Raw genomic sequence first — 144,179 nt, 5'->3', positions numbered from 1 at the left:
TCTATTCCTCTATGAGTCACCATGTAGCCTAGGAATTTACCAGAGCCTACACCAAAAGAACATTTAGAGGCATTAAGGCGTAATTTGTACTTTCTGAGCGTTTGAAATGTGTCATCCAAATCTTTCACATGCATAGGCACCATTTTGCTTTTCACCACCATGTCATCCATATACACCTCAATAGGCTTTCCCAGCCGTGACTCGAACATCCTGGTCATCATCCTTTGATAGGTAACCCCTGCGTTTTTCAAACCAAATGACATCACCTTGTAATGATAATTCCCTGTAGGAGTAATGAAGGTTGTTTTCTCCTGATCATCTAGTGCCAAAGGTATTTGGTGATAGCCTTGGAAAGTATCCAAAAAACTCATCCGTGGATGTCCAACCGTAGCATCCACCAACTGATCTATACGAGGCATTGGAAATGAATCCTTAGGACAAGCCTTGTTCAGGTCCATGAAGTCCACGCACACTCTCCACTTCTCATTCTTCTTCTTTACTACCACTGTATGCGCTAACCATTCCGGATAAAAAACTTCTTTGATTGCCCCAGCCCTTTTGAGCTTGAGCACCTCTTCCTTGACAGCCTCGGCATGCTCCTTAGAGGAACGCCAAGGTGGTTGCCTCCTCGGAACAACAGTAGGATTGATGTTCAAATGATGGCAAATGAAACTTGGATCAACCCCAAGGGCTTCATAGGGATCCCAGGCAAACACGTCTATATTCTTTTTCAAAAACATAACCAATTCCATCTTCTCCTGATGTGGTAGTCGAACACCGACCTGAAAGAAATTTTCAGGGTCATCACCAATAAGAAACTCTTCTAATTCTTTACATGTTGCCTCCTCTACTGTCATCGCATTGGGCGCATCCAGAGACATTAATTGCTATAAGTCCTCTGTAACCGAGACCGAGGACTCTGGTTCAGCCTGATGTAAAATTGTAACCGATATACACTGCCTCGCCACTAATTGGCTCCAAAGAATTTCTTCAATCAATCCCCCCGACGGGAACTTCACTTTGACATGTAGAGTTGAGGAAACAACACCCAGAGCATGCAGCCAAGGCCTTGCCACGATGGTCGTATATGGGGAATAAGCGTTAATCACAATGAAATCCACGTCGACAGTTTCTGGACCTAACTGCACGGGTAAATGAATTTGTCCCTTTGGTATGACGGCCTTTCCTTCAAAACTTATTAATGGAGAATCATAAGCTGTAAGATCCTCGAGCTTCAGATTAAGCCCCTTAAACAAGTCAGGGTACATAATGTCAGCACCATTACCTTGATCAACCATCACTCTCTTCACATCATAGCCCCCTATCCTCAGTGTAACCACCAGAGCATCGTCATGCGGTTGAATGGTCCCAACTTTATCTTCATCCGAGAAGTCCAAAATAGGTGGAGTAACCCCTTTAATCCTCTTCGGCCTTGAGCCAAACTCCTCGGCAAGAGTATGTGACACATACATCACCTTGGTAGGACAGGAGCCAGTCTTGCCAAGAGCAGCGAAAATGACATTAATCGTTCCCAAGGGAGGCAAGGATGAGTTGTTCCTCTGATTAATCGAACCTGAATGGCTTCCTTGTCCATTGAACTGATACAAAAATTGCTTCAACTTTCCTTCACTAACCAATTGCTCCAAATGGTTCCATAGTATCCGACAATTCTCAATGGTATGACCTACGTCTTGATGATAGTGGCAAATGAAGTATGGTTCCTTCCGGATTTTTTCCAGCAACTGATGTACCGGTTCTCGGAATACGGTGTTGACTACTTGAGGGGTGGCTGAATCAGATTGCCCAGGGAAATCTTTCCTCAGCCTATTGTTATTGTATCTATCCGACCTGAAATCCCTCATCTTCTAAGGGATAACCTTTGCCTTCCCCTTACCTTGCTGCTGATCTTCCTCGACCCATTTGTACTTGTCAATACGGTCCATAAGCCGATGTATACTCTGTATAGGTTTTTTGGTCAGAGATTTTCTTAAGTCGTGATCAGTTGGAAGGCCCACCTTAAAAGTGTTAATCGCCACCTCATCAAAATCGCCATCGATTTCATTAAACATCTCCTAGTATCTATCAGAATACGTTTTCAAGGTCTCTCCCTCCCTTATGGCCATAGACAACAATGAGTCCAAAGGTCGAGGAACCTTACTGCAGGTAATGAATCGAGAGCCAAATGCCCTAATAAGCTCCATGAAAGAATTAATAGAACTCGCCTTCAGGTCATTAAACCATCTCATCGCCACAGGTCCCAAGCTAGAAGGGAAGACTTTGCACATTAAAGTTTTATTCTTAAAGTGTACCGCAATTCTCTGATTGAAATGACTCACGTGCTCCATTGGGTCTGTTCTGCCATTATATATGGTGAACGTGGGTTGAGTGAACCATCGTGGAAGCTTTCCCTTTTCGATCCTACGCATGAAAGGTGACTTGGAGATTTGGTGCAACGTCCTGCTCATGGCATCGTTCCCCAAGCCCCTAGAGGAAGACCTCTTGTCCTTTCGACCATGAAGATCGTCTCTCTCACACGAGAAAGTATCACTAGGAGGAGTTCCGAACCTTGGCCTGTAACTACTGCCTTGGGAGCCCTTAAAAGAAAGATTAGAAAGAGATGGTGTTCGTCTCCGTCTCGCACGATGTAACTTCTTCTTAAGGTGGTCAATCTCCCTTTGCATGGCCTTCGCATCGTCCTCATGGGGGATTCTGCTTCCATCCCGTGAATGACTCACACCGGTGTGCACCGTATGTACACTGCCCTCTCGATCCCTTTCACGTTCAAGATGTTGGAAATGGTCCTCGTGCTGGGACCCCAGAGACTCTGCATGATGCGGATCTAAGCCTGCCATAGTGTTCCAATTCCTTTAACACAAGGTTCCCCACAGACGGTGCCAATTATAAGTGCACAATTTGTACCCTGACCCAACTGAGTGATGGGTTCAGGCCCAAAAAGCCTTATACAATCAAATTTGTAGAGCGTGGGCTTGAAACCTAGGTTTTATGGATATTGGGCAACAGATGGTAGGCTAGATTGCCACTATCTACACAATCGATGGATAAAAATAACGGAAAATCCTCCTCGGACGTAAGCCGATGGTGTCTTATATTGCTTTTCCTTCTTCAAACAATAGATTAAAATTAAAGATGATGCGTACAGTGCTTTTTCCCTTTTCTTTTTCTTACTTCCTCCCCTCCTCTAATGCCTTTTTCGTTCTTTTATATCATTCTTCTTCTTCTCTGCATCTTCCACGTGTAGCACAAATCACCAATTTGGATACTTGTCCCATCCGCCACCCTCTTGAAGTCTTCAAACAATTGCTGTAAGGCTGGTCATTACTGTTCAGAGGTCATTTTCCCATTAATATAGCCAAAGAGGTAGGTGCATAGTTTTTAATGCGGTGATAGCAGCTTTCCTCAAGATATTTCCTATCAATTCTCCCTCTCTGCTCTCTTGTAGAACAAATCATCATACGCCAAACCTCCTAGAATCTCCTTCTAAACACCATAGCATATCATTCGATCTGTACCTGGCCTAGTCAAAGAGACGCCCCTCTAACTTTTTTGCAAATAACCCGCTTGTGGGTTTTAAGGCTTTGCTCGGACAGACTAGTACCTCGAACCCGGCCCAAGGCCCATGAACATATTTTAAACAATCTGACCCCACAACATCTTTTCAAGCTTTCTCATGTAAATGTACTGTTAAATAACTTATTTCATTCCCATAAATAAGCTCAAATCTAACTTACACGTACAATACCTTATTGAGTTCTCATTCTATTTTCTCTTTTACAACTCCATATAAATATTTATATTGTTTCTTTATTCTTAAAAAGAATAAAAATTCAATCCCCGCCACAAACATTGATTTGGGCCATTTGTCTAAACTCACCAATACACGTCCCCAAGAATACCAAAGAGAGTGAAAAATATAACAAGAGGTGGGAAACCTAGCAATGACAAAAGTCAGAATTTTAGTTTAAGGAGTAAGATTAAAAGGAAAGATTAGAAGTAAAATTAATCTAAAAAATATCAATAGATAATAATAAAAATAAATAAGGAATCATATTATTAAAAAAAAAATTGGTCTAAACTTTCATGTTTAGGGATATAATATATCTCTCTAAGCTATTTCAGGTGAAAGTGAAAGTATGATCTAAGAACGTTGTTAGTATATATGATAGGAGTATAATATTTTAATTCGTCTAAAAAAAAAAAGAAAGAAACATTTTACTTAACCAATGAGAGAGAGAGAGAGAGAGAGAGAGAGAGAGAGAGAGTACAGGACCAACCAAACCATTTGGGTGGGAAAAATCTGTGTGATACAGCCCAGTGTACGCTTTTTCACTGTGAGTCGGGTCGTACTCTTTATGTTAGGGCCTATGGCAGACTGTCTGGTCCCGTATCAGTATGTTCTTCTTTTTCGGACCGGCCCTGTGTTTTCGTTATAAGCAAGGGTTTGCTACGGGCCGAAGCCTATACCAACTAAATACAATCCTTGATATCCCCTTTACTATTTTGCAGGGCTGAGTGGGCTCCTGACTTGTCCGAACCTTGAACAAGTTACGTGTTTGATATATAATTGTACTAACTTGCACATTTGTGTACTGCTAAAGGAAACTAATAAAGCCCTCTAGCATATTGCATATACACCTTTGCCCTTGATGATCTTGGTTCGATTTTGAAGGGTTTAAATGCTCATAGTTTCACCCATTCTTGATCAGTACAAGTTACTTCGAAGAAGTTGGTTCATTAGGCCTGTAAAGTGATGCTTTGGGACCTTTTAGTCAGTCTGTTCAGGGTGGGGAATTTCCACTGACATTTTCAAAGAAAACTTAAAATTAAAAGATAGCCAAACTTTTATTTTCCTCCCACAATGAAAAGGGTGAGATTATGACTTGGAAACATGCATGTTAAGAGTCTTTTATATGTGAACATATATATATAATCACATGCCCATGTCAAAGCAATTAAGTCATTGAACGCATGCATTAGCCAATTGTGAATTGTCCTAGCTAGCCATTCCTCCCACACCCACATTTCAAAGTGCATGTGGATCATGCTTTGATTACACAGAATTGGAATAAAGGTCGATTATCAGGTGGTCGGTGGTCTATTGAATTAGCAAGTACATTGTGTTTTACTTTCGGTTACCTAGCTTACCCTACATTAATAGTACCTTGTCAACAGAGATAGAGGAAAAGATAATGAACAAATTGATGTTCTAATGGAAAAAGGAGATCTTCAAATTTACTTTTCATTGGCTTATCTTTGAAATAATAACACTTTAAAAAGTTCTAGTAGATATAAGTTGATCATATATATATATATATATATATATATATATATATATATATATATATATATATATAATAAATTTAGATTTTAAGCTAAAACAATCATGACAAAGTGATATTTCTTTTCTTGCTTCAAGTTCTCTTACCTTAATAATGCAATACCTTTTCCTTTCTCTTTTTCCCTCCTTTTTGGGATTTCTTTTTTCCTTAGGTGGATTCAAGCTATGCTATACACCAATTTGCTTGCCCCACGGACCACCATCATTTCACATAATAGTGCTGGATCATTCGTCTAAGCATTATTTATCAATACAATGAAAGAAGATAGTAGGGGTACTTAGCTAGCTAGAGGGGCATTTTCTAATGTTATGTATGCTATCATGCATTATGTATGAATATTACTCCAATTAATTAATTAATTATTCTGTTATTTAAAACTTTCTCATACACCATGATCGACATACTTGTGGGAAGTCACATGGGCCTTTGTCAATAAACTATAAAGCCTTCAGGCTTTATTTAGACCCTCAATATATGTGGTAAATAAAAGACCAAAACAGAGAAAAGAAGGATTTGCTACTATTCATTACATTTGACATTCGTCGAATCTGGTTCTTCTATTTCAACCACAAGGAAATAAGACCTAGCTAGTACTTGCTGTAGAAGAAAGCTAACTTGAAGGGGATTGGTTGATTTGTGTTGGCCATATATCTGTATGTGACAGGGACCAAACTACGTATTAATAATTTTGGTAAAATAAACACTCGATGCTCCATACCATTTTCGAAACAATTGGTTCATCCAGAGTAGGCAAAAAGCTACTCTAGCACGAAAATAAAAAAGAAAGGAATAATAATAATAATAATAATAAACCCACACTTTCTCCAATGTTTGATAAAGAAAAAGGACTATTTATCTCTTACGACAAACATAATAAATGCATCATTCCCTTCAAAAGCCAATATTATTGGGTATTAACTCTAATAGAAATTTTTTTTTATTTTTAAAAACAAGTTTTTAAAATAAACTAAGTTTAATTTTATTAGAATACAGTAGGATATTAAATATCAATATATTTTATCATAAATACATAAACCAAATAGGTTTTATTTTTATTTTTTTTGAGGGACAAACATATGATTTTTCATTAATAAAAACTAACAATGTTAGTTTGGATAACAGAAAAGAAAGGTGGTGAAACATCTTTCATCTACACAACAAAATTCAAAATTTCTAAAACATATTGAATTAAAGAATAAGCAATTTTATTATCTTCTCTCTTTACATTAGAGAAACGTAATTGATTAAACAAAACTTTCCTCAAAGTGAATATCATCAATAAGCAAACCAACATTGGACAAGAAATAACTATAATCTTTCAGAGTTGTCATAAGAATTTGACAATCACCCTCAAGAACCACCTGGTTGAAACCCAATTCTACTGCAAATTGGAGAGCTTTAGAGGCTGCCTTGGCTTTAATTACTAATGGATTGCAAACCTATGGGATGCGCTGGGAGAGAGAAGCTAGGACCGAGCCATTGTCATCACGCAAAACCACTCCAATACCTGAAAATTGATCCATTGCTGAGGTTGCACCATCAAAATTGATCTTTACCATTCCTTGTGGTGGTGACTGCCACTAAACTCGAGGTCTGGGACGAGGAGTACGAGGGTGCTAGTTGGATTGACGAGAACTCAACAAGTCGACCCCTTGCCGTGGAAACAAGCAAATGAGGACTGCAGCTAGGTTGGTCCATGTGAACTTGGTTTTGTTGGTTACAGACAGACCAAGCAGTGATTGCAAATAGCTCCAATTGTTGGTGGTTTTTTATGAGCCATGACAGCATCTCCTTAAAACTCGGGAAATTGATTGATCTTTGGAAACCCTAAAGGATTACATCCTCCCAAACAACCTCTAGTTCCTTGCACGACCACAGTGCGTGCAAAGCCGTTGCGGGTTCTAGCTTGCATCGATCACATATAGAGCAATTTGTGATGGTTCGATGCAACATATTCTTTTTTGAGGGAAGTGATTCACGGGTTGCCCTCCATAGCAGGTTTTTGACTTTATTTGGAACATGTAGAGACCAAATACCTCGCCATAAATCTGTTTCAGGTTCTGGGGCAAAGCCAGGAGCAAAACCAAGATGATCACTGTTGGCTTCCTGCTTGAAAAACTGATACCCAGACTTGAAGGTATAATTCCCATTATTAGTGTGAGGCCATAAAAGGCTATGTGCCTGCCCAATCCGTGAGAGAGGCAAAGATTTGATGAGATCAGCTTCTTCCCGAGTGAAAATGCCATCAATTAAGTTGTGGTTCCACTGCCTGTGAGAACCCTCAATAAGAATTTCCACCTTAGCTTTGGATAAAGAGTCAAGTGCAGGGGAGAGAACTTAAGGAATGCTTCGTCTCGGTAACCAAAAATCCTGCCATATACTCATTGACTTGCCATCACCAATTCGCCAAATACATCCCCTCTTAAGCACATCCCAACCGCGTAAAATACTAGTCCAAGTATATGAGCCTGATCTAGAATTTTTTGCTTTCATGACTGAACAATTTGGGAAAAATCTTGCTTTAATTAAAAACACGGTAAAAAAGAGAGTTTCTATTTTGCAGAAGCTGCCACGCCTAACCAAACAGGCATTTTAAAAATTGAAAACACCATTTTGATTTCTATATTTTAGGGTTACAGTCAATTTGGTCTCTACATTTTACTTGCAGTCAATTTGATCATTGTTATTTATATTTTGTAGTCAAATTAATCCTTACCATTAACTCACTAACGGAAAATACTTACATGACAAATGATATGCATTGTTGGAACATTTAAAGGTTACATGGCTTATATAATAATATTTGAAAAATGATAACTCATCATTCTAATAAAGAAAAATGCCACAACTTAAACAAACACAAAAGATGAAAGAAAATGAAAATCTGCCAAAGTCCGAAACATAAAATTTTAATTCCATTTTCTATTCGTTCATTTTCTTGCAATCCAAACAGTTTATTTTTGTTTTTTTCTTGAATTTTCTTACCAAACACAAACACTTTACAAAATCCAAGATGGAGATAGATCAAACTCAGACTCAAAAATCCCCCGTTAAGAGATTTCAATTGAGCTTAAAATTTTTTGTTTTGATAAAATTGAGCTTTAAATTTGAAATTCCACATCCACTCTCTAAGAAGTAGGAACATCGTAGATTCGCAATGGAGTTGAAAAATACATAGATCCACTCTCTTTCTCTTTCAATGGATTTAAGGTGGGTTCGAAGGGCTTTTTAGATTGGGTTCAGTGGAGTTGGATTGGAATGAAACAAATGAACGTTTTTTTTTCGCTTAAGGAAGTCCATTCGACCTTGAGAGTTTTCCTCAAATCCAAATTTCTCTTCACCATTTGTGAAATCGCTGAGAAACCTACCCAGTTGTGATCGGTTTGTTGTTGACACAAAGGGTTGGGTTTATATTCGTTGTGCTGGGTTTTTATTATGTGCTCTCTGGGTTTATATCATCTTCAAGTTGATCCGAAAGAAAAGTTCCTTTTTGCGCACTAAATAGTGAAACTTTCATTTCAAGTTGTACGAGCACTTTCTTTTTTCGTAAAATCTAAACATTTTGAAACACTTTCTGGCCTTCTTCGTAAGATTTTGTATGTTTTTCGAATTTGTTGTTACTACAACTTACACGAAAAGCTTTGTATCTAAGATTGAAGATGGAAGGTTGAAAAAGAGCATTGTGGTCCACCATTGCGGCTGTTTATTCAAACTATAAAATCAATTTCCTTTCAAGTTTTCTTTGGTCTAAGTTGTTACTTCCATTTGTTCGTCTTTCAATATCTTTCCATTTGATGCATGGGTATAGAGAGAGAATGATACCCAAGTGCAGAGAGATGGGTTTTGTAAGTGTTTGTGTTCATGTTAGTTGCCGAGAAAATTCAAGAACAAAGTAAAGAGATTTTTGATGTTTTAATTTGTATTTTTTTTGTTCTATTTTCTTTTCTTATTTAATTTTTTTTTCCAATTAAATAATTGACATGGCAACTTAAAAAATAATAATAAGTCTTGACATGGTATATATTATTATTATTATTTTATTTGACACCTCATCTTTAAATGTGCCAATTGTACACGCCATCAAATTAAAAATAACAAGGACTAAATTGGTTGTTATAAAAATGTAAATGCCAAATTGATTATAACTCCAAAAGAGAGTGGATCTATGTATTTTTCAACTCCAGTGGATCTTAAATTTATCTGGCATTAAAATTTTACTTAATAATGAGCCCCAATTATTTATTTCATTTTCCAAATCGAATAATGCAATTGCTTTCAGAGCTAGCTGACAATTATGAGAAAGATTTATCAGACTACAGCTGTACTTTAGTTTTTCTTGAATCTAATCCAAACATATAGTTTGTAAGTTGTAGCCTAATGGAAAAAACTTAGGTGCTCCGAGAGTAATGCTCCCTCCTCTGACATGAGAGGTGGGCCCTACATGTGGGTCTCACCATGGAGCTCACCTCTCATGTGAAAGGAGAGAACATTGCTCCGAGCATATAAGAATTACCTGTAACCTGATATGGATAGTTCATACCCAACTTAAGCTGTCAGTAATATAAGCCGGGTATGAGTAGTGAGTAATCCATTGTTACGTTTCTCTTGTGTACGGAGTGAAAGTGAGAGAAAGAGACTACGACTTTAAGGCTAGGATTGACTATTATGAGAGACTTGAGGCCCTTATCTAATTTCTCTGCCGTCTCTGCCTGTGGTTGGTTTTGTTGTTTACTCCAGGCATAGCCACATTTAATTTTCAAAGACTCTTGAAGTTGCTTAGTTGTTCCATTGATTAATTTCTAACACTCAAACATTAGAGGTAGGGTTTGTCTCCTTGTTTGGTTGAAAATCGTCGGTTATATACAGTTCATCTTATTCTATCTCATGTCAAGAGAAATTTATTTTAACCAATATTAATTACATGCTGCTGCTGAGTCTGTTTGTGTATTAACTATAAAGTACACTATAATAGTATTCGTATATAGTTGAGTTGAGTTTATAAATAAATTGGATGTAATCAGACACTCACAACAGATTCAAAAATACAAATTCATCGAACACCACATTACCTAGATAAGCTGCTGTGACAATCTTTTCCTGCCACTAGTTTTGAACGTCATTTTCTTGAAAAGTTTGTATTCATTAAAAACACTACAAAATAGTAATTAAACTACAAGAATCTTGATTACGATTTTAGAATATTTGCAAGATAAGCTTGGCACCCATAAAAAAAAAAGTTTGATATAAAAGACTTTCCAGAAAAAACTGTAAATATGGAAAGCATGCAAGTCTAAAGAAAGAAAGTCTAGGGAAGGCCGTATTGGGAATACAGGTTGGCATATGATATAGTAAAAACAAATGTGTATAAATATGTATTTTGCAGTGAAAAGCTAGAAAAGCAAGAAAATTAAAGTTTCATATGGTACCATTAAACATGAATGAGGGAGGTAGCTATAGGGGTAGGGTGTGATATAATGAAGAGGAAAGCGACTTAACAGCCAGAGAGGCACAACGGTTTCTCAGTGCACAGTAGTGTGGGGGCAGACATTAGACTATTAGTGTGGGGTTCACTTTTGTAGAAGGATATGGGAGAGAGAGATGAAAGGAATGGTGGCTCTGAATAATAGTAATTGTAGCCCCCACTGTAACCCTTGCTAGCTATAGACATTTCATAAAGGAATTATTTTGGTAATGACGCCCCCATTGAACCTAGTTCCCTTTCAGCTATTTGGTTGATTCTCTTGCTTCCTCCTTGCCTTACATATGGACCCAGTATTCCAATATACTCTCTCATTTTTGCAATTTATTAGTTCATATCATCTTAACTGGCAACATAGCTAGCCACCAAGTCCTAGATTGTTACCTATATATCATCATCATGAAAGGGATATATAAATATATATGCTGGCTAGCTTTATAGTTGTTGCGATTCATCTCTATTCTTTATAAAAGGAAAAAAAAAAAAAAAAATCAGCTATGATGCTTCTTTTTCAGAAAAAAATCAGCTATGATGCTTCTTTAATAATGTTGAAAAAGGGAATAAAAAAACAAAAAAGAATTTAAAAAAAAAATCTAAAGAAAGACTACCATCTTTTAGCTAGGGCTATATTTATTTTAATGGCATGGCATGCAATTACACCATCGACCAAACCTGGAAATTGGTGTGGCAACCCCAAATGAGGAACATGTGTCCTTTACAAGTTACAGCCAAACTTAACCACTTGATAGCTGATATAAGAAGTTAAGAACAAGCTTATTAAGCTTTAAGTCTTATTTCCTTTTATTTTGTCTTACTAGAGAGCACAATTCTGAAGTGAAGCTTGATGTATATAGCATAAAGTACACAAAATAATTAGATATATCTCTGCTAAAAAAATAGAATTATTACAACACAGTGACATGCATGGTAAACAAGGGAAATCATGTGGCATTGATTTCTGTACGGTGGAGAGAGAGAGAAGGTGACAAAAAGCCAGCACAAGAAATCAAGAATTATGAAGCAGTGGGATATTTAGCCAACTGGGATCGAGTGTCTGGTTGTGCTAGCTAGAGTCTGGGGGTTGGGGCGGTGGTCCTAGATTATTAACACTGTGGCTTTATCTATATATATATATATATATATATATGGTATGTACTGTACACAACGGTAGCCTGTATATAATCCCAAAAGAAAGAAAAATTATTGTATATAAATATACTCTTAAGATAAATGACCCTAGTATTAAAGGGAGTGCATGCCCTATCATCTGAATAAATGATGAAAGAGAGGGATATAGGTCCCCAATAGGCCTCTGATACCTATAGCCTTTAGCTTTAAGGAGAGGGACGGTGGCACCACTGACCACCCCACCTCTTCTTCTACGTGAAATAATGATATTTTCTTCGAATATTCTCGGTAAATGGTACTAAGTTTGTTTTTTTGCTAATCACTATATGTTACTACCAATTACTTATATAACTTTTTGCACTTAAACATGTATTAACGTGAAGCTAATCAGTGATGTTTAAAGCCTCGTACACGTGCTAGCTTTTTTTGATTTTGGCTTTCAATATTCTTTCTTAGCCACCCTGTGATGGCCTTGTACTTTGCATTTGTGGAGAGTTTAAGATAATTAATATATGTGATGAGAGCCATTAGTTTCTGTAATTATTTTTGCCACTGTGCTAATCTGTTAAGTGTTTACTGTTTATTTATATGCCTAGGATGGAATTCGTTTTTTCAAGCTCTCCCATCATATGCTTCTTGAATTTCTGATTAATTTGTACAAATGCTGACTATCGCATGCCTTTTATCATTTAGCCAACAAAAAAAGAAAAAAAAGAGAAAAAGAAAGAAGAAAAAGAAAGAAGAAAGAAGAAAGAAATATCTATCATATCCATTAATTAATTTAACAAGTTTTTTTTTTTTTTTTTTTTTCACGTGATGACATGTTTGTGCCTTAAAAAATAGAATCTTTCCCTTTTATATTGTAGCTTATATCATTCATATTATCCGATTCTTTCCTAGAAGAGAATTTGAGTTTGACTTCTCCTCTTCATTTTGTTATCATCATTTATGCTTTGCAGACAAGAAAAAAAAGAAGAAGCTATTGTTAATTGATCTCAATAGTTTCCCATTTACTACACAAGAAAGTAAAAAGGCAAAGAGTAAATTATAAGGCTAACTTGTTTGTTTGTATTCTACAAAGATCCATCAAGGATTTTATAACAAATTATAATTGCATTCATATCAGTAGAACTGTGTTGTCTGTCCTAGCTAGCTAGAAAGGACAAAGTAAATGCAAAGAAAATCAAGGGATAAAAGGATTTGTTTATAAAATATAAACAAGTCTTTAACCCAATTCCAAACTTTTCAGGTAATTATAAAATATTTCAAAGTATAATATCATTTTTTTTCCTAACATTAATAGTGTGTCTCATTAATTAAATTTATGGTAGAGTTTACCATTTATATGAGAGGAAATAGTACAACATTAGTTATTATACTCTTAGAATATTATATAATTTTCTGAACTTTTTGTCCTATGCCCAAATTTTTGAGTCTTCACATATGAAAAATGCTAGAGTTATGAATTATTTTACAATTTTATATTTTATAAATTGTTGATGTGGTAAGAAGTTATTGATAAGTAATAAAGTAAACAAAGCGATACCAGTGGTGAGCCCGGATGAAAACTAATAAAAATTTGACATAGCAAATATTTGTAAAAATGTTTTTTTAAAATTTTGTTTTTTATACAAAATAGAAATTCTACTATAATTTATTCAAAGTGTATATATGTATGAAACTTCCTCTTGGAAACTTAAACTCTGACCCTTGTCTCTCACACTTCACACCCCACAAGTACTTATATTTATAGAATGACCATCGCGCTAAGGATACGCGGTAGTGTAAAATAGTTTGTGGTTTTGTAGCATTACTCTTTAGATATATAAAGTATTTTCCAATAAAAATGTATATAAAGTATTTAAAAAGAATAATTCAAATTTAAATTCTTAGTTTAAATGACTTGAATAAAGTATTAAATGATACATATATATATATTTATTATTAATGAAATTTGTGGATAGGTTTTGCGTATTTTTAATATGTCTTTCAAATTATTAGATGTATGACAAATATAATATCACAAATATTTTTGTTTGGTTAAAATCTCTAAAGCTCAAATTATCACGTGTTGCTAAATTTATATAAAATCATTTACACTAAAATTTTCTTCAAATAAATTGATCTTAAATCCTTAAATCTAAAATCTAAATACAACCCATTGTTATTAATTATAGGGGCACTAGTTTTGATCCCCTAATTTTCTAGACATTATAATTTCATTGTACTTGAATCGTTACTAAGCTGAACTTGATTCTCAAAAATAAATAAATAAAACAAAAAACTTACAAGCGAGATAAGTAAGAATTTTCCTAAGATTTCAGGATTGGAAACAGATAGTACATTTTTTAGTTGAAATTGGTCTTATTAATGTTCACACAATTAAGTGAGGGTGATGGTTTAGCTCGTTTATTAATTAGGGTTAACGTTGCAAGTGGTCAATTAAAGGAAGTTGGCATAACTATTCTTACATTGAAGCCATGCGTATTGTACAATTTTGGTCATATACAGCAAAGTACTACGGAAATATAACAAGCAACATTAAATAGATTATGGTTTTCATCGATGATAATGTCAGGATGAGCACTGAGCACATAATAAAGATGTAAGTATGAGATTTTTTATTTTATTTTAAGAGAAGTATAAGATTTAACCCATCGATGATGTACAATTATATAACTGATAAATTATCAATTGTCCACAAAAAAAGAAGCTACTTTTTATTAAATAAGACTTAACACGTATGAAATTTATAAATGTAAAGTAAGGTGGAAATAGGATTTGAACTTATGAATTCTATAATTATTGTAATCCCATATAGTTTGATTGTACAATTTGTATAACCTTAGTCTCTGTGCTTTTACGAGTTGGGTATTGCCATATTTATAAGCACATGGAGACTGTTTTCCCCATATACACTATCATTGTTTTAATGCAATTACGAAGATATATTATCTCTCTTACACGCCGTACACAACTTGTATTATTAATCTTCTCTACTTCAACAACTTCCCCTTGACTATCATCACTATTTTTGATTGTCAATTGCGTCAGATACAACAAAGACGATATATATAGTGGCAGGAGGTTCTGTCCAACCCATAAAGCATAGGATCAAATTGGACCACATACATTAATGGACTTTTTTTGCAATTTTAGTGAGCACAACAGTAAACTCACAGTAAGTTGGCCTCTAATCTAATCCTCTTTTTTTTCCAGACACATATATATAGGGAAAGTGGGTCACAAAATTGGTCTGCACTCTGCAGGTATATATATATATATATATATATATATATATATATATATATATGAAACTACAAAAAGAAAAACTTGTTTTGTTTTTCTTGTAGAGACTCTTTTCTTTACTCAATGATGAACTGACTTAATTTCAATTGTAAATTAAATAAGATTTTTTTCTTTAAATGACCTTTAGTAAGGGTAACTCACCTGCATGTAGGGCAAGTGGAAGACGTATTTCAATGCGTGTTTCTAATAGTAGTACAAGGCAGATGAAAGTCCCATTATTATTATTATTATTATTTGCTTGCAGTAAGTTAAATACATTGCCAACCATTTCTTCAAACTGGAATAAGAAAAGGATATATAAATATATATATATATATATATATATATATATATATATATATATATATATATATATATTTAGAGTAAAAGGACACAAGCGGGCATTTGGGCCTTTGGGCTTGCAAGGAGGCCGATCTGCTTGAGCTAAGAATTTGTTAAGACTATGAATCGGCCCATACGCCGAGGGTCCGAGGACACATCCGATGGTGAGTTTCTCCTCGGACAGACCCAAGAGAACTCGGAGATTCACTACGAAGGTCAAGGCAGAATTCCGGAAAGACTGTTGGTTAAGAGGGGGAAATCCTGAACCTTCTAGATACACCGGTGTTAGAAAAATATCATGAGCAAAGGCTGCCACCTCCACATTAAAGACTCTGCACCTACCTCCCTGACCGCATTAATGGGGAAGTGACCCCTGAACAGTAGAACTGAAACTTCTGGTTACTATTCAAAGGCATTAAGAGAAGAAATATCTAGAGGGGAGGGGATTTGAGCAACACGTGGATAAAGCATCAGGGGAAGAAGTATTTAGGGGGGGCAGTCTGTAACCAAAAGAGAGAAAAGAGAAAAGAGAAAGGAATTATAATCTTAAAAAAAAAAAATAATAATACAGAAGTAGTCCTCGGCTCACGTCCGAGGAGGTCCATCTGCAATTATCATTCATTATTTACAAGTGTTTGCACACCATAGTTTGTTATCAAGTTCTCAGTACCTCTAATCTAGATTTCAAGCCCACACTCTACAAATTTAATTGTTTAAGGCTCATTGGGTTTGAGCCCATAATTGTCTTTGGGTCCAGGTGCAATTGTGCACTTACAATATATATATATATATATATATATATATATATATATTGTATTATTGTGCCTCATTGCTAAGAATTTAATTATTGAGGTTTTTTTTTTTTTTTTTTGAAGAATTGAGTTAAATTTACAAGAATTAGAATTTTTGATAGTAGATATTATTATTTTGTAGATGTGCCTCATTGCTAAGAGTTTAATTATTGAGGTTTTTTTGTTTTGTTTTTGTTTGAAGAATTGGGTTAAATTTACAAGAATTAGAATTTTTGATAGTAGATATTATTATTTTGTAGATCTGCCGATAGTTTGAATTATCATGTGTGTATTTTAAAAGCATAATATTTAAAGATATCATATAACATTGTTTATTAATTAGTTATATACATTTTCACCATTATATACAATTTTTTTAAATGCTAAAAGTTCCCTTAAATTGATAATTACATTTTCCAAGTGAAATAAGGAACTCATTTTCAAAATTAACTTTATGTAGTTACTGTTAAATTTTAAATTAAAGTTACGTTACGTGGGAATCATTAATTTTTTATAAAAAAAACACATGAAAAAATTGGCATGTATATTCTAATGTTTTATAATAACTTTAATAAAAAATTTATAATAACTGAGATGTTTGCAAGAATCATAATAAAAAAAAAAATTATCATTAATTAATGACCGTGTTGGTACTTATCTCCTCCTCAGTTGCCCTGGGTACATAGGGATCACCCATCATTTTTTCTTCCATTAACTTCCTACTTATTCTATTAATGAATGCAGAAATACAGATAATTCTCATAAAAGATTTCAAACTTTTTATATAGAGCCCAGCATTTATTTTCAACCACTAGTAATTGAAGACACTAAACCATACGTTCTTGTGCCACATGAGCAACAAATGGATGGGTTTCATTGCGCCATGTAGAGGTTTTTCACACCCTTAGGCTTAGACATCGCCATTCCTCTTCATAACAACAGTTTAAAGTAAAACAAGAAAACTGAAAAAAGAAGAAGAAGATCAATTTGTTAAATATTCACATGCCACACGTGCGAAGTTATAGGCTTAGTGAAGTGCCTCCGAAACATACATGCAGGCTCATATATATATATATATGTCAAATGCTTTATAGAACATAATAAACAACTTGATTTTCATCATGTGATGTTCAACCAAACCATTAAAGTTAATCTTGACTCGGTGATGGCTTATTTACACAATCAACTTGCTGAATCACGTTTCAGAAATTGAAAAAGAAAAGAGAAAAGCAATATCACATTTGTTTTAACACATAGCCATCATTTACTATCACCACGCATTCTTGGTGCGGTAGTTACTCCACAAGTATAAATGCTTATAGGGTAGTGACTATCACCACGCAGGCTGGAGTTCAAGTCTCTAGGAGGGAACTTTACACACATATACACTTAGATTAGGTTAGAGTAGAAATTCTATATTGTATAAAAAAAAAGTCATCATTTACTAACATATACATGCTGTTAATCAATACGAGATTTCACGGATTTAAAGCAATAATCACATGTTCAGGATGCAACTTGTTAAGGTGCACGTTACTTTTCATACATTACAAATATGAATGATTATGTTTTTTATTCCTAACGAGGATGTCCAGATACAAATCCATTAATTTGGTCTACCTTATGCAGAAATAAGGTAGACCAAATTATGGGTCAATTAGTAAATCAATTACATATTTCACATATATATGGGGCCACTTAGTAAATCAAAATTTTCTATATATCAAGCATCTTTTGGTTGAATGTTATTTTGAACTTTTTCTAACTATGAGAAAATATAGGTTCAAACCGCATGGACAAATTAAGTCCACTCAACTTATTGTATGTGAAAAGAGAGAGTCAAATCTGCCTTAAAGGTGGGAAACATATATTACTAAGTCGATGTAAGAAACTTGTTTATCCATGAATTTGTTAATAACCCAAACCCGATGCTACATAAGAATTAGTAACCGTCTTGATCTTCCCTACTAAATGTTCAATTTTATTAGTATACTTTTATTTGTTTTTGAAATAGAAATCAATTATCACCGTATATTTTTCGTGAGATGGTCTTCATAAGTACAAGTTCTTGTGGGGTGAGAGGTAAGGGTTGAAGTTCAAAATTTTAGGAAAAAATTTCATACATATATATACTTAGATAAGACTAAAATAAAATTCTATCATATAGAGAAAAAAAAAAAGATCAATTAATATTTTACATTTCATTCAAAGTAATAAGTGTTCCAAAAATATGCTTAAAAGCTAATGGAATGGAATTGGCATTCCTTCCTTCTAAATTTCCAAATTGACATACATGGCTTGGCTAATCCAGAAGAAGGTTCTTCGGGGAATCGGACAGGTGTTAAAGCTTCTAGAGGGGGTCCTACCTTTACTCAATTTTGGCTTTGTTGTCGACTAATTCCTATTTCCAAAGGCCACAAAGAAGTGCTGTCAATCAATCACTAGGGTTTTACACAGTTTTTGAAAGGCATCAGGACAAAATATAAATTTTGAAAAATTGAATGTGCTTTTATCTACCAATACCAACCCAAAACGAGTAACTTTTGTTGAAAGAGAATTGAGATTTAGACCCTCAAAGGAACTTGGTAATTCCTTTTATTCTAAATGGCAAAGATAAGAAAGTCTATAGTCTTATAATTAGGAAAATCCTAAACATACTTTTTTTTGGAGAAAGATCCTAAACATACTTGAAAGTTCGTACTAGCCAAATTACTTGGTATTGTTTTAGACTTCCATTTAATTATGGCTTAATCAATTAAAGCTAATTAATTATTAATGCGAAATTTATGTAATTAACTGATTAATCGACTAAAACACCAAACAATTGCATGGATGAACATAAAAGTGCAATTCTATAATGTAAAGGGTAGTAGGGAAAAGAATATTAAACCAAAGATGACACCCGATGTGTTATTAGGAAAATCGAAGAATTTGGCGTAAAAATCTCTCTACTGCCCTCTAAACCAGAAATTTAAACTCTCACGTGCAAGTCGTCTCACAAATTTCAATGTCCAACGGCTCTTCATGGATTTCTAACCCAACCCAATGCATTAATATACAAAGAAATTTGGCATGAATATAGTCAATATAAAACAAGAAAAATCACAACTTAACAATACTCACTAGTAGAAAAGCAAGAATGCTATCTATGGAAGGGCGCCTCGCCCTTATCAGTTTAATTATTATAGTAATGGCCACACAGTATGCAATCCTTTAGCTGCCAAAAAAAAGTCATAGTGAGAGTGATAAACTGAATAGGAGCTTCCTCTAGGGATACATTAATTAAGATGAAAAATAAATTACCCCTGGTTTACTGGGATACTGTCACCAAACCTTAATTAATGCCAAAGGGATTTAGGATCAAGAAAAGAAAAAGTCGGAACAAATTCCTCCTAGCAAAGAGACTTTGGGCCATTCAACTAGATTTAGTTGAAAAGTAGGTAGTAACCCTCAAAAATAGGTACCAATTCAAATTTAATTATTTGAGAAGAAGATCCAAAGCTAACTCAATATGTGAAAAAGGGATGGGATAGCTAATCAAGGACTGTAAATTCATTAATTTCTAGTTTGACTACTGGACAAGCCTCAGTCAACTTCAGGGATGAATTTTGGGACCCAAAATAGGGAGGATGTAAAGTTCAAATTAGTTGACAAATGAACTGTGCCCAAACCCTTGTTCCCCAATTAAGAGGATTGATTGGCCTTGTTGTCGCAATGGACAGTTAGAAAAGATTTATGCTTATCAAATTTCCCTAGAATTAGAGCATTCTTACTTATAATAGCCTAACTAGAAGTGGTAGTGGAAACTAAACAAGATCCCCTGGATTCACACCTTCCTCTGGTTAGCCTACCATGAAAGCTTGGAAAAGAGAATTCCTATATAACAAGAAGAGATCACCAATAATACTACTATTGTCCCATTTCTAATGGCACCCTATAGACAGTCTTGCATATTTTGAGGGGCTGTCCTATGGTAGAAAGCAGACTTAATAAGGTCAACTGGATTCTTCAAATCAACTCAACACAGATGAGAAATATGTGTCTGGCTAGTGTAAGAGTTTTAATTTGAGATATCTAAGGCTCATATATCATAGACTTCTTTAGAAATATTGGCAACACCAACATTATGATAGCTAAACTTTGTGCACTTAGAGATGGATCCCAATTGGCTTCCAGCTTGGATATCCGAACAATCATCGTATAAGTAGATGCAAAATCAGTACGTAGTTAGACCATTCAATACATACAATAACTCAATGCTTTATCCTCACGCATGTAGTGCTAGGCAGGTCATTTTTTCAGTTGTTTGAGGTAGCTCAACTCCAATATACAAACCGGGAAGGTAATAGTTGGGCAAATCTTTTGGTATAGGCAATATGTAGCCTTGGCGGTTCAATGATTTTTTTTCAAAGTGATCATTAAGAAACTTAAATTATACAAAATTTAATAAAAAGAAAACTTCATATATTGATAAAAAAAAAAAACATGCAAATACATAAAATCTTACAATTTTCTTATTTTGAAATTGTTATACGATAATCTCATTATCAATACTACAAGCTATATCATTTTCAAAATTTTAGTTAAATAAAATTTTTTTTGGGCCTTTTGTTTTTGTTTGTAAAGATCAAATATATTGTTAAGGGGATCAAACTTTAAGGACAAAGTTTGGTTACAAACTTTGTTGTAGTTTAAGGCTACAATTTTTATTAAACAAATTAACATAATTACATAATTTAAAAATCTAATAATTGAATTGCATGTTTTTTATATTCTTAAAACACGTCAAATTTCATGCCAATTGGATGTTATAAACTATTTGATCCATAAACTTATTTTTTTTAGGTATAATTTTAGATTACAAAATTCAAAATTTAAATATTTGATTGATGATATAGCTATTACTCTTTGATTTTCTTGAAAGTTTTCAAGTATGGAGGACATAAGAAAAAATGTAATCCAATAGTAAATTTCTCAAAATTCACATCCAATAAAAAAAATTTGAGTGGAGTTGTAACCTTAGTCTAGAGGACTACAATCAAATATATATATATATATATATATATATTTTTTTTTTTGTGGTCACAATTTTTTAAGGATAAAAAAAATCATAAAATTTATATGTAATAATTATTTTTTTTCCAAGTTAGGGTGGTATTGTGACTACTCCAAATACAATGTGGTGTCGCTTCTGCGTAGCAGTAGGGAATCTTTTGTGTTGTATTTAGATCGTCCTTTTATTATTGTAAGTCAATTATTAGCAATGCTCATGGGGCGTTATGTATCCTAGACTTTGTTGCTATTAATTTTGTCTTTATTTATATTCCAATTTTCAACCCAGAAAAAGAAGAAGAAAAAAAATAGAGAAAGAGAATAGATAGGATATGCTTTAAGATCTTTTATTTTATTTTATGTGTTTCCATTTTTTTCCTTGTTCCAAAATGACTATAAATTATTCCACTATTAACCTACTGTCTTTCTTCCTTTCTCAAAATTTTAATTGTTTTTTTTTCTCAAAAAAAAAAAAAAATTATTGTTTTATTGTCTTCCCTTATATAGACATATACATTTTTTGGATTTTATAATTTTAAGTGACAATACGTGTTTAAATTTTTAATACTTTGTTTCTAAAAAAAATTGTCATACTTAATTTTAATCATGAAATTGTTTAATTTTAGAAAAATGTTATATACGTTTATAACACTTTTATAACAAATCTTAAGTGGTAAGTTGTTATTAGTTGTAATTTGAACTCATCATTGAAAGTACTTTTATCCACTAGTAACGACCAATAACAATCTACCACTTACGATTTATTATGAAAATATTGTGAACATATTATTTCTCTATAATAAACATAAGACTCTCTTAGAGCATTATCTATTCTACATTTTATTTTATTTAAATAAGTATTTTTTATTATTATTTTTTTATTATCTTCCAAAAGACAGAAATGAGAAAAAAAAATTAAAATAATAATATACAAAGTTACAATTACCATGTATATTTTGTAAATTAACTGATGATGTGAGTAATTTTGGAGCTTAAATGTATAAAATTGAATCGTTTTTTAATTTTGCATTATTTGATGCAAATACTCAAAACGATTCGTTTTTGTTTGTTTGTTTGTTTGAAGTATTTTACTTAGGGGTTAAGTGTCAACCAATAATAGGGAATAGAGATGAGGTTGATGGATGAAGTTGATCTAGATTGGAGACTTTGGGTTCCATATATTCTGTGAAATGTGATTACAGGAATCTTTGCCACTAGGAGCAAGGGATAAGAAGGAAGGCGCGCCTGCAGGTCGGTCTGCTTCATTCCCTTAGCCTATTGCTTTTCCCACTAGCAGGACCAGCACACAATCAATGACACCAAAAGTCAAAAACACACAACCTAACCATAACTATAACATGCCTTCTCTATTACTGGCCTAAATTAATACTTATATATAAATTAACTAAAATAAAAAATGAAAATAACTGCGTAACTTGGAGGGCACATTTATCACAATAAAACCATTTTCTTCTGGAAGTGCTGGACTGTTGGGACTTAAAATAGAGCAGAAGATATGTACAGCTTAATAACACAGATAAAGAAAAAAAGAAAAAAAAAAAAAAAGAAAAGAAAAGGACAAGAGCTCACATGACCCAAACTTAACCAATTATTCATGGGCCCCTACGTACACTCTCTCCCTAATTTCTTGGCTCCTTGCTCTTCTTCTTCTCTTTTAAACAACAACATTGTATGAACACAAATTTCTACTTCTCCTGTAGTTGAAAAGAAGTTTTGCGAACTAGGGAGAGTGGTCAACAATAGCAACAATTGCAACTTGACCTTGTTAATTCGGCCATGGCAATTGTCTTGTTTAGGGTTCAACAATTCTTGGTCAAAGAAGAAGGCACCGACCCTTTATAAGCTGAGCTTCCCTTTGGATCTCTGGGGCCTCAGAAATCTGGTAAACGATTCTTTTGTTCTAGAAAAACCATATATATTTGCCAGGTGAGTGAGGTCTAACTTAGCTTGTGTATATATTTATGTATATAAATAGATACAGTACCTATTTGACCATGAGGGTTTAATTAGACCCACCTTCTAATTTTTCTTTTGAATTATTGCGTTAAGGTTGGCTTGTCATTTTATTCCGAAGATCAAGTGCAAATCAGGTTAAAATTGGAAGTGGGTCATCAATTATCATGGAGTTTTTGCAAGAAGAAAAAGGGTTTTCTGACAGAGAAGAAGAGGAGGAGGAAGAAAATATGAGAGAAACAAGTAAGTTGTCTTTTCTTTCTTCCTCTTCATCTTCTGCTTCTTCCAAGTCCAAAGCTTTTCTTCCTCACCATCACAAAAACCTATGGCCAGGGAAATCTGAGTATCATGTTCAAGAAGAAGCTGTGGCTAGATCTTATGATCACGCTTTAGCACCAGCTGAAGCTATAAATTTCAACAGCAAGCTACAACTGATGGAGTTATCGCCAGGAAATGATAGTTATGATGAAGCAGCTGAAGCAACTGGAGGTGGTGGTGGTGGTGTTGGTGTTCGTACTCATCATGAGGCTATTGAGAAAGAGCATATGTTTGATAAGGTTGTCACACCAAGTGATGTGGGCAAGCTAAACCGCCTGGTCATTCCAAAACAACATGCGGAAAAGCACTTCCCTCTAGACTCCACCAACGAGAAGGGCCTATTGTTGAGCTTTGAAGATCGAAACGGGAAGCCGTGGCGGTTCAGATACTCGTACTGGAACAGTAGCCAAAGCTATGTGATGACTAAAGGGTGGAGCCGATTCGTGAAGGAGAAGAAGCTCGATGCTGGTGACATAGTCTCCTTCGAGCGAGGTGTTGGAGAGTCAGGTAAAGACCGATTATACATAGATTGGAGGCGCCGCCCTGTAGCACCAAATCTTACAAATAACCCACACTTCGATCCCTCACTTCGATGGCCTAGCAGACTATACTCAACACCACAGCCCTCATCAGTGTCTCGACACTACCAACATTTGCAACAGATGAACTATAACATTCATCCTTATCAACATTATCATCATCATCACCACCACAACCGGTACCATCAAAGTGGCACTCATGACTTGTACAATTACAATGCAGTGAATTCTGGGTCCGGTAGCTCCCTTTATTATTTAAGGTCATCAGGGTCACATGGTGATCAAATTATTAATGGGGCAGCACTGCCACAAGGTGGGGATATTGTTCCTATGGCAATGGATTCAGTGCAGCCAGTTGTGCACCATGGTAAAACCGTGGCTAAACGCCTTAGACTATTTGGTGTAAACATGGAATGTTCTATACCAGAAGAACCAGAATGCCCTTCGGTCTCTATGGCTCCTCAACTATTAAGACTGCCCAATGCCACCACAGTATTGCCGACAATTCCATTTGAGTTTTCAAACAAAGGAAAAAGTTCATTGACTTTTGATGCAGAGCCCTGATGAGTTTGTATTTTGCATATGCTGTGGATACACATGGTAAAACCAAGTGAAGAATACAGTATTGAATGGGGTTTTCTTTTATCTCAGCTACGGATTAAAGGGCTTTCAAAGTCCACAACTTTCTCCACCATGCCTGATTTCCTTGGAGATTTGAGGGTTTGCAAAAATGTTGAAGATGATTAATTAAGTCGATCTTTAGTATTTCAGTTTTTTTTCCCAGCCTTATTTAATAGAGTAGTTGTGACATCAAGTCGAAATCTTTCAATTGTGTATATTACAATATACCAATATTATCTAAGTATGGTTCCTATCAAGTGTATAACTTCATGTATTCCTTTTGTTAGGGTTGTACTTCTTAAATTCTGTCCTTGCCATGGTCACCAAATCACTGTTCACTTTATTTTGGCTTTAATTTCGTTATTTACATAATGGAGCAGTGTGTACTCTCTCTCTCTTCTGCCACTGACAATTTTTAAAGTACACACACATATATATATATACACACACACATATCTGATATGAGTAATTTAATAGATGCCACTTAATTTCTTTCTCTCTTTCTATTTCTTCTAATACTATTGCTAGGTTAATGTTACTTCTGCTGCTGCTGCTTAATTAGTTAGGCATGCTTTGCAGTGATGCGCCGAAAGTTGCAGCACTGTAAAAAGGTAATATATGTATTTTTGTAAAACAACTCTTTGGATTAAATTAACTTTTTTTTAATTATAATTGCATAGTAACAATAATTACCCTTGTTTTTACCTTGGCAATATATTCAAGTATTCTTTAAACAGCCGCCTTGTTCTCTGGACTCTTGCACACAAAAAGATCCTTCATACAGAATAAAGTGGATGTTGCCCAAAATAGTAAGCCTCCATATCGTATCCATATTTTTGAGCACTATTCTATCAAAATTTGTGCATTACAAGTTTTCTGTTTTACATTTATATATCTTTCAAATCGTAATTTGTGTCATATGCTAATATAATTGTGAAGATTCAACATATAGTAGCTCAAACACCTACATAAATGCCACATTGAATCACAATTTTCTCACTACTCTAGCTTCACTGTGCTGTTTAATTTATGGTTTCCCACTTTTACTGAGGACACTATAGTCTATAGTGCAGAAAATACTTTTCTTAATCAATGTAGTTAATTTCTGTCTCATTATGGATAACAAATGTAGCAATCAAGGAACCTGGTTCTTTTATGTGCATGTCTGATTTTTTTTTTTTTTTATTCAAGAAACTTGATTTGATTGATTAGTGAATCCAAACAGTCTGTAGCCGTGGTTATAACCACAGGGAAAGTGGTTATGTTTTCTATGATAAATTAACATTCATGAAATAGCACATATCTGTATTAGTTCCTATTGCATTCATATTCTCCTTTATTTCTTTAATATATTATGTCATGCCAATTGCCAAAGCTTGATTTTATGCTTTTAGCGTAGGTATTACTCAAAGCATATATTAATTTGTTATGAAGTTTCATTGAAATAAGATAGAACCTGATGTCTTTATGATGTGGGGGAAAAGATGCTAGAGGAAAATACAGTAAATAAGATGGAAATGTAATATAAAAGAACAGTTTAAAGGAAGTATATATAAATGCGCCCAAAGTAATGCAAACCTAATGAAAAATAGTAAATCTACAAATATAAGTTTAAATATATAAAAGCATACATAGATAAGTCTCAAAAACGTTCCCCAATTCTGAAAGGTCTACAAATATTTTTGGGAAGAAGTTTAAGATTCACAGCAAATTATTAGAACCAAGAAGACATAAGCATGCCATCTCTCAGCCGCATATACAATTATTAACTTATTTGAGTAGAGTCTTCTTATCATATATGCCTCTTGTTTTCGTGCTGTCTGGTTTCTCAAATGAGTGGACAACATTTCCTTTAACTATGGTTCCAAAACTTATCTATGGTTCTAATGAGAAAAGGGAGCTAGTTTTTTTTTTTTAAGTAATATTTGTAAGTTAAGAAGTTGGGTTTTGGTGAGATGAAAAATTTCTTCTACTAAAAACAACAAGTTGTAAGTTTGAGTCTAGAATCAACCTCTTAAAAAAAATAAATAGAACTTATCAATAATCTTAATTTCTCATACCTCGTAATTATGAAAATTTTGTGCTTTGAGTACCATCTTTTTACTATTTGTAAGTTGAAAAACAAACTGATGTAACACTAAAATATCAACTGATATTAAAAAAGGATTTGATATTTTAGTGCTTAAACTTGCCCTCGCACTGCAGAGATAGTTTAAAACCAAGTACTAAAACTAGCATCCTATATTATACTCATACTTACTGCACCGTCAATGCTATCAAAATTATTATTTGACATGGATAAATGAAAGATTGAATCATCTGCCCAAACCTTGTAAGCTGTTTTTGAGTTTTGAGTTCCATGTGTTTTGAACATCATCTCTATAGGGAAATTTCAGGTCAAATGGATGTATTCAGCTACATTAGTTGTTATAATTACCTACAAATCATTTAACTAAGCACCCTACATCTTGATGAAGCTAATAAAATAAAGAAATTATGTGGTTGATCAGAATTTCTGAATAATGCCCAAGAAATCAAATGAAAACACAAATTATAATACAGTTGCACTCTACAAAGTATGCTGTAATATACTTGAGTCAGGCAAAATCCTGTTCATTTTTGAAAGAAACAAATTTATCCCAGAGATAAAGAGAACGACAGTAATGCAATGCACCAAACATGAAAGATAGTAATATCATCCATTTAACATCAGCACATGACATTTGGGATTATAAAAAATAGCATGATTATTTTATAAAGCTTTTCAACTGACAAGCAGAAGGGAAATATTAACTTTGTTAAATGCATTCAAGGTTGCTTTGCATTGAATGATTGTCTTGTATATATGGAGGTGGTCGGTCAAGGTCAACTCTACAGAACCCTTATATGCATGTTAATTTAATCTCTTCACGAAAGTACTGTTTGCTTCATACAGGGACTAAGGTACCGTGTGCTTCATACAGTAGTACTGCATGTGATCTTTCTATTATGTATTGATAATTGATTGTTTTCATTCACAAGGATAGGTGCAGAAAGATTTCACAAAATTTTAGGAGGCTAGGTGCAGAAAAAAAACAGTGATATATGCGATCAACATAACATAAAATAATGGGAAATTAAACATTTCCAGTTGGTCATTCTCTCTAATTTTGGTCCACGGACAAATAGGGATTTATACAAGATTTTATATCATAGTGGATATATATATCTACCTAACATAAGTTGTTCACTATATTGACTAATATTCTTTAGCGTGTTGCAATTGAATTGAGTCATTACTTTGACTAAACGGTAGAACGTGTTTATCATTCTCCATAGCTGCATGTGACCTTAAGATAGTAACATATATAATTGTTTGCATGCTAGCTTGTAGAAATCTTATTTGGGCTTTACTTATGCAGGGGCTCTCGAGATTCATGAAAATTTGTAAGACAATGATCTGTTGATTTAAATTCTAATGAAAAGGCATTGAGATAATAAAGAAATAATATGAGATGTCTTCTTCTTTTTCTCTTTTTCTTTTTCTTTCTTAATTTTTTTTTAATTGTGTCTAATTGAACTAATACATTTCCAAAAATTACAACTTATTGGTGCCGGTAGTGAACCTATATAAAAATCAATAATAACTCGTTAACTTAATAGTTGTGATAAATTTTATGCCTCCCTTCAAAATTTCATTATATATATATATATATATATATATATATATATATATAGACACTCAAAAATAAGAGTTCCTGTCTCTTGCTCCCTCCCCTCAAGCAAGGTTGGAACCTGAAAATAATTAAGGAACTCCCCATCCCCTCCACACCCCCCCCCCCCCAAAAAAACTTTTCTAATTGAATTGATGCGTGCATTCACAAAAATTACAACTTATTAGTGCCAGTAGTAAACCTATATAAAAATCAATAATAACCTGATAACTTAATAGTTGTGAGAAATGTTGTGCCTCTCTTCAAAATTTTTTAATATTTATATTTAGACACTCAAAAATAAGAGTTCCTCTCTCTTACCCCCTCTCCTTAAGGTTGGAACCTCAAAATAAGGAATCCCCCCCACCCCCTCCAAAAAAAATCAATTGACTTTGAGTTGGCCCAATGACAGAGATATACATAAGGTAATTTTTTTAGATATCCCTTAATGTTTTCTCTTGCATTCTTAAGTTCTTAGACCACTCGTGACTTTAAGGGCTTCATTGATTTCATTGGATTTTTTTGTAATTGCGTTTGGTAGATAGTTTGGTAATTTAGATTGAAGAGTTTGTAAGAATCACATGCAGGGAGATAATAATATAGAGATGAAATATTTTATTCTTTAAAGATTTTATACCATTGAAGAGAGATGCTAACTTTTTTTTTGGATATTATTTTATACGTTTACAGAAAATTAGATAACACTTGTATGGTTATTAGAGTTTAAGAATTATATATATATATTTATATAATGATCGATTATAACATTAAAAATTTAGCATATATACTACAAATACACACTTTGAATTTGTCTAATATATTATTATCAATAAAATTTTAGGAGGAAAATTCCTCCAATCTACTACTTAATAAATCAAAGATTATTTACATGTACTTTAATTATATAATCTGTTTAAATATTTATGTATATGATTTAAATGATTTATTAATGAATGATACGATTTAATATAACTGAGTGATTTTATAAACCAACAAATAGCAATGGATTGGAATAAATTTTTTCAAGTTGGTTTAGGAAATCAATATTATAATTTGGTCCATTCAACTGAACTTATTCTTTGCTCCACTTCTAAGTAATATCTTGAATTCTTTTATAAAAAAAGTAATATCTTGAATTCTAGATGACACAATTGGAAGGACCTTAAACTCTTTAAACCAATAATCAAGTACTAAAAAACATTTAGAATGATTTGACAGACTTGATGACGTATGGTATAGTGGATGTTGGCAAAATGTATACATATTGAAACGAATAGATTAATAGAGGTCGAAAATTGTGCCACTACTGTATTCATAATAATTATAGGTACGTAAATGATAATATTAATAAATTCACAAAGATTCCTACCCTCAGGGCCCTGAAATTTGAAATGTCCACCTAGCTAGCTAGTAGAAACAAACAATATAGGTTTAGGTTTAGCCTCAGGCTCAAGGTGCATATATTAATCCCCGATGATAATAATTAAAAAGCCACAGCCCACATGTATATATAAATATACAAGGTACAAATTATAAAAAAAATTATAAAAAAATCATTTTAATTTTTTAATTTTTTCTTTGGCGATATTATGTGTATTTGGCTCTAAATTAAAAACACAACTTATTTTATTACTCAACTTATTTTTGTTATTATCTATAAATTTCACTGTATTATTTTAACTAATTTTTATCTTTATTTATAGTACTTTAACAAAAAAAATTTCAATTTTAATAAAATAAACGGACCCATACAAAATTTTTCTCTCAAAATTCCAATAAGTGGTTGTATTTTCAGTTAAACTTGTAGGACGCGTGCAATGAAAATCACTGATCACCCCTACGGCTAAGCTAAAAATTGCATGGACCACTTAACGTACGACTCTAGGAGCTCTCTCTCTCTCTCTCTCTCTCTCTCTCTCTCTCTCATGGATTTTTTAATCCATGAGAGAGAGAGAGAGAGAGAGAGAGAGAGAGAGAATCTTTACTTGTGTAAATAAGTACCGGTAATTTTGTAGTGTGTTTAGACGAAAATTATATCTTGCACCCGGCATAGGATATACCGGCTCGTGTTTAGATTATTATTTTTCTTATTGACATATATATTTATGTAGAATTTTTTGTCAATTTTTAAGAGATAAGCAAATAAATGTTTCAGAAAAAAGTTAAAGATCAAACCCATGCTTAATTTAATGTTTAACCTTACTGAAGTAAAAGAGTGTTCCCTAATTACATTTCTATCTGACTATCTCTGTGTGGTTCTATGGCTAGAATAATTGTTGTAATATTCTCTTTGAAACCCTAATAATTAAAGGTGACAATATTTGGTGCAGTTGGTCCTAATGTTGAACTTGCACCCAATATCTGAACAGTGCAGGTAATGGAGTGTACGTACCATTGAACAAATTCCTGTTGAGGTGATTATTAATTACTGCTTACTTTCCATCCACTGGCTTTTCCTACTCCAGATAGAGGCCACCTCTGATCTACAGCTTTCATCCCAGTATGGCTAATTATGGTCTGCTACCTATTGATGCTTTATTTACACAATGTTTACACTATCACAGGAGAATATTCATATTTATGAGTCCAGTTAACTTAATTGGTAAAAAATTTTATCCTTAGTATAAAAAATATCCACATTTACGAAGAAAACAAAAAAACTAATGAAGTCAATTTTATACCAAAGATTATTTCTACATAACTAGGGGAATGAAATAGGAAGATGACATGTGTTCACTTACTAAACCACACTTAAGTAATTGTATATAATCATTTTAAGTAAGTCATACATGTGCATTACACATGACAGGGATACATTTTATCTTCTTATTGTTGGTTGTAGTCTTTAATTATGTCCTTAGTCCAAATACATGAACCCAATATATTAACTTAAATAACATTTTAAAAAATAAAATAAAATTTTTCACTATTTTTAAATGTACTGGTCAAAACATCCAAAGTATTTCAAGAATAAACCAGTATAATACCTACAGTATATATCGGGGATAGCCGATATTGGTACAGTATTATTTTTCTTGATGTGAACACAATGTGAAAAAGACTGGGCAATGTTGAATGTGAATCAAAGTAATTTTTATTTACATAATGCAGTGAGAGGTTAAAGAGTGTTATCTAATCTTCTGCTACTGAGAGAGTGTTGAAGTGGCTTAAAAATTGGGGTAGGGAACAAATCAATTAATAAGGATGCACCGCACGCCGTATTATATATCCCTAACCCGTTCGGTAATGTCAGTCAGTACTTCAACCAACTCCGGAGTAATAGTTTGAAGAAAGAAAGAATTTCTCTTTGTCAGTCAGCTTTCAGACTCTAAAAACAAAAGAAAGAGAAAAGAGCTTTGTGTTTAGCGCCTTTAGGGTTTGATTTTTTTAAGTTCTCTATTTTATTAGCTAGTTAATTTTTCATGTTTTCATAGCCTCTGAACTTAAATTTAATGCCAAACTACGAACAAATCTTAGGGCTCATTCGATACATGTGTTTAAAAATTGAAAATTGTTATTTGAAAATATTTGTGAAAATACGTGTGAGTGAAAAAGTATGTGGAAATATGTGTAATGTTGTTTAAAAACTGAAAATGGTTGTTTGAAAATACAAACCTAAGGCTGTAAATGAACCAAGTTGATAATGAACAACTTGGGCTCGGCTCGATAAAAAGTTTGTTCATGTTTGTTTGTTTATAAATAAGTCAAGTTTGAGCCTTAGTTTTAGGTTTGTTTAATAAACAAGCCGAGCCCAAGCAAAAAAATTTGTTCACGAACAAGCTCGTGAGCTATTAAGCTTGATACACAACAATTCAAGTATAGACTTATTTATAAGTTTATATGTGTTAGTTAAATTTACTCATTACACATATCTTAATAATGATATGACCAACATGAGACCACTACCAATATTATCTTAATTTTTTCCTTCCCTTTAAACTGATCAAGAGCCACTTTTGACTATAGTTACATTTAAAAATAAATAAATAATTAAATAGGCCACATATGATCCTTCCCTATCAATCATCTAAAGTAAAGTTATGAAATATGTTAGTATTTTCTCATTCATAATAGCTACAAACAAGTATTTTTCTAGTCCTTCATCATCTAACGTGAATGTAAAAATTGTATTTTGAACAATTGTTGAAACTGTAAATAAGGAATGATGAATGAATGAATTTAATTATGTAAATGATTAATTTGAATAATAGCTAATTATAAGTAAGACTAGATGCATGATAAAATGAGTATACCATTTTTTTCTTAACTTTAGAGATGTAAGCATTTAATAATGTAATTTTTTTAGATTTCAAGCTCAAAAACTTGACCTGAGCTCAAGTTTGAGCTTGATATTAAACTTGAGTTTGGCTTGACTAATTAATCAAGCCAAGCCAAGCTAAGCCAAGCTCAAACATTTTGGCTTTCCCACGAGCTCAAACTCAAAAACTATTTTTAAGTTTGTCACAAGCTCAAGCCAAACTCGAGCTTTTGATTTTTCTTGATAAGTCAAGCTTAAACATGCACTACTCGATAAAGCTCGGCTCATTTACAACCCCCTTAGTCTCTATCTTTGTGATTCTTTTGCTCTATTTTTCTATTCGGATTTGGCCTATCTAGCTACTATAATTTATTGTATTCACAATCGCCAGCGGAATTAGGATACATTCTAATAAAAGAAAACTAGTATTAAGTACAAGAAATTGATATTGTTCAATGTAAAAAGCATCAACTCATCACAATTGTCCTCAGATGAGTTTCCACGTTCCAAAAGCACTGCTTAACATTCACATTATACCGTGCATAATAAAAAGATGTGTAAAATTTACATAATTTTACCTAAAAATAATTCATATCAGTCTACGTATAATTGTATAAATTTACAAGTTTGCTACAGTAACCGTGTAAATTAACTTGTAAATTTATACTAACACTATTCATTTTGTATTTAGTTCTTTATTTACACATCTCGAGGATGTAGGAAGTGAGTAGCTGGTGGTTGTATTGCATGTAAAAAAAGAGAAACTATTTTAAAAATTAAGAAAAATTAATATTTTAAAGAAATATAGTGTAAAATAAATAATTGGATGTAAGGTGTTTTTGAAAAGTGAGTATGTAAAATAGAAAAAAATAGATTCTTGTACTAAAATAGATTGAATTTTTTGCACGAGCTGATGCGAATGATCTTAATAAACTCATCAAAAATATCTCTTAATATGTGATAAGACAATACTCCATTCAACTAATAAAAAACTTAGAATCAATTTTAATACAAATAATCTAACAATGTAATTTAGGTTATGTTTGGAAACAATTTTTATTTTCTATTTTTAAAAACTTGTTTTTAGGAATATAAAGAAATAACAGTTTTCTTGTATTTTTAAAACTAAAAAAATGTTTGATTAGTTGAAATTAAAAGGCGAAACTATACTATTGGTCCCTAAAGTTTACCTTGTGAGTGCAATTAGTCCCTTAAGTTTCAAGCGAGCACTACTAATCCCTCAAGTTTTAAAAATGAGTGATACTAGTCCTTTGGTTAACTTCAATTAGAAGTATTGCTTACATGGTTAATGGAATACTGAGTTGTCATTATTTTTTAATAATGTGGCATTTTTAATAAAAAATTACAAAATTATTTACAACTGGTACATCTTTTACCGTTTATTTCAAGTGATTTTACAAACTGATGAGTGACATATGAGTCATTTTATTTTTTTTATTTTTTTAAAAAAATCTTAGACTCTCCAATATCTTCTTGTGACCCAAGCACTTCATCTTCCTTTCTTGCCGTTCTCCCAACCATTGTGGCTGCAGCTGCCGCTCTTCCTCTACCATAGCGACTCCTCCAAATGGCCTTCATTGCCACCGCAGTAGCCAACACAAGCTCTGTCCTTCGCCAGTCTCCATGAATGTCCATTGACTGCTTATCTCCCAAAGATCTTTATGTTTCTTTGTTCAGATTTGTTTCCAAAGGATCCATAAATAGCATGAAAAAATGTTTAAATTTGTTTCATTATAAATCTTCAAACGTTTGAAGTATTATATTCAAGTTTTATTTTCCTTAAAAAAAAATGAAAAAAATTGGTCCTTTTTCTTTCTCTGCCATGAGCCAATGGTAGTCATTGTGGGAATCTTTGTTGCCTATCACTTTTGATGCTCTCAAAATATTTGTTGGTTTCTTGCTCCTGACACTAGACTACTCTCGTTAACAAGAGAGGATTTGTGGCCAATCAATTTAGATTAGAAAGAGAGTTACATAAAAGACTTTGTATCCTCAAAGGCGGTTCTCTTCAACTCATATCTGGATTTTTGTTAAGATATTTCTAGTAAATTATTGTTGGCTTTGAGGTGGTCTGGCCACTTGATTAGAAAATTGGAAAACGGTGAAGCGAAGAAAGGGAAAATAGGGGAGCAGAGAGTGGGGCTGAAGCCAATCCTATCTTCTTCTTCTTCTTTTTTTTTTTTTTTCTTTTTTTTTTGGGGCATAAGAATAAATAAAATCCGATTAAATATTACATAGCAACTTTATAATTAAATAGCTGATATGGTATAGGAAACTTAAGTTGCCACGTTAGTTTATAAGTGCCACGTCACTTTTCCATTAGCCACGTAAGCAATATTTTTAATAGAAGTTAGTCGAAGGACTAGTATCACTCATTTTTTAAACTTTAGGGACCAATAATGTTCACTTGAAACTTGAGAGACCAAATGTGTTCACAAGGTAAACTTTAGGGACTAATAGTGTAGTTTCGTCAAATTAAAAAAATAGTTTTTTGAAAAAAAAAATAGAAAATACTAAAATATGTTGTTATTTAGGATTTGAACTCTAATGCTAACTCATTAAATGAGATAGATTCATTAAATCAAATGTGTATTTTCTTTGACTTTTGTTAGGTTCTAAAAGTTTAGAACAATTGGCAAATCTTGAGCACAAACTTATCTAGATATAGATCTTAGAGTCTATAGGATTTATTAGACAATGCTCAAGGTACTGTAAATTAGAATACAAGAAAGAGGAAGCTGCAAGTTCAAGAATTCGAAACATGTCAGGTTCGCCAGATCAAGAACAAAGCTCGACCGATTGAGAATTGTATCTGCAGAATTTTAATTTTGGCCCAAGAGTCCATGAGCCCATTAAGTGATTAAGGTTTCAAATCTATTTCACATAGTATTTAAAGAAAACCTTTGGAACATTTTATGAAGACTTTGGAGGTGCTTTTGTGATATCTAAAAGGTATTGTGCTTTCCTCCTTCAAATTCATCACCGGAAATTATTCTTATATCTTTAGAACCAGTAGATTTGAAGTTACTACAACAAGATCAACAATAGCTGATGATTTAAACTTTCAAGGGTGGTCTTGGAATCACAAACTTGAGAGTTTGTGTTGCTAAACCTTTGAGTAAGATCTCAAAGTCACAAATGTGGGTATTTGTGCAAAGAAAATCCAAAAGAGAAGGAGTCTGTGGATTCGGAGCTTACACGTGGTCGTGTCAATAAGTTAATACTGGAGGTAGCAATAGCTTTAAGGTGATATTTTATTGTAAAAACTTCAATTATCTATTAGTAGATTTGTTTGCCTTGAGGATAGGTCAGGTCAAATCCCCCTCAGGTTTTTTACCTTAAGACGGTTTATTTCATTGGTTTTCCGGGGTAATCATATATCATTGTCTTATTTATTTTTCTGCATTGCATGATTTGATTTATTACAGTTAACCTAGATCTGAATAATAAACCTAAGTGTTAACTTGGTTAATTAATTAGGTTAAACAATTTTTGTGTTTGGGGGTCCACTACAAAAAAGATTGCTATTAGCGACGGCTAGAGTTTGTCACAACAACACAAAGCTGTCGTAGATTAGTATTGCCAACGGCAAAAGGCTGTCGACTTCCATCCGTAAAAGCCTCGTTGATAATACTATATTATCGACAAGGCCGTCGCTAACAATCATTTTCGACCGTAAAAAGCCATCGTAAGCACTTGATATTTTCCGTCGAAAATACTTCTTCATATAAGGAAGTTGGACAACCAAATACATTTTGTGATGAACTAAGGTTGTCGTTAATGTATTTTTTCGACGACTAAAAGTCATCATAAATACTTGATTTGTCGTCGAAAATACAACTTCATATGAAGAAGTTGAACGACCAAATATATTTTGCGACGAACTAAGGCCACCGTTAATGTATTTTTTCGACGACTAAAAGTCATCATAAATACTTGATTTGCCGTCAAAAATACAATTTCAAACGATGAATTTGAATGACCAAATACATTTTGCGACGAACTATAGCCATCGTTAATGTATTTTTTTTAACGACTAAAAGCCATCGTAAATACTTAGCTTTTTGTCAAAAATACAAAATCTTAGTGACCGTTTACTTTTTTTGACGTACTTTGACCATTATTAAAAATTAGTTACCACGTCACTAATATATTTTTTGCAACAAAATAGCTTGGTCGAAAAAAAAGGTCGTTTGAAGTACTTTAATTGCGACAAAACAATTCTGTCGAAAAAGAAACACATGAATTACATGAAAGTAAATAAATAATATATAAATTACAAACATACATCTCATAAAAAATTCTCCATTCAAATAACAAGTACAAATCCATAATTGTTTAGAACTAATAAGTGAATAATACAATAAAAATGAAAATATCAAAAGGTCTACAAAATAGTGTGATGTTCAATAATACATGAAATCTATATTAATTATATCCTTCACGAAACTTGAAGGCATAAGTATTGGAAGATCAGTCATTGTCTAAGTCAGTTTCCTCAATTTGAGAGTCCCCTTCCTCCTTATAGTCATCTTTTGTCATTATTCACACTATGATCTCCTCTCTAACATTGTTCTGCAATATTTCAAATTAAATTGAATAAATATACAAAAATTATAACTACGCAAAATTTTATATTTACAATAAATAATAAAAAATTAACTAAAATATACTCATTTAAAAACATTAACACAATCACCATGATAAATGATAAAACATCACAAATAAATCCATACTACTGACACAAACATTGCATTTATCATAAATCCTTACTATTAATAAGAACCTTGTAGTTCTCTTGTGAATAAGAACTTCCAAGAATACATCTACCACCAATAACCACATTAATAGTACATCCCCATTACTCTTAACAATATATCCATCACCACAACAAGTCACATAAAATTATATATGCACCAAGAATAGCAATTAATTGAAAACTATAATGAGCTAATTTGTCACTTATTTCAAAAACCTCAATAAAATAGAAAAAAAAAATTAATGTTGATTATACTGGAAAAAAAAAAGTGTAGCAGGTGCTTGCATATAATTAAGACTAATCAATAGATTGGCTGGGGCCACCAATACACGCAAACAATTTACACTATTTACTAGTACCAAACTGTCAAGAACTTTGGCTACAATATGAGATTATATATTATTAAACAGATATATCTAAGCCAATCCCAAAATTTAGACGAAGGAAATAAACCAACAAACCCAATTACTAATCCACTACATTAACAAAATAAATTAAAATATAAGGATTTAAGAAAACTGACCTTTTAGGTTTGATTGTGATTGGCAGAAAGAGTGAACAGTGGAGGGATATCGAAAAGTATGTGGGCTATAGAGTTATAGAGGTGAGAGTCTTTTTTTCTTCTCTCTTTTCTTTAGTGAAATAGAGTGTTAGTATTTTAGTGAGAGGGAAAGGGAGGCGTGGGATCAAAAAAAGAAAAAGGGGGGCGTTTGTTTTTAGTGAGAGGGAGAGGGAGGGAACTAGGAGGTAGGGTTTTGACTTTTCCTTTCCTTTTTTTATTTTTTTTAGTGTTAAAATGATATTGTGTGTTTTTTTAAAACAAGGACTTTACAGCAACGTGACATCTTTTTTCTTTTTTTTTTTTAAATAAAATTATATATTTTGTTTATGACAACCACGTCACTTTTTTTTTTGGTCACTTTGAAATATCACTTTTTTAAATTATTATTATTATTAATAAAAGATAGAAACACTATTTTCTCAAAAAAAAAGAAGAAAAAAAGATAGAAACACTATGAAATCTCACTTCTTGCAATTTCTGTATAGCAAGTTTTCTAAAGTCAAGGAAATATAACCTCAATATTGTGGAGGTGGATTTATTTTATGGAAATATAACCTCAATATTTTTATATAAAAATAAAAAAACTTTGTTTATTTTATTTGGCGAAACCACCCCATTTGAAGGGAAAAAACATTTTCCACTTGAGATCCCATTAACCAAATTTTGTTAAATTAATATTAAAAATGTTGTGTATTTAACTACCCACAAATTTCCAAAATTATCTTATTTCATAATTAAAATTCATTGATTTAAATTTTTAATTAAAGAGTATTTCAAAATATTTACGCTCTGTTTGTTTCAACAATGATATTTTCTAGAAAATGAGTTATTTTCTATAAAGCATTTTCTAGAAAACTATCTCATTTTCCAATGTTTGGTAGCAACTTTAAATGAGTTGAAAAACAACATCCTAACTTCCCTTATTTAGCTGGTTGTGAGATAAAGTTGTTTTCCAAAAAAATTTAATGGAAAACAATCTCTAAAAATAAGTCATATTTTTTATGTTGACCAAAGATAATTTTCCTTTTACTCATATTTTTTTATGCTACCAAACACTGAAAAATAAGGAAAACTATCTTTACACAAGGTTTTCCATTGAAACAAACAGAGTCTTAGTATTCCATTTTTTTAAAAGATTTTCAACGAGTTGCGGAGAGAATTGTCATTGCAAGTATTTTGGTGCTTGATCAACTTTACATTATTATTCTAAAATTTTTAGTATTGTATGTACTATTCATTGTTAAACTTTAGCAAAGAAAATTTTATTAAAAAGCATAAAAGTGGAGAAAACCCTAAAATACAAACCAATACCCAAAACCCACTCAAAACCTCCCTATTCAACCTAATTTGATCCTATCGAGTGGTCATAGACCCAACTTCAATGGTTGACCATGTTTGACCAAATATTGACCAAGTTTTGCAAACTTTGACTACTCATTTCTCACAATCTGACCAACTAATTGTTGTCATACTTTGTCAACGCCAATATTTCATCACATTCTTCAAATACAAGGGTCGGATTTTGGATTTGAGTCTAAAGCATTATGGACATGTGTTGTTGTACCCACACACCAAGAAATTTTGATTGGTCACGTTCTACTAATCCAACCATTTGATTAAGCTCAAAATTCATCAAAACCAATATTTTATCCCACAATTTTAATCCAATGGTCAAATTTTAAATATGACTCTGGCACACTATGGATGCGTGTCGTTGCATCTACCTATCATGAAACTTCAATCACTAAAAATATCCAATACTCTTCCAAGAGAGTTATACGCTATATAAATATTATAAGAATTGAGAAAATTACTTACAAAATACAACCAAAAACCTAAAAAATGATCCTAATGGATTTACATATGACCTTTGACTTTGCCATTTTAAAACTAGAAACTAATAAAAGCATGAAAACCAAAAAAACCTTAAAATACTGACCAATACCAAAAACTCACTTAAAACCTCTCTAATCAACCTAATTTGGTAAAATCCAGTGGTCCTGGAACCAACTTTGAAGAATTTGATCAAAGATTGACCAAATTTAATAGACTTTAACAAAGTTTCACAGGATTTGACTGCTCTGTTCTCACAATCTGACCGTCTAATTGTTACTATAATTTACAAACACAAATATTTCACCACATTCTACCAATCCAACGGTCAGATTTTGGTTCTCCATCTGGTTGCATGATGGACATATGCCGTTGTACCCACCCACTAGGAAACTTTGTTTAACCCCGTTGACACAATCCGACCATCCAAAATGGCAGAAATACACCATCAAAGCTAGGAAATTACCAAAATACCCTTAAACTTTTGAAGTGACGAAAGTATCCCTAAAAGCTTCAAAATGATCAAAATACCTTTTACTTCTAAAATGACTAAAATGACCCTTAAGTACTTGGATGGTCTTTGAAAGATGTTTTTTTGCAATTTTTAAAATTAAAAAATAAAAAATTATAGAGTTTTAAGACAAAATTGAGGAAAAATTACCATTCAAAGAAAATAATAATTTTTTACGGCCATATGTATGTTGGAAATCACCTTTATTGTGGTAGATTTACTTTACCGTCGCTAATACCTTATTTTCTTAAGAAAATTTTAATTATTAAGGACGACCAAAATGTCCGTACAAATAAGAATATAGTGATGGAAAACAACCGTCAAACACATGAAAAATATGGGCATGAATTCCCCCCCTTTAAAAAAATTACCATTGTCGACGGCTTAGTTCCATTGCAAATATTATTTATTGGGAGGGATCCAATTCCATCACTAATACATTCTTTCTTTTCAAGAAAGTTAACTATTTACGACAGTCAGCATGTTCATCGCAAATAAAAACCCAATTAGAAAAATAAAAAAAATAATTGCGATGGATAAATGTCGTTACAAATGTGAAAAGTAAGGAGGGAATTTTCCCTCCAAAATATTTTACCATTTTTGATGGCTTCATGGCTATCGCTAATACCCTCTTCTATATTTACGATGGAAGAATGTTTGTCACAAATAATAACACCATAAAAAATATATATTTTGTATTTTTGACGCACAAAAACCGTTACAAGTGTTAATAGTTCCGACGGTTTTTTTTTTTTTTTTAGTCGTCCTAAATAAAACCCTCTTTTATATTTATGATAGAAGAATGTTTGTTGCAAATAATAACACCATAAAAATATATATTTTATGTATTTTCGACGCACAAAAGCCGTCACAAGTGTTAATAGTTCCGACGGTTTTTCTTTAGTCGTTGTAAATAATACCCTTTCATATTTACTATGGAAGAATGTTTGTCGCAAATAATAATACCATAAAAAAAAAATATTTTTTGTATTTTTGATGCACAAAAGCTGTCACAAGTGTTAGTAATTCTGACGGTTTTTATTCAGTTGTCGTAAATAATACTTTATTAGCGATGACCATTTTTATGCCGTCGTAAAAAGTAAGGTGGGAACATTTCCCTCCAAAATAAATCATATTTTCAACAAAAATAATAGGCATTTTCGACAAACTCATTTTGCCGTCACAAATGTTTTACTATTCGACGAGTAATTGTCAACGAAAGAGACTTGCCGTCAAAAAAGCTAGTTTTTCCGACGGCTTTTTGTAGTCATCGAAAAAATTTCGTCGCAAATAGCAATCTTTTTTGTAGTGGTCTAAAAAAACAAATAACTTTTGAAAACTAGAAACTGAAAACAACAATTTACATATTTTCAGTTTCCTTCATAAATTGAGTTTTGGGAACAATTTTTGTTTTCTGTCCATTTTAAGTTGCCAAACAAGTTTTTAGTTTCAAAAAAAAAAAAAAATATTTTTGAAAACAGAAAACAAAGAGAAAAAATAGTTACCAAACATATCCTTAAATTTTCTACTGAATAATGAAAACTTTAACTAAACTTGTCAAATAGGTAATCGATATCATACTAAATTAAGAAATTCTTTATTAAAAATAGAATAAATAATAAAATCCGTGACATAATCAATTCCAATTCATATAATCTACATAACTATAACAATTATTAATACCATTGAAACCATCTCCTTCAAATTGAGAAATAAGATAAGACACTTGCCCATTCACCTATTAAAATTCTTAATAATCAATTTCAATTCAAACAATCAATATAAATAAATAAATATATATATATATATATATATATATATAAATTCAATATTTATTGTAAAGGGCGTAATCAATTATCAACCTAATTAAAAGAGGATTGGGCTGAAAAGCAGGTCTATTGCAATTAATTTGTAGAGGTGGATTATCAAGGCCAACCCTTCGAGCCTTAATAGCTTCATTTGGTGATTTAAAGAAAGGAAATAGTCTAAGACAACAATTTAAGAAGAGAATGGAAGAGAGAAAAATGAGGATTCTTATTCAAGTTCTTCCTTGGGCTGACCGAGAAGCAATGGTTCTTGGAATTATACACTTCTTGGTTTTACAATTCTTAATTCCTCTCTCTTTTCTCCCTCTCCTTTCTTTTTCTCCTTCTTCTAGGAGGATCTTCCTTACTATATATAACTATTGGGATTGCATCCTAGCCTTCTACTTGGATGGTTGTTGATCCTTTCTTGAATACTCGTCTTATCATTGCTTTGCTGGTAGTGGTAGAGTAGGATGCAAGCTGTGGGGCATTGTTCAAGGGTCATCATACCATTAATGTGGAGGTGATAGGTGCTTTATTTGGAAGCTTCCTCCTCTCATTGCTTGCACGTCTACTTCTTTCCTCGGCCTTCAGTCCTATGACCTTGGTGGTTTGTCTACAGCCTCCCGAGGAGTGTATGCTCCTTTGGCTTCTCGGGTGGGCCGACTTCCTCAGTTTCATTATCTGGATTACCCTTATTGTGCTGGGCCTGAGGTGATGAGTAGTCGGGCCCAACTGCTTCTCGGGTCAAGCCTATTTGATAATCTTCCTCCTTTAAGCTTCCCACTCCCACATTTACAATGGGTGGAAAGACTAGAGAATATCTTGGTTTGAAAAATTATTAGGTGTCAATTGAGCTATAAAGCAATTGGTAATTGTAAACTAATTAATCATTGAAAAATTTAACTAAACTTGCCATATACTTAACATATATGACATTAAATTCTAACATTCATTATTACAAAACTGAAATAACGAAAACTTTAACATAATCAAATTCAATTCAAAACAATCTAACAATCAAATAACTACAAACTAATCAAATTCACTTGTTTCTTGGATAGTCTTGCATGACTTTAACACTTGAACTTGAAACCTTGTTTCTTGAAGTATTAAACACATCCTAGATTTACCCAATTACAAGTAAAGCGCGTTTTGTCAAAGGATTAACCAATACATAAAATGTTAACATATGTTCCTAACATCAAATCACATATGTCCTAACAATCTCTCCATTTAGCAATCCGTGACAAAACCACAACAAACAAATGAACATATGAGAGAAGTCATAAATCACTCAACTTATACTCACTTGTAAAGTACAATAAAATCTATCCTAACACAAACTCTTGAAAAACTTTGCAAGAAGAGAGTTATGTCAAGTAGACTTTGACAACCTGTATTTCTGAAACACTTAAACAAAACTCATTAAGGCATCTTTATGTGAAACAGAAATAAAAAATTGTATACAATAAATAAGAAACATGTGTATAAACAGAGACAAGAAACAACACATGTAAAGATAGGTGAAAGAACTATAATAACAACCTCAAATGTATATATATCAACAAGAACAAAGTTTGCTATCACAATATGATCACAAGATCTAACGTACATGAACAATGTATCTAAAATAGAGAGAAAAGAAAAAGATACTTCAAAATCCTCACTACATCCCTCAAAAAAAAAAAAAAAAAAACTCATGAACAATCCCCCTTTTTGTCACAAGTGACAAAGGGTAAGCATATCAAGTAGACATCTCATCATCACTAGGCGAGCCAGTATCATCATCACTAGGCGAGCCAGTATCATCACCCTCATTAGCATCATCATTGCCGGAGCCATCATCACTCTCATCCTCGGATGTCGGTGGAGATGGAGAAGAAGCAATCGTGAAACCACCTATGGCAACCTATTGTTGTGATATACGACCAACATGGGTGTTCACCTAACACAACTCATCACTGAGAGTGTCAAGACGAGTATCCATGCGCACAAACTGTGCCATGATGGTCTCAAGTGTCACTCCATCCGCTGAAGATGAAAGAGCGGAAGTGGATGGAGCGGTAGAGGCTAGAGGAGCAGCCGTCTCGGTCTGAGTTCGTCTCGAGCGAAGCTGTGCAAAACTCCGCTTAACGGTAGCGGCATCAATGGCACACATGAACTTGAAGTGGGGAGACTCAGAATAGGAGACAGAAAATGGAGAAGGAGCCACATGATAACTGAAGGGAAGATGAGCTTATTACGGGTCGTTGTGTTCCTATACACATCTATGAGGGAGACTATGAAGTAAGAAGGGAAATCCATGGTAAGATCCTCAATGAGGGATAACAAAAATAGAGCACGAGGCTCTATTATAGTATTCTAGTGAGAGAGAGGATGGAGAACAAAGGTCATAACCATTTTAAGGAACCTAGGACCTTTAGCAAAGTTCAAACAACGGGTGTATTGACGGTCACCCCAAGAAGAAGGTGTCTCACAAAAGAGAGATGAGAGTTCGTCTTTGGACACAATCCTCAGACACTCATAGCCAGGATAGTCAGGGTGCTCTATCCTAGGAATGTGGAGTACCTCAGATACAATACCCGAAGTAACTACCATGCATATACCCTGAACGCGAGTGACAAACTGTGGTATAGAATAGTCAAATCCGTGCATATTGGAGTAGAAATCCTATATGATCACGGAAGGGCACGTGGCCGGGATGCCACATAGTGATTCCCAACCCCTACTATGGATGATAGTGGGTAGGTCAGTGTCAGGAAAATCGGACAAAATGACTTGGCGTTCCGAATGAATGCCTCGTCGTGAAAAGTTCTCAAAGAAGTTCGATTTGGCCTTCTTATCACGGAACCCTACATGAAAAGGAGTGGGATCAGAAGGAGAAGAAGATAAAGATGCCCCGGAACGAAGAGGGTTCGGAGACGGAATGGATTTACTTTTAGGTGCCATGATGCAACTATCATAAGAGGGAGAGAATGAGTGTTTCCCTAGTATTACTCCACTTAATGTGGACAATTTTATCTATTTAATTTAGGCAAAATATTATATTTAAAATTTTTTAAAATAAAAAAGAAGTGAAAATATAAATAATTTAATGATATATATGGGGGATGTGGATGAATTTAAATGTTAAATAAAATGAAATGAGAATAAAAATAAAAATAAAATACATAACAATAAACACTAACTCATCCAAATAATTCTATGCAATATAATAATAGTACATTCTTATATACTATTTTTAATTATTTATAATGGAATATGATAATATTTAGCAATCAAAGTCATAAAAAAATAAAAAAATAAAAAAAACTTAAAACACAAAGCTAAATCCCATCAACCAAAATAGAGTTCTAAAGAACACAAAACTTTATTAAGCTAAAATAGAGATGCAAGAAAAATAAAAATAAAAATCCACCAAAAAAGTGAGGGAGAAAGAGTGGGAAATAACCATTTTTTGTAAGAGAAAATTATGTAAAGAATGGAAGAGTGAATGACAAATTTATACTAAGAGGATGATAATAAAAAGAAACAAAATAAGGATGATAAAAGGAAAGAGGAAGAGTAATATCAAGGTAGAATGTTGGGGGGGGGGGTGAAAAGGTAAAGAGAAGGAGAAATGTTGGAGAAAGTGTAAATGTAAAAAAAAAAAATGAGTACAATTTGATGAGCACAATTTTCTTTTATTTGAATTTAAGTAAAATATTGCATTTTTTATTTTTTAAAACAAAAAGAGAGAGAAAATATAAATAATTTAATAATAAGGAGGATGTGGTTGAATTTCAATATTGAGTAAAATAGAAGAGAAGAAAAAAATGAGAAAAATTAAAAGATATAACAATAAACACTAAATTATACAAATTATGCTATGCAATGGAATACTATTTTATTTTTATCTACTATCTTTAATTTTTTATAATGTAATTGGATAAAATTTAACAAAAAAAGAGAATAATAATACTAACTTAAAACACAAAACTAAATCGTATCAACCTAAATTAGAGTTCTTAAAAACACAAAATATCAACCTATAGCGGAGATGCAATAAACAATATGGGAAATGCTAACGAATGCCCTTAGGCCATTGGTTAATAATTCATTTAAAGAAAGTTTTTATGGGCAAAAGAAATAAAGCAATTAATATTTTGACAACTTTTTTTATTTCCCATAAAAGTGGTGTTAAAATTTTTTCTAAAATTGATTGTTAACCAATACCCTAAGAGCATTCGTTAGCATGACCCAAAAAATAAAAATCCACCAAAACATTGAGAGAGAGAGAGAGAGAGAGAGAGAGAGAGGGTCTTTTTGTGAGAGAAAATTATGCAAGGAATGAAAAAGAGTGACAAATTTGTAGAAAGAGGGAAGGGATAAGAAGAGACAAATAAAGGAAGATGAAGGGAAAAATGAATAGCAATATTAAAGTGGAGGGTAGTGGGGAGATGAAAAGGTAAGGGAAGAAGAAATGTTGAAAAAAAGTGTAAATATTTAAAAATAAGTAAATGTAAAAAAAATTATAGGAAAATTAGAAATAAAAAAGAAATATATATAGATGTTAAAACTGACAAAGATGAATATGTAAAGTCAATAATTTATTTATATATATATTGATAAAAAATATGAATAAATAATAATAAATAATTATGTGGCGAATGATGTGGCGATCAGGCGGCACAACAGGAGCTCAACAGTAATAAATGCCACGCTTCAGCTTTTAGTAATATATAAACAAAGAGCATAATAATAATAATAATAATAATAATAATAATAATAATAATAATAATAATAATAACTTAAAACACAAAACTAAATCGTATTAACCTAAATTAGAGTTTAAAAACACAAAAATTTATCAACCTAAAGCGGAGATACAATAAAAAATAAAAATCTAACAAAATATTGAGAGAGAGAGAGAGAGAGAGAGAGAGAGAGAGAGAGAGAGAGAAAACTATGTAAATAATGGAAAAGAGTGACAAATTTACAGTAAAAGGGAAGAGATAAGAAGAGACAAATGAAGGAAGACGAATGGAAAGATGAATAACAAAATTAAAGTAGAGGGTAGTGAGGAGATGAAAATGTAACGAAAGAAGAAAGGTTGAAGAAAATGTAAATATTTAAAAAATAAGTGAATATAAAAAAAAATTATAGAAAAATTGAAAAAAAAAAAATATATATATATATATATATATACAGATGTTAAAACCAACAAAGATGAATATGTAAAGTTAATAATCTATTTATATATATATATATATAGTAAAAAAAGGAATAAATAATAAATGATAATGAAAGGTCGGATGATGATCATATGGATGATTTGAATGCCTTGGTAGGTGACCGAATTAGAGGGGAACCAAGAAATGCAACCGAAGATAAGGAAGTGCGTAATTTTGACAAATTTGAGGAAGATGCAAAGCGTGAGTTGTATTCGAGTTGCATTGATTATAGTATCTTGAAGTTTGGTATTGAGATATTGAGTGTCAAGGTAATGACCAACTTGAGTAATAAAAAACTTGATATGATGCTAGAATTACTAACAACGGTTTTACCAAAAGGTAACTTGGTTCCAAGGCCAACTTATGAAGCAAAGAAGATGTTATGTGACTTGGGCAAATCATACGAGCATATAGATGCATGCAAAAATAATTGTGCACTATTTTGGAAGGAAAATGAAAACTTTAATAAATGTCCGGTGTGTGAAGCGCCTAGGTACAAAGATACACATGCCCAAGGTAAGAAGATTCCTCATAAGGTATTGCATTACTTCCTATTGACACTGAGACTGAGAGGATTGTACATGTCAGGTCAAAGAGCTAAGACATGAGATGGTATATAGACAAACGTGTGGATGATGGGATAATGAGGCATCCGGCTGAAAGTGACGAGTGGAAGGAGTTTGATTTGCAACATCCTGATTTTGACCTCGAACCTCGTAATGTAAGGTTGGAGTTGGCTACAGATGGATTTAACCCTTTTGGGAATATGAACAATAACTTTAGTATGTGACCTATCATACTTATCCCCTATAACCTACTGCCTTGGCTGGTTATGAAGGAGCCATTTTTTATGTTGTCCTTACTTATTCTTAGTCCCCATCAATCGGGAAATGAGATTGATATTTACTTGAAACCATTGGTTGACGAGTTGAAAGAGTTATGGGAAGAAGGTGTAGAAACTTATGATGCTTATAGTAAAGAGCATTTTCAGATGCGTGCAACTTTGTTGTGGACAATACATGACTATCTTGGATTTGATAACGTGTTTGGGTGGAGGATAAAGGGTGATCATTCTTGTTACACTTGCAACGATGAACCATATTTAGAAGTTTTGGAAAGTAAAATTGGATTTATTAAGCATCGAGCTTATTTGCCTATGGAATATCGTTGGAGACAAAGTCGGTTGCATAATGGTTTATCGGAAAAACGGAAGAAATCTTTAGAGTTAGCAGTGGGAAAGATACAAAAGCAACTAGATAGAATACAAAATATAATTTTAGGAAAGTATCCAAGTATTAAGAAGAGACAACTCATTGGGGAGCCAAATTGGTCAAATGTGAGTATTTTGTACAAGCTTCCATACTGGAAAAATAAGAAGCTTAAGCACAACATTGATGTTATGCATGTGGAGAAGAACATTAGCGAGAGTACTTACGATACTTTGTTGGGCATTGAGGGGAAAAACAAGGGCATTGACAAGGCACGGATAGACTTGCAAAATATGAACTTCAGGCACATGTTACATTTGACACAACGTCCTGATGGATCATATGACAAGCCTTGGGCTTTCTTTTCATTAAGCCCTAATGAAAGGGATGGTTTTTATGGCCTTTTGAAATCAGTCAAGTATCCAGATGGCTATGTAGCCAACATATCAAGGTCAGTAAATGCAAAAATGGTAGATTATCTGGTTTGAAAAGCCACGACTGTCATGTGCTACTACAACGAATTCTTCCAATTGAGTTGCAAGGATTTGCAGATAAAGACATTAGTATTGAATTGTTTGAGTTGGGAAATTTTTCCAAGACTTATGCTCAAGGACCCTAAAGCAGAGTGAATTAGAGAAACTAGAAGAACTTATAATTCTTATAATATGCAAGCTTGAGAGGTTCTTTCCTCCAATATTCTTTGATGTTATGGTCCACTTTGCTGTTCACTTGCCTCGAGAAGCAATTCTAGGAGGTCCAGTACAATATCGGTGAATGTATCCAATTGAAAGGTAATTAGATCTTTTGATGCATTCATTAATTGCATCTTTCCCACGTGGTATAAAATCACAAACTGTGTGTATTTTTTCCTTGTAGGTACCTTGAAAAATTGAAAAGATACGTTTCCAACCGAGCTCGACCAGAAGGTTCGATTGCAGAGGCTTGCATTCTTAAAGAATGTATTAACAACTGGTCTTTGTATATTAATGGGATCGAAACTGTGCATAATCTAAGAGAAAGAAATGAAGATGTTGGTGAATATAGTGAAGGATTGATACTTTTTTCATAGATTGCCCGACCTACAGGTGATAGGCGAAATGATGGCAACTTGTCTCGTGCATTACTTGATACTGCTCATTGGTACTTGTTGTACAATAATCCTGAGCTAGAGCCTTATTTAAAGTATGTGATTTCATATGCATATATTGTTTGATCAAGTTTTGAATATTATCTACAATGCTTAGCTAAAAATAAATCACCTTATTTTTAATAGCGAACACAAAAGCATATTGCATAATCCTACTGGAGAAGCCATAACTCAAATCCAACGATAAGAGTTTCCCAAGTGGTTCAAAGGACGTGTAAGAAATTTGAAAATTAATCACACACTAATAAATTTAAACATTTAAATTTATTCGTCATTGCTTATTACTAATTAATATCACTTGTTGTATGTCATTATAGATGAATAGATTGAAAGTTAATGAGTTATCAGACGCTACTAAACAGTTATGGTCATTAGCAAATGGTCCTAAGTAACATGTGAAGAAGTACACAGTTTGTATGATCAATAGTGTAAAGTTTTATACAAGGGACCTAGATTAGCGTGTAACCCAAAACAGTAGTGTATGTACCGAAGGGGACCATGAGGGAGAAATGCACGACTTCTATGGTCATGTGTGCAAAATTTGGGAATTAGAGTCTATGTTTCGCCATAAAGTTGTTTTGTTCCAGTGCAAATGGTACAATACTGGTACCAATAATCGAAGGAGAACGATAAGAACCGATGCACACTGCACGAGCATTGATGTTACAAGTCGGTGATATCAAAATGACCATTTTATACTTCCTAGTGAAGTGAAACAAGTTTTCTACCTTCAAGATACTAAATTGCGTGACCCTTGCAAAATTGTGCAATGCATCCACCATAGGGGAGTGTTTGATGTTCTAGAAGTCCGGAGTGGAGAATCCAATAATAACACAGAAGATAGTGACACATTTCAACAAAAAGCGATTGTTGATGCTGTCTCTGTCAATGTTGAGGACAATATTATTGAGTATTGTATGGGTGATGTTGAAACTGAGGTTGTTCTTGAAGGTGGAACTTCAGGAAATGCTAATCAAAATGAAGAGCATGACATACCGGACGTTGATCTTGATATGGATTATGATATGTAGAGTTCATAATAATTGCTTTAAATGTTATGTGCTTGTCTTAAAGTTTTATGTTTGTCTAAGTAGCAATTGTTTTAAAGTTTTGTGCTTATCTTAAACTTGATATGGATATTGATGTGGTCATTTGTTGTGTTGAATTATTAGCAATTGTGTTCAAATTTAGCACTTGTGAATTGTTTGATATGGATAATGGTGTAGACTATGATATGTAAAGTTAGTAGTAATTGTTATTAAGATTTTTTGTACTTATCTTGAACTTGGTATGGATATTGATGTGGTCATTTGTTGTGTTGAGTTAGTAGCAATTGTGTTCATATTTTGCACTTATGAATTGCTTGATATGGATAATGGTGTAGACTATGATGTTAAGTTAGTAGTAATTGTACTTATCTTTCATGTCAATACATAATTTCAAAAAATGTTCAAAAAGGCCAAATAAACTCATAATATACCAAGATATGAGATGACAAGATTGGATAGAATGAGGCAAAACCAAGAGAGAATTGATGCTTTGGGATTGAAGCACATCTCAACTTCTTTAAAGAATTCTGCTCAGTCCGATTGTACAAAAGGGAAAAGAAGTAGAGCTAGTGTTATGCTAGATGATAATTATGTACCACCTATTGGTGACGATGACAATGACAATGATGAGTCATTTAATTCTATAAACCATAAGGTACAATAGATGTTTCATAGGGTACAATAGATGATAATAACTTTGTTGTTCCATTATTTGTAATAACGTTGTTGTTCCATTATATGTATGTTTGTTAGTTACAGATGGCACCAGGATGGTTACACGCTCGTGAGGTGAGACATCTATTCTGGTGGTCCAATCTACAGAAACACTTCCTAAAGCAAATCCTCTCGCCCAAAGTTCTTCTAGTGCAGAGGCGCAGGCTACCGACACATTAACTAGCACGACTGGTAATTACATAGAACATACTTAATTACGACAGCACACTGTCTTTACTATTGAGATTATACTTCACTTAATTTAATATTGATAATTTTTAAATAGGATCTGCTAGCAGAAATACCCGTGGAACAACACGTAGTATAGCAGTACGGGCACTTGTAGAAAAAAAGTGGCAAGCTGCCAATACGTATAGTTGCAGAGTATGATGCTCCTGTTGGGAAGAATGCGTGCAAGCTTGTAAATCAAATTGGCATACAAGTGCGAAGTAATTTGTCTAATTACAACGTGAAAAATTGGAAAAGTGTTGATGTTGCTACTAGAGATGTGGTGCTTCAAAAGATAGCGGTAAATTTACATTGATAACGTCTAACTTGTCTTTGTTGTCACTTAGCATATTAAATTCATATAATAATATTTTTATATTACATATATACTTCATTTTACAGGACCAGTTTGAGCTACAAGGAGATTCTAACTTGGTAACGAAAGTATTAAATACAAAATGTAGAAGATTATTGAGTTGCAGCTCCAACAAGTTGCATCAAACTTATAAAAAGCTCGTACAATCTCATGGTGTTGACTATGCAAAAAGCCACCCGCCAAAGAATGCCACACTTGAGCAGTGGACTGGACTCATTGATGGGAAATAGACCAATAAGGATTGGCTGGTAAATTATTTATGCGTATATTATTATTATCCAATGTTTACTATATTATGTTGTCAAATGATTAGTTTAATACTTAGATGAAGTAAATGTATACTATTTTATTCATGATTTAATAAATATCTTGAATGTTCTTTATTAGGAAAAATCAAGAAAGAACTCTAAAAATAGAAAGAAAACTTCAGGCAAATATAGATGTGGGACAAAGGCACTTGTTGTTAGGGTTGATGAGGAGGTGCATTTTTTTTTCATTTTCTTAAACCTCAATATATTACATGTTGTGATTAATTAACAATATCTATCTAACACTCGAATGTTAATTAATCAGACAAATAATAAAGGCGGTCAAATTCCTGAATTGGCAAAAATCTTCAAAGATGTTCATTTTAATCCAAATACAAATATGTGGATACATCATAAGGATGAAGCGACATATGTATGTGTATCATTCCATCCCTATCATGTTTGTAAAGCTATAACATATGTAATATTAATGTTATGATTGTTTGTTTTTTTCTCTCTTTCAAATGATAGGAAAATATTCTCAAAGTGCAAAAGGATCATTGTCAAGATCCTAAAGCAATTCCCCTTACACAAGAGGAGATCTCAAACTTGGTTTTTAAGAAGAAGTCCGGTATTGTAAAAGGACTTAGCATGAGACCTTTCTCTTCTCTAGTAACTACCGCCTCATCTAGTTTCTCAGTGGAGTATATCCAACGGCTAGAAAATGAGAAAATGAGATAATTGAGCTCAAAGAGACAAGAGCTAGGAACCAAGAGGAGCGAGTTAAGGAGCAAGAGACACGAGTTAAGCAAGAAGAGGTCCAAAAGAATATTCTTAACTTTTGGGGAGCAAATGTTATGATGACACTCTTACCTATGGGGATGGTTCATCTTCAAGTTAAAACACTTATTGGTTAGTACTTTATTTTAGCAATTGACTCGCACTACATGGTGTGACTACTTTTTTTATGCATTATTTGAAACTAATTGTATTATATTACACTTGAAAATCTATATTTGCTTTCTACAACTTATACATTAGGAGTTGTGATTTTAATTCATTGGTGTGGCTACTCTTAATGCATTGTTAGAAATGTTTCTTATAACATAGTTAATGTTTTTACTTTATGATTTTAATGTAGTATTATTTTTATATTTGTGCAGTTTTCTTATTGGTAGCTTTTAGGAGATTTACTTTTGGCATTACTTGAAGACATATAAGGACATTTTCCGTTAGTTCTAATTATATTATGCTACACTTTTTTGTATTGTTATAAAACATCTTTAGTTATTGTATGTGTTGCAAACAAGTATTGTATGGAAGGAGTTTGAATTGAATATTTCTTTCATTTATTACTTGTGGAATGTATAGGTCTTTTTTTATAAATGTGTTGTTGAAATAAATGTGTTATTCAAATTTAAGGTTTTAATAATGTAATGACAGGTTACAGGTTAATATCAAAGTTATGAAAAAAAAATAAAAACAAAAAATAAGTTTTAGTGACAAATTTTTTTATCACAAATATAGCAACAAAAAATTGTTTTAGTGACGAAATATTTCACCGCGAAATGTAGCAAAATTTTGTAAGAAATAGTTTTAGTGGTGAAAATTTTCATCGCTATATGTGCCTAGATTTTCTTAAAAATAATTTTAGCGACAAATTTTTTCGTCACTATATGTACTCAAAAATAGTTTTAGTGACGAAATTGTTCGTTACTAAATATGATTTAATAAACTGAAGTGTTTTTAATGACGAAATATTTTCGTCACTGAATAGTGTTTTTAGCAAGGAAAACATTTAGCGACGAAACGTTTCTGTCGCTAAAAGTTTTTTCTTTTTTAAAAAAATCAGACTTTTATTGACAAATTTTTTTGTCGCTAGAACTTTTAGCGACGGGGTTTTAGCGGCGAAATGAGTTTCGTCGCTAAAAGTCCGATTTCGTTGCTAAAGGTTCTTAGTGACGAAAAACTGAACTTTTAGTGACGAAAAACTGAACTTTTAGTGACGTATTTTTTCCTCACTGAAAATATATTTTGTTGTAGTGTCCCCTTCATTGTTCGTAGATAGAGAGAGATGGTGTGTAGACTGTGGGAGGCTAGGGCCGAGGATGGAGACGTGGCAAGGATGGTGATATAAAAAATAAGTTACTTTCAACTAATTTTAGCATCTGAAATTTTCTGCCATATCATAAAGATAGTTGAAACAGTTGATGTCTTATTCATATTAATTTAAGGTCATTCTAAAGAGTATAAATCAATTTTAAATCATTTAAAAAAATTATAAAAGAAATGTTATGTTCATAACATTCTCACAACAAATATTTAAGTGTTACGTTGTTATTGGTCATTTCTAGTGGGCAAAAAGTAATTCTAGTGGTGGATCCAAATTGAAACCAATAATAACTTATCAACTAGTTAGGAATTTTGTTGTGAAAATATTGTAAATGTAATACTTCTCAAATTATAAAACATCACTACAACAAAATGTATTTTTAGCGACGAAAATTAGTGAGAAAATATTTTTCGTCGCTAAAAGTACAACTTTAGCGATGAAAATCAATTTTCGTCGCTAATAATGAAAAAAAATTATAACATTTAGCGACGAAAATCAATTTTGCTTGCTCTGAAAAGAAAACTTTGCGTGTAATTAGATCACAAATATTCTTATCTACATGTTTAAGATGACTAACCTAATCCTATCTACATGTTTAAGATGACAAGCCTAATCCTAATAAAGGCACAAGACCATCCTTAGTTTGCAAGCAAAGTATTTTACTTGTACCACAAATTTAATTATTTGCAAAGTATATTATTTGTACAACAAATTTATAAACTATATAAAATGTACGGTTAGTTTATTATATAAACTATATAAAATTTAGTATCCTATACATGTCTCACATTGAGTTCATTATAAAATTGTATTCAGAATAGTAAAGATTAACTATGAAGGACTTTCTTATGTGAACCTAAGCCTAATCACATAATCCACTCCTTCCCTCTAAAAACAATCCTATGATCTTCTTACGATGGTCAAGGATCGAGTGGCTACAAACTTTCGTGCATATATCTATTTTCAAGTCAAATTAAGGAGAAGAGAAATAAAGCTAGTCAGCACAAGTGGAGAATAGATGGTTGACGTATGAATTACTAGGTAGAGGCCATCAAGTTTATTATAAAACCAAATTAAAAAATATGCATGCATAGTAGAATGACGTACGATACCAAAAAATATGGGCTTTCAAAACTTATAAGAAACCTTAGAGCAACAAAAAATTAAGTACTTATATATAATGTAAGTGCACAATTGCACCTGGCCCCAAGAACAGTTACGGGCTCAGGCCCAATGAGCCTTAAACAATGTAATTTGTAGAGTGTGGGCTTGAAACCCAGGTTAGAAGTGTTTGAGGATTAAATGACAAGCCAAAGATTATAAACACTTGAAAACAACAAGGAATACTGTAAGTCAACCTGCTCGGACGTAAGCCGAGAACTGTTCTTATATTATTTCTCTCTCTCTCTTTTTCTCTTTCCTTTAGGTTACAAAGAAGGGATCCCCCTTTCTGTTCTAAGTTGCTCCTTAAATACTCTTCTTTTTGATGCTTTGTACACGTGTTGCCCCAAACTCCCCCTTAGCCTAGATATTTCTTTTCTCAGTGCCTTTGAATAGTAACCAGAAGTTTCCCTTCCACTGTTCAGGTGTCATTTCCCCATTAATGCGGTCAGGGTGGTAGGTGCAGGATCTTTAATGTGGAGGTGACAGCCTTTATCCTTGGTGCTTCTCTTACATCGGTGCTTCCAGGACATTCAAGGGTTTACCCCTTTTATCCACTGGTTTTAACCATGTCATTGCCTAACGTTTATCATGAAGTCCCAGATTCTCCGGTGTCCGTCCGAAGAGAAATTCACCCTCGGCTGGATCCTCGGATCCTCGGCGTATGGGCCGACCCGTAGTACTAACAAGTTCTAAACTCAAGAGCAGGTCGGCCTTCTTTAGCACGGCCCAAAGGCCCATATCTCCATCAGGGTCTTTTTACTCCCCACAATAGCCCCTCAAAACACTAATTTTCAACGTCCGAGGAGAAAAATAGGGTTTTGATCTGACGAGAACCCACTTTACACACTTTGTGAGTGATTACACGTGCATAAATCGTTTCGCGTCCCAGAAGATGCCATCTGGCGGTTTTATTTTCAAAAACGCGCGCATTTATGACTGTAAGCCACACTTTGTCTTCCACGTTCAACGGTGAGATGGGTATCCAACGGTCCTCGTTACTCCACGAAAATTTGGGCGGGATAAACATAATTTCGAGGCCGCTTTTCCGCACATCGTGACGCTTCGGGAACCTGCGCCTTCATTTAATTTCCTAGGGGCTAATCCCATCAAAACATCAGCAATCATACTTTACCTGCAGAAAACCGTGAAAATTTGCACACCTTTATCTTTGTAAGTTCTTACTCTCTCTCTCTTTAACCTTTTCTCCTCGGATATAGTCCTCGGCTATCCTTGTAAACATTCTCCCCTTTAGAGTTTAGCCTTTCGTTCTTTTCTGATGGGTAGATTTAAGTGTCTAGTTGATACCGCCGCTGGAATGGAAGGCTTTAGAGCCAAGTATCACATTCCCGGCGATGTAGGTTTGAAATACCGCCCGACAGAAGCCGTGGCCGGTTCTAGAAAGGAGGGAGAGGTTATCATCCCAATGATAGCCTTTATAGAGGGTGGGATGACCCTCTCAATGAGGCCTGTAACTAGGGAGTACCTTCGCAACCACCGTTTGTGCCCCGATCAATGCCTCCCAAACGTTTTTAGAGTTTTGGGTAGTGTCGATGCTCTAAACGAGCAGATGGGTTTAAACCTCACCTGGCACGATGTTGTCTTTCTGTACGAGTCCCATAAACTTTCCAAAGTAGGTTATTACATTAAGTCTCGCTCCAGTGTCGTTAGGCTAATCTCCTGTCTGCCCAAATCCAACAAAGGCATGAAGGATGACTACACTCATCGTCTCTCGGGAACCTGGCACGACGGCCTACCGCCGCTGAGTGGGGAGATCCAGGTGCGACACCTTAGGATTAGCCTTCCTTCCCCCGCACAAACTCCTCTAATATTGACAAAAATACACATTTACATGCATTCACGTTTATTTAGGTTCATCATGTATTGTATGAATCTGACCATATTAGTCTGATTTGGTGTCTTCCTTTGCAGATAAGCGACACGTGCGCCCACGCTTAAGCCACTGCAACGTTGCAAATCTTAACCGGGTACTGCGCTCCGAGGTGTTTGTCAGCGAGGACCTACAACTCAGAGCGGCTCATCTGATCCTAGGATACACTCCCATCTCCTCGGACTTCCAGGAGATAGAAAACGCCATAGTAGCTGGTGACCGAAGGCGAAGGAAGATAAACGTAGCCCGGCCCCATTTTTTGGACGACCACGATCTCCCTGACGCCCCCCGACACCGTTTTATACGGACAGCCCATCGGGCAACCCCCCGCCGTGCATTCTCGTGAGCTGCATGTTCCGTAAGAGCAGGTGTCTTCTTCGCATACGCTAGACGACGAGATAGATCAATTCCAACTCGAAGACACCGAAAGACCTCAAGGGACTCAGTTCGTCGTACTTTCTGACGAGGAGGAAGAAGCCACCGAGGCCTCTGGAATTGCAGGGTTCATAGTTGCCCGACCAGAAGACGGATCCGAGGAAGATATGGATAGGATGCAGGATCTCCTAACCAAGAGAGGTGCAAAGGTCGCCGGAAAGAAGACGGGGGCGTCCCAAGTTCCCCCATCTTTGCCACCTCCCCCTCCTCCACTCGAGCCAAAACTTCCAGCCGAGGATCCCAAGAAGAAGAGAAAAGGGGATCCTCGAGGGGACGATCGAAGGCAAGGACCCCAAAAACCACGACAACAACCCCCAACGGTTCGCGCGGCCTGGACAAAGGCAAGGGTAGGGACCACTAAGTTGAGAGTGGGGAGATCAGGGATGAGGCCGAAGTTCGCCGAGCACCGGTCACCTGGTCCCCTGACTTAAGATTGGACGGTGCTCCCATCTCCTGCCAATCCAGTATAAGGGCGGTTCAACAAGGCCATGCCCACCACTTGGCCGAAGTGTTGGAGCGCCTCTTCTCGCCGCCCAAGGATATGGAGACCTTGGAAAAAATGAGCCGCCACAACTATTCCTTTCTTTGAAAAGGGACCTAGCGCCGTAAGTTTCCTCCTTTTTAGGAATATTCCACTTCTAACAATATTCATAAGTTTTTTACTATTCCTAACTCCCTCATATTTTGTTACAGGCCATTCAGGAGGTCTTCGTAGCCGAGAAGTTCATAGAAGACACTCGGAAGAAGGCCAGAATTGAGCTGGAGATCAGGGATGGACCGAGAAGTCCTTGGGCACAAACTCGCTAAGAACGAGAAGCTTGTCGCGGAGGTGGCCGATCTGAAGAGAGAAAAGAATGGGGTGGAGTCTAATTTGAAGACCATGAAGACCCGGTGGAGAGAAGGGCAGCGCAAACTCCTTCGCGAAAAGATGACGAGCTCTCCCGAGCCCAAGGGAACGCTAGGATTTGGAAAAGGAGCTTGCGCTAATGAAAGAAGAAGCCGGCTCGTTCCAACGCTCTCTCCAGATCGCTGCCCAGCGGAGCTACGAGGAAGGGGTAGCAACCACCGAGGAGCAGCTGACGGAGGCCTTCGCGGCTTTGTGCGGAGTACCTGCGGAAAGTCCTGGGGGAAGCCCTAAACGTGGGCTGGAGTTCCTCGTCCTCGGATCTCAAGAGGAAGTCCGAGAACGTTTGGCTTCCTCCTCGGAGATATAGGAGATTGAAGAGGCTCCCGCTCGCTACTCCTACCCCCGAGAGCTCTCCCCTACTGCCTTCGATAGTCCACACTCGATTCCAGATCCTACAGAACCTTCAGGTTCCAACAAAGAGAAGGAAGGAGGAGGGGATGCAGAGAAGGATTTGAGCCAGACAGTGGAACTCAGCGTCCTTCCAACGAAGACAGTAGACAAAGGAAAGCAAGTCCTGACTTCCTTTGAGCTGGAGTTGAAAGAGACGGAGGGAACCAGCACTTTTCAGCAAGATCCTCCTCCAAAAGCTTAGGACCTAGCTTAGGGCTTCTCTTTCTCCATGTTCAGCCTTTATATGTAATGCATGTCCAAATGATTAATGAAGAACAACTTTATTTGATTTTCACTCGTGTTGCATCTGTTATTACTTTATTCTTTTTATACTTATCGCAAAAATTTCCCATTAATACATAGCAAAGGTTTCTCAGAGTAAACAAATCTAACTCCAGGATTGCACAATCATAACTTTCACATAATCATGCGCATGTTATTAAAGACTTAACAGAAGGTGACATGTTTGAGGTACTTAAACAATGCCTTGATTAAAAAGAAGAAGAGACCTCATACAACGATCAAACCCTTGTAATGTATAGCACCGTTCTTAGTAAGATGTAAGGTCCGAGGACCATTCCTTACACAAATTTACTTAACACTTAAAGATATAAAACTTAAGATCCGAATTAATAACCAGTAAGGCACTAATTTCCAGGCGCAATAACCAATTAACTTTAATCAAGTTTGTGATCCGAGGACAAGACTTAAACAATTTCCCATTAGTTCTTAAGATTAATAAGCTTATATGTCAATTTTGTCCAAAGTAGGTGGTCCAAGGACCCGGCACAACTAAGGTTCTGTTTAACAAATGACAAGACATCAATTTCCACGAGGTTTGTGGTCCGAGGACTGCACTTCACCAAGTTTCTGTTTGATTCTTAAGATCAGTAACTTCAAATGTTAATTTCCCCAAAGTAGGAGGCCCGAAGACCCGGCATAACTAAGGTTCTGTTTAACAAATGACAAGACATCAATTTCCACAAGGTTTGTGGTCCGAGGACTGCACTTAACCAAGTTTCTGTTTGATTCTTAAGATCAGTAACTTCAAATGTTAATTTCCCCAAAGTAGGAGGCCCGAAGACCCGGCATAACTAAGGTTCTGTTTAACAAATGACAAGACATCAATTTCCACAAGGTTTGTGGTCCGAGGACTTCACTTAACCAAGTTTCTGTTTGATTCTTAAGATCAGTAACTTATAAGAAACTTATAAGAAACCTTAGAGCAACAAAAAATTAAGTACTTATATATAATGTAAGTGCACAATTGCACCTGGCCCCAAGAACAGTTACGGGCTCAGGCCCAATGAGCCTTAAACAATGTAATTTGTAAAGTGTGGGCTTGAAACCCATGTTAGAAGTGTTTGAGGATTAAATGACAAGCCAAAGATTATAAACACTTGAAAACAACAAGGAATACTGTAAGTCAACCTGCTCGGACGTAAGCCGAGAACTGTTCTTATATTATTTCTCTCTCTCTCTTTTTCTCTTTCCTTTAGGTTACAAAGAAGGGATCCCCCTTTTTGTTCAAAGTTGCTCCTTAAATACTCTTCTTTTTGATGCTTTGTACACGTGTTGCCCCAAACTCCCCTTTAGCCTAGATATTTCTTTTCTCAGTGCCTTTGAATAGTAACCAGAAGTTTCCCTTCCACTGTTCAGGTGTCATTTCCCCATTAATGCGGCCAGGGTGGTAGGTGCAGGGTTTTTAATGTGGAGGTGACAGCCTTTATCCTTGGTACTTCTCTTACATCGGTGCTTCCAAGACATTCAAGGGTTTACCCCTTTTATCCACTGGTTTTAACCATGTCATTGCCTAACGTTTATCATGAAGTCCCAGATTCTCCGGTGTCCGTCCGAAGAGAAATTCACCCTCGGCTGGATCCTCGGCGTATGGGCCGACCCGTAGTACTAACAAGTTCTAAACTCAAGAGCAGGTCGGCCTTCTTTAGCATGGCCCAAAGGCTCATATCTCCATCAGGGTCTTTTTACTCCCCACATATAATATATACACATGAAATTGATGTTTATGTAATTGATATTTAGGAAGATAATATTGTAGATTGATTTGTATTTTTTTTTTTGAGAAATAAAGATTGATTTGTATTAAACCTGTATCAATCTATCTTTATGCAGTTAGTACGAGTTTATAATAAGTATGATAAATTTTCTTCTTGTCAGGACGAAGCTTGGAGTGGTGACTCATATAGCCCTCTAAAAATTTTTACATGCTACAAGTTTTCTTTGCATTTGGGGATTTTTTTTTTTATTTAATGAAATTAGATGGAGGACCTTTAAAAAATTTATTTCCTCTATTACACGTATGGCCTTGATGTAACAATTACAAACAATGTCCTTTTTTTTTTTTTTTTAATTTGGTCTCCCAATTCTAGATTTGGCCTTAATCCACTCTTATAAATGTATGCGTTAGTCCGAAACTACGTGACACCCATGAGTTGTATTGTTCGGCGTTTGCTTATCTAAAGGCATTAATATAAAAAAACAAACGATACACGTTGAAACAACGCGGGGTGGTGGCGCAGTTGGCTAGCGCGTAGGTCTCATAGCTATATCGAGTTATCCTGAGGTCGAGAGTTCGAGCCTCTCTCACCCCATCTTTTTGTTTTTGAGATGACAAAAATATATACATACACTTCCATAATTTTGGCAAGTTCCCACCACAGGCTATCATACAGAATAAAGAAACGAGTGTGTACGTTGCTTGGCTTCCCGATAAAACATGCTCAATTTGGTTTTGTTTGGGATCATTTTCAATAGTTTCCTACAGTGAAGAAATTTAGGTTCCATCAAGAGACTTTTGGCTTGGTCATTTCTAGGTATATTAACAATGCATTTAACATCAAATTCAATTGGTTGCTCACTTGGTAACAATGCATTTAGCATCAATGTGTAGGGAGGATAGGCCTAGGTTCAGAGCAAGCAAAAGGTCATCCTTCAATGCACTCGATTCTGGCAGCACGCTAGTTTTATGTCCCAAAGATCATGAAAGCATTTTACCCGAATTCCAAATGAGGATCAATAGATTTTGAGCTCAACCCACCTAGGAGTGGGTTTAGCCCATTTAACTGCAATAGAGGAACAATTCAACCTAGTAGAAGAATTGATGGTTATTTTAAAAAATTCCATTCCTTTTTGTAGACAATTTCATGTTTGAAAGAGTTAGAGATTCCTATGTAACCATAAATTCCAAATACTTATGTCTTCATAACATGCAAAGATTTAGTGCAATAAAATTTGAGCCAGTCCCTCCAACCCAATGTAAAGAACAAGAGCAAAAAGCAGTAAGTGGAATGGTCATCTTTTCCTAGAAGTTTGTTGCAAATGCAGAGTCACTAAGGACATGCCCTATAGATTCTATTTTGTTATTGCAAATGGTGCATACGGGTGATACTACCTCTGGAGCTCAGTATTTCATAAACAGGGGCATTGTTATGAAGACAGAGGCCAAATGAAATACTTAACACAATGTGTGGTTTGTGTCTGCCAAACCCCATTGCCCAAGGTGGGAGGTAGATTCAGGGGCTTAAAGCCTATTACATTCATTGTTGTTGCAAAATAATGTGTAATAATTTTAGTATTTTTATTTCAAAATTGAACAATCCCTTAGCTTGCGCTTTAATGTGCTAAAATATAAGATATTAGATATATTGTAGATAAGCGGGAAACAGAAATCACAATTTTAGGGAGAACTAGCCTGGAATTTTCCTTGTTAGGGAGGAGCACCGCTTTGTTTAGAAGGCTTTGGTTAGGTGACAGATAGATGCATCTTATAGCTGAATCCTTCACTAGGAGAGTTGTCAATAGCTTCATTCAGTCACCAAAATGTGTGTGTGTGAGAGAGAGAGAGAGAGTTTTAGACTTTTAGCACGCTGACTGAACCCCACAACCACCTACAAAGTTGGCAAACCATAGAAAACTATAGGCGTAGGGAACCATATGAAATCTTGGAATGGAAGAAAGACTCACACAGAGACCAATTTCTGATTGTTAGCTAACAAAAATTTGGAAAGGGTAGGAGCAGCTGAAGCCTTTATCCTGGCCATGGAAGCTTTAGGTAGAATGTGGCATCAATTGCGAATCAAAAAAATGATCATGAAGCAGAAAATACTGCCAAGTCAATCAAATGTCTCTACTGTTCAATAGCATATCCCTGTTCTGATTTTGGGCCACTAGATTGAGAAACCAATATAGCACAAACACGAAGTGAAAAATTGCAGCAATAATTTCCAAACCACATATGTAAATGCAAATCCAATCATGACAAAAACCATTCATAAAATTTTACATTCAACATTAATGTTCACAAAATCCTCAAACCTCAAGTAATAATATGACATTATTACAATCAAGCCATATTTATAAAATGAAAAATGAACCACTGTGGCACCGTACACATGCTATGAGATGTACGCATTCATCTGGGCACAGTACGTCTTCTTGTAATGAAATGTAGCAAAACGTTACCCGTAAGAATTGCAGTACTTGGATGAAATGGACTGATTTTTTTTTTTTTTTTTTTTAACGAAGTCTAGCACCAGTTCCCATATAGCAGCATTTCCCGAATAAAGACCACAAATAAAAATATACCTATGAGTATTTTGACAAAATACACCGAGCGCGGAGTAAATTCATGGCCTTTTTGAGATGTCTCTTGGAAAATGAGGGAACCCTTCCGATCACTGCCCGCTGACCTAACCTTTTTCAACTTAGGACTATTATCTGCATTGGTGCCTTGAGCCATTTTCTGCTCTTTTTCAGATTCCATAATGGATTTTTCTTTCTGGGGCAGATTAGTGGTAATACTGAGTCTTGAAGTATCTTTGGCCTGCAAAAAGAAATCCTATGGAGTCAAAACATAATAGCATATACGTCCTGAATTTTTTCTTCCATTTAAGACAATCTCAGTAGAGACAATAAACAATTCATGTTCTGTTGCAGCTCAATTTTCTCACCTTTTCAATGGATTCTGCTTTAAGACTGGGATTCTTCAGATGGAATCTTCTAGGAGCAGCTCTCTGTTCAACAGAGTGGCGGGATCTTGGTTGATTTTGAAGCTTCAAGGTTCCTATGCTTGGAGGAGATCGTTGACCCTGTGATTGAGTGCTGAGCACATGACGGATATCTGCAGCTGAGTCGACAGAAAAAGCATCAAGAACGACACCATTTCTTTTTCCTTTGTATTGGCCATGGTTAGACAAGGATGCTGTTCCACTGTCAATGATATGCATTTGCTGGTGCTGTAACATACAGAAAAGAACACGAAATTTAAATTTCCAAGCATCCTAAACAAGAAGGTCCAAACAAGTTGTACTGAAAGACTACACTGCCAGAAATGTGGCATAGTATAGGCACTTGACAGGTGCAAAACATCAACAGAGTTCAAAATTTTCATTCTACCCAAAGACTCAAAGATCTATAGGAGAATATTATAAAACATTGTAGTAATATGAGATTCATATTATTACAACGCTCCTAGTAATATTCTGCTATAGAGATTTGTGGTTCACAAGATATATCCTTCAATAGCAGGTATTGGAGTATATATATTTACCAGTGCTTCGGCTGTGTCAGTGTCCGAGCCACTGCTTAGTCCACCATCATAGTATATCTTTATCGATGACTCTGGTGCCCTGGAATCATTGAATTGCCTGAATTTTTCAAATTTATTATGGCTGATAAATGAACTGACATACTGAATCTCTTCCTGTTCATTAGCGAAGTTGTTATCCTGTTTAAAGCCACCAGTAAATGTGAGATCCCCAAACGGACGTTCCGGCTGATTGTATTCTTTTAACTGCAATAAGGAAGCGAAGTCGTAATCCTGATGCGGAGATTGAAGGAGTGATGCCAGGTCTGCATCTTCCTGATTGAATTCGTGAATGTAAAATCATAAACAAGAAGGCATCAGTTCCAAAAATGCTTCCCAAGGTTTACATGAAGAAGTTGATATTGGAAGTATGAAATCATTTCAGCATAAGGCATGCTCCTCCTTCTTACCTCTGGAATTGTATGCCCTGGCACCTGATCTTCAAAATCAGAAGCAGCATACCTGCTTACATCACCATCATCACAGGGAGCCTTATTAGTCTTCACATCTGGTTTTTTAAATAAGCGGCAGAGGACAAAAGCTTGCTGCACAAGTTGGAGAATGAACCGATATCACTTGGTAGTAGTAAATAACAGAAGTTTCAGGAAAAAAAAAATAGTACAATAAAAATTTCAAACATTAACATCATAAGCATATAAGCTATACTCTTCTAATCGTGTCAATGACTGTCGAGGATGACATTAGGCATCAAGTAGTAGAAATATACTTTAAACAAAGTTTGCAATTTCTTCTTGCAAACAATAATGATGAAACAAAGTAAGTTGGTTTCAATGAGAAAATCTTAGCAAGAGGCGTTGAACTTCATGGTAATGCACAATAGTTATGCAAAAGCAAGTGTATGAATGTGATCAGCAAGTGCCTGATGTAAAAATACAACTTCACCAATTATTTTTCATAGATAGACATTAAGGCGTGATTCATTTAATGCATAAAGCACAATTCAAGGACACAATTACTCAAGGTCAGATCCGACTGCCTCAATCAAATTTGAAAGAAAAAAAAATGGAGGCTGAATGGATGCTAGCAAAATATGAATGATATTGACCAGAGGTACAATGACATTAATTGCAGCATAGTCCAAACACAATCAAACGTGTATAAAAACAAGAAAATGTATTCCTACCATAATCCTAATGCAAATGCATAAATTCAACAGCATCAATCTTCATCCAAAGAGAGACAGCAATTAGTGAAAAATGGATAAGAGCATGACATGAAGATTAACCTCGTGAGGATGAAAGGTAACTGGCTGATACTGGTATATAACCCAAGGGGTCCTGGACCCTTTTTTAACACGACCTTCATGGAACACCAAAGTCTTCTTTGTACCAATCACATTCTTGGTTCCTCTAGCCTTGATGTCCCTATCCTGACAGGTGATTTTCCAGTAGCCTTTCTTGGTCATCCTGTTCGATCGGTTACTGTTAGGGTACTTGATTTCCCGGGCACAAAAGAAGAACCATTCTTGGTCATCTGACTTGATCTTTGATAACCCTGCACAACCATGCACAAGAGACAAGACCTTTAATTCATTACAAAACCTCAAACTTTGATGAATTTTATTTAAGAATCTAATAGAATAAACACATTAAGACCAATTCTTAACTTGAAAATTGAATAACTAATACTATCAAGAACAGAATGGATTGAAAACAAGTTCTTGAAATTGAAGTAAAAAAGATCAATTTTTGGCACTTGGGTCAGTAAGATAATTACCGGGTAAATCCCAAGGCTCATAATTGTAGATATTAACTTCACCAATGGCTCGGACATCGTAGTCGTTGCCGCCTTGCATTTTGAGCCTCAGATAGTGGCCGAGCAATTCTTCTTCAGTTGGGTGGAATCTATATCCCACCGGTATTGATTCCAATCCAGTTTCAGAATATGTCATGCTTGTCATCTCTCGTAAACTTCAAATTTCGTTAAAGCAAAGAAACTATAAAAAGGAAACAAAGAACCCCAACAACAATAGTAAGCAAAATATAGTAACATGTAATAAAGAGCTATGTGTTATGTCTGGTTTGAACTGGAATTATATTAGAAGAAGCAGGAGTGAGCTACGTGTCACAATCGCAATCGTCCAGTGCACTGGAGCACTGACGTAAGCCGCCATTGACTTAAGTCTTCAGCTTCGTTTAGAAGTTGAGTCTCTGAGCTCTCTGACAAAGATTGAGACAGTTTAAAATTGCTCTATGACAAGTTGACACGTAGTGCTACTGTACTTTGTGAAAAACATGATAAAAAATATGATGTGTAGCATTTTTCTTCCCTTTTTGTTTATTTTTTATTTGATAAAAAAATATTATTTTATTTATTGATTTAAATATGCCTTAAATTTTGGAGCATTTTTTTAAGGGTTCGGTTAATATGTGACCTTAGAGCATACGTTAAACTATCTATTTTTAGAATCATTTTCTTAAAAATTGAAAAAATTTTCAATATATTTTCAATTCTCAAAAAAAAATTAATTATTATGTGTTCTAAAACCACACATTAACAAAATTCTTTTTTTACTTCGGACACTGCGTCTATTGCTTTTACTCTCCAACCAGCCCTGTCCGTACATACCGCGTATGGACTCGGGACTTTTGCCTTTCCGAATGTTCTAGATTTCTTGGTGTTTTGTATATAATAATTGTATAGGTACATTTGGTCAAGGGTGCGGTACTATATTTGTTTCATTTCATTATGTCCATTGTTTAGGTAATTATTTGTTTACAGAAGTTTATTTTTATAAAAGGTAGTGTTAACGAGTATGCAAGGTGCTGAAGCAATTTTATGTCAATAAAGTAAAAATTTTGACCAATTTTATAGGGTGTAGGGTTAATAAAATAAATTTTTTGAATTTCATTTGCCACTTCAGTACTATTTTCAATCATTTTATCTATTATATCAATTCTTTATTAAGTTGACCCCAAAATAAAACATCCTTAACACAAACCTTACGGTACCATTAACATTTCCATTTTTATAATACAAATTAAAAAGTTAAAAGTTAAAAAAAAAATTTCCTTCTAAATACTAAAAGTTAAATTATTTGATTTAAAATTAAGATAAAAAGAGTTAGGATCATATTTTTATATAGTTGGTGTATATTATGATAAAATGTATTTTACTTATATTTAAGTAGTTATATATGGATTCAAGAATATCATGAACAAAGATTAATTTACTATCAATTTTATTATATAAATTTTACAAATGGATATATCGTAATTCATACAAAATAAATTTAATTTAATAAAATAAAGTAATTATATTTTGTTCTCAATGTCCAAACAAAGTGATACGGTGAGCAAAATTTGTCATAACTAGGAAGTTGTCCGCGCGATGCGCGGATAATGCTATATAAGCTTTTACGTTAAATGATTTTGAAAAATGTAGTACATATATTATAACACAAATGGTGAATATTTTCATTGCTAAAATTACCTACAATTGCTTCTAAAAAAAAAAAAACACCTACAATTATAGCTGAAACTTCAGACCAAGTAGGCATATTTTGTTCCCTACCATCATTTGATCATGAACCCAATTAGCTACAAGGATATGTTGTACATATCACACTCGTTGAATCTATCGCTTTTCATATGAAATTTCTAACCAAGGCATTGATCTCTCATCAAGCATCCTCAATAATATTTTAACTATATATAGTAGTGTCAAGGTCATATAGTGAGTCATGTCTAGGCAAAGCAGTTAGCCCATTATCAATCTCTTTGGCGCCTTCTCAAAAAAAAAAAAAATCTCTTTAGGTGTGCAAAACGGGGTTTTTCTCCAATTATCAAAAGTAACGACCCAATTTTGTGGTGGTTTTGGACATTTGATTGAAAGATGTAAGGACTTCGTCCTTCATTAGGGCATTGACACTCTCATAGAATTCATTGAAACATGGAGTTGAGCCTCCTTATATTAACCTTATAATGTTAATTTAGGATGTTTTAAGTATTAGCAATTCTGATTTGAATAAATATAATTAAATATAATTATCCTAAAACCTAGTCCAAAAACTTGTTCTTAACCCACAATCCATCTTCAATACACGTATGACAATAAACTAATTACCGAGTATTTATAGGAAAGCAAAAGTACAAATACAATATTTAGAAAGTTCATGTTTGATTTATGATAAAAAGAAGTGGCAAAGTGCCAGTCAAAGACCAAAAGAGTTTGTATTTCAAACAATTGGCAGATTTTGTTATATACCTTTCCATAAAATTCATGCTTATAGTATTGTTAGAATAAATAACATTCACACTAATAAAAATAAAAATAAGAATTGAAAGAATTGACTTGTAATTAATATATATATATATACATATATTCTTAAATATTTTGAATTATTCTAATATAACTCACACATACACAATCAAAATGTTGCAAAATGAGCATCACTTAAGATAAATTTCATAGCTATAGAATTCTCCTGTCTTGTTTTTTTTATTTTGTTCTGGTTTAGTGACAAAATTGTCAAGTTAAGCAAACCATAAAAACTATAGAAAAGAAAGCAAAACCAAAATAGCTTTTATATGAAGCAATTTACAACGTTACTTCTAGCATAGACCATATTTATTGTGTATTGCTACAATTTACAATATGAACACATAAAAAATAGTTTGATGCTCCTGCATTAATTGTTGCCTATAGCAAAACATTCAGCTATTTTATCAAACAATTTGCGTGCATATAAATTAAAGGCAATTGCGTCCAAACCAAAATTACAAAGTAAAATTAAAGATATCAAAGTAATAAAGTAAAAATTTAAGAGACTGATAGAGAAAGGGTTGTTTTTAGAGATTATATACCCACCTTTTAGAGAAAGAATTACCTTATGATTCAATTTGGGATCTAAAGCATAGCTCCGAGAAGAAGATATAATGGTTGAAGCAAATTGGCATCAATGGAGCTAGAAAGGGTAGAGGTATCTAATGGGATTTCAATTATTGTACAAAGAACTATTACATTGATTTATTTTCCTTAGTGTCCAGCAAGCTCTAAGGGCTACATATAATATATATATATATATATATATATATATATATATATTGATTTAAAAATAATTATATTAGTGTGCATCACATTTAAAGGGAAACTAAAGAGTTAAGAAAGAGAAAGAGGTGAATTTGATTTTGCTAAACAATAAGTAATGTGCATCTTTTTAGAAATAATTTGATTTTGCTAAACAATAAGTAATGTGCATCTTTTCAATTTCTAAAAGGATGTTGGAATTTATTTTTCAAGTGAAGGTGATTTGGGAAGGTTAAATGCAATAATTGGTCTAATAGAGCTCAAATAGAGCGCCACATGGCAGGACCCATGCTCTTCCGCATGAGGTCTCTGCTTTTATATATATATTGATTGATGTGTGATTAGAGTATAATTAGGTTAAGCTGGGTGTTGTTTTGGGTAAAAATTGATTTTCAGCCTTTCTAAATGTTTGTTTGGGTATTTTCAGGTACTCTATTTACTAAATATGATATAAAAAAAATTATAGTTTTACTTTTTAGTAACCTTTAGAGTAACTAAATGTATGACAAAAGGCTAAAAAATAATATACATATATATACATATATATTTAAAAATGTAAAAAAAAAAAAAAAAACTGAGACAAAAATTTGAAAGTTAAAAGTTTTTGCCAACTTAAACTTTAAATAAGATTAGTTTTATAAAATTCTTGTAGCAACCTCCCAAAATTAAATTGCACATCGAATATACCCCCAATTATAAATTCATATAATTTTTTTTTTCTTTTTATACCATGTGTAAGTGCACAATTGCGCCTGGACCCAAAAACAATCACGGGCTCCGGCCCAATGAGCCTTAAACAATAAAATTTGTAGAGCGTGGGCCTAAAACCTAGATTAAAAGTACTGGGAGCTTAATAATAGGCTTTTATAAGTAAATACAGGTAAATAACGAATGACAGTTGCAAATGGATCTCCTCGGACTCGAGCCGAGGACTACTTCTTTATTATTTCTCTTTCTTCCTTAAAGATTACAATTTCTTAATTTCTTTTTTAGTTACTGATCCCCCTTTCTCTTTGGCCTTTACCCCCCTTTTATACTTCCTTCCCTGATACTTTTTGAACAGTAACTAGAAGTTTCCACCTCACTGTTCAGGGGTCACTTCCCCATTAATGCGGCCAGGAAGGTAGGTGCAGAGCCTTTAATGCGGAGGTGGCAGCCTTTGCTCTTGATATTTTCTTTAATACTGGTGCATCTAGAAGATTCAGGGTGTCCCCTTTTAACCATTAGTCTTTCCAGAGTTGTGCCTTGACCTTTATAATGAAATCTTGAGTTCTCTTGGATCTGTCCGAGGTGAAACTCTTCCTCGGCGGTATCCTCGGACCCTCGGCGTATGGGCCAACTCATAGAGTTTAATCCTGGAACAGGTCGGCCCTCCATGTTACAGCCCAAAGGCCCATATGCCCACTTGGGTCCTTTTACTCCCCACAATAGCCCCTCAAAACTCTATTTTTCATCATCCGAGGAGAAAAATAGGGTTTTGATCGAACGAAAACTCTCCCCACCTATTCTGTAAACAACTACACGTGTGAGGGCCGTTTGGCGTTCCAAAGGACGCCACTTGGCGATTTTATTTTCAAAAACGCGCGCATTTATTACCGTAAGTTATACCTTGCCCCCCACGTTCAACGGTGAGATGAGCATCCAACGGTCCCTATTACTCCATGAAAATTTGGGCGGGGCAAATACAATTTTGAGGCGGCTTCCCGCACGTTGTGACGCTTCGGGAACCTGCGCCTTCATTTATTTCTCCAGAGGCTAATCCTATCAAAACGTCAACAATCACCTTTTGTCTGCAGAAATCCGCGGAAATTTGCACAACTTGAAATTTGTAAGTTCTTGTCTCTTTGCTCTTAACCCTTTCTTCTCGGACCTTGTCCTCGGCTAACCTTATAACCATTCTCTTTCTTAGTACTTAGCCTTTCGTTTCTTTCCGATGGGTAAATTTAAGTGTCTAGTTGATACCGCCGCTGGGATGGAAAGTTTTAGAGCCAAGTATAGTATTCCCAGCGACGTAGGTCTAGAATACTGCCCGGTGGAAGCCGTGGCCGGTGCTAGGAAAACCGGAGAGGTCATCATTCCCATGGTCGCCTTCGTAGAAGGTGGGATGACCCTCCCAATGAAACCCGTAACCAGAGAGTACCTTCGCAACCACCGTTTGTGTCCTGATCAATGCGCTCCAAACGTTTTTAGAGTTTTAGGAAGCGTCGATGCTCTAAACGAGCAAATGGGCCTGAACCTCACTTGGCATGATGTCGTTTTTATGTACGAATGCCATAAACTCACCGGGGTAGGTTATTACATCAAATCTCGCTCCAGCGTAGTTAGGTTGATCTCCTGTTTGCCAAAGTCCAATAAAGGCATGAAGGATGACTATCTAATCGTCTCTGGCAACTGGCACTACGGCCCCCACTGTCCTGTTGAGTGGGGAGATCCAGGTGCGATACCTTAGGATTTAACTTCCCCTAACTTCCTAAATCATCTAGGAATATGTATTGGTATCTACTTGAGCGTCTAACTTTGATATATTATACGTTCTACGTATCTGACCGTGTTCACTTATCTTGATGTTTCTCTTTACAGATAAGCAAAACGTGCGCCCCCACTTAAGCCTCTGCAACGTCGCCGATTTGAATCGAGTGCTACGCTCCGAAGTATTCGTCAGCGAAGATTTACAACTCAGGGCGGCTCATTTAATTCTTGGGTACAAGCCTGTCTCCTCGGACTTTTAGGAGATCGAAAACGCGATAGTCGCGAGTGACCGGAGGCGAAGAAGGATCCATGTGGCCAAACTGCACTTCTTAGCTGACCAAGAACTTCCCGACGACCCCAACATCATTCTGTACAACCGTCCTATCGCGGCAACCCCCGTCTCAACGCACTCCCGAGCAACTGCCATCTCGGAGGAGCAGGTGTCCTCTTCACATACACTCGATGACGAGATTGACAACTTCCATCTTGAGGACATCGAAAGACCTCGAGGAAACCTATTCGTCGTACTTTCCGACGAGGACGAAGAGCCCACCGAGGCCTCTGGAATTGAAGGGTTTGTTATTGCCCACCCCCCAGTCAAATCCGAGGAGGACATGGACAGACTCCACGGCCTTCTGACCAAGAGAGGCGAAAAAGTTGCCCAGAAGAAGACAGGAGGGTCCCAAGCTCTTCCATCCTTGCCACCTCCCCCTCCTCCAGCCGAACCCAAGCTTCCAGCTGAAGAGCCGAAAAAGAAAAGAAAGGGGGAGGTGGAGGAGACTGCTGGCGAAAAACTAAAGAGATCGAAACAACAGCCGCAGCCAACTCAGCAGCAAAGACTAGATAAAGGCAAAGGAAGGGCTCGTTCAGTTGAGAGTGGGGAGATCCATGATGTGGCCGAAGTGCACCGAGCACCGGCCACATGGTCTCCTGACCTTAAACTAGACGGTGCACCAATTTCCTGCCAGTCTAGTATAAGGGCAATCCAACAAGGCCATGCCCACCATCTGGCCGATGCGTTGGAGTGCCCACTTCTGCTGCCCAAGGACATGGAAACCTTGGAGAGAATGAGCCAACCCCAACTATTTCTGTCCTTAAAAAGGGAGCTAGCCCTGGTAAGTTTCAATTTTTTTCATGAATATTTCCTTCTTCATATTACTGGATAAATGAGAAGTGTCTTGCTACATCTAACTTCTTAATACTTTATGTAGGCCGTTCAAGAAGTCTTTGTAGCCGAGAAGTTCGTAGAAGACTCTCGGAAGAAGGCTAGACTGGAGCTTGACATTCGTATGGAGACTGAGAAGTCCCTCGGCCAAGCACTTGCAGAAAATGAGAAACTTGTCTTTCAGGTGGCTGATCTCAAAAGAGAAAGAGATGGTGCCGAATCCAGCCTGAAGACAATGAAGACTCAAATAGAAGGGCAGCGCAAGCTTCTTCGTGACAAAGACGACAAATTAGCCCAAGCCGAGAGGGAGCGCTCGAAATTGGAGAGGGAGCTTGCGCGCCTGAAGGAGGAAGCTGGCGCATTCAAACGCTCTCTAGAAGCCGCCAAGCAGGTGAGTTATGAAGAAGGGGTAGCTGCAACAGAGGAACAGCTGACAGAGGCCTTCGCGGCCTTGTGCCGGGAGTACTGTCAGCAAGTCTGGGGGGAAGCCCTAAATGTAGCAGGTGTTCCTTCAGCCTCGGAGCTGAGGAAGTCCGAGAACATTTGGCTTCCCCTGGAAATACAGGAGATAGAAGAGACTCCTACTGTTGCTCCTGCCCCTGAGACAACTCTTCCTGCTCTTCCTCCTACTGCTCCAAAGCTCGTTCCAGATCCTACAGAGCCTTCAGGTTCCAACAAAGAGATGGGAAGGAGTGGGGATGCCGAGAAAGGCTTAAGCCAAATTGTGGAGCCCAATGCCCCTCCAACAAATGCAATAGACAGAGGGAAAAAAGTTATGTCTCCCTTTGAGTTGGAGCTAAAAAATACCGAGGCGACCAGCACTTCTCAGCAAAATCCCCCTCCAGGAGTTTAGGAACTAGCCCAGGACTTTTCTTTCTTTATAACCAGAATTTAGCACGTAATGTATGCCAAAAATTATTAATGAAAGACAATCTTTGTACAACTTTCTTCTATTTTATATTTGTCCTACCCCCTTTTTTATTATTATATTATTTATTTTCTTTTTTGCTTGTCATAAGAATTCTTATGAAGACACAGTTAAAGGCAGGGATTGCACAATTATAACCCCCATACATCCTTGCCTGGCATAGAAAAATACTGAAGAACTTGATAGAGAATGACTTAGTTTGGATACTAAACAATGCCTTAGTTAAACAATGCCTTATAGCCCGTGGCACCGTTTTAATGGGATGTAAGGTCCGAGGACCATTACTTGCATAAATTTTCTTAACATTTAAAGACACAGAACTAAAAATCCGAATTAATGAATGGTAAGATGCTGATTTCCACAAAACATGTAATAGAAACAAGAACCGTGACAAGATATTAAGAATAGCAACTTTAACTATTCAATTTATCAAAGTAGAAGGTCCGTGGACCCAATATGATTAAAGTTCTGTTTAACAAATGATAAGATACCAATTTCCACAAGGTTTATGATCCGAGAACTACACTTAACCAAGTTTCTGTTTGATTCTTAAGAACAGTAACTTCAAATGTTAATTTTCCCAAAGTAGGAGGTCCGAGGGCTCTGCATAACTAAGGTTCTGTTTAACAAATGATAAGATATCAATTTCCACAAGGTTTGTGGTCCGAGGACTACACTTAACCAAGTTTCTGTTTGATTCTTAAGAACAGTAACTTCAAATGTTAATTTTCCCAAAGTAGGAGGTCCGAGGACCCTGCATAACTAAGGTCTGTTTAACAAATGATAAGATATCAATTTCCACAAGGTTTGTGGTCCGAGGACTACACTTAACTAAGTTTCTGTTTGATTCTTAAGAACAGTAACTTCAAATGTTAATTTTCCTAAAGTAGGAGGTCCGAGGACCCTGCATAACTAAGGTTCTGTTTAACAAATGATAAGATATCAATTTCCACAAGGTTTGTGGTCCGAGGACTACACTTAACCAAGTTTCTGTTTAATTCTTAAGAACAGTAACTTCAAATGTTAATTTTCTCAAAGTAGGAGGTCCGAGGACCCAGCATAACTAAGGTTCTGTTTAACAAATGATAAGATATCAATTTCCACAAGGTTTGTGGTCCGAGGACTACACTTAACCAAGTTTCTGTTTGATTCTTAAGAACAGTAACTTCAAATATAAAAGGTACTTATAACTTTGAAATGTTAACTTAACAAAAACACATTTTATTAATAATAATAATACCTTCTAAGGTTATTTACATTCCATAGGCGTGGTACAATCCTTTCATCCAAGTCAGCTAGCCGATATGACCCTATGCCTGCTACTGAAACAATGCGATAGGGGCCTTCCCAGTTGGGACCTAACTTACCCCAAGCTGGGTTCTTAGAAGTACCCACAACTTTTCTCAATACAAGATCACCAATTGCGAGCGGCCTTAGCTTCACGTGAGCATCATATCCCCGTTTTAGCCTCTGTTGATAATAAGCCATTTGGACCATAGCTGCCTCTCGTCGTTCCTCAAGTAAATCAAGATCTTTCTCCAGGAGTCCATTGTTATTCCCCGGGCTAAAAGAGCTTGTCTTTAGGGTGGGAAAACCAGATTCCAGAGGTATCACTGCCTCGGCTCCATAAGTCATAGAGAATGGCGTTTCTCTAGTGGATCTGCGGGGTGTGGTCCGGTACGTCCACAGGACATGAGGGAGCTCTTCTACCCATCTGCCTTTCGCATCATCCAACCTTTTCTTGAGCCCACTGACTATAACCTTGTTAACGGCCTCGACTTGCCCATTTCCCTGAGGATAAGCTGGGGTGGAGTATCTATTTATGATACCCATGTCGCCACAATATTGCCTAAAGGCCTTACTGTCAAATTGAACACCATTGTCCGAGATAAGTGTGTGTGGTATGCCGAATCTAGTGACAATATTTTTCCAGACAAACTTTTTGGAATCAACATCTCTGATATTCGCTAAGGGCTCAGCCTCCACCCATTTAGTGAAATAGTCTGTTCCCACAAGAAGCCATCTTTTGTTTCCTGCAGCCCTCGAAAATGGCCCCACTATGTCCAATCCCCATTGGGCAAAAGGCCAAGGACTGGAGAGAGGGTTGAGAACCCCACCAGGTTGATGAATATTAGGGGCGAACCTCTGGCATTGATCACATTTTTTGGCATAGTCCTAAGCCTCTCTCTGCATATTGGGCCACCAATAACCCTGAGTCAAAGCTTTATGGGCTAAAGACCTTCCCCCAGTGTGGCTTCCACAAATCCCCTCATGCAGTTCCTCCAATAACACTTCCGTTGATTCAGGGTGCACACACAACAAGTACGGTCCTGAGAATGATCGTTTGTACAGCTTCTGGTCCTCGGACAACCAGAAACGCGGCGCCTTTCGATGTATCTTTTCTGATTCAGATTTGTCCTCAGGAAGGATATCATTCTTAAGAAAATCTATAACCGGGTCAATCCAACTAGGTCCAGGCCTTATCAAATGAATGTGAACTGTGCTGACGATAGTAAGAGTTGGCTCCAACAAATCCTCTACGAGGATAACCCTGGGCAAGTCCTGAACTGAGGATGTCGCCAACGTAGCCAAAGAATCTGCATGGGTGTTTGCACTCCTAGAAATATGAGCTAAAACGAAGGAGTCAAATTCAGCTTGCTGAAGCTTGACCTGGGCCAAATACTCCTGCATTATGGGGTCTCTAGCCTCCATGGTCCCCATGACTTGGCCGACCACTAGCTGAGAGTCCGAGAACACATGGATTTCCTTTCTACCCATCCTATGTACCATCTGCATGCCTACCAAGACGGCTTCATATTCGGCCTCATTGTTAGTAGCCGAGAACGCCAATCTCAAAGATTTTTCGAAGACAATTCCCTCAGGGGACGTTAGAACAAGTCCAACACCAGACCCTCTCTGATTAGCAGCCCCATCCACATACACTTTCCAAATTGAAGACACTACGGCCGTGATTACTCCAACTGATTTTCCACCCATGCGTGCTTCTTTTAGAGTTTCTTCTAACAATAGTTCAGTAAATTCTGCCACCAAGTCAGCGAGGACCTGGCCCTTCATCGAGGTGCGAGGTTTATATTTAACATCAAAAGCTCCTAAAATGGTTCCCCACTTTGCGACTCTACCAGAGTAATCGGCACTGCGTAACACCGCCTTGAAAGGCAATTGGGTTAGAACCACCACCGTGTGAGACTGGAAATAATGAGGAAGCTTGCGCGTGGCGTGGACTATGGCCAGAAGCGCTTTCTCCAAGAGCAGATAACGCACCTCGGCCTCACTCAAAGACTTACTAACATAGTAGACCGGTCTTTGCACTCCGCTGTCATTCCTTACAAGGACCAGGCTGACCGTGTGGACGGCCACTGCCAGATAAGCGAACAAGACCTCGTCAGCCTCGGGGCAAGACAAAATGGGTGGCCGAGAAAGGTATTGCTTAAGCTACTGGAAAGCTAATACGCAATCCTCGGTCCATTGAAACCCTTTCCACTTATTCAACAATTGGAAGAAAGGACGGCATCGGTCAGCTGACCGAGAGATAAACCTATTCAATGCAGCAATCATTCCAGTCAATTTCTGGATCTCTTTTGGGTTTCGAGGGGGCTGCAAATCCTGAATAGCCTTGACCTGCGCTGGGTTCACCTCTATGCCTCTGTGAGTAATCATGTACCCCAAAAACTTTCCGGACCCTACGCCAAAAGAGCACTTTGAGGCGTTAAGGCACAATTTGTACTTTCTTAGCACCTGGAAGGTGTCGGCTAGGTATTTGACGTGTGAAGATATCGTTTTGCTCTTCACCACCATATCATCTACATACACCTCAATGGTCTTCCCTAGTTGCTGTTCAAACATTCTTGTCATCATCCTTTGGTAGGTAGCCCCAGCATTCTTTAACCCGAATGGCATGACCTTATAGTGGTAGTTCCCTGTAGGAGTAATGAAAGCGGTTTTCTCCTGATCCTCCAATGCTAGTGGGATCTGATGGTAACCCTGGAAGGCGTCCAAAAAACTCATTCGAGGATGTCCAACAGTGGCATCCACCAGTTGATCAATACACGGCATTGGGAACGAATCCTTGGGGCAGGCCTTGTTCAAATCTGTGAAGTCCACACGTACTCTCCACGTTCCATTCTTCTTTTTAACCACAACGGTATGCGCCAACCATTCGGGGTAGAAGACTTCTTTAATAGCCCCAGCCCTCTTGAGTTTGAGAACCTCTTCCTTTACAGCCTCGGCATGCTCTTTGGAAGAACGCCGAGGTGGCTGCCTTCTCGGCACAATGGCAGGGTTAACATTCAAACGATGACATATGAAGTTCGGATCTACGCCCGGAGCCTCATAAGGGTCCCACGCAAAATCAATATTGTCCTTCAGAAATTCCAACAACTCCATCTTCTCTTGGTGTGGCAAACATATGCCGACTTGGAAGAACCTCTTTGGATCATCGGCTATCAGAAACTTCTCTAACTCCTCACAATGAGCCTTCTCTCCTGTCACCACTCAAGGTGCATCAGGAGCCTTTAACTGCTATAAATCTTTAGTGATTAGAGCCGATGACTCGGCTTCCGTCTGGTGCAGCACTGCAGCCGATATGCATTGCCTGGCCACCGATTGGCTACCGATAATTTCTTCAACACATTCCCCTGAGGGGAACTTAACCTTAACATGCAAGGTGGAGGAGACAGCTCCAAGAGCGTGCAGCCATGGCCTGGCGAGGATGGCTGTATATGGAGAATACGCGTCAACCACAATGAAATCCACCTCAACCGCTTCTGAGCCGGATTGAACGGGCAAACGGATCTGTCCCTTCGGCACAACGGCTCTCCCTTCGAAGCTTATAAGTGGCGAGTCATAAGGAGTAAGATCTTCCAGCTTCAATCTTAACCCCTTAAATAGATCGGGGTACATGATATCTGCACCGCTGCCCTGATCTATCATCACCCTTCTAACATCATAATTCCCTATCCTAAGCGTAACTACGAGAGCATCATCATGGGGTTGGATAGTCCCTACCTTATCCTCCTCAAAAAACCCTAAAACAGGCAAATTTAACTTCAACCTCTTCGGTCTGCAGCACAACTCCTCGGCCTGAGGATGTGAAACTGTCATCACCCTGGTGGGAGCAGAACCGGTCCTGCCAGGTGCAGTAAAAATAACATTAATTGTTCCCAAAGCCGGCCGAGATGAATTATTCCTCTGATTGTTTGAGCCGGATTGACTGCCCGGCCCGCTAGGTTGGCACAAATGTTGCTTCAGTTTTCCTTCACTGACAAGCTGCTCCAAGTGGTTCCAAAGGGTCCGACAATTCTCGGTAGTGTGGCCCACATCCTGATGGTATTGGCAGAAGAGGTTCTGATTTCTCTTCGTGGGGTCCCCCGCCATCTTACCAGGCCATGTGAAGAAGGGTTCCTTACGAACTTTCTCCAGCAACTGATGTACTGGTTCTCGGAACACAGTGTTCACGGCCTGAGGTGCTGTCGAGCCAGACTGCCCAACGTAATCTCTCCTCGGCCTGTTATTGTTATACTTGTCCGACCTTAAATCCCTTCTTTCCTGTGGGATGACCTTCTCCTTACCCTTTCCTTGCTGTTGGTCTTCCTCCACTCTCTTGTACTTGTCAATACGGTCCATGAGGTGACGTACACTGCGGACGGGCTTTTTAGTCAAAGACTTTCTCAAGTCGTGATCGGTAGGAAGGCCTACCTTAAAGGTATTAAGCGCCACCTCATCAAAGTCGCCATCTATTTCATTAAACATCTCCCAGTAACGATTAGAGTATGCTTTCAACATCTCCCCTTCCCTCATGGTCATGGATAACAGCGAGTCCAATGGCCGAGGTACTCTGCTACATGGAATGAACCGCGAAGCGAATGCTCTAGTAAGCTCCCCAAACGAACCTATAGACCCCGATTTAAGGCCGTTGAACCACCTCATAGCAACAGGTCCCAAGCTAGAGGGGAAAACTTTACACATCAGGGTCTCGTTGTGAGAATGCACCGCCATCCTCTGGTTAAAGTGACTCACATGCTCCACCGGATCAGTCCGGCCATTGTAGATGGTAAAGGTGGGTTGAGTAAACCTCCTGGGAAGCCTCCCCTTCTCAATCCTCCGTGAAAACGGCGATTTAGAGAGTTGGTGCAGCGCCCGACTCATAGCATCGTTCCCTAAGCCCCTAGAAGGAGCCTTCTTGCGTCTGCGAGCTGGTTGGTCATCCTCCTCACCAGAGGACATTGCACTGGGGGGTGAGCATGATCTTGAGCTGTAGCTACCTCCCCGTTCCTCCTCTGAGGAAGGATTAGATGAGGATGGTGAAGACCTGCGTCTGGCGCGGTGTAACTTTCTCTTCAAACGATTAATCTCCTTCTACATGGCCTTAGCTCCATCCCCGTGGGTGGTGCTGCCCCCACCACGAATGTGGCTAGCCCCGGGGTATTCTGTATGGACGCTTCCCTCACGATCCCTTCGACGCTCAAGACGCTCGAAAAGATCCTCCGGCTGCGATCCCTGTGACTCTGCATGGTGAGAACCCAAGCCTGCCATAGTATCCCCACTCCTTCTAGACTAGATTTCCCACAGACGGCGCCAATTGTAAGTGCACAATTGCGCCTGGACCCAAAAACAATCACGGGCTCCGGCCCAATGAGCCTTAAACAATAAAATTTGTAGAGCGTGGGCCTAAAACCTAGATTAGAAGTACTAGGAGCTTAATAACAGGCTTTTATAAGTAAATACAGGTAAATAACGAATGACAGTTGCAAATGGATCTCCTCGGACTCGAGCCGAGGACTACTTCTTTATTATTTCTCTTTCTTCCTTAAAGATTACAATTTCTTAATTTCTTTCTTAGTTACCGATCCCCCCTTCTCTTTGGCCTTTACCCCCCTTTTATACTTCCTTCCCTGATACTTTTTGAACAGTAACTAGAAGTTTCCACCTCACTGTTCAGGGGTCACTTCCCCATTAATGCGGCCAGGAAGGTAGGTGCAGAGCCTTTAATGCGGAGGTGGCAGCCTTTGCTCTTGATATTTTCTTTAATACTGGTGCATCTAGAAGATTCAGGGTGTCCCCTTTTAACCATTAGTCTTTCCAGAGTTGTGCCTTGACCTTTATAATGAAATCTTGAGTTCTCTTGGATCTGTTCGAGGTGAAACTCTTCCTCGGCGGTATCCTCGGACCCTTGGCGTATGGGCCAACTCATAGAGTTTAATCCTGGAACAGGTTGGCCCTCCATGTTACAGCCCAAAGGCCCATATGCCCACTTGGGTCCTTTTACTCCCCACACCATGGCCAGCCTAAAATAAAATTTTTGGTTGGGCTCTTTGTTTATGGATGATGTGTCAGACTTTCAATAACATCTCTTTCTTTAAGACATGGATGATGGTTCCGGGGGCATTGTTATGAAGACATAGCCAAACGAAATACTTAACACAATGTGTGGTTTGTGTCTGCCAAACCAAATTGCCCAAGGTGGGAGGTAGATTCAGGGGCTTAAAGCCTATTACATTCATTGTTATTGCAAACTAATTTGTAATAATTTTAGTATTTTCATTCAAAATTGAACAATCTCTAAGCTTTTGCTTTAATATGTTAAAATATAAGATATTAGATATATTGTAGATAAGCGTGAAACCGAAATCACGATTTGAGGGAAAAGTAGCCAGGAATTTTCCTTCTTAGGGAGGAGAACCACCTTGTTTAGAAGGCTTTGGTTAGGTGATAGGTAGATGCATCTTATGGCTGAATCCTTCACTAGGAGAGTTGTCCAATAGCTTCATTCAGTCACCAAAATGAGAGAGAGAGAGAGAGAGAGAGTTAGTTTTAAGACTTTTAGCACGTTGACTGAACCCCAGAACCACCTACAAAGTTGGCAAACCGTAGAAAACTATAGGCGTAGGGAACCATATGAAATCTTGGAATGGAAGCAAGACTCACACAGAGACCAATTTCTGATTGTTAGCTAACAAAAATTTGGAAAGGGTAGGAGCAGCTGAAGCCTTTGTCCTGGCCATGGAAGCTTTTAGGTAAAATGTGGCATCAATTGCTAATCAAAAAAATGATCATGAAACAGAAAATACTGCCAAGTCAATCAAATGTCTCTACTGTTCAATAGCGTATCCCTGTTCTGATTTTAGGCCATTAGATTTAGAAACCAATTTAGCACAGACATGAAGTGAAAAATTGCAGCAATAATTTCCAAACCACATATATAAATGCAAATCTAATCATGACAAAAACCATTCATAAAATTTTACATTCAACATTAATGTTTACAAAATCCTCAAACCTCAAGTAATAATATGACATTAGTACAATCAAGCCATATTTACAAAATGAAAAATGAAACACTGTGACACCGTACACATGCAATACTTGGGTGAAATGGACTGATTTTATTTTATTTTTGATATGTGAGCTCCAGAGGACCGATTTTTTTTTAACGAAGTTTAGCACCAGTTCCCATACAGTAGCATTTCCCGAATAAAGACCACAAACAAAAATATACCTATGAGTATTTTGACAAAATACACCGAGCGCGGAGTAGATTCATGGCCTTTTTGAGATGTCTCTTGGAAAATGAGGGAACCCTTCCGATCACTGCCCGCTGACCTAACCTTTTTCAACTTAGGACTATTATCTGCATTGGTGCCTTGCGCCATTTTCTGCTCCTTTTCAGATTCCGTAATGGATTTTTCTTTCTGGGGCAGATTAGTGGTAATACTGAGTCTTGAAGCATCTTTGGCCTGCAAAAAGAAATCCTATGGAGTCAAAACATAATAGCATATACATCCTGAATTTTTTCTTCCATTTAAGACAATCTCAGTAGAGACAATAATCCATTCATGTTCTGCTGTTGCTAAATCCTCTCACCTTGTCAGTGGATACTACTTTAAAACTGCTATTCTTCAGGTGGAATTTTCTAGGAGCAGCTCTCTGTTCTACAGAGTGGCAGGATCTTGGTTGATATTGAAGCTTCAAGGTTCCTATGCTTGGAGGAGATCGTTGACCCTGTGATTGAGTGCTGAGCACATGACGGATATCCGCAGCTGAGTCGAAAGAAGAAGCGTGAAGAACGACACCATCTCTTTTTTCTTTGTACTGGCCATGGTTAGACGAAAATGCAGTTCCACTGTTAATGATATGCATTTGCTGGTGCTGTACATACAGAAAAGAACACGAAATTTAAATTTCCAAGCATCCTAAACAAGAAGGTCCAAAAAAGTTGTTCTGGAAGACTACACTGCCAGAAATGTGGCATAGTATAGGCACTTGACTGGTGCAAAACATCAACAGAGCTCAAAATTTTCATTCTACCCGAAGACTCAAAGATCTATAGGAGAATATTATATAACATTGTAGTAATATGAGATTCATATTATTACAATGCTCCTAGTAATATTCTGCTATAGAGATTTGTGATTCACAAGCTATTAAAGATATATCCTTCAATAGCAGGTATTGGAGAATATATATATACCTGTGCTTGGGCTGTGTCAGTGTCCGAATCACTGCTTAGTCCACCACCGTCATAGTATATCGTTATCGGTGAATCTGGTGCCCTGGAATCATTGGATTGCCTGAATTCTTCAATGGTATATTCATCCTGCTGGTTGATAAATGAATTGACAAACTGAACCTCTGCCTGTTCATTAGCGAAGTCGTTATCCTGTTCAAAGCCGTTAGTAAATATGGGATCCACAGCAGTAGGTTCGGGCCGATTGTATTCTTCTAACTGCAATGAGTAAGCGAAGTTGTAATCCTGATGCTGTGATTGAAGGAGTGATGCCAGGTATGCATCTTCCGGATTGAATTCGTGAATCTAAAATCATAAACAAGAAGGCATCAGTTACAAAAATGCTTCCCAAGGTTTACACGAAGAAGTTGATATTGGAAGTATGAAATAATTTCAGCATAAAGCACGCTCCTTCTTACCCCTGGAATTGTATGCCCTGGCACCCGACCTTCAAAATCAGAAGCAGCATACCTGCTTACATCACCATCAGCACGGGGAGTCTCATTAGTCCTCACGTCTGGTTTTTTAATTAAGCGGCAGAGGACAAAAGCTTTCTGCACAAGTTGGAGAATGAACTGATATCACTTGGTGGTAGTAAATAACAGAAGTTTCAGAAAAAAAAAATAGTACAATAAAAATTTCAAACATCAACATCATAAGCATATAAGCTATACTCTTCTAAACGTATCAATGACTGTCTAGGATGACATCAGGCATCAAGTACTAGACATATACTTTATCTGTTCAAGAAAGGCTAGTTTTCAGAGATAAAAACAAAGTTTGCAATTTTTTCTTGCAAACAATGATGATGAAACAAAGTAAGTTGGTTTCAATGAGAAAATCTTAGCAAAGAGGCGTTGAACTTCATGGTAATGCACAATAGTTATGCAAAAGTAAGTGCATGAATGTGATTAGCAAGTGCCTGATGTAAAAATACAACTTCAACAATCATTTTTCATAGATAGAGATTAAGGTGTGATTCATTTAGTGCATAAAGCACAATTCAAGGACACAATTACTCAAGGTCAGATCCGACTGCCTCAATCAAATTTGAAAAAAAAAATGGAGGCTGAATGGATGCTAGCAAAATATGAATGATATTGACCAGAGGTACAATGACATTAATTGCAGCATAGTCCAAACACAATCAAGCGTGTATAAAAACAAGGAAATGCTACCATATCCTAATGTAAATGCATAAATTCAACAGCATCAATCTTCATCCAAAGAGAGGCATCAATTAGTGAAAAAATGGATAAAAGCATGACATGAAGATTAACCTCGTGAGGATTAAAGGTAACTGGCTGATACTGGTGTATTACCCAAGGTTTCCTGACCCCATTTTGACCACGACCTACATGGTACACCAAAGTCTTCTTTGTACCAATCACATTGTTGGTTCCCCTAGCCTTGATGTACCTATCCGGACCGGTGGATTTCCAGTAGCCTTTCTCGGTCAACCTGTTCGATCGGTTACTGTTAGGGTACTTGATTTCCCGGGCACAAAAGAAGAACCATTCTTGGTCATCTGACTGGATCTCTGATTTCCCTGCACAACCATGCATAAGAGACAAGACCTTTAATTCATTACAAAACCTCAAACTTTGATGAATTTTATTTAAGAATCCAATAGAATAAACACATTAAGACCAATTCTTAACTTGAAAATTGAATAACTAATACTATTGAGAGCTTAATAAGAACAGAATGGATAAACACAAGTTCTTGAAATTAAAGTAAAAAAGATTAATTTTTGGCACTTGGGTCAGTAAGATATGCACCGGGTAAATCCCAAGGCTCATATTTGTAGATATTAACTTCACCAATGGCTCGTACTTCGACGTCCTTGCCGCCTTGCATTTTGAGCTTCAGATAGTGGCTGATCAATTCTTCATCAGTTGGGCGGAATCTAAATCCCACCGGTATTGATTCCAATCCAGTTCCATAGGATGTCATGCTTGTCATCTCTCGTTAACTTCAACTTTCGTTAAAGCAATGAAACTATAAATAACGAAACAAAGAACCCCAACAACAACAACAACAACAACAATAGTAAGCAAAAGATAGTAACAAGTAATAAAGAGCTATGTGTTATGTCTGGTTTGAACTGGAAAATTTTATATTAGAAGCAGGAGTGAGCAGAGAAGACAGGGTGTTTTGAGAGTAATGAAATAATTATAGTGAGGGGCATTGACTATTAAGTCTTCAGCTTAGTTTAGAAGCTGAGTCTCTGAGCTCTCTGACAAAGATTGAGACAGTTTTGGATTGTTCTATGACACGTTGACACGTAGTGCGTCTGTACTGCGGGGGTGTGGATCCCATTTCTATTTTCGTAGCCGTGTCTTACTTCTCCATTGTCCATCCGTACATACGGCTTTTGGATTCGGGACTTGCCTTTCCAAATGTTCAGATTTCTTGGCGTTCTGTGGAGTATATAATAAAGGTCCGGTTAATCTCCGTCCTTAATCATTTATTTTGAAAAATTTTTTATAAAAAATTGAAAAAATTATAAAAATAATGAACTATTTTTTCATTTTTTGATAAAAAAAATTTCTAAAATGGGTTACTAATATATGTCATAACGGCATATATTATTGAATCTCTTGTAATAATTGGATAGGCACATTTGGTCAAGCTTGCTTTACTATATTTGATTCATTTAATTATGTCCATTGTTTAGGTAATTGTTTGTTTTTAGTTTATTTTTATAAGGGTAGTGTTAATGGGTATGCAAGGTACTCAAAGCAATTTTATGTCAATAAAGCAAGGGAGTCAATTTTGTTAGGAAAGTTTTTATAGGAAATTAAAAAAGTTATTATAAGTGCACAGTTGCACTTGAACCCAAAGAAATTTATGAAATTTCAGTAGATGAGCGCAAAACAATAAAATTTGTAGAGTGTGGGCTTTGAAATTGATTAGAAGTGCGAGAACTTGATAACAGTAGAAGGTACAAACAGGTAAATATTGAATGATAATTGTCGATGGACCTCCTCGGACGTGAGCGGGGACTACTATTATATTATTTCTCTTCCTTTCTTAAAGATTACAATTCTTAATTTTTTCTTAGTTGCAGACCCCCCTTTTCTTTAACCTTCACCCTCTTAAATACTTCATTTTCGATCTTTATCCACGTGTTGCTCGAATCCTCTCTCCTGAGATATTTCTTTCTTAGTGCGCTTTGAATAGTGACCAAAGTTTCGGCCTTGCTGTCGAGTCACTTCCCCATTAATGCGGCCCGGGGAGATAGGTGCGAAGTCTTTAATGTGGAGGTGGCGGCCTTTGCTGCTTGGTGTTTCTCGAAACACCGGTGTATCTAGAAGGTTCGGGGTTTCCACTTTTAACCAGCACGATCTTTCCAGAATTCTCTTGTGGCCTTGTCTTGAATTTACAAGTTTTCTTGGGTCTGTCCGAGGAGAAACTCACCCTCGGATGTGTCCTCGGACCCTCGGCATATGGGCCAATCTGCAGTACTAACAAGTTCTTAGCCCAAGAACAGATTGACCCTCTTTGCTAGAGCCCAAGGGCCCAAATGCCCACTTGGGTCCTTTTACGCCCCACAATAGCCCCTCAAAACTCTATTTTTCAGCATCCGAGGAGAAAAAATAGGGTTTTGATCCAACGAGAACTCATCCCACACGTTTTGTAAATAACTACGGGTGTGGAGATCATTCCATGTTCTAAAGGATGCCACTTAGCGGTTTTATTTTAAAAAACGCGCGCATTTATTACCGTAAGTTACACCCTGTCTCCCACGTTCAACGGTGAGATGAGCATCCAACGGCCCTTGTTTCCCCCTGAAAATTTGGGCGGGACGAATACAATTTCGGGGCCGCTTTCCCGCACGTCTTGACGCTTTGGGAACCTGCGCCTTCATTTATTTCTTCAGAAGCTAATCCCATCAAAACATCAGTAATCACCTTTTCTGCGCAGAAATCCGTGGAAATTCGCATAACTTCAGATTTGTAAGTGCTTATTCTTTTTCCTTAACCCATTCTCCTCGGATCCTGTCCTCGGCTCCCCTTTTAACCGTTCTCCTTCTTAGAACTTAGTCTTTCATTCCTTTCTAATGGGAACATTTAAGTGTCTAGTTGATACCGCCGCTGGGATGGAAGGTTTTAGAGCTAAGTATTACATTCCTAGCGACGTAGGTTTGAAATACTGCCCGGCGGAAGCCGTGGCCGGTTCTAGGAAAACCGGAGAGGTCATCATCCCGATGGTCGCCTTCGTAGAAGGTGGGATGACCCTCCCAATGAAACCCGTAACCAGGGAATACCTCCGCAACCACCAGTTGTGTCCCAACCAGTGTGCTCCCAACGTCTTTAGAGTTCTAGGAAGCGTCGACACTCTAAACGAGCAGATGGGTCTGAATCTTACCTAGCACGACGTCGTTTTTATGTACGAGTGCCATAAACTTACCAATGTAGGTTATTACATCAAATCCCGCTCTAGCGTAGTTAGGTTAATCTCCTGTCTGCCCAAGTCCAATAAAGGCATGAAGGTCGACTACCTCATTGTCTCAGGCAACTGGCACGACGGCCCCCACTGCCCAGTTGAGTGGGGAGATCCAGGTGCGACCTAGGATCTAACTTCCCACCCCATAAATCCATATAAGCATCTTAGAATGTCATTTGCATTTATAAACTGTTTGATTTTGATTTACCACATGTCTTAAAAGTCTGATCATGTTCGTCTATCCTTGGTGTCTTTCTTTACAGATAAACAACTTGTGCGCCCCCGCTTGAGTCAACGCCGTAACGTCGCGGACACGAGCCCAGGTGCTACGCTCAGAGGTGTTCGTGAGCGAAGACTTGCAACTCAGAGCAGCCCACCTGATACTAGGCTACGATCCGATATCCTCGGACTTCCAGGAGATAGAGAACGCCATCATCGCGGGGGATAGAAGGCGTAAGAGAATACACGTAGCAAGACCACGATTTCTTGCCAACGACGACATCCCCGACGACCCCAACACCATTCTGTACAGTCGTCCAATTGCGGCGATCCCCCTCTCAACACACTCCCAAGCGACTGCTGTCCCGGAGGAGCAAGTGTCCTCTTCGCACACATTAGAGGACGAAATAGATAAGTTCCAGCTCGAAGACCTTGAAAGACCCCGAGGAAAACAATTCGTCGTACTTTCTGACGAGAAAGAAGAGCCCACCGAGGCCTCCGAAATTGCAGGGTTCATTGTTGCCCACCCCGAAGATGACTCCGAGGAGGATATGGACAAACTTCAAGGCCTTCTAACCAAGAGAGGCGAAAAAGTTGCCCAGAAGAGGGCAGGAGGGTCCCAAGCTCTTCCATCTTTGCCACCTCCCCCTCCTCCAGCCGAACCCAAGCTTCCAGCTGAGGAGCCGAAAAAGAAAAGAAAGGGGGAGGTCGAGGATACTGCTGGCGAAAAACAAAAAAGGCCACGACAACAGTCGCAGCCAGCTCAGCAGCAGAAACTGGACAAGGGCAAAGGTCGGGCTCGCTCAGTCGAGAGTGGGGAGATCAAAGATATGGTCGAAGTGCGCCGAGCACTGGCTACTTGGTCTCCTGACCTAAGACTGGACGGTGCACCAATTTCTTGCCAGTCTAGTATTAGGGCAATCCAACAAGGCCACGCCCACCACCTGGCCGATGCGTTGGAGCACCCCCTTTTGCTGCCCAAGGACATGGAAACCTTGGAGAGAATGAGCCAACCTCAACTGTTTCTGTCTTTAAAGAGGGAACTGGCCCTTGTAAGTTTTAACTTTTTATGTACATTTCATTTTTCATAATATCGAATGATTAATGAGTGTTCTGCTATATCTAATTCTCTAACACTTTATGGTAGGCCGTTCAAGAAGTCTTTGTAGCCAAGAAGTTTATAGAGGACTCTCGGAAGAAGGCCAGAATGGAGGCTGACATTCGAATGGAGACTGAGAAGTCCCTAGGCCAGGCCCTCGCAGAAAATGAGAAACTCGTCTCTCAGGTGGCTGATCTCAAAAGAGAAAAAGATGGTGCCGAGGCCAGCCTGAAGACTATGAAGACCCAAATAGAAGGGCAGCGCAAGCTTCTCCACCAAAAGGATGACGAGCTCTCCCAAGCCGAGAAGAAGCGCTCGGATTTGGAGAAGGAGCTTGCGCGAATGAAGGAGGAAGCCGGCGCATTCAAATGCTCTTTGGAGGCTGCCAAGCAGGCGAGTTATGAGGAAGGGGTAGCTGCAATAGAAGAGCAGCTGATAGAGGTTTTCGCGGCCTTGTGCTGGGAGTACTGTCAGCAAGTCTGGGGGGAAGCTCTAAACGTAGCAGGGGTTCCTTCAGCCTCGGAGCTGAGGAAGTCCGAGAACGTTTGGCTTCCCTTGGACATACAGGAGATAGAAGAGGCTCCTGCTGTTGCTCTTGCCCCTGAGACAGCTCTTCCTGCTCTTCCTCCTATGGTCCCGAAGCTCGTTCCAGATCCTACAGAACCTTCAGGTTCCAACAAAGAGAAGGAAGGGGGTGGGGATGCCGAGAAGGGCTTAAGCCAGAATGTGGAGCCCAATGTCCCTCCAACAAATGCAGCAGACAAAGGGAAGCAAGTTCTGTCTTCCTTTGAGTTGGAGCTAAGAAACACCGAGGCAACCAACACTTCTCAGCAAGACCCCCCTCCAAGAGTTTAGGGACCAGCCTAGGACTTCTTTTTCTTTGTAATCAGAATTTAGCATGTAATGTATGCCAGAATAATTAATGAAAGACAATTTTTGTATGACTTTCGCTCATGTTGTATTAGTTTTACTTTATTCTTTTTGTACTTGTCGTAAAAGTTCTCATTAATACATAGTTAAAGGAAGAACAAAATAAACACATCCAACTCCAGGAGTTGCACAATTATAACCTCCAAACAACCATGCACACATTTGCTTCGCAAAGTAGAACATTTAAAAACCTGGCAGAGATTAACTTAGTTGGATATTAAACAGTGCCCTAGTTAAAAAAAACTCATATGATGATTAAACTTTTGTAATTTGAGGTATTACTTTCAGTAGGATGTAAGGTCCGAGGGCTATCCCTTACAAAAATTTGTTCAACACTTAAAGATATAGAACTTTAAGATCTAAGTTAATGAATGGTAAGATATTGATTTCCACAAAGCATGTGATAAGAATAAGAACAGTGACTAAGATATCAATTTCCACAAGGTTTGTGGTCCGAGGACCATACTTAACCAAGTTTCTGTTTGACACTTAAGAATAGTAACTTCAAATGTTAATTTTCCCAAAGTAGAAGGTCTGAGGACCCGGCATAACTAAGGTTCTATTTAACAAATGATAAGATATCAATTTCCATAAGGTTTGTGGTCCGAGGACCATACTTAACCGAGTTTCTGTTTGATACTTAAGAATAGTAATTTCAAATGTTAATTTTCCCAAAGTAGGAGGTCCGAGGACCCGGCATAACTAAGGTTCTGTTTAACAAATAATAAGATATCAATTTCCACAAGGTTTGTGGTCCGAGGACCATACTTAACCGAGTTTCTGTTTGATACTTAAGAATAGTAATTTCAAATGTTAATTTTCCCAAAGTAGGAGGTTCGAGGACCCGACATAACTAAGGTTCTGTTTAACAAACGATAAGATATCAATTTCCACAAGGTTTGTGGTCCGAGGACCATACTTAACCGAGTTTCTGTTTGATACTTAAGAATAGTAATTTCAAATGTTAATTTTCCCAAAGTAGGAGGTCCGAGGACCTGGCATAACTAAGGTTATGTTTAACAAATGATAAGATATCAATTTCCACAAGGTTTGTGGTCCGAGGACCATACTTAACTAAGTTTCTGTTTGATACTTAAGAATAGTAACGGTAAGCCCCGAAGTATTTATAACTTTGAATTGGTAACTAACAAAAGCACATTTTATTAATAATAATACATTCGAAGGTTATTTACATTCCAGGGGCGTGGTACAATTCTTTCATCTAGATCAGCTAAGCGATACAACCCTATGCCAGCTACTGAAACAATGCGATAGGGACCTTCCCAGTTCGGTCCTAGTTTACCCCAAGCCGAGTTCTTAGCGGTGCCCATAACTTTTCTTAGTACAAGATCCCCAGGTGCGAGTGGCCTTAGCTTCACGTGGGCATCATATCCCCGTTTAAGCTTCTGTTGATAATAAGCCATTTGAACCATAGCGGCCTCGCGCCGTTCCTCAATTAAATCAAGTCCTTTCTCCAGGAGGCCATCATTATTCTCCGGGCTAAAAGAACTCTTCTTCAGGGTGGGAAAACCTGATTCCAGAGGTATCATCGCCTCAGCTCCATAAGTCATAGAGAATGGCGTTTCTCCCGTGGACCTGCGCAGTGTAGTCTGATACGTCCACAGAACATGTGGGAGTTCTTCTACCCACCTGCCTTTCGCATCGTCCAACCTTTTCTAGAGCCCACTGACTATGACCTTGTTAACGGCCTCGGCTTGCCCATTTCCCTGAGGATAAGCTGGGGTGGAATACCTATTTATGATGCCCATATCATCACAATATTTCCTAAAAGCCTTGCTGTCGAATTGAACGCCGTTGTCTGAAATAAGCGTATGTGGTATTCCGAATCTAGTGACAATGTTTTTCCAAACAAACTTTTTGGAATCAACATCTCTGATATTTGCTAAGGGCTCAGCCTCAACCCATTTAGTGAAGTAGTCCGTCCCTACGAGCAGCCATCTTTTGTTTCCTGCAGCCCTCGAAAATGGTCCCACAATGTCCAATCCCCATTGTGCAAAAGGCCAGGGACTGGAGAGAGGATTTAGAACCCCTCCAGGTTGATGAATATTAGGGGCGAACTCTGGCATTGATCACATTTTCGAGCATAATCCTGAGCCTCCCTCTGCATATTGGGCCACCAATAACCCTGGGTCAAAGCTCTGTGGGCTAAGGATCTTCCCCCGGTGTGGCTCCCACAAATCCCTTCATGCAGTTCTTCCAGAAGTGCTTCCGTTGATTTGGGGTGCACACACAACAAGTACGGTCCTGAGAAGGATCGTTTATACAGTTTCTGGTCCTCGGACAACCAGAAACGTGGCGCCTTTCGACGTATCTTATTTGCTTCAGACTTGTCCTCGGGGAGGATGTCGTTCTTAAGAAAAGATATAACCGGGTCAATCCAACTAGGTATAGGCCTTATCAGATGAATACGAGCTGCGTTGACAATAGTAAGAGTTGGCTCTAGTAAATCCTCCACGAGGATAATCCTAGGCAAACCCTGAGCCGAAGACGTTGCTAACGTAGCCAAAGAATCTGCATGGGTGTTTCCACTCCTAGAAATGTGAGCTAAGACGAAGGAGTCAAATTCAGCTTACTGACGTTTGACCTGGGCCAAATATTCCTGCATTCTTGGGTCCCTAGCCTCCATGGTCCCGGTGACCTAGCCGACCACTAGCTGAGAGTCCGAGAATGCATGGACTTCCTTTTCACCCATCCTATGTACCATGTTCATGCCCACCAGGACTGCTTCGTACTCGGCTTCATTATTGGTAGCCGAGAATGACAGCCTTAGAGATTTTTCGAAGACAATTCCCACAGGGGATACCAGGACAAGTCCGACACCAAACCCTCTCTGATTAGCTGCCCCATCCACATACATTTTCCAAGTCGGAGGTGCTGCGGCTGTGATCACACCAACTGATTTTTCATCCATGTGTGCTTCTTTCATAGTTTCTTCTAGCAATGGCTCGGTAAACTTTGCCACCAAGTCGGCAAGGACCTGGCCCTTCACGGAGGTGCGAGGCCTGTATTTAACGTCAAAGGCTCCCAAAATGGTTCCCCACTTTGCCACCCTACCAGAGTAATCGGCGCTGCGTAACATCGCCTTGAGAGAGGCGGTGGGTCGGGGCCACCACGATTAATAGGCCGAAAATAATGAGGAAGCTTGCGCGTGGCATGAACTATGGCCAGAAGTGCTTTCTCCAAGAGTAGATAGCCCACCTCGGCCTCATTCAAAGACTTACTAACGTAGTAGACCGGTCTTTGCACCCCGCTCTCATCCCTTATAAGGACCAGGCTGACCGCGTGGACGGCCACTGCCAGATAAGCGAACAAAACCTCGTCCGCCTCGGGGCGAGACAAAATTGGTGGCCAAGAAAGATATTGCTTAAGCTGTTGGAAGGCTAACACGCAGTCCTCGGTCCATTGAAACCCCTTCCATTTATTCAACAACTGGAAGAAAGGACGGCACCGGTCAGCCGACCGAGAGATAAATCTGCTCAGTGCGGCAATCATTCGGGTCAATTTCTGGATTTCTTTTGGGTTCCGAGGCGGCTGCAAATTCTGAATAGCCTTAACCTGCGCTGGGTTTACCTCTATGCCTCTATGAGTAATCATATATCCCAAGAACTTTCCAAATCCCACGCCAAAAGAGCACTTTGAGGCGTTAAGGCGCAACTTGTACTTTCTTAGGACCTGGAAGGTGTCGGCCAGATCTTTGACGTGTGAAGGTATTGTTTTACTCTTCACCACCATATCATCCACATATACCTTAATGGTCTTCCCTAATTGCTGTTCGAACATTCTGGTCATCATTCTTTGGTAGGTAGCCCCAGCATTCTTCAACCCGAACGGCATGACCTTATGGTGGTAGTTCCCTGTTGGAGTAATAAAAGCAGTCTTCTCTTGGTCCTCCAATGCCAATGGAATCTGATGGTAACCCTGGAAGGCATTCAAAAAACTAATACGAGGATGTCCGACAGTGGCGTCCACTAGCTGATCAATACGCGGCATTGGGAATGAATCCTTGGGGCAAGCCTTATTCAAATCCGTGAAGTCCACACATACTCTCCACGTTCCATTCTTCTTTTTGACCACAACTGTATGCGTCAACCATTCGGGGTAGAAAACTTCTTTAATAGCCCCAGCCCTCTTGAGTTTGAGCACCTCCTTCTTGACAGCCTCGGAATGTTCTTTGGAAGAACGCCGAGGTGGCTGCCTTCTCGGAACAACGGCGGGGTTTACATTTAAATGATGACAAATGAAGCTCGGATCTATGCTTGGAGCCTCATAAGGGTCCCACGAAAAAACATCAATATTGTCTTTCAAAAATTCCAACAACTCCATCCTCTCCTAGTGTGGCAAACGTATGCCAACTTGGAAGAACCTCTCTGGGTCATCCGCTATCAAAAACTTCTCTAACTCCTCACAGCCTCCTCTCTGTCACCGCTCCGGGTGCATCCGGAGCCATTAATTGCTATGAGTCTTGGATGAACAAAGCCGATGACTCGGCTTCTGTACGACGAGCTTGCGGCCGATATGCGTTGCACGGCCATGGGACCGCCGAGGATCTCTTCAACATATTCCCTTGAGGGGAACTTAACCTTAACATGCAGGGTAGAGGAGACGGCTCCTAGAGCTTGCAGCCATGGCCTGGCGAGGATGGCTGTATATGGGGAATACGCGTCAACCACAATAAAATCCACCTCAACCGTTTCTGAGCCGGATTGAACGGGCAAACGAATCTGCTCCTTCGGCACAACGGCCTTTCCTTCAAAGCTTATGTGTGGCGAGTCATAAGGAGTAAGATCTTCCAGCTTCAACCTCAGCCCCTTAAATAAATCAAGGTACATGATATTTGCACCGCTGCCCTGATCAATCATCACCCTCTTTACATCATAATTCCCTATCCTGAGGGTGACCACAAGAGCATCGTCATGGGGTTGAATGGTACCAACCTTATCCTCCTCCGAAAATCCCAAGACGGGTAAAGTCACCTTCAACTTCTTCGGCTTGCAGCCTGCCTCTTCGGCCTGAGAATGGGAAACCGCCATCACCCTAGTAGGACCTGAGCCGGTCCTGCTAGGTGCAGCGAAAATAACGTTAATTGTTCCCAATGCCGGCCGAGATGGATTATTCTTCTGATTGTTTGAACCAGATTGACTGCCCTGCCCATTAGGTTGACACAGGTGCTGCTTCAGTTTTCCTTCACTGACAAGCTGCTCCAAGTGATTCCAAAGGGTCCGACAGTTCTCGGTAGTGTGGCCCACGTCCTGATGGTACTGACAAAAGAGGTTCTGATTTCTCTTCACAGGGTCTCCTGCCATCTTACTAGGCCACCTGAAGAAGGGCTCCTTACGAACTTTCTCCAGTAATTGGTGTACTGGTTCTCGGAATACGGTGTTCACGGCCTCAGGTCTTGCCAGTTCTTAGGATGGCCGACGTAATCTCTCCTCGGCTTGTTGTTGTGGTATCTGTCCGACCTGAAATCCTTTCTCTCCTGCGGGATAACCTTCTCCTTCCCCTTTCCTTGCTACTGGTCTTCCTCTACCATTTTGTATTCATCAATACGATCCATGAGGCGACGTACGCTACGGACGGGCTTTTTGGTCAAGGATTTCCTCAAATCGTGATCAGTAGGAAGACCTACCTTAAAGGTATTGAGTGCCACTTCATCAAAATCACCATCTATCTCGTTAAACATCTCCCAGTACCGATCGGAATATACTTTCAACGTCTCCCCTTCCCTCATGGTCATGGATAACAGCAAGTCCAATGGCCGAGGCACTCTGCTACACGTGATAAACCGCGAAGCGAATGCTCTAGTAAGCTTCCCGAACGAACCTATAGACCCCGATTTAAGGCCATTGAACCACCTCATAGCAACAGGTCCCAAGCTAGAAGGGAAAACTTTACACATCAGGGTCTCGTTATGAGAGTGCACCGCCATCCTCTGGTTAAAGTGACTCACGTGCTCCACCGGATCAGTCCGGCCATTATAGATGGTAAAAGTGGGCTGGGTAAACCTCCTGGGAAGCCTCCCTTTCTCAATCCTCTGTGAAAATGGAGATTTGGAGAGTTGGTGCAACGCCCGACTTATGGCATCGTTCCCCAAGCCCCTAGAAGGAAGTTTCTTGCGTCTGTGAGCTGGCGGGTCATCCTCCTCACAAGAGGACATTGCGCTGGGGGGTGAGCATGACCTCGAGCTGTAACTGTCTCCCCGGACCTCCTCCGAAGAAGGATTAGACGAGGACGGTGAAGGCTTACGTCTGGCGCGGCGCAGTTTTCTTTTCAAACGATTAATCTCCTTCTACATGGCTTTAGCACCATCCTCGTGGGTGGCGCTGCCCCCGCCATGAGTATGGCTAGCCCTAGGGTATTCCGTATGGACACTTCCCTCACGATCCCTTTGACGCTCTAGACGCTCGAAAAGATCCTCCGGTTGTGATCCTTGAGACTCTGCATGGTGTAAGCCTATGCTTACCATAGTATCCCAGCTCTTTTAAGACTAGATTCCCACAGACGGCGCCAATTGTAAGTGCACAGTTGCACCTGGACCCAAAGAAATTTATGGGCTCAGGCCCAATGAGCCTTAAACAATAAAATTTGTAGAGTGTGGGCTTGAAATCTAGATTAGAAGTACTGAGAACTTGACAACAGGCTAAGAAGTACAAACACCAGTAAATATTGAATGATAATTGTCGATGGACCTCCTCGGACGTGAGCCGAGGACTACTGTTATATTATTTCTCTTCCTTTCTTAAAGATTACAATTCTTAATTTTTTTCTTAGTTGCAGACCCCCCCTTTTCTTTAACCTTCACCCCTCTTAAATACTTCATTTTCTGATGCTTTATCCACGTGTTACTCAAATCCTCTCTCCTCTAGATATTTTTTTTCTTAGTGCCTTTGAATAGTGACCAAAAGTTTCAGCCTTACTGTTCAGGGGTCACTTTCCCATTAATGCGGCCAGGGAGATAGGTGCAGAGTCTTTAATGTGGAGGTGGCAGCCTTTGCTCTTGGTGTTTCTCAAACACCGGTGTATCTAGAAGGTTCAGGGTTTCCCCCTTTTAACCAACAGTCTTTCCAGAATTTTGCCTTGGCCTTCGTACTGAATTTACGAGTTTTCTTGGGTCTGTCCGAGGAGAAACTCACCCTCGGATGTGTCCTCGGACCCTCGGTATATGGGCTGATCCGCAGTACTAACAAGTTCTTAGCCCAAGAACAGATTGGCCCTCCTTGCTAAAGCCCAAGGGCCGAAATGCCCACTTGGGTCCTTTTACGCCCCACAGCTATCAAAACAATGACTTACTTTTTCGTTTTTTCATAAATTTTTTTTCTAAAATGGATTACTAATATATGTTCTAGGGGCATACGTTAGTAAATCCCTTATAATAATTGTACAAGTACATTTGGTCAAGGGTGCAGCACTATATTTGGTTCATTTCATTATGTCCATTGCTTGGGTAATTGCTTGTTTTTAGTTCATTTTCATAAGGGTAATGTTAACGGGTATGCAAGGTACTCAAAGCAATTTTATGTCAATAAATCAAAGGAGTCAATCTTGTACTGAAAGTTGTACCGGTTTGACCAGTAAAACGATATATTTTGGTACCGGTCAATACTAGTTTACCATTTCAAGTTTGCCGTTATTTTATATATATATATATATATGTGTGTGTGTGTGTGTGTGTGTGTGTGTGTATGTGTGTGTGCGTGTGTATTATAATAAATATAAAAGTTTACTATAAAACATTACCTCGATTCAGAACAAATTATTCATAGTTTTAGACTTTAGCATCAATTAAAAAGAAAAAAAAAACACAATATAAAAAATAGAAAGCTTAATTCTTCATTGCATACTAAAAAATAAATAATACTAATAAGTTAATGAAAATAAATTATCATTCTGCCCTTACAAAAATTCAAAAATTACAAAACTATAAAAAAAAAAAAAAAAAAACTGTTTTTTCTATGCCGACCATTATGCCCGGTACCGGCCGGTATTGCCCGAAATTGGCCGGTATAGCAGATATTTAAACCGGTACAAAACGTTGGCATTTCAATATCGGTATACGTACCGATATGGTACATACTGGCCGGTACAGTATCGACTACACTGCAATAAAGTCAATTTTTTTATCAATTTTTTAGGGTGTAAAGCCAATAAGGCAAACTTTTTGAATTTCACTTGTCACTTCAATATTATTTTCAATTATTTCATCAATTTAAACCAATTTTTTATTAGGTAGATCCCACAATAAAACATTTTTAACAAAAACTCTATGATACTCGCTAACATTTCCTTTTTATAATACAAATTAAAAAAGTAAAAGTTAATAGTTCTTTTTTTCCTTCTAAATACTAAAAGCTAAATTATTTGAAATAAAATCAAGATAAAGAGGGTTAGGATCATATTTTTATATAGTTGGTATATCTTATGATTAATTCACTTTATTTATATTTGAGTAGTTATATAAGGATTCAAGAATATCATGAACAAAGATAAATATACTATCAATTTTATTATATAAATTTGACAAATTGATGTCATAATTTACACAAAATAAATTTAATTTAATAAAATAAAGTAATTATAATATGGTGAGCAAAGTTTGTCATGATATGTGATTAGAGTATAATTAGGTTAAGCTAGGTGTTGTTTTGGGTAAAAATTGAATTTCAGCCTTTCTAAAGGTCTGTTTGGGTATTTTCAGGTACTTTATTTACTAAATATGATATTAAAAAAAAATTATAGTTTTACTTTTTAGTAACCTTTAGACTTTAGAGTATTAAAATTTATGACAAAAAGCTAAAAAATAATATATATTTTTAAAAATGTAGTTTTTTATATAAAAAACTGACACAAAAAATTTAAAGTTTAAAAACTAAAAGTTAAAAGTTTTTGGCAACTTAAACTTTAAATAAGATTAATTTTATAAAATTCTGGTAGCGACCTCCCAAAATTAAATTGCACATAGAATATGCCCCCAATTATAAATTCATATCAAATCATTCTTTTTATACTATGGCCAGCCTAAAATAAAATTTTTGGTTTGGCTCTTTGTTTATGGTGATCTGTCAGACTTTCAATAACATCTCTTTATTTAACTCTTCTTCTTTTTTTTTTCTTTTTTCTTTTTTTCAAATTCTAATGAATAACATCTCTTTCTTTAACAAGTAGTAGTAATAAATAGGGGCATTGTTATGAAGACAGAGCCAAACGAAATACTTAACACAATGTGTGGTTTGTGTCTGCCAAACCCAATTGCCCAAGATGGGAGGTAGATTCAGGGGCTTAAAGCCTATTACATTCATTGTTGTTGCAAACTAAATTGTAATAATTTTAGTATTTTTCATTCAAAATTGAACAATCTCTTAGCTTTCTCTTTAAGATGTTAAAATATAAGATTTCAGATATATTGTAGATACTCGGGAAACAGAAATCACGATTTCAGGGAAAACTAGCTGCGATTTTCCTTTTTAGGGAGGAGCACCGCCTTGTTTAGAAGGCTTTCGTAGGTGACAGATAGATGCATCTTATGGCTGAATCCTTCACTAGGAGAGTTGTCCAATAGCTTCATTCAGTCACCAAAATGAGAGAGAGAGAGAGAGAGAGAGAGAGTTTTAGCAAACTGACTGAACCCCACAACCAGCTACAAAGTTGGCAAACCATAGTAAACTATAGGTGTAGGGAACCATGTGAAGTCTTGGAATGGAAGCAAGACTCACATGGAGACCAATTTCTGATTGTTAGCTAACAAAAATTTGGAAAGGGTGGGAGCAGCTGAAAGCCTTTATCCTGGCCATGGATGCTTAGGTAGAATGTGGCATCAATTGCTAATTAAAAAAATGATCATGAAACAGAAAATACTGCCAAGTCGATCAAATGTCTCTAGTGTTCAATAGCATATCCCTGTTCTGATTTTGAGCCATTAGATTTAGAAACCAATTTTGCACAAACATGAATTGAAAAAATTGCAGCAATAATTTCCAAAATGCAAATCTAATCATGACAAAAACCATATATAAAATTTGCCATTCAACATTAATGTTCACAAAATCCTCAAACCTCAAACCTCAAGTAGAAATATGACATTAGTACGTGCTGACAACAAATCAAGCCATATTTACATAATGAAAAATTTATCGCTGAGTCACTATACACATGCTATGAGATATATGCATACAGCTGGGCACTGCATGTGTCTTCTTGTGATGAAATGTAGCAAAACATAACCCGTCAGAATTGTAATATATAGGTGAAATGGACAACGATTTTATCTTATTCTTTCAATTTTTATAAAAGTGAGCTCCGAAGGACTGAAATGTTTGTGTTTTTTTTTTTTTTACTAAGTTTAGCACCAGTTCCCATATAGCAGCATTTCCCGAATAAAGACCACAAACAAAATTATACCTATTAGAAGTTTGACCAAATACACTGAGGGCGGACTAGATTCATGGCCTTGTAGAGATGTCTCTTGGAAAATGAGGGAACCCTTCCGATCACTGCCCGCTGACCTAACCTTTTTCGACTTAGGACTATTATCTGCATTGGTGCCTTGAGCCATTTTCTGCTCTTTGTCAGATTCCGTAATTGATCTTTCTTTCTGGGGCAGATTAGTAGTAATACTGAGTCTTGAAGCATCTTTGGCCTGCAAAAAGAAATCCTATGGAGTCAAAACATAATAGCATATACGTCCTGAATTTTTTTCTTCCATTTAAGACAATCTCAGTAGAGACAATAATCCATTCATGTTCTGCTGCAGCTCAATTCTCTCACCTTCTCAAGGGATACTACTTTAAGACTGCTACTGTTCGGTTGGAATTTTCTAGGAGCAGCTCTCTGTACTTCAGAGTGGCGGGAGATTTGTTGATATTGAAGATTGAAGGCTCCTATGCTTGGAGGAGATCGTAAACTGCGTACACGAGGGATATCTGCAGCTGAGTCAACAGAAGAAGAACCAAGTCCCAAGAAAACATCAACACCATTTCTTTTTTCTTTGTACTGGCCACGGTTAGACGAGGATGCAGTTCCACCGTTAATCATATGCCTTTGCTGGTTCTGTAACAAATAGAAATGAACACAAAATTTAAATTTCCAAGCATCCTAGACAAGGTGGTCCAAAAAAGTTGTTCTGAAAGACTACACTGCCAGAAATGTGGCAAAGTATAGGTACTGACTGGTGCAAAATATCAACAGAGCTCAAAATTTTCATTCTACCCGAAGACTCAAAGAACTATAGGAGAATATTATATAACATTGTAGTAATATGAGATTCATATTATTATAACACTCCTAGTAATATTCTGCTATAGAGATTTGTGATTCACAAGCTATTAAAGATATATCCTTCAATAGCAGGTATTGGAGAATATATATATACCTGTGATTGGGCTGTGTCAGTGTCCGAATCACTGCTTAGTCCACCATCATAGTATCTCGTTATCGGTGAATCTGGTGCCCTGGAATCATTGGATTGCCTGACTTCTTCAAAGGTATATTCATCCTGCTGGTTGAACAGTGAATTGACAAACTGATCCTTTTCCAGTTCACTATTATCAGACAGACATTGCCTTAAATAAGAATCCAAGTCATCAGTAAATGTGGGATCCAGATCTGGAGGTTCTTGCTGATTGTATTCTTTTAACTGCAATGAGGAAGCGATGTCATAATCCTGTCGCTGATGTTGATGGACTGATGCCAGGCCTGCATCTACCTGATTGAATTCGTGAATCTAAAATCATAAACAAGAAGGCATCAGTTCCAAAAATGCTTCCCAAGGTTTACATGAAGAAGTTGATATTGGAAGTATGAAATAATTTCAAAGTAAGGCAAGCTCCTTCTTACCTCTGGAATTGTATGCCCTGGCACCTGACCTTCAAAATCAGAAGCAGCATAGCTGCTTACATCACCATCATCACAGGGAGCCTCATTAGTCCTCACATCTGCTTTTTTAAATAAGCGGCAGAGGACAAAAGCTTTCTGCACAAGTTGGAGAATGAACTGATATCACTTGGTGGTAGTAAATAACAGAAGTTTCAGGGAAAAAAAAAAAGTACAATAAAAAATTCAAACATCAATATCAGAAGCATATAACCTATACTCTTCTAATTGTGTCAATGACTGTCTAGGATGACATTAGGCATCAAGTACTAGAAATATACTTTATCTGTTTAAGAAAGGCTAGTTTTCAGAGATAAAAACAAAGTTACCAATTTCTTCTTGCAAACAATAATGATGAAACAAAGTAAGTTGGTGGCAATGAGAAAATCTTAGCAAAGAGGCGTTGAACTTCATGGTAATGCACAATAGTTATGCAAAAGCAAGTGTATGAATGTGATTAGCAAGTGCAAGTGCCTTCACCAATTATTTTTCATAGATAGAACAATCTTCTAGTTCTAGCTGCATACAGGTCCAGAGCATGCGATTCCACCAGTTTAACAAATTTGTCTTGCAATGCTTACTAATTTTTTCTTGGCTAAACAAAGAAGTCTTAACTAGAACCAAGATTCTAATTTAGGCGTAATTCATTAAATGCTTAAAGCACAATTCAAGGACACAATTACTCAAGGTCAAATCAGATTGCCTCAATCAAATTTGAAAAAAAAATGGAGACTGAATGGATACTAGCAAAATATGAATGATATTCATAGGTACAATGACATTAATTGCAGCATAGTCCAAACACAATCAAACGTGTATAAAAGCAAGGAAATGTATTCCTACCATAATCTTAACACAAATTCATAAATTCAACAGCATCAATCTTCATCCAAAGAGAGAGATGTATAGCAATTAGAGAAATTGGATAAGAGCATAACACGAAGATTAACCTGGTGAGGAGGAAAGGTAGCTGGCTGATACTCATGTATAACCCAAGAGGTCCTGCGCCCATCTGGAACACGACCTTCATGGAACACCAAAGTCTTCTTTGTACCAATCACATTGTTGGTTCCTTTAACCCTGATATTCCTATCCCTCCCGGTGGATTTCCAGTAGCCTCTCTTGGTCGCCCTGTTCGCACGGGATCGGCCACCGCTAAAGGACTTGATTTCCCGGGCACAAAAGAAGAACCATTCATGATCATCTGAGTCGATCACTGATAACCCTGCACAACCATGCACAAGAGACAAGACCTTTAATTCATTACAAAACCTCAGACTTTGATGAAACACATTAAGACCAGTTTTTAACTTGAGAATTGAATAACTAATACTATTGAGCTTAGCAAGAACAAAGTGGATTGCAACAAGTTAAGTAAAAAAGATTAATTTTTCGCACTTGGGTCAGTAAGATAAGTGAGTACCGGGTAAATCCCAAGGCTCGTATTTGCAGATATTAACTTCACTGATGGCTCGGACTTCGTATTCCTTATCGCCTTGCATTTTGAGCCTCAGATAGTAGCTGACCAACTCTTCATCGGTTGGATGGAATCTATATCCCACCGGTATTGAATCCAATCCAGTTTCAGAATATGCCATGCTTGTCATCTCTCGTAAACTTCAACTTTCGTTAAAGCAAAGAAACTATAAAAAGGAAACAAAGAACCCCAACAACAATAGTAAGCAAAAGATAGTAACAAGTAATAAAGAGCTATGTGCTATTGTCTGGTTTGAAGTGGAAAAATTTAGATTAGAAGAAGCAGGAGTGAGCAGAGAAGAGACTGTGTTTTGAGAGTAATGAAATAATTAGAGTGAGGGCCATTGACTTGACCTGAGAGTAAGTCTTTCAGCTTAGTTTAGAAGCTATTCCTATTACCAAACTCTGAATCTGACAAAGATTGAGACAGTTTTGGATTGGTCTAGGACTATGACACGTAGTGCTCCTGTGCTGTGCGGGTGTGGATCCCATTTCTATTTTCTTAGCCGTGTCTTACTTCTCCATTGTCCTTCCGTACATACCGCGTATGGAATCTGGACTTGCCTTTCCAAATGTTCTAGATTTCTTGGTGTCTTGTGGAGTATATAATAATTGTACAGGTACATTTGGTCAAGGGTGTTGAACTATATTTGGTTCATTTGGTCCTCAAAAAAAAAAAAAAAAAAAAAAAGTTTATTATGGTAGTTTTATTAAACTTTCTTTTACACCATCTAAACTAATTTAATAAAGAGTAATTTATTTTTGAATTATATTTTTATTTATTATAAGAATAATCATAAATGTAATATAGGAACAATCATAAATCATAAATTCAATAATTTTTCTCATACTAAAATGAAAAAATACAATTTTCTCAGAAATTCAAAAGGTAAGTTAACGAAAATATTTATTTTTTTAATAAAATTTATTTATAACATTTTGTGAATCTTTAAAAATATATATGTAATTTAGAAATTATTCTTTTAGTTTTAAACAAACTTTCTTAAACTTATTTTTTCTGCCTACAATCCAAAACACTGAAAAAAGTAACTAAAAAAATTAATAAAACTTAGCTATGATTAATTAGACCAATTAGGAAAAAAATTTGTTATTTATAATCTACTAAGGTTATTTTCTTTGTAGAAATTGTAATTTTGGTCATCTAAAACATATTATCAAATAAACAATTATTAGCAAAATCTAAGAATTAAATTTCTATATAATAATAATAATAATAATAATTATTATTATTATTATTATTATTATTATTATTATTATTATTTAAAGTAAAATCCAAAAAGATAAAAATTTTATCTCATCCAATAATTATTGTTTAGCCAACCTTTGCTTTTCTCTTAATAAATGGCATTATAGAATACTTCTAATAAAACTATTAAGAGTACTTTGTCCACTACAAAGGATTAAAAAATAAACAAAAATGATTAAAGTCTCATAGTTTAACATCTAAATTGAGCACTATAAAGATCATGCTATCAAATTACAATAACTATCAAATTAAATTATCCAAATCATAATATATAGTAAGATAATATTATATTTTCATATTTAATCTTTTATAACACAATAAGATAACATTTAACAATGAAAGAGAGAGAAAAAAAAAACACAACAATTAAAATAAATAAAATTGAATCGCATTAACCTAAAGTAGATTAAAGGATATAAAAAAATTATCAACCTAAAGCGAAGATGCAAGAAAAATAAAAAAAATAAAAATCCACCCAAAAATTGAGAGAGAGAAAAAAAAAACTTTTTTTTTTGTAAGGGAAAACTATGCATGGAATGAAATAGATTGTGACAAATTTATAGTAAGAGAGTGTAAATAAGAAGAGACAAAAATAGAGAAAGATGAAGGGAAAGATGAAGAATGATATTAATGTAGAGAGTAGTGGGGAGATGAGAAGGTGAGGGAAGGAGAAAGGTTGGAGAAGTAGTGGGGAGATGAAAAGGTATGGGAGGGAGAAAGGTTGGAGAGGTATAAATATGAAATAAAAAAATATTAAAATAATTATAAGAAAAAAATTACTTGACAAATAAAGTAGAACAATCACATAAGGATAGAGTATATTTCTATTTTCTTTATGGTTTTAGGGGAAAGAGTGATATTAAAAATACAATCAATTTTATTGTATAAATTTTGCTGAGAGCTCGGAATTGTGTTAAAAACACAAGAACTTGTTTAGACCCCAAAATAAAAATGACGGCTCGGTTGATTTTACTCTAACTTATCTAAGTACAAAAACAAGAGTAAATGACGCGCAAACAACCGATACTACTTTAGTGCATAAATATAAACAACAAATAATAAAAGTAAAGCACAAGAGTAAGAGAAAAGAGATGCAAACACAAGATAACATGCCGATATGTTATCGAAGAGGAAACCGAAGAACTCGGCGAAAAACTTCTCCGCCGCCCTCCAAGCGGTAATCGATCTACTAGAGAATAAAGTTGGAGTACACGAATAACAAAAGACCTTCCAAGCTTAGTCTACCCAATGTACTTGAGCCCTCCAAGCCCCTGCTACCAACGGACTTCACGGAGTCATGTCTTCTCTAACTTTTCGGATCCCACAATATGCCTGATTGCATCCGCCAAGCCTCACCAACTTCTTTTGGCAAATCCCCAAAGCTTCCCAAGCTCCAAAACACTCTCTACACTCTGAAAATGTGTGAGTTGTATTTGGGTACAAATCTCCTCTCAAGGTATGGCAATGGGAGAGGGAAGGAGAAGAGGCTACAATGATTTCTCACTAAGGATGGGTAGCTCTCTCTCTAAAAGGTGGGTGTTTGTGTTGTTGAAAACCTATCTAGGGTTTTTCTCTCTAAATGGTCTCCTTACACATTTGTGGATAATGAGGGTATATATAGTATGGGTGAAGGGTAATATAGTCACATTTAAAAAACCTCTAGGCAGAGAGTTTCGCGGGTGTCTCGCGAGAAGGCCTTACTCGCAAGACACTAGCAAAATCCTCCAGGCTGGCACGTCACTTCAGCTTCCAGCATGTACTTCTCACGTGGCTCTTTCGCGGGTTAACTACTAGCGAGATAGTCACGAAAACCACTGATCTTCAATTTAGATTGAATCTTCACTAACTTAATACTAAACCCAATACAATAAAATTCCATAAAAATACAAGGAACAAATTAAAGCAAATACAACACTTTTTGTCATGGAATAAAACCAACATAAAATATAGTTGTAAATCACAACTTTACATTTACAAATTGAAATTTCATAATTCACACAAAAATTAATTTAATATAGTAAAATAAAGTAATATATATTACTCTTTTTATATGAATAAAAACGGGTTTGCGCTTATCAACTCCACTCCACGTGAAGACAATTGTAAGGTCACAAGTTACATCCAAACCCAACAGTAAGAAGGAGATAGACCCAAAAAATCCAATACAATGAAATTTGTAGAGAGTGAGCTTGAAATCTAGATTCTAGTGATGTTGGATAACAAAAATGATGGGCTCTATTGCAACGTCACATACAATGAACTGTTTAAGTAACAGAATTTATCCTCAAACACAAGCCAATGAATTGTATTATATCACCCTCTTTCAAAGATAGATTATAGTTATGGATACTAATGTGTACAATGTTTTCTCTTTCTTTTCTCTCTGATCCTCCTTCTTGAACGTCTTCCTTTGCCTTTTATATCCTTCACCTTCTTCTCCCCACCTTCCACGTATGGATCAGATTACTGATATAGATACTTGTCCCATCAACCTCCCCTAAGTCTTTGGAGGCAGCTGTAAGGCTGAATCCTGATACTCAGGCATTACTTCCCCATTAATGCAGCCAAAGAAGTAATTGCAAAGTATTCAATGCGGTGATAACAGTTTTATCTTAGATATTTCACTGCCCTTCTTCTTATTTTGTACATCTACCATGCTTACTCTTACCTATAGGATCTTTTAGAATATTGTCTTTGGACATTAACCAGCCTTTTTCTTACAAAGCCGAGGACATATTCTTTTTTGGATCACCTTCTTGGATATACTTAATCGGATATCACTTCTTTACCCATTAGTAATGTTTTGTGAGTTGACATTCTTATATTCTCGAACCATTCAACGTCCTCGGATTGGACCTTTAGCCCAACAAACACTCTTGGGCCAACCCAACACATATTCTTGGACCTATTGACCCTACAACAATATATTATATATATTACCCTCGATGTCCAAACAAGGTGACAATTTTATTACTGTGAGCAAAGTTTGTCATGACATGTAATTATAGTATAATTATGTTAAGCTGGGTGTTGTTTTGGATTAAATTGATTTTCAGCATTTATAAATGTCTATTTGGGTTTTTTTTTTGTAGTTTATTTGCTAAATATAATATAAAAAAATTATAGTTTTTAAGTTATTTTAAGAATATTAAAATATATGACAAAAAGCTAACAAATAACATATATTTATTTTTAAAAGGTAGTTTTGTTAAATTTATAAGCTAAAAGCTTAAAGTTTTTGCCAACTAAACTTTAAGTAAGATTAGTTTTATACAATTCTTGTAGCGATCTCCCAAAATTTATATCAATTTACGCTTTTTACTAAGACTGGCCTAAAATAAAATTTTTGGTTGGGCTCTTCTCTCTTTTTTTTTTTTGGTTGGGCTTTTTGTTTATGGATGATGTGTCAGACTTTCAATAACATCTCTTTCTTAACTCTTTCTAATTTTTTTTTTTAAATGAATAACATCTCTTTCTTTTACAAGTAGTAGTAATAATTTCCTCATCAAAAAAAAAGTAGTAATAATTTCCTTTGAATTTGTCTTAGAAATATTCGGTGGGACCTTAACTTGCTGCCTAAGCTTTGAGCCCATCTCATAGCCACTCATTTTACCTTTACGAAACCAAACAAAACTATGTCCAATGATCTTTTGGCCTTCTTTTTGGTGGTTTGTTATGTTCCCCACTTCCATATGTTCTCTTCAAAAGATGTATTAAACAATCAAAACCGCTCATTCGATTCTCATCCATCCTCAAATCATCAATTGACAAGGAATAAAAATAAAAACAAAAATAAAAATAAAAAAGAAGAAAAGAAACTTAGAAAAAGATCTCCTATAAATGTTGTCCTTTATGGCTTTATAATAAAGAATATAATTAGATAATAATTTTATTGAGTATCTAAACTAGCTATAAGAGTTTATAATATTTCTTTTGAGGTAAACTTAAGACTTTTCCTAAATGGATCTTGTTTATCATTTTCTTAAACTAGCTTAATGAATCCATGACCCATTTTGAAAATTTCATCCTTTAAAGATTTTCATCTCCTTCTTGGAAAAGTATAGGGACAACATTGGTTTCTACAATCAATTTGAGGTAATCTCTTAATAAAATAAATACTCTCTTCTATTAGTTATATTTAGATAATTCAACATTTTAAGAGAACAATAATTAGAGAACCACGCAATATGTGGGACAGTTGATATATATATATATATATATATATATATATATATATATATATATATATATTAAAGTTTAGTACTTCTTCTAACCACACAATAAGGTCATCAACATAAATACCTTGTTTTGTGCAGCCTTAGTTTGTCATATTAACTATTTTGAATACTTATATGAAAATATATATGATCTTTTTTATTAAAAGAATGAAGAGGAATATAAATTTATTTATAAAGGAATTTTTGTCATTATTTGTTAAATAACTTATACATTGCAAAATTTTAAATTATAATACTGAACTTAATATCATAAATCTTCAAATTACTTACCACTTTAGGGGGGGAAAACCTCAATTAGACTTTAAGTTCAAATTCTATCACATCAAAACACTAGGATTAAATAATTCACTCAAAAACTAATATATTAATATTAAACACTAGGATTAAATAATTCACTCAAAAACTAATATATTAATATTAACTAAGGGGGAGGGGGGAAAGAACATAAAGAAAGATAATACCAATGGACGAAAAAATAATAATATTAATTTTTGTTATCTTGGATGGACCAAGGTGGACTAAAATGAACCTAAAGGAGTGAAGTAGACCCAAATGGACTGAAGTGGGCCAAAGTGGACTAAATAGACCGAAATAGGCTAAAAAGACCTTAGTAGACCGAAATAGACCGACGTGGATTGAATTGGACTGAATATACTGAAATGGTCCAAAATGGACCATTATGAACAGAATTGGACCAAAATGGACTAAAGATAACTAAATGGATAGAATTGGTCCACCTCCATCCATTCGAACTGTTTCAGAGGATGAACCGTTTGTAAGAAGATTGAAATGGACAGAAATGGACCAAATGAACGGAAAGTCTAAAATGCTACGCTTATTTTGCGTATATTGATTAATTAATGCATTTTTTAAAACAAAAAAGTCTAAATTTTCAAAACTACCATCTTAAATTTAAACTCAAATAAAAAAGAGTAATGACTTTTTTATAATGTAAATGATAAGTTGAGAAAATAATTAATAGTGTGTTCATTGGCTTCTTAAAAAGATAATAATATTTTGGGACATCCCATGATAAAATATAAGAACACCAATATCGGAGACAATGAATGCATGATCATATTATCTGTTACTAAAAAATATTTATACCATTTGGAGTACCTTCTCCATTTTCTTGGAGTTTCCAATCTGCCACAAAAGATGAGCTAGATAATTACAACAACTTTTAAGGGGTGTTTGGTAGCTTATTTCTAAAACATATTTTCACATTTTAAACAACATTACACATATTTCCACCCACTTTTTCACCCACGCATATATCAAAAACACCCAAACAACATTACTCAAACTCCTCTACCAAATGGGCCCTAAGTTAAGTGGATTTAAGTTAGTTATAATTTGTAGATGATTATTGCACCAAAATATGTTCAGATTAAATTTTTTCTATTAAATAATTAGTTTTATTCTATTTTACGGAATCAACTTATTTTCTTATGTATAGCTTTTCAAGTTTTACATTTTTTTTTCTTTTTAAACACAATTGTGCTTTTGCCAACTTTCAACAACAAAAAAAAAAAAATCCAAATGCATGTAAAATGTTTACCAACCCGGCTTCCCTTCAAAATCTTTTAAGCTAGGCCATATCTCAAGACATATTTAACAAACCCTAGAGCAGTTTCAAGAAATGCAGCAGACTTAATCAATGCCTGCTATTCTAATTCCTTCTCAACATTCTTTACACCCTATCTATTTTTTAACATAGTTTCAAAACCACCTGCCACAAATAGATCCAAAATCACGCAGGTAATGAAATGGACTTAACACTCATCACACAAGGACCATACATTATACTAATATGAATTAAGTCATACTTAAAAGTCAGGATTTTCAAATCCCTTGAATTAGTTGTTTCTGGTTAAACATTTTACATTATAAATCAAATCTGGTAAATAATTACTGTGTTGGCCTGAAAAGATTGGCAGAGGCTGACCAAAACTGGTTACAGAACTTTGGTCTACCCAAACACGAGCAGCCAGAAAAGGATTTACAAAGGGCTGTAGATATAAGTTCCACAAAGATTTACATTGTTCTATCTACAGTTGTATGTTAGGGTATGATTATTGGACTGAAAAATACCGAATAAAGGCGAAAAGATAACAATTTGTGGAGCATAATCAGAAAGAGAGTAGTTTTCAGGCCACAGTCCTTTCTCCACTTCCCAAGGGAAGAGAACTGCATTCTTCACCCTGAAACCAATGTTTTCTTCGTTGGTACCCTGTTTAGGGTCTTTTATAGTTGTCTCATAATACTCTCTGTTTGCTCTGGCCATGTAGGATTCCAAATCTTCTGCTGCAACGTATGTTGTTATTATTTTATTCAAAATCAAAGGCAGTAAGGAGCATGTCATTGCATACTGATAAACAAATATGATGCTATTAATTGCTGAGGAATCAGCTAAGAACATCATATAATAGCCTGTGTATGTGTGTTTGTGAGTTAGAGAGAATTCAAATGTGCCAGAGTCTAGATACATGCCCAAGCTTGGGCAAAACACTAACAATACTCCTGGTTAACACTGATGTGTAAAATCACATAACAATCTTTAAGAAATAGACAAGTTAAATAATAATAATAATAAAAAGATCCCAAAATTTGTTATGTTGTTAACAATTAACAAGTTTCACCATTTATATTTCTTATTTAGTATTATCTATCTCGAGCTAATGATGTAATCTAATATAATTTCACACAGCCAGATTCTTGTATCCAGATTTCAGAGAATAATATATTTGGCAGGCCAGATTCTTGACTGGACAAGGCTTCTGCAATTAAATGACTGAAAATTTAAGGGCATATTCAACAACTTAAGGCTTGAAGATACCTTGAATTCTTCATAATCAACAACACCATCTCCATTGATGTCTGCTTGGGCCAATAGATTTTTCATCCCTTGGAAACTCAGTCCATAAGGAAGACCAAATAGATTAACCTGTATAGGATCATCTGATCATAGTGAATCTATCTTTTAACTGAAATTCACATCTCATATAGCAAGCTAAGTAGCTAAAATTTTCACATCCAACCAGACATAACACATAGCTCTTCATTACTTGCCACACTCTTTGCTAACTATTGCTATTCCTTCCTCTTGTTGTTGGAGTTCTTTGTTTCCTATTTATATTTTCTCTTTCTATTTAACGAAAGTTGAAGTTTACGAGAGGTGACAAGCATGACAGAATGAAATCAATGCCGGTGGGATTTATGATAGCAGTATTTGCCAAACAAAGTTAACCATATCATCTTCATAAGAAGATGATATGGTTAACTTTGTTTGGCAATACTGCTATCATAAATCCCACCGGCATTGATTTCATTCATGTCATGCTTGTCATCTCTAGTAAACTTCAACTTTCATTAAAAAGAAGAGAAAATATAAAAAGAAAGCAAAGAGAGTAGTAGCATGTAATAAAGAGCTATGGCTTGTGTGTTTTGTCTGGTAGGATGTGAAAATTTATAGTTTAGACGAAGCAGGCGTTGGCAGAGAAGAGATGGCGATTTGAAAGAGAAATGAAATATTAGTAATTATTGCATTGACTTGAGAGTTAGACAGTCTTGGCTCGGCCGTAGTGCTCCTGTCCGTGGATCACATTTCTCAGCCTGTTTTGATTCTCTCGCACCCAAAATTTCACCAACCATTTTTATGTGTAAAAATGTTGGTACTTAAAAAGTAAACATTCTCTAATCAATTATAGATACGCATGTAAAAAAATTGAATGTAAACTACTGTGAAAAAACATTTTTCTTTAATTATGTATTAGAGGATATTTGCAGAATAACGTTGGTGAGGAAAAAAAAATAATAAGTTAACATGTGTTAGAAACAATAATGCAACCTAGCATCTCGAGTTTAAAAGGGTCCATTTCAATCTAAATATCGAGTTTCAAATACTCATATTCCTTTGGCGGATCTAGTTAGTTTTTGCCAGATAGATCGAGACTCAAGTTCTAAAAAGCAAAATCGAGTCTCTAAGACTCAATTTTGATACTTGAAGACGAAAAGGAATGATCTGACGAACAATAGAGAACAGATGAAACAGAGAACAGAGGAAGAACTGGAGAGGAGAACAGAGGAAGAATGTAGACGTTGGAGCCCAGATTTGGTCAATTGAACGAAGAACGCTAGTTGATTGAACGCTGGAGCTCCAATCTGAAGAGGAACGATGTGCAACATCGACGATCTGATGAAGAACAGAGAACAAAGGAAGAACTGAAGCAGAGAACAGAGGAAGAACGAACAACGTTGGAGCTCCGATCTGGTCGATTGAACGAAGAATGCTGGTTGATTGAACGCTGGAGCTCCAATCTGAAAAGGAACGATCTGCAGTGTTGAAGAACGAAGAAGAACAGCGCTGGGTTAGAAGAGCTTGAGGAAGAAGAAGAAAAATCAGATGGTGAAACTCAAGTCTTCAAAACTCGAGTTCCACGTGGATTTTTCTTCCACGTCAGCTATCACCACTTACAAATCGAGACTTAAAAACTTGAATTTTATCTTGGAACTTGAGTTTTACATACTCAAGATGCTAGTTTTCAACATTATTTTGAAACGTGACAACTAACTAAAATTTTTTTTTATATTTAATGTTATTTGAAAAAAAAATTCTATAGCTGTCAATAGTTCATGCATTTTGAGTACTGGACACCCCCATGCCACATCAGTTGAAATTGTGTTTTTAACATGATTTCAAGTATAATTGAAAATTTATATTTTGAATTTTGATTATAATTGAAGTGATATTTTTAAAATACGATTTTACCGGTAATGTATACGATAGACTATTGTATACTTTCTCGGTAAAATCGTATATAAAGAGTATGTAACAAAATTTGCCTACCGACTTGCCCATAACATTCTAGTAGTGTCCTCTCAATTGCACATCGAATATATCCAGGCCAATTATAAATTTAAATCAATTATGCCTTTTACTCTGGCCCCTCTAAAATAAAAAATTTGGTTGGGCTGCTATTTATGGATGAGGTGTCAGTCTGTCAACATTCTTATCTTCCCTAACAAGTACTAGTAGTAGTAATAATTTCCTTTGAATTTGTCTTGGAAATATTCGGTGGGACCTTAACTTGCTGCCTAAGCTTTGACCTCATTATCTCATTGCCCCTCATTTTCCATCTTGAAACCAATCCGCCCATGTTCAATGATCTTGGCCTTTTTTCTTTTTTTCTTTTTTTCTTTTTTTCTTTTTTCAAATGTTAGGACACAAAAAATTTACAATGTATATGTGTGTATATATATATATATATATATATATATATATATATATATATATATTATAACAGTTGGGTTAATAAATTTTTATTAATTTTATTTGATCCATCACCAATATCACTTTTATATTTATCACTTACAATTTGCTACATCAATTATTGTCATTTTTTTTGTGTTTTATAAACTTTCTCCCTTATTTTTGGTGGTTTGTTACGTTCCCCACTAGAAAATATTCTCTTCTAAGGATATATACCCAACAACCAAAACCACTCATTCAACCCTTATCCTTCCAGTTCCTTAAAAAATAAAAAATAAAAAAAACTTTTATCCTTCCTCATGTAATCAATTAGCTAGGAAATAAAGATTTTAAAAAAAATCTCCTATACATGTTGTCCCATATCATTAAGAATATAATAATGACTAGATACTTACTTTATTAAGTGTCTAATTTACCTATAAGAGTAAATATTTATTTTATGGTAAACTTAATTAGTACTTATCCTAAATAGGTCTCATTTATCATCATTTTCTTAAAGTAGCTTAAATTATGATGCATAAAAAAGAATATGCTTAAAAGATATTCATCTCTCTCTAAAAAAAAGAAAAAGAAAAGAAAGATATTCATCTGCTTCTTGGAAAAAAATAGGGACAACGATAGTTTCTAAATAAATTTGAGGTAATATTTTAATGAAATAAATACTCCTTCTATCCTATATTGTTAGTTATATTCAAGAAGACCAACCAACTTTCTAAGAGAACATTGTTTATGATTTTTTTTTTTTAAACAATAAATCAAATAAATGTAAATTTTCAAAACTATCATATTTATTTGAAACTCAAGTAAAAAAGAGTATTCGATTTTTCCAATAGAGCAAGTGATAAGTTGATAAAATTAGGCAAATAATTTTGTAAGAACTCAATTGACACATCCTAGTGTTTTAAATGAAATGACCAAATTCAAATCCCCATTTTCGATTGTAACAAGAAGGAATTGTTAAAAATAAAAAAAAAAAGTTTGAGAAAATTATTAACGTTATGCTTATTGATAAGAATGATTTTTTTTAGATGTCCCAAAATATAATAAAATATCAATAATATAGGAGACAAGAAATACATTATCATGTCATTTGTTACTAAAAATTAATTATGTCATTGGGAGGATCTACTCCATTATTTTGGAGTTCCCAATCTGCCACAAAAGATGAGCTGGATAATTATTACGACTAAGCTCAGTGGATTTAAGCTATAATTTGGAAGATTATTACTGCAACAAAATATGTTTGGATGAATTTTTTTTTGGTTAACTTAGCTTATTTGTTTTTTTTTTTTAATGGAATTAACTTTTTTTTTATGTATAGTTTTTCAAGTTTCTTTTATTCTTTTTTTCCCCTAAACACAATTGTGCTTTTTACCAACTTTCAGCAAAAAGCTAATCCAAACACAAATGAAAGTATCCTAAAGTATACTTATACCATATTATCACGCAGCCTCCTTGAAATCTTTTAAGCTCAACCCAAATTTTTATGTGACGTTTAATACGAGATAATGTTTAAAGATTCTTAGGAATGTTTAAAGATTCCTATGTTTTGTTGCAAATCATGCTAGGAAATCAGATGCCAGAGAAATCTAGATTCCCCCCTTAAATCCCTCTCAGTAAGAATGTGGATTCCCTTTAAAACAGGTGGGAATCTAGATTCTCAACCTTAAAAGAATTTGTATTTTTTATAAATTGACAATTTTAACCATTTTTCCTTATCATTTAAGAATTAAAATAAAATATAAAACAAATCATCAATATCTTTTCCCGCCAAAATAATATAAACAGGATAGACAACTCTGTTGATATATTCTTTAACAAAGTTTTATTTAGGTTTTACATGTGAAAAAAAAAATTTGTCACGTTGTTTTGTTATGGATTAAATTCTTTTAAAAATTATTATTAAGAATAAAAGCATTTGCGAATTTAAATAGTTATTTTTGTATTGTACTTGTCATTTTAAAATGTTGGACTATAATTTTAATGAATTTGTCATAATTAATAGTGTAAGGACACAATTTGCACCCAAACCCAAAAAATAAGATTGGGATAGGCCCAAAAAGCATAATACAATGAGTTTGTAGAGAGTGAGCTTGAAATCTAGGTTCTAGTAATTTTAAATAACAAAGATAATGAGCTAGATCGTAACATCATACAGATATGATAGTTTATATAACAAAAATTGTTCACGGACTTAAGCCGAGGAAGCTGGATCTTATATTTCTCTTTCTCAAAGATAGATTACAGATATTGATCTTAATATCTACAGTGTTTCTTTTCTCCTATTTTTTGACCCCCTTTCCTGAATGTCTTCTCCTACTTTTATATCTTCTGTCTTCCTCTCTCCATCCTCCACGTATAGATCAGATGACTGGTTTGAATACTTGTCCCATTAGCCCATCCTTGAAGTCTTTGGAGGTAGCTGTAAGGCTAAACCCTGATGTGCAAACATTACTTCCCCATTAATGCGGCTAGAGGTTCAGTTGCAGAGTATTTAATGCGGCGGTAGTAGCTTTGTCTTGGATATCTCATAGTCCTTCTTCTTATCTTGTACACCCACCACGCATATTCTTACTTACAGGATTTCCTAAAACATTGCTTTTGAATGTCGGGCAACCCTTTCCTACCTTGGCTTTATTTAGCCGAGGACGAACTCCTCCTCAAACTACCTTCCAAGATGATCTGATCAGCCTTTGTCTCTTTATCCATCAACACTGCCTCTTGGGTCGATATTCCCACATCCTCAAACTATTTAGTGTATTCGGATAGGCCTTTGGCCCAATACATACTCCTGGGCCCATTGACCCTACAAATAGTTTATATTTGGTTTTTCATTATTTATGTAGATGAAGATTTTTTTTTTTTTTTAAAGATTTGGTAGTTCACATTCAAATTTAATGATAGAATGGGAAAAATAAATAATTCATTTAAGATTCCTAGGAATAAACCAAATATTATCATCTCACCACCACCATGACAGCTACTAGGCCCACAACTTACCGGGAAAAAAAGAAAAGAAAAAAAACTAAAAACAAAACTACCACCATGAACACAACAACAACCACCATCATCAATAACTCACCACAAAACCCATTAAAATAGACCAACATCACCAACAATAACAACCACCATCACAATCACAAGCCAACTCAAAAAAAAAAAAAAAAATCCACCAAGACCACCACCACTGGAAAAAAGAAAAAAGAAAAAACCATTAAAAAAAACCCACCATTGCCTACCATTACCACTATGACCTGAAGAGAGAACAAACCCACCAGGAAAAAAAAAAAAAAAACAAACAAACAAACAAACAAACAAACAAAAACAAAAACAAACAAACAAACAAAAAAACAAAAACGCAGGCGGCTAGTTTGAAGAGAGAAGAAGAAGATAGAAAAAAGAGAAAAAAAAAATTTTAAGGGAAGAAGAAATAGAAAGCATTAAAATAGTATTATTTATTTTTAAATATGATCTATAGTGAGCTTTCTAAATTGCTATTTTTTTTTTTTTTTTAAGAATGCAACCTTTGTTATGGCTTGCATTTTAGTGTTTTAGATGCTAAAATAACATTATAACATTTATACAACCTTTGATACAAATGCTCTTCACATTAGTATGTACAAACTTTTTTCCATTTTACACATCTAAAACTTACTTTTTTTGTTTTACATTTATTTTTATAAAACACCCACATCAGTTTGTTTATTATACACATTTATTCAAATATAATATTTATTTCTTTAACATTATGAACAGTAACTGTGAGAGTTAGAAAGGAAATGAGAAAAAGAGTGAGGAGAGAAAAAAAAGTTTATTTACACGGTGAACGGTAACCGTGTATATATATATGGTTACTATTCATTTATAAGACCATTGCGTATATTTAGACATTTTTACAAAGATTGATGTGAAAAAGTTTTGAGTTAAAATATGCAAAATTAAACACTTTTTGTATTTTAGAAGACTATCCACCACCTGGCGTGGTTGCTCTATCCTATCTATCTTTTACCATAGTTTCAAAATTACCTGCCACCAATAGGCCCAAAGTCATGCAGGTAATGGAAGGACTTAACGCTCATCACATAAAAAAAAGGAATATACATTATTATACTAATATGAATTAACTTAAAAAGTCAGGATTTTCGTCTAACCCATTGAATTAGTTGTTTCTGGTAAAGCATTTCTCATTATAAATCAAAAGTGATATTACATAATTTCTGTCCTGGCTGAAAAGACTAGCTGAGGCTGACCAAAACTGGTTACAGAACTTTCCAGAGCATTTGATCTACCTGAACACGAGCAGCCAGTAGCAGATTATCTACATGCTGTTGATATAAGTTCCTCTACAATTTACAGTGTTCTAATTGTGCTCTTCATTGTTAGGCTCTTAGGTTTCACTAGTGCCGTATTTACAGATGTGTGCCTAGGTATGATTATTAGGCTGAAAAACACTGAAGACTTAACGGTGAAAAGACAACATTTAACGAAGCATGATCAGAAAGAGAGTAGTTTTCAGGCCACATTGCTTTCTCCGCCTCCCGGGGGAAGAGAAGTGCATTCTTCACCCTGAAACCAATGGCTTCCTCGTTGGTGCCCTGTTTAGGCTTTTCAATCATTGTCTCAAGATACTCCTCCGATGGCTCCGACCATTTAGGATTCCAAATCTTCTGCTGCAATGTAATTTGTTATAATTTTATTCAAAATCAAAGGCAGTAAAGAGCACTGCATTGTGCAATATATTGCATACTTAAGTAAACAAGTATGATGCTATTACATGCTATGGAATCAGCTAAGAACATCATATAATTAGCCAGTTAAGTGAGTGTGTGTGTGTGTGTGTTTGAAAGAGAGAGAGTCCAAGCTTGGCCAAAACTATAACAATTTAAGAAAATAGACAAGTTTCACCATTTCTTTTTCTTATTTAGTATATCTATCTAGAATTAATGATGTAATCTAATATAATTCACAAAACCAGATTCCTGTATCCAGATTTCAGGTAATGATAGCTTGGAAAGGCCAGATTCTTGACTGGACATGGCTTAAGCAATTAAATTACTGAAAATTTAGGTCATATTCAACAACTTAGGACTTGAAGATACCTTGAATTCTTCATAATCAATAACACCATCTCCGTTGATGTCTGCTTGGACCCATAAATTTGTCATCTCTTGGAAACTCAGTCCATAAGGATCACCAATTAATTTAACCTGTATAACATCTGATCATGGTGAGTTTATCTTATAACTAAAATTTACATCTCATATGGCAAAGTTAATAAAATAAAGTACCTGGCGCAACGCTTCATAGAGAGAAGAAAATGTAATAAAATCACCCTGGTTGTCACCCTTGAGAAAGGCAAATGCATCATCTTCAGCCAGTGAAGCTTTTCGAAGCAGATACTGGAAACCAACAAAAAAGAAAATTTTCGCATATTAGACGATGAAAGCTCTATAACTGTATTTGCCAAACAAAGATAACCATATCATGTGTACTCTCCAAACTCAGTTTTCCAGAATTAGATCCCTGTCCCTTAGTTTAAATCACATCTGAGTGACAAAAGACCAAAAATGGTAAACTGGAGAGTATTTATTCAATCACTTGACTCTTCTCAACAACAAGAAGCAGGGCTGATGTTCCACACACAATTCTCATGGATAATTGGACATAAACATATTGGGCTATGTTCATGACCAAAATAATATTATATATAATATTTGTTGCATTGATCACTTATTACACATTCACTAATGAGCTGTACAATAAGTTCCACTCTACCAAATCTACAAGTCAAACAGGGGAGCTAAACCAGCTCAATCCAACCAAGACTAGAGCAAATATTCTACAGGCCTTAGAAACAGCTTTTATAGCAAAATTTACTCATGTAAAACTAAAATTTGGATAGAACAGGAAAAAGGAGTGGAGCAAGGGCTGGTAAAGATAGAAGATGCCACCAGTTTTCAAGAATAACACCACTTTTATGTCACACCTGAAGGCAGGGAATTGATAAGCCTTTTAGAGAAAAATGAGCTCGAGACCACAAAAAAATATTGTTACTGAGGAATCAATACCATATATAAGTTTCAGATCTTATTGGCGGATGGATGGCATATAGGAAATCTGAAGTGTTCCAAAATTTTAAATATGGTATTGTGAAGAAAGTTAAATGTTCACTCTATATATCTTTTCCTTTTCTTTTTTTTTTGTTCCCCAATCTAAAGTTATTTGTCCTTCAGGCAGGAAATAGGCATAAGAAACATTTAGAATATACATATTTACCCTAATGTCAATTAATGGGAAGTGAAAATGTAACTATATTTTACTAAATAATAAATATTACTCACCTTTATTATACTGAAAACTGCTTCAGCCCAACTTGTTCTTAATGGTTTGCGTGACTTGTTAGGATTACAAAGCCAAATGAAATCAACACCACAGATGTTTCCCCTATGATTCCGGTGGCTAACCCACTGCAGGACATTAAAAAAAAAATAGACATCAAAAATATAGTAATTGATTAGCTTTATTTGTTTGGGAAATGAGTGGCCAAGTAAATGCCAGGGCACTAAAATAGTAAAATAAAATTGTAACTTGAAGGCAACAAACCTTGTGAGCATCTGCATCACTGTCAGTATATTTATGGGCATCATCATATGATGATACAAATCCCTGTGACCTAAGAAACTTGTAAACATGCCCCCGCTTGCTTCCATTCCAATCACTACAAAAGTAGAACAACAAGTACATAATTTAAGATATCCATCTTGGAGGTTATATCAGAGTAAGAGAGCTTTCTCATGGAGCATCAAATGTAAAGGGGAAAATTGTAAAATGAAGCAAACAGATACTCACCCACATAGTATGATGGGAATTCGTTTGAGCTTTTTTTCTCTCTGATATGATTCCACATATTGAAGTATTTTGTAAACCTATTTGAAGACAAATATGAAACCCCAAGATAAGCAACGGTACAGTCAGTTTGCCTAGAAAATCCATGGTATCAGGAACATATTTGTTAATAAGGGAAATATATATACCTGATGCAATCTTACTAGAGAGAGACTTGAATCATGAGGAAATAGCAAGTGGGTGTTCACAATAAGCATTTCTTGTCCAATGTTTCCCTTTCGGTTTGGGAGAAAAGGCACAACTGACTGAACATGAAGCAGCTGAGCAACTCGGTCTCCAAAGTCATTAAAAAGCACCTCTCGATAATTCAGAACCCTTAAGTAGTCCTTATGTATGGCAGTCAGCAGACCTGTACAGAGCAAATACAATATCTCAATTCATTGAGCAACAGGGAGTACTTACAAAAGCTCACTAAAATCATAATAACAATCTCATTAATTAAGCGGATAACTCAGAATAGTTGTAAGAATAATTAGTACTTATGTAATTAAATTTAAAGCTTGATGATCAGCTTATAAATGCTCCCAAGCAATACTTAATGTAGAAACATTTGAAACATCTTATATATATGACCACATAGTGACAATTGAGTTTGTCTGTGTTCAGCTAATGAGAATGAAGGGGAAGACAAAGGAAACTTGGGAGCTATAAAACCGCCTTTACAACTCAAAAAATTGTGATAGATGCACTTAAAATTCTTGGATAAAAGTGCAACAAGGATGAGTCCAAAATCTAAAACCACTATCTGAACCATCTAATCATTTTGCAAGTAACATGCAGAATCTGAAACTAAAAAGATATACTACAATTTTTTGTTAGAAATCAATTTAAGTTTGAATTAATCAACAAAATCAAAAGAACCAAAGATTATATCCAGGAAAAAACTAGGCCAAAACACATTGTTGATCCCTAAACTCTAGCCAATGAGCAATTTTAGTTCCTGAAGTATAAAATAATCATTTTTAATCCCCAACAAACAAAGTTATTGTTTTTAGTCCATAAAAAACTTTAAAGTGATCAATTTTAGTTCCTAACAAACTTAAAGGGATTGCTTTTAATCACTAAGAAGTGAAACAAGTTAGTTTTTAGGTTGGCCATGTCATCAAAAGGACTAAAATCATTCAAGTCACACACGGGCTAAACTTTAGGAGTCAATGGTGCAGGACAAAGTCGAACTTATGATATAGGCTATAAAAAAAATGATGAAATACCATCTCCACGGTTGTTAGTTCTTGCAAGATTGAAGGTGATATAGCCTGCACCTCCTAGCCTCTTTTGGTACATATTCACAAGTTCTTCACTGCCAACCCAGAACTCCTACTCAATAGAGCAAAAACCACAACAATCTAAAATTAGGCATGGACCTTGAAATGGTCCACTTAAGGTCAACAAGAAATCTAGCAAAAGGGTGTGTGGGAATGTTGAATACTGAATTGAATACCCACCTGAAGACAGATGATGGAGGAAGATTTATCGAGCAACCAATCCAAAATCCTTTGGTTCCTGCTCTCCCACATGGCCTTGTACTCACTTTCTCGAAGACCTTGATTCTGTTCCACACCCACCAAAAAAAAAAAAAGTCAGTGAAGCTTGTTACAAGAAGAGGGATACTGATTGATGATGTAGTAGTAGTGAGTGAGTAATTTTCAGACCTGTTGATCAAGTCGTTTGTAAATGGGAGCCAGGATATTGAAAGTGGTGCATGATAAGCAACCCTGTTCTTGTTCTTGCTCTTGCTCTTGTTCTTGTTCTTGTTCTGTCTCTGGCATTGACAACAAAGACGTGTAGTTTGGTGCTAATTCAGGACCTTTTTTTTTTTTTTTTCAAAAGATCCCTTTGGCGCGGATGGATTACTTGGCAAGAGAACGAAACGAAGGCTTAAAGGAAAAGAAAGCTAGAGATTGGTGGTTGTGTCTGGGAAGTCTGATTTGTTTTTGCAAATGGGATGTGTGATGTTTTTATATGTTTGAAACTGGCTCCTAGTTTTTACAGCTATAAATGCACGTATGATGTTTGTTGTATATATAAAGACTCGCACACGGTTTCCGTAGAGAGCGATGGAAAGCTGAGAGCGAGCGAGCGAGGTATCTCATATTTGATTCTGTGAATGGAATCTATGGGTAAATCCTAAAATTGTTCGAAAATCTTGCCTCCTTTTTATCGTTTGTGGTCCCCATACTTGCTAGATTTTCACTCTTCGACGTCACATTTAAAAACCATTTTATAATATATCACATATTTTTAATGCGATGGTCACTTCACAAATATAAATACTTGTAGTGTATAGGAGTCAAAAATCGGTATTCAAGTATTCAGAAAAGAACTACACATATATACATATAAATTAGATTAGAGTGAAATTTTATTTTGTAAAAAAAAATAAAAACATTTTACAACATTTTTGATAACCGCTTACGTGATAAATTATTAGTAGTTATTATTTGGATAATCACTTTTGTCACAACTCGAGAACAGTGAGTTTTGAGTGGTGAACAACGTCTCCACATCCCTACCATTTAAATTTCATATTGTGTTATGATGTGAGACGGCTTGGGTAATAATGGGATCTATCATCATTCAAAACCGCAACTCGTAAACTTGCAATTAGCAATCACTTCCTACCACTAGGCCATCTCCTGTGTTTGTGATTTTTGTGGGTTCTTAGTGTTTCTGGTCACTGGCCTGCATATGTAATGTTTCACTTTCAATCCTAGTCACTTGTTGTTATCCTCAAAGAGAACCTTATTAGACTATTAGTCATCTCATTCGTTTATATCCAAACGGAATTGGGGAGGTAAGATAAATTCTATATATATTGGGATAAGCTTCAAAACTTATTTTTATATTATTCTTTATAGTTTATACAGTTTATTTATTTATTTAAAGATTCATGTTTTAGAGCAAAATTGACTATGACAATTAACAATTTAGTTATTTCAAGAGGACCCTAAATTTAGCCATACTAAAACCTTACTTTTCTAATTTTCTATTGATTTAAGCTTTAGCTAAAAAATACAACATTTTTCAATTGTGTAATGCTATTGTTTTAATTGATGGATGTTGTGAAATTATTGTGGTATTTTGTTGTGATTATTACTCTTTTCAAAAAACATAGCTTCTTTTTCCATATTGCCTAATTCGCTTCTCTTTTCGGATTTTTTTTTTCCAATTTTTAATCTAATGGTAACTTCCATGTCTTTAGAGTGTCTATATTGTTCCATTTTTTTCATGTTCCAAAATTACATAAGATTTTGGATTAAAGTGATAGTTCGATACTACTCAATCTTTCAATCCTAGTCACTTCTTGTTATCTCAAAGAGACAATGCTAGTCATCTCTTTTGTTTATAGTCAAACTAAATTGGATAGGTAAGCTAAAGTCTATATATATTAGGATAAGATTCAAAAGTTATTTTCATATCATTCTATAGTCATTTTTTAAAACTTCACGTTTTAGATGGGTCATCCTAAGTAGACTTTTAAGCAATATTAACTAAGTCATTTCCCTCTCTTTTTACCTTTCTTTTCTCCGATGTTTCATTTAATTGTAATCTCCGTGTCTTTGAAGTGTCTATGACTCTATATTGTTCCATATCTTTTCATGCACCAAATTTAATTAGGATTTAGGATTAAAGTGATAGTTAAATACTAATCATATCTTTTGCGGTGGAGAAAAAAAGCACACGTAAAAAAAGGCACACGTATATTATATATATATATATATATATATATATATATTATTCTCCTTCTCAGATGCGTTTATCTTTCCTCGTCATGGGACCCGCTAAACTCTCCTTTTGCTGTACATCTTTGTAATATAACGTGGTCTATTGGTTTGTGCTACACGTGGCCGTGACAATTTTATGGAGCCAATGGTCATCAACTGAATTAAAAAAAAAACAAACAACCGAAAAAAGGGGAAAAGAAGAAGAAAAAGAAAGACAGATTAAGAAAAAATAAGCCATACACAGCATTTCTCTTTTTTTAGTTAAAAAAGGCACAGAAAGCAAAGAACAGGTTACAGGTGTCACGCGGAAATGGTAAGGACCAATATATTGATTATTGGCAGCAGGAATAATATGATAATATATCTCATCTCAACCACTCATCATCCTTGTATTTGTAAAGTAATTTCATTAAAATATATATATAATTTGTATTTGTAAAGGATTTATTGTTGAAAAACCGTGTGTCGGTGCCTGTGCCTGTGCCTGTGGCTGTCTGCCTTTGGTGGCCCAAATCTACGGATTTTTGGTGACACTGCCCACCCCAAAAGTGAGAGAGAGAGGGAGGTGGGAGAGGTGAACAAATTAAATGAGGGGAGGGACCATTAATGGGGTGTACTGTGATAGATACTTCTATAACATTAATTTAGGATTGAATGGAACCTATATATACGGCACATTACTTGCCTCCCAAGCCTTCAATTCTGTTGTGCATTCATTCACAAGACATCACCTACCTATAATTATAAATAGACTTGGTATATGTTTGGATAGAGTTGAAATTTGTTTTTAGCTAAACACATTCTTTTTTGTGCTTTGTACATTGTTTATAAGACTCATACGTACGAATTTTAATAATTTTTTTTAAAATTGGGTCTCACAGCACTATTTATACATTTAAAAATTGAGAGGTGTTACGTCCATAATATTTTCACAACAAATCATATGTGGTTAGTTATTATTGGTTCAAATTTGAACCTAACACTAAGATTACTTTTTTGCCCCAACAATAACAACTAGTAACAACCTGTTACTTAAGATTTGTTGTAAAAATATTGTGGACATATCATTTCTCTTAAAAATGATTTTGCCACAATATTTTTAGTTTTTAGCAATAAGTAATATTTAAACAGAGTCTTGATAAAATTGGATTAGGACTTGTCAACTCGCCCAAATATGAGAAGACTAGAAGGAAATAATTAATTTCTTCTACCATAACAATTTTTTGTTACAACTTTGATGTGATAGAATGAATGATGACAAAAAAAAAGGTTTATAATTAGGTTGTGTTTGGTACAATGGAAACTAGTTTTTGAACAATATTTTCCATCTTTACAAGTATAAGTGAACAGAAAATGTTGGTCAACTAGAAATTATTTTCAAGTTGACTGTAAAATAGAGACACTTATAGGAAATTTGGTTTATGCTTTCATTTTTGATAAACCGATTTCCTCATCGCTCAAAACTTATTAGCCAAACCTCTACCCCTACCCCCATTGTCTGCCACCCAACCATCATCACCCACAAACATTCCTAGTTTTTGGTGGCCGACCACCACTACCCGTCCCTAATCACAATTTTTTATTCTCAAATTTTTTTTATTATATATGTTCTTAGAAGATGAGAAAATGTGAAAAAGTGGTAGAAAATATATTTTCTATACCATTTTTAAGAACACAATCAAACACTAAAAAAAAAAAATTTCGTGAGTACTTTGCACGCAAAATATTTTGCATCCAACCCAACACAACCTTAACCAAGTTAAAGTTGTAATACAAAAGTTGTACTTATAAACTTTCATGGAGGAATATAGGTAAAATGCTTTTGAACTTATCAAAAACAGGTCAACCTGCATTGAATTGACTTCAAGTGACACGGGTTTACCGGATTTTTAAAGGAGAAGATTACTATTTTTTGGTCTGTGTTTGTTTCAACAAATGAGTCTCTGATGGGCACAAACTCTTACCTAACTTTTCAATCTTTCTCTTTCAGTAATCTAACTCCCACTGGTTCAGCTACAAGGGCATTTTCTTTTCAAATCATGGAAGACTAAAGCACCAATGGGGAGTAGTCTTATATTTTTTGGTCATACCCAAAGCAGTCTAAAAGTACGATCTTTGGAGAAGAAGCATCTCACTACCCAGCATGAGTCCATACCTGTAAAAGTCGGTAGAGTATCCTGACATATTTAACTCATTTTCCTGTACAACAAGGCTCTTTTGTGAGACTTTCTGCCTCTGCATTGTCAGCATCAAAACCATACAAACTAGTCTCAGTAATACATGATACATCAGTTTGCTAATCCATCATCAACTAGAACCAGTTGCAATCACCTACCAAACAGCATCGCTTTGAAATCAAGTAGCCTCACCCTCCATGCCCTGACTCATTTGCATTGCACCTACCAACATGGATATTGCTTCATAATAACAATTCAACATGCTTCTTATTATTCCATTGCAAAAAATGCAATTATACATGTCTTTAAAGCATATAATAAATAAAATCAAACAAGCAAATTTAAATGTGTAGGAGAAGACATATTGACGTATCAATTGAAGACCATCATACCACCAATCACAAAACAAGACTTCAAAATAATTTTTTCCTCCCAAAAAGAAAAAAACATCATTTTATTTTGGACAAGAAAATAATAGTATAATCAGTTCAGCTCTCTTTGTCCAATTCACCTTCAAATGAAACATCTCAACTAACAAAAACCATTGTTTTCTATTTGTTAGATCAAATACCAAATACCATCATAGACTCCTTAAAAACATACCAATGAAAGGTCCAAAAAGAAGAAATCATTAGCCAACACAAAATGAATAGCCAATTCCTGCATCCAGAATATTCAGCATTCCAACTTGAACGGGCCACGGAAGATGTCCGTGTAACATTCTTCAAATGTGTGAGATGGCAGCTAGAAGAAACATTGGATGCAATTGACTGCCCTTATCACTATTTCTGTGATAGCACTTATCCTGGCAATTATCCACCTGCTGTGGACATACTGGTATTTCTCTTTACTGCAGCTTCATACTTGACAACCCTCATCTTTATGGTAACAGATATATCAAGAAGAGGGCAAACCTGCCTTAGTCGTTCAAAGAGGTACTTATTACCATCTGGTCCAATTTCTCTCCCAGTAATCCTCTTGACACTGGCAAAAGGCCACCGAATCAACACCATATTTCCTCTCTCCAGCATTGGTCCTGCAATCCTCCTACTGGTTCATGTTTCTGCCCTGACCTTTGATCATGAGGCTAATAGAGACATCAAATATGCTTTTTTTGAGGCATCAACAATTTCTGGACTTTTACATGCAAGCCTATATCTGGATGCTATTATCTTACCTTATTATACAGGTTTTGATGCTCTAGTGTTGTCAAACTTTTCAGGTGAGTGTGCATCTTGCGTATGCAGGAAAGAGGTTTTGACTGTGGGAGGGATCTTAGTGTCATACAAGGGGTGGTCAATAACCACATTTTCAGTTGTGGGTGCTCTCTGCTTAAGGATTATCTGCAGATTGTCTGGAGAGAAAACAGGAGCTACCGCACTTATTAGGCCGTGGCTGGAAAGCGTAGCGTGGATCTTGATATCAATGGACTGTGTTTATCTAGCAACAAACTCCCCACCAGGAAGGACAATGTTGAGAGTTGCTGCTTTTGGAGGTGTATTTGTTTTGATTTGTCTTCATGTACTCAAAAGTGCATGCACTCTGATAACAAAGTGGCATTGTGCGGAAAAAACTAGTCAAATATCATTTGGAGGATAGAAAAGTATAATAATCAGAAGAGAAAAATTTACAGGAATGAGAGGAAACAACAATGTAAATGTGTAAATAGTCTTTTTCTCCCCCTTTTTTCTGATCTATGAAATACACAATTTGCCAAAATGATCCTAAGAATGGATCATACATCAGAACATATAAAACCTATAAATCAAAATGTTCCAACATATTAAGGGAGATGATTGGGATAACTTCCAAAATCATCAAAGTACCAAAGCCTATTCACCAAAAAATGCTTCTAACCCACAACAAGGGAACTTGAAAGCAATACCCCAATGCAAGTCACAAGAAAAACCTCCTTCGGCTCGTGTCCATTCCCGACTAAAATTCAAATGGGAGAACAAAGCAAATTAAGTGTGAAAGAGATAAAGGGTATTTTTCTTTAACAAAAAGTAAGACATTTTGAACCCACTCATACTCCATGCCTTCAGTATCAAATGTTCCAAGCTGCAGACTGATCAGCCTTCAGTGTGAAACAAGGGCCACATTCTTGCATGTTTACATACATAACTCACTATAGGAATTAGTCATTGGAATGATTTAATGAAATTCTATAGTAATCTGATACAAAGGGGCCATAGCAGTGTTACCACCGTTTCAATTTCACTTTAGCAAACCATGTTGTGCAATCATAACATTTCAAACTCTGAAGCTACCCCATGATCACTTTATGGCTCACACAATCCAAGCATCATATGATTACGTTATAGCTTCATTAATTCTTTTTTAGAAGTACACTAGAACTGTACAAAATGAAAATGGCTGGAAATATTTTTATTCAAAACGAAATATTTACATCTCATAAGTCTCATGATCTAGTTTTAAAATAAAAAAAGAGAGACAAACACATGATTATCATAATCAGACAGTTAAGGTCTCATCTGGGTCTTCAAAGTTGGGGTCCTTGACATCAAAAACTCCTCCAGATTCGAACCCAATCTCAGGCTGAGAGTAGCCATCACCAACCCAGGTGAACTTGCCTCCGTGACCTCTCTTCTTCGGCGATCCACTCATGCCCGTCCCTGATTTCCTATCTTTTCTCTCCTCCGATTTTCCATTGGGCTTGTAGCTCTTCCCTGTCTTCTTCATTCTCTCTCTCTCTCTCTCTCACTGACTCGCTCGCTCGGTGACTGATGGTTTGGACTGGATGTTTGGAATTGTGGTTTCGTTGGTTTTATTATATAGGGCGCTGTTGTGTTGAGAGATTCGTTTTCCTGTGATTACGGGGAGCGTGTAAGAATGTGATTGGAAGATTGGCAATGCGGATAAGAATGCCCATGTCTAAAATCTTATTTTAGATGGGACAGCACACGGTATCCAGTGTGCGAGGCCATGTGAATCGTCCATTCTCTTGAATTATTATTTATAGCATATCCTTGACGTGATCAAGTTGACGTGATCAAGGTCAGTGGTTACTAAGAGTCTGTTTGGATGTAGTCGAAATTGAAAATCGAAAATTAGAAAAACTGTAGTAAAATAATTTTTAATGGGTAAAAAATACTATTCACGCTTAAAAGTACTGTTCACGCTTAAAATCACTGTTCATTAGTCTAAAATCACTGTTTATGGCCAACGAACATTGAACATTGAACAAAGCGCGTCCCAAAGAAGAAGAAAAAAAAAAAAAAGAGAAAGGGGCTGAAACGCAAACGCTGGACGTTTCAGCCCCTCCCAAACGCATTCTAACTTACTAACAAATATCTGTTCAGCTAGGGTTTGTTTAGAAACTATTTATTGATGAAAATTAAAAATTGAAAACTGAAAACTGAAAATTCTATAGCAAAATAATTTTTAAATATGTGAATAGTATCGTGGGATCTAATTTTAAAGTTGTTTATACTGAATTTTGTATTTGCGAGCCTCTTAAACAATGCACAGGAGCCACAGAAAAAACGTAAACGCGTTGCTAAATGCAAACGCTTAGCGTGTGTTTGGATTGGGAGGCTGCGTCCAGCGTCCTGTGTCCAGCGTCCAGCCTTCAGTTTTTTTTTTTTTTTTTTCCTTCCCAGCCGCAGTTGTTGACCAAGTCTTCAGTGAACAGTGCATTCGTGCACTGTTCACGGACCCACAAATTTTACTTTTCAGCCACTTTTTCATTAAAAATGGGTCCCGCGGTACTATTCACACATTTTAAAATTATTTTGCTACAGTATTTTCAGTTTTTAGTTTTCAGCAATAAGTTCTATCCAAACAGACCCTTAGTGTGAGTTTGGGAAGCGTGTTTTGCTTCTCAAATTGTTCACGGGACCCATAAGTACTGAAAAATGCAAATCTAATTTTAAAACTGGGTCCCACAGCACTATTTATGCCTTTAAAATTTTCAATTTTCAGTAATAAATGGTATCCAAACAGACCTAGAGTGAGCGGCAAGGTTAGTTTTAACGGAGTTTTAAACGAGCCAAGTTTTGCTAAAAATTCAATCCAAGGTGATACTAACATTGCCTCTCCCATTTGAGATATGTTAAGCATAAATTAAAGATTGATATTTCCGTTGGTATATTACCATTATCAAGGTTAGTTCGCAAACACACGCAGTTTAAAAGATCTAGAGAAATTTGATATATCCAATAAGTGTTACAATTAATATAGATACCTTTCATTAAGAAACAATGTTGTAGTGAGGAGAAAAATAATTGAATGAAAAGATCACAGATTAAGTTTAAAAGGAATTCTATCGAACGTATGGCATGCAACACCGGATGAACATATATAGAATATTGCAAACTTTTTTGTTACTCTAAATTAGAAGGTGAATAGATTTGAAAAAAATAAGTCTCATAATAATACCATATAGTGATTCAAAATAATAATAATAATACCATATAGACACCAAGAAATTGAACATATCAAACAATATGACTTTTTTTTTCTTTTTGAGGATAAAGAATATGACTTTAGTTAATCGTTTTCTTTCCTCAACAAATGGCCATTATAATTGGGCAATAAGCCAAGAAAAGAGAATGATAATTTGATTGAGGCAGACTACAGTGGAAGGGTTTTCAAGCTCCAACTCCTGGTGGAGTGAGCTAGTCCATTGTTTCTTTTGTGTTTTTTTGTTAATCAAATTGTCATAACAAAATGTTTCTCAAAAAAAAAAAAATTGTCATAACAAAATCTTCTGAAGAAATTAAAGATTCGTGCATTCATATCAAAGTAAAGCATGAACTAAGAGAACAAAAAGTATATCAATCAAGCAATGTTATCGGTGCCCTTTATTAGGTTCATAATAGACTTACATCTTCATTAATGTTAATCAGAGCTAAAGCCTTGAGGACTCGACTTTTTTTTACTCAGTATATAAAAAGGTGGGTGAAGTGCCTTAAACTGAAGGGGGAGATGAAGAGTTGATAGAGAGACCGAAAGTTAGATCTATCTTTTCATTTTTGAATATGATCAATAGCTAGAATTTGAAAAAGCTAAAACTGCTTATATTTACAAATTATCATTTCTTGCAAATTTACGATTCTCACCATTAAATCCTACATTTTTTTTTAGTTTTTTTGGTATTTATAACGATCACTCTTTTTATTTTCCTCAATGTGAATTATGACTTGTACAAAGTAAATGGGTATTTTCATGGTCATTGTACTACCAGAGAGTGTTGAAGGGGAATTAATTGTCTTCATAAATGAGAGATTAAAAAAAATTGAAGAGAAAAGAAATTGAGAGTTTTGACATGTGTCATTGTTCTGTGTTTAGATAAACGAACACATGTCATCATTATATACATCCTTCAATTGGTGAGATCTAACTTTTATAACAAATATATACTTTCTTTTTCACACACACCCAGCCAGTCTTTAATCATTTCTCCAAAAAAAAAAAAAAAAAAAAAAGCCAGTCTTTAATCAATTCCTACTTCACTTTCATGTTTCTCTCAAAATGTCCATCTTTGTTAATTCTTTTTGAGTTGATTTTGTGCTAGTGGCCATTACACAGTTACAGTCATGTAATAAAACAAATAGCAGCGTTGTTAGTAAACACAAGCTTGCTTGTGACTGGTTGAATAAAATAATAAATACAATGGAGATTGACCTTTCATAGCCCACGTCTTAAGAGCAACTTGAAAAATAAGGTTTAGTCAGTTATTTTTACTTAGAGCATCCACAGCTGGAAATTCTATCACATCTTATTTTATCATCTTAAAAAGTTACTTTTTCAATTACACAATACAATTTTACAATACTCCCAACATCCCAACTTTTATTTTCCTATTCTACTCATTAAAATAATGCTTTTACACAATAAAATAATATATCCCACAATCACCATCATTTACAATATAACATATTTTTTATTCTCTCTCTTTCTTTCTGTTCAAGAACCACCATCACCACCACCACCACCACCACCAACCCATAATCTACTGTCAACACCACACAAAAAAAAAAAAGACCATCAACACCACCCCAAAAAAAAAAAAAAAACACAGCAACCCACGGTCAAAAACTAGACCCTCGCCACTACACCTACTACCCAAGTTGTTGCACCACTAAACCCACGCCGCTACATCCACTAACCACGCCGTTGCCCACCAAAATCACGCCTATTGAAATCAACCCACCGCCACCCATCGACCCAAAATCCACTCCCACACAAATCACAACCCCCTGACCCACACAACCCACACAACCCAACACTAACCCACCGCGATCTCCATTGCTAATCATTGCGAAGCCACATAATCTTCACCCATAAACACAACAAAAATTTATGAAAACCGGATTGCTTATTTCGCCGATGGGTAGCTCGATTTTGTTGAAGCTCGAAGGAAGCGGATTTGCTGCTAGGAAGCTTGAAGGAAGTTGATTTTGTCGGTTTGAAGAGAGAGGGTCATCTACACATGCAAGAATGTCGGTTTGAAGAGGGTCATCGAAGCATCGATGCCTCGTCGGTTGAGTGAATCGGTAAAGGGATCAGAGCACCGATGCCTCGTCGATTGAGTGAATCAGTAAAGGGATCAGAGCACTGATACCTCGTTAGAATCACTATCGGAGAGAGAGAGTCATTGGAGAGAGAGAAGCATCTAACTTATCAGAGAGAGAGGGGCATCGGAGAGAGTCTTGGGTCTGAAGAGAGCTGAGAGCAGATGAGAAAGAAAGAAGGAAGAGAGAAAAAAGAAGAGAAATAATAAGGAAGGAGAGAGAAATTTTCGAGTTAAAAAGGAGGAGAGAGGATTAAATTTTTTTTTTATCCAATTTAGCTACATGTAAGATGGTACTGTAGCTATATGTCAAAAAAAAAAAAAAAATTGGCCTTTTCTAATTTGGCCTTCTCGTTGCTAAGTAGTTTTTGGGCCTGAATGCCAAATGTACCTTACATTTGGCATATACCAGGCCCACTGTGGATGCTCTTACTAAAGCAAAGCTAAAAGGCAAAAAAAAAAAAAAAAACCCATGATCCCACACTGTTAAGAATGTGGTTCTTGTGTGCATTTGGTATGAGCTGAATTTTTTAGTTTATCTCAACTTTCAGTTTATTTTTGCTACTATTTATGCGTCTCACTGCATTTTTTTATATTATTCATGGCTCTTATTATACTATTCAGCTTATTTTTAACTTTTTCTATACTTTCAACAAAAAGAGCTTCAGCTAAATAAGCTGTTCCAAATGAACATTAAGAGTGACTATAATTTTCATCTCAAATAAAAGAGGGGAAAAAAAAAAAGAATGGCTATAACTTCATAACTTCATATTGATGGTGTTGGGAAATTTAGACCCCGGTTGATAGATTTAACAAGTTTTAGACCTAAATTGTTAATTAGATTTATTATGCACGAAACTTGTTAAAACAAACAAACATCAATATCATGTCACAAATAATGCAACGGAAAAATAAATAAGACAAGATATAATGACCTAGGAAAACCAATGAAACCAACTAATTTCACGGTAAAAAACATGGGGGGAAACCTTCCCGAAAAACAATCCACTATAGTAAAGAGAAGTTTCAGATCTAGTACAAAACCTTTGTCCCTAGACTCTACAATCCCCGTAGATGAACTCATAGCGAAAACCTTCTACCGCTTCAGAACCTCTGAACTCTTCAATATATGAACGCTACCCTTTTGATACACGGATCCCAGTACATGACTAACTCCTTTGCACGAATCCCAATACATGACTCACTTACCAACTTGAGGAAGAAGAATGTTGGCTGCAAAGTTCTTCACTTAATCAACAATAAAGATCAATAAGCACTTGGTTACAAAATCCTAAGGCGCAAAAGACACAGTAGCTTCTTTCAGAGAGAATAAGGCTTCGATCATCTTTTGCATATGTTCTCCTTGTATTCTCTTATGTAACAGCCTCTAAAATAAGCCTTATATATGTCTAGGGTTGTGAGAAAAGAAACCTTACACAAATCCATAAGCATGGGCCGAAAATCAGATCTGAAAATCTGAATTTTCGTAACCTCGATAGATACCTCGATAGATAGTATTTGTCGAGCCTCATTAAACCTCGATAGATAGCTATCTGTCAAGCAGGTGTCGAGCTATCTGTCCGCAGGTGTCGAGCTATCTGTCCAACTTTAGCGAACACCTTTTCTTCACTGTTTCTTAGTCCAATCTTCATGGCTTTAATACTAGACTTGAACAACATGTTTCTTGAAGTATTAAACACATCCTAGATCTACTCAATTACAAGTAAAGTGCGTTTCGTCAAAGGATTAGTCAACTACATAAAATATGTCCTTAACAGATAGGACCAACAAACCCTCTTGCCCAGACAATCCAATCAGACATCTTCGTCCATTTCGCCACATCATGGAATGGATGAAGTAAGGCAAGTCATTAATTAGAAGTTTTAATGCCTTGAATAGTTACCAATTAGCTGTCAAATCGTTGGAAACTCATTAAAACTCACATTAATAAGCCCAGAGGCGCTACGAAGAGAGCACTAAAGCCACAATTAAGGCCCCAACGGCTAGAAACTATGAAGCTATATATACATGCTCATCAGAACCAAACAAGGTACATATACACACATCCAAAATACACTAGTACATGCAACTCTGAAATTCAAAGCCTTCTTACTTCCTAAAAGCTTCTATACGCTAGCTTTATCATCGAAGACTCTGTAGCAAGCACCACACCGATGACCATCTGAGGAAGGCCTTTCACCACACTTGCAGGTATAGCGACAAGGTTCCATCTTCATTTGGACGAACCTACACTACTAACAATTTTCGCATCATCAGTTTGGCGCTGTCTATGGGGAACGATATTTTCACACTTATCATATCAAACAACAGGCAGTAGTTTGATAGTCAAGGCTTCAGGGACTTTTGCTCAAGGCTAGGGATCAAGAACCAAATCCCGTCCCCAGCTCACCCCTAAGCTAATGGTTAGACGGAAATGATGAACCAGACACTGCTCAAGATCATCAAAGCTGAGTTGGACGAAGCAAAGGGTGTGTGGCCAAAGGAGTTGCCCAACATCCTCTGGGCGTGCAGGACTACAACAAGAACCCCAAAAGGAGAGACCCCTTTTAGGCTCACATATGACACCGAGGCAGCAATCCCAGTCGAAGTGGGAATCATCAGCATGAAGCGAGAAGTCTTCCATGAAGGCAGCAATGACTATCAACTAAAAGTCAACTTAGATTGCTTGGACGAATCTAGAGACAGAGCATCTCATAAGATGGCAAAGTATCAGCAGAAGATGGCCGAGTACTACAATAAGAGAGTAAAGCTCAGACGACTTAGCATAGGAGACCTTGTCCTGCGTAAAGTTACACCTGCCATCAAGGACCCGACCTAGGGAAAGCTTGGCCTATCCTGGGACGGACCATACAAAGTCATCCATTATTCCAAGCAAGGCAACTATCACCTAGAAACATTGGGCGGGAGGAAACTGCCTTGACCATGGAATATCAAGCATTTGAATAGGTACCATAATAAATGTAAAGGACAATTGTATTCATGTTTGAAATAAAGCAATAAAAGAACTATTTAGCCAACGTTCCAACGTGATGCGTGCAAATCTAGGAGCCTAAGTAATAAGATTCTGCCTAGATGGATGTAAATTACTGACGACACCAAATGACAAGATCCCTTAAATGGATGTAAGTTACCTAAAAATTGGCTAACTACTAAGATTCTGCTTGGACGGATGTAAATTGTTGATGACACCATATGACAAGATCCCTTAAATGGGTGTAAGTCACCTAAAAATTGGCTAAGTAATAAGATTCCGCTTGGACAGATGTAAATTGTTGATGACGCCAAATGACAAGATCCCTTAAATGGGTATAAGTCACCTAAAAATTGGCTAAGTAATAAGATTTTGCCTAGACGGATGTAAATTGCTGACAACGCCAAATGACAAGATCCCTTAAATGGGTGTAAGTCACCTAAAAATTGGCTAAGAAATAAGATTCTACCTAGACGGATGTAAATTCCTGACGACGCCAAATAACAAGGTCCCTTAAATGGGTATAAGCTGCCTAAAAATTGGCTAAGTAATTATATTCCGCCTAGACAGATGTAAATTACCGACGAAAGTCTAGACAACTAGATGACTAAAATTGGCCAGGTGGTAAAGTCCTACCTGGACGGATAGGAATCATTGACAGACAAAAACAAACACTACACACAATGAAGAACAAACAGACGAAAGCATAAAAATAAGACGGTAAGCATGAATACATTATGTCTGAATTAAAAGCCCAAAAACTATTGGGCAAAAAGTATTGTTATGACGTTGGAATTAAAAGCCCAAAAACATAGGGCACCCAAAAAAAAAATATAGATAACTCTAACAAACAGGTTCAAGCGGTAGCTTCGTCACCATTAGCATCGATGGGCTTTGGAACGTCCCCTGCGAGGTTAGGGGCACAACCTGAGCAGACAGGGCAGCCTCATCCTCAGCCATCTCCTTGTCCACCACCTCCAAGTCCAAACTCTTCAGGTCTACTCTGGTGGGGTGCTTAACGGGGTACCGTCTTAGGAGCTCGAAGCCTTTGTAATACCAGCTGAAAAGCACAGTGTGGTACTCGTCAGTCTGCTAAAAGGCTTTAATGGACTTGGCCGCGGCGGTCTTCACTCTCTCATTTGCGGCCGTGAGTTGCTCGTCCTTCTCCAATGTCAGCTACCTCTCGACCCTCAAGTCGTCGGACAGGACCTTTGCCTTCTCTTTGGCAATATTGGCATCGTCCATGGCTAAGATGAGGTCCTTCTTCAGCTTTGAGTTCTTTGCCTCCAGACACTGCAACTTGGACCCCACAAAGGTGGCCTTTGCCTCCAAACTCAAGTACTCTGAGGTAATATGAATAGTCTCCCCTAGAACTTGAAAAGAGAATCCACCTCTCAGAACCATGCAAGAGAAGAAAAAAGCAAAGGCAAATGATACAAGTTTATTACCTAGACGAGTTTGTGGATATGACGACCCACAATCTCGTTGGATGGCATGCCAAAAAGGACCTAGAGGTCTTCAGTGGTGAAGGCATCCTGTGCCCTCGTCAACACAAGACCAACGTCGTCCTAGATGCCTGACGACCTTGAACTAGTCTTCTTTTTCCCCTTGTCGGCCAAACGCAGCTTCTTCGTCCAGGGGGTTATCTCCTTCACCGAGGTGGTCGAGGAAGCAGTCCTCGTCGCTTCCAAGACGAGGGTGGCCGAAGTGACGAGAGTCCCCTTCTCCACTACACACACTACCCTCTTCCCAAGGTTGGAAAAAGGCTTGTTCTTCTTTGCCCTCATCTTGGTGTACATTTCCTGATTAAATTTTGTTGTCATCTCTGCAAAAGAAAGACACTTAAAAAAAAGGGAAAATGAAGAGAATTCAAGACAGCAACGAACCGAGAAAGCACTTACTCTTCTCTTCAATCTTGATGGCACAAAGAACATAGGCGAAAGGCTCTGGACCCAAGCAATGACGAGCCAAAGTTCTTGGGTCAACCAAATCGTCAAAGTCGTCGATTGTCTTCGCGTACTCTATAGCTGCCTCTACATGACTCTTGTATCTGCTCTTGAGCTTGGGATGCCTTTTAACTGTGCAGTCACGAGGCAGAAGAGTTAGCAACGATAAGAAAAAATAATAATATAAACAGGAAGGGAAAAGAACGAAGAAGGAAAGGGCACTAGCAGAAGGACGACGCACCTAGACTCGGGGCTCTCCAACAACGGAGCAACCTAGGGACGTCCCCCCAAACTTCATTGAAAGGAGTCTCCCAATCATCCCCAGACACAAAGAAGAACTTGGATTTCCAATATCTAAAAGACGAGGGTCGATCGATGACGATCCTAGCCTTCCTGACCCAGGGCACAAGCTCGTAGTACCCATACTCTTTAGACTCCTTTAGACAATATAAATACGTGAATTCATCCACCCTAATCATGTCTCCCTTTATGACGGCCAGCCATATCTCCATGCAACTGATTACAATCCTCCACAAATTTGGCATAAGTTGCCTAAAAGCGATATTGAAGTGACTTAGAAGCTCCATAACAAAGGGGTGGATGGGGAACTTAAGCCCGCACTAGAAAGCGGCCTCGTAGAAGCACACCTCCCCATGCGAGAAATGACAAGCTCATTCCTCTTTTTAAGGAAGACAAACCCTAACTCTCTCAGGCAATTGAAACCTATCCCTAAACCTGGAAAAGGGTTTCAGCGTCCAAGCCACACGCCTCACCAAGGGCGTGAAAAGCTCTAACCTCCTTCAAGCTAGAGGTTGCAGTATCCTCCTCCCTCTTGACAAGATCGTCGCTAGACGACAACCCTGTCTTGAGTTTGCTAGATCTTACCTCATACATAGCTCTACTCTCACCCACAGTTCCCTCAAACCAGTTTACTAACTCTCGGAGCCAAGGAAGTAAATCAACCAAAACTAGATCTAAGCCACTACCCCCAAACACAAAATCTTCATATAAAGGGAAAAAGGCGCGAGAAATTCCTAGAGAAGCCCCCAAACACGCAAAAAGAAATGAAATAGAGGGGCAAAGTGTCCTACCTTCAAAGCTACCAACCATGGAACCCTAGAAACGAAAAAAGAAGAACAAAATCCTAAAAACCCAAAACAAAAAAGAAAAATAAAAAACCCATATAAATTACCTTTTCTACAAAGAGTAAAGAAGGGGAGAAGAAGCCGTACCTCAAAAATCAGCCACAAGAAGGAAAAGCATAAAAATTTTGCAGGGAGAGCAGCTCAGAGAAGAAGAAGCACAGAGTAGCAATGGTGAAAGAAAAGGAAAGTGAAAAAGAAAGAGAAAAGAAAGGAAGTTTAAAAAATAAGCACAAAAAACTGAAAATCAACGGGAAACTCAAGAGACATAGGCGTGGGCATTAACTCCACCAATCGGAACACGCCATATGGCCACAATGTGTACGGCGTTGCCACTGCGCATTAAATGTGGAACAGAACCCCAAGAGTCACATCTGAGCAAGAAACCTTTCACCTTTTGGTGATCGTCTTGACACGTAGCGACAACCACAGAACCTGGGGGGCAGCTGATGGGACCAACGAACCCTCTTACCTAGACGATCTAATCAGGCATCTTCGTCCATTTTGCCACGTCATGGACGAAGTAAGGCAAGTCATTAATAAGAAGTTTCAATGCCTTGGACAATTACCAATTAGCTGTCAGACCGTTGGAAGCTCATCAAAACCCACATTAATAAGCCCAGAGGTGTTACGAAGGGAGCACTAAAGCCACAATTAAGGCCCCAACGGCTAGAAACTATGAAGCTATATATACACGCTCATCAGAACCAGACAAGGTACATATACACACATCCAAAATATACTAGTACATGCAACTATGATATTCTAAGCCTTCTTACTTCCTAAAAAGTTTCTATACACTAACTTTATCATCGAAGATTCTGTGGCAGGCACCACACTGGTGACCATCTGAGGAAGGCCTTTCACCACACTTGCAAGTACAGCGACGAGGTTCCATCTTCATCTAGATGAACCTACACTACTGACGATTTTCACATCATCACATATTTCTCATTCCAAGCTTTAGCAACAAACCTTAAGGTTATGATTGTTTGGAGAATTTAGAAAAGATGGAGAATTGATGTGAGATTATTTTTAATGGGTGCTTGATTGGAAGGGGGAAGAAAAGAAAAAGTGGTAGAGCACAAAAAAATGCTCAACTTATTGAGTTAACAAAAATGCCCATGTGCATTTGCACATGGGTTTTGTCTTTTGTTTATCAGTTGCCCTTTTTATTTCCTTTGTCCTTTGATTTTTGTTTATGTGACTCTATCTCCTCAATGTACTATTTTTTTTTTTGGGTTCATTTATTCTTTTTTTCTACTTCTATATATTTTTTTTTTGGATTTTCTTGTACTTCTCAGTAGTGTCTTTTTTTTCTTGGTGCTCATCGTCCTTTGGCTTGTGCTATTTTTCTTTTTTTAATTTTGAAGCTTCCATACACAATTTTTTTAATAAAAAAATGTGTTACTTTTTTGTTCTATTTAATGGGGACATAATTGTAAATTTATATCAACTTTATTTTTCATCCTCTCATTTTTCTTCTCAATCAAACAAATAAGATTTTTATCTCTCCACTTTTCCATCCTCCCAACCAAACACAAATGAGAGAAAACTAAATCTCTTCTATCCTCCACTTTTCTATCTCCTTCCTATTTTCTATCTTCCCCCTTTTCCACTCCTCTAACCAAACGAACCCTAATATACTTGCGCAAAACATGACTCAACTGATGATTAGGCGAGTGTCTACAAGACAACTGGAAAAGCTTAAAATTTAAATATAAAAAAAATGTACAAAAGAGTATATATAAATTCACTTTTATTTTATTGATATTCTAAAATTTCAAGGATTGTAGAATAATAATACCTAGAGAAAAAAATATATATATATATATTATATAAGTGAACAAGAAAATTTCAAGCATTAATTATAAAAAGACAAAGTTTAGATACAAAATTGGCTGTCAACCTTACTCAATATCTTTTTATTAGAGGTGAATTTTGAAAAATCCACCATTGAATTATATTTTCTTCTTATATCCTCCATGATTGCAAAATTTCTAAAAAATTAAAGATCAATAGGTATGTTATCAATAAATTTTTTAAATTACAAGTTTTTGTAGTTTAAAATTATGCATAAGATATAAGCTTATAGATGATATAGTAAATAATATCAAATTGATACAAAATTTGACATATGTATTGTGGGGAGTAAAAAGACCCTGATGGGGATGTGGGCCTTTGGGCCATGCTAAGGAAGGCCGACCTGCTCTTGGGTTTAGAACTTGTTAGTACTATGGGTCAGTTCATACGCCGAGGATCCGAGAATCTAGCCGAGGGTGAATTTCCCTTCGGACGGACACCGGAGAACCCGGGACGTCATGGTAAAGGTTAGGGAATGACACGGTCAAGACCAATGGTTAAAGAGGGGGAACCCTTGAATGTCCTAGAAGCGCCGATGTTAGAGAAAAACCAAAGATAAAGGCTGCCACCTCCACATTAAAGACCCTGCATCTACCACCCTGGCCGCATTAATGGGGAAGTGACACCTGAACAGTGGAAGGGAAACTTCTGGTTACTATTCAAAGGCACTGAGAAAAGAAATATCTAGGCTAAGGGGGAGTTGGGGCAACACGTGTACAAAGTATCAAAAAGAGGAGTATTTAAGGAGCAACCTAGAACAGGAATGGGGAGGCCCCCCCCCCCCTTTTTTGTAATCTAAAAAGAAAAAGAAAAAAGAGAAAGAGATAATATAAGAACAGCTCTTGGCTTACGTCCGAGGAGGTTGATTTACAATATTCCTTGTTGTTTTCAAGTGTTTGCAATCTTTGACTTGTCATTTAATCCTTAAACACTTCTAACCTGGGTTTCAAGCCCACACTCTACAAATTCATATTGTTTAAGGCTCATTGGGCCTGAGCCCGTAACTGTTCTTGGGGCCAGGTGCAATTGTGCGCTTACATGTATTAAGCGCATAAAAAAAATACAATTCAATAGTTAGTTTTTCAAAATGTGTAGTAACATTTATTTTATTGAGTAAAATTGTAGCATTAGGCTACAACTAAACTTTGTAACTAAACTTCATCCATAATAAAATTGCATGTTTGAATTTATTCGAATTTGCTATTCTTTCTCTTTTCCCCATTCTTAATTTTTTGAGCTTAGTGCTTAACCTTATAAATTATAATCATATAGCACTACTATAAATATAGATATATTGTTACAATGATTGATTTTGCTCACTAGTCACCTTGACAGGGTTAGATGCATAGTTATGGCTCATCTAGATCCAGTAACACTATAGTTACGCCCAGGTGGAAGACGCCAACTCAAATCACCCATACCCAATTTTATTTTTCAGCATAAAAAAATTATGGATTTTGTAGCCAAATTTTTTAAAAAAATAAATAAATAAAAACTTGTTTTAAATATAGAAATTGGTTGGTCCCACTAAATTGTTTGGCAGGCTATTTTCCAAAAACATTTTTGGTTTTTTGTCTTATAAATCACTGTGCAAAATAGAAAATAGAAAATCTCCCTAAAGTTGTTTTTTGTTCTTCATTTTGTATTCCTAGTAGCATTTTTTTTTGGTAATAAAAGCAACCACTTTTCGTATTATTATTCTAAGGAAAATCAATGTTCCTGTCTCTCTAGTCTCTTCTCCCTCCTCAAACATCAGATTGAAAAGTTAAGAACCAATGATGTCGGCCGATGAAGATATAATCAATTTGTTTTTAATAGCTTATGTGACATCATGCCACGTTTGTCTTATTAAGAAAACAAATGGTTTAGCACAGTGGCTTTCTTACCGACCTTACCATATTA

General features: G+C 36.2%; 8 protein-coding genes, 2 long non-coding RNA genes and 1 other non-coding gene across 14 annotated transcripts; 5 read left to right on the top strand and 6 right to left on the bottom strand.

Moving 5' to 3' along the window:
* The first annotated feature begins 23,119 nt into the window (after positions 1-23,119).
* LOC142641627 (B3 domain-containing transcription factor NGA1) lies at positions 23,120-25,261 on the top strand. Of its 2 annotated transcripts, XM_075816095.1 has the most exons (3): positions 23,120-23,384; positions 23,508-23,654; positions 23,745-25,261. In XM_075816095.1, exons 2-3 carry the CDS (start codon positions 23,579-23,581, stop codon positions 24,830-24,832), a joined length of 1,164 nt encoding a protein of 387 aa, XP_075672210.1. In that variant the 5' UTR covers positions 23,120-23,384; positions 23,508-23,578; the 3' UTR covers positions 24,833-25,261. The 2 variants fall into 2 exon arrangements, with proteins under 2 accessions (XP_075672210.1, XP_075672209.1); XM_075816094.1 differs by having other exon boundaries at positions 23,508-25,261.
* Positions 25,262-48,150: 22,889 nt separating this feature from the next.
* On the top strand, positions 48,151-50,932 carry LOC142640260 (uncharacterized). The gene is made up of 6 exons (XM_075814333.1): positions 48,151-48,272; positions 48,420-49,205; positions 49,366-49,524; positions 49,631-49,754; positions 49,824-49,936; positions 50,686-50,932. The coding sequence occupies exons 1-6, from the start codon at positions 48,151-48,153 to the stop codon at positions 50,930-50,932; spliced, it is 1,551 nt and encodes a 516-aa protein (XP_075670448.1).
* Positions 50,933-61,938: 11,006 nt separating this feature from the next.
* TRNAM-CAU (transfer RNA methionine (anticodon CAU)) lies at positions 61,939-62,025 on the top strand. Its single transcript is given in 2 exon segments — positions 61,939-61,976; positions 61,990-62,025. It is a non-coding gene; the product is annotated as a tRNA-Met (tRNA).
* Positions 62,026-63,672: 1,647 nt separating this feature from the next.
* LOC142640353 (NAC domain-containing protein 69-like) lies at positions 63,673-67,070 on the bottom strand. 2 transcript variants are annotated; one of them, XM_075814415.1, is made up of 6 exons: positions 66,756-67,070; positions 66,265-66,533; positions 65,429-65,563; positions 64,983-65,312; positions 64,384-64,668; positions 63,673-64,256 (listed from the first exon to the last, which is right to left on the bottom strand). In XM_075814415.1, exons 1-6 carry the CDS (start codon positions 66,937-66,939, stop codon positions 63,960-63,962), a joined length of 1,500 nt encoding a protein of 499 aa, XP_075670530.1. In that variant the 5' UTR covers positions 66,940-67,070; the 3' UTR covers positions 63,673-63,959. The 2 variants fall into 2 exon arrangements, with proteins under 2 accessions (XP_075670530.1, XP_075670531.1); XM_075814416.1 differs by having other exon boundaries at positions 64,983-65,294.
* Positions 63,673-101,061, bottom strand: LOC142640355 (uncharacterized). Its single transcript, XR_012845186.1, has 2 exons — positions 100,928-101,061; positions 63,673-63,748 (listed from the first exon to the last, which is right to left on the bottom strand). It is a non-coding gene; the product is annotated as an uncharacterized LOC142640355 (long non-coding RNA).
* LOC142638855 (NAC domain-containing protein 69-like) lies at positions 82,867-86,339 on the bottom strand. Its single transcript, XM_075812912.1, has 6 exons — positions 85,934-86,339; positions 85,433-85,701; positions 84,572-84,706; positions 84,117-84,458; positions 83,510-83,794; positions 82,867-83,382 (listed from the first exon to the last, which is right to left on the bottom strand). Exons 1-6 carry the CDS (start codon positions 86,115-86,117, stop codon positions 83,086-83,088), a joined length of 1,512 nt encoding a protein of 503 aa, XP_075669027.1. The 5' UTR covers positions 86,118-86,339; the 3' UTR covers positions 82,867-83,085.
* A 118-nt stretch (positions 101,062-101,179) lies between the features above and the next one.
* On the bottom strand, positions 101,180-104,567 carry LOC142640352 (uncharacterized). Its single transcript, XM_075814414.1, has 6 exons — positions 104,159-104,567; positions 103,686-103,960; positions 102,700-102,834; positions 102,236-102,586; positions 101,632-101,913; positions 101,180-101,503 (listed from the first exon to the last, which is right to left on the bottom strand). The coding sequence occupies exons 1-6, from the start codon at positions 104,340-104,342 to the stop codon at positions 101,207-101,209; spliced, it is 1,524 nt and encodes a 507-aa protein (XP_075670529.1). The 5' UTR covers positions 104,343-104,567; the 3' UTR covers positions 101,180-101,206.
* A 6,991-nt stretch (positions 104,568-111,558) lies between these two features.
* On the bottom strand, positions 111,559-113,370 carry LOC142641025 (uncharacterized). Its single transcript, XR_012845300.1, has 2 exons — positions 112,556-113,370; positions 111,559-112,023 (listed from the first exon to the last, which is right to left on the bottom strand). It is a non-coding gene; the product is annotated as an uncharacterized LOC142641025 (long non-coding RNA).
* Positions 113,371-119,147: 5,777 nt separating this feature from the next.
* LOC142641023 (putative calcium-binding protein At1g02270) lies at positions 119,148-123,884 on the bottom strand. Of its 2 annotated transcripts, none has more exons than XM_075815375.1 (10): positions 123,547-123,884; positions 123,340-123,444; positions 123,106-123,211; positions 122,023-122,243; positions 121,838-121,914; positions 121,592-121,706; positions 121,330-121,455; positions 120,277-120,387; positions 120,088-120,195; positions 119,148-119,658 (listed from the first exon to the last, which is right to left on the bottom strand). In XM_075815375.1, the coding sequence occupies exons 1-10, from the start codon at positions 123,661-123,663 to the stop codon at positions 119,425-119,427; spliced, it is 1,320 nt and encodes a 439-aa protein (XP_075671490.1). In that variant the 5' UTR covers positions 123,664-123,884; the 3' UTR covers positions 119,148-119,424. The 2 variants fall into 2 exon arrangements, with proteins under 2 accessions (XP_075671490.1, XP_075671491.1); XM_075815376.1 differs by having other exon boundaries at positions 119,148-119,655.
* Positions 123,885-127,427: 3,543 nt separating this feature from the next.
* On the top strand, positions 127,428-130,563 carry LOC142640562 (uncharacterized). Its single transcript, XM_075814711.1, has one exon. The coding sequence runs from the start codon at positions 128,442-128,444 to the stop codon at positions 129,393-129,395; it is 954 nt and encodes a 317-aa protein (XP_075670826.1). The 5' UTR covers positions 127,428-128,441; the 3' UTR covers positions 129,396-130,563.
* A 6,205-nt stretch (positions 130,564-136,768) lies between these two features.
* Positions 136,769-137,173, top strand: LOC142640259 (uncharacterized). Its single transcript, XM_075814332.1, has one exon. It carries the CDS (start codon positions 136,769-136,771, stop codon positions 137,171-137,173), a length of 405 nt encoding a protein of 134 aa, XP_075670447.1.
* The last annotated feature ends 7,006 nt before the right edge of the window (positions 137,174-144,179 follow it).

The sequence above is a fragment of the Castanea sativa genome, chromosome 6 (genome assembly GCF_040712315.1).
Source record: "Castanea sativa cultivar Marrone di Chiusa Pesio chromosome 6, ASM4071231v1".
NCBI classification, from domain to species: domain Eukaryota; kingdom Viridiplantae; phylum Streptophyta; class Magnoliopsida; order Fagales; family Fagaceae; genus Castanea; species Castanea sativa.
The sequence above is the reverse complement of the archived record's forward strand: the minus strand, read 5'-3'. Positions and strand labels throughout refer to the sequence as shown.

What these genes read in the sequence shown, in the direction of transcription:
- LOC142641627 (XM_075816094.1), top strand. Translation starts at nt 23,579, where the DNA reads ATGGAGTTTTTGCAAGAAGAAAAAGGGTTTTCTGACAGAGAAGAAGAG.
- LOC142641023 (XM_075815375.1), bottom strand. Translation starts at nt 123,663, where the DNA reads ATGCCAGAGACAGAACAAGAACAAGAACAAGAGCAAGAGCAAGAACAA. An exon ending in ATTCCCATCATACTATGTGG is followed by an intron (nt 121,707 to 121,837) that starts GTGAGTATCTGT and finishes CTACTTTTGTAG; the next exon opens with TGATTGGAATGGAAGCAAGC. An exon ending in TCTATGAAGCGTTGCGCCAG is followed by an intron (nt 120,196 to 120,276) that starts GTACTTTATTTT and finishes GATGTTATACAG; the next exon opens with GTTAAATTAATTGGTGATCC.
- LOC142638855 (XM_075812912.1), bottom strand. Translation starts at nt 86,117, where the DNA reads ATGACAAGCATGACATCCTATGGAACTGGATTGGAATCAATACCGGTG. An exon ending in CAGGGCATACAATTCCAGGG is followed by an intron (nt 84,459 to 84,571) that starts GTAAGAAGGAGC and finishes TTATGATTTTAG; the next exon opens with ATTCACGAATTCAATCCGGA. An exon ending in CTGACACAGCCCAAGCACAG is followed by an intron (nt 83,795 to 84,116) that starts GTATATATATAT and finishes CTGTATGTACAG; the next exon opens with CACCAGCAAATGCATATCAT.
- LOC142640260 (XM_075814333.1), top strand. Translation starts at nt 48,151, where the DNA reads ATGAGATGGTATATAGACAAACGTGTGGATGATGGGATAATGAGGCAT. An exon ending in GGAGGTCCAGTACAATATCG is followed by an intron (nt 49,525 to 49,630) that starts GTGAATGTATCC and finishes TTTTCCTTGTAG; the next exon opens with GTACCTTGAAAAATTGAAAA. An exon ending in ATATTAATGGGATCGAAACT is followed by an intron (nt 49,755 to 49,823) that starts GTGCATAATCTA and finishes CTTTTTTCATAG; the next exon opens with ATTGCCCGACCTACAGGTGA.
- LOC142640562 (XM_075814711.1), top strand. Translation starts at nt 128,442, where the DNA reads ATGAATAGCCAATTCCTGCATCCAGAATATTCAGCATTCCAACTTGAA.
- LOC142640259 (XM_075814332.1), top strand. Translation starts at nt 136,769, where the DNA reads ATGATGAACCAGACACTGCTCAAGATCATCAAAGCTGAGTTGGACGAA.
- LOC142640352 (XM_075814414.1), bottom strand. Translation starts at nt 104,342, where the DNA reads ATGACAAGCATGGCATATTCTGAAACTGGATTGGATTCAATACCGGTG. An exon ending in CGAGCCTTGGGATTTACCCG is followed by an intron (nt 103,961 to 104,158) that starts GTACTCACTTAT and finishes ATGGTTGTGCAG; the next exon opens with GGTTATCAGTGATCGACTCA. An exon ending in CAGGGCATACAATTCCAGAG is followed by an intron (nt 102,587 to 102,699) that starts GTAAGAAGGAGC and finishes TTATGATTTTAG; the next exon opens with ATTCACGAATTCAATCAGGT.
- LOC142640353 (XM_075814415.1), bottom strand. Translation starts at nt 66,939, where the DNA reads ATGACAAGCATGACATATTCTGAAACTGGATTGGAATCAATACCGGTG. An exon ending in TTACCTTTCATCCTCACGAG is followed by an intron (nt 65,564 to 66,264) that starts GTTAATCTTCAT and finishes CAACTTGTGCAG; the next exon opens with CAAGCTTTTGTCCTCTGCCG. An exon ending in CAGGGCATACAATTCCAGAG is followed by an intron (nt 65,313 to 65,428) that starts GTAAGAAGGAGG and finishes TTATGATTTTAC; the next exon opens with ATTCACGAATTCAATCAGGA.